The sequence below is a fragment of the Neomonachus schauinslandi genome, chromosome 7 (assembly GCF_002201575.2).
Source record: "Neomonachus schauinslandi chromosome 7, ASM220157v2, whole genome shotgun sequence".
NCBI lineage: Eukaryota > Metazoa > Chordata > Mammalia > Carnivora > Phocidae > Neomonachus > Neomonachus schauinslandi.
The window spans coordinates 22933671-23055566 of record NC_058409.1 but is presented as its reverse complement, the minus strand read 5'-3'; the positions used below and the strand labels follow the sequence as shown (position 1 = coordinate 23055566).

The 121896-nt window shown below is 38.9% G+C and overlaps 1 protein-coding gene and 1 pseudogene across 2 annotated transcripts; one reads left to right on the top strand and one right to left on the bottom strand.

Annotated features, from left to right (window-relative positions):
- Positions 1–1164: 1164 nt before the first annotated feature.
- On the bottom strand, positions 1165–111523 carry CDC42SE2 (CDC42 small effector 2). Of its 2 annotated transcripts, none has more exons than XM_044916752.1 (6): positions 111415–111523; positions 76370–76452; positions 38147–38489; positions 7474–7575; positions 3741–3857; positions 1165–3398 (listed from the first exon to the last, which is right to left on the bottom strand). In XM_044916752.1, the coding sequence occupies exons 3-5, from the start codon at positions 38198–38200 to the stop codon at positions 3759–3761; spliced, it is 255 nt and encodes an 84-aa protein (XP_044772687.1). In that variant the 5' UTR covers positions 38201–38489; positions 76370–76452; positions 111415–111523; the 3' UTR covers positions 1165–3398; positions 3741–3758. The 2 variants fall into 2 exon arrangements, with proteins under 2 accessions (XP_044772687.1, XP_021557534.1); XM_021701859.1 differs by having other exon boundaries at positions 1165–3323.
- LOC110591197 lies at positions 68438–72074 on the top strand (annotated as a pseudogene).
- Positions 111524–121896: the final 10373 nt, after the last annotated feature.

Below are 121896 nucleotides of genomic sequence, written 5' to 3'. Positions count from 1 at the left end.
GCTTCCCCGCCGTGAGGTGTAAAGGCTCCCGTGGAGCACGGGTTGGAGTTGGCCAGTGTCTTGGCTCCGCTGCCGTCACCTTCCTGTCCGACTAGCGTCACCCAGCCTTCCATGCCAGGACCGCATCCCCTCCTGGCTGCTTGTGAGGCTTCAGAGCAAACATCTGGCTCTCCTTATTCTGGTAGGAACTTCTTTCCTTTGGGCATCAAGGGGCAGGTGGAGACTGGGGGATGAGGAATGGGGTCCCAAGCAGCCCAGAGGCTGTAGCTAAGTGGTGGAAAGCATCGGAAAGCATCGAAAACCTCATAAAAATGAATGTAAAGTCACATCAACAGTTGTTGTTTACTGGAAACAGTAAACCGAAGGTAACATTTCAATTGTTTCCTTTGCAGTGTGCTCAAAGCATATTTTAAGCAGAGGGTAAATAATTTCCTTCCCTGTCTGTCAGTTTTGTAGATTTTTGCATTTCCACAAGTTTTAGCAAATTCCCAACTCTATCTCTAAAGCACAAAAAGGTAGGATAAATTTATGAACCCTTGCACATTTTATTCATGTCCTTTGAACACGTGCTCAAAATAGAATTCCTGATAAACCACCATCAGTTTCTATAGGTAGCTACTTTATCAATGGTAGAAAGAACTTCATCTTAACCCAATTAGCTCAGAGTCTTAGGCCATGAAATGAGGACAAAGTTATGAAGTATTCATTACTATTTTTGTCATTGGCTTTTCTACCTTAGACCCAACCTTACTTGGCACATTTCATGATACAGCCAAACCTAACAGACCTATGCACGAGGTCCCACGCACTAAGGACTTTCTAACTGGATGTATTTGGTGAGTATATACATATTCTTTCTCCTAAGCCAGGGTTTCTCAACTGTGGCACTATGACGTCTGGGGATTGGGGGCGGGGGGGAGAGTGCTAACCATCTGCACCACAGATGGTCAGCAGTCCCCTTTTCCTCAAGTTGTGACGACCCAAACTTACCATGTTGGAAATGGTCCATAACTGCCCAATACGGTAGTTCACGGCTTTTAAAAAGTGATGGTTTGTGCAGGAGAGGAATGCTTAAAAACATGCTCTAAGTGAATTCTAGTTGAAAGGAACTAAGAAAGGAGAAATCAAACCAGGATGGAAAGAAAACATTTATTCAATCAAAATCAATACTTTCTTTTAATATCTACAAGCCAACACTGAATGAACACAATGTACAAAAAAAGTATGCTTATATTATAAAAATATGTCAATTTTATCTTCTGGGTGCTGAGCAGAAGTCATTTTAAACAAAATCAAGGCAAACTTGCTCTCTATAATGAAACTGCTATAATTTAATAACAAAAGTGAAAGCTAGTATCTTTCTTTAAAGGCGATAATGCTGCATTGGAAATGCTGAACCCAATCACTATAGTGAACCTTTCTTCTTGGCACCACTTCATGCCTTGCCTACATCATGGGAAAGCACCTCTTTTATAGAATGCAGATAATTAATTAACAGAATCCAGGGCATTGGTTAAACCTTCATTCAGTTTCCCGTGCTAAATGTTAGCATGTATTTCAGCAAAGTACTAACAGTCAGATTCAATTCTAAAATGAGACACATGGCCCAAGAGTTACAATCCCGCAGATGATGTGGGGAAGCTGCCACCCTTCACACTCTTCAAAAGCCTCCCTAAAAAATATGTGCCCAAGGTTAATATATTAAAATCTTGTCATTTCTTGCATTTATTGGCACCTTCCTTGGCATATGTTCTTGCACACAGTGTGGCTACTGTAGGTCAGTTATCTGCTCTTACCATGGAGGTACGCTCCAGTACTCACTGGAGTATTTGGTCCACACAGAAGATCTCAAAATCATGAGTTCAAGAAAAAGGAGCAGGGCTCTCTGTATTGTGAATCCAGGAGTTACAGGACAAGTATAAAAGTTCCACTCATTTTAAAAGTCAAAATAGACTAAAGGGCATCACTATGGACAAGGCCCAGGAAATCCAATCTCTCTTGTAGTCTGTGGCAGGACACAGACTCTGGCTGAGAGGAACACCACGGGTCCTCAGCAAATCCCAGAACGCTGTATCCACACAGTAAATTAAACTGCAAACTGCCTGTTTTTAAATTACTAAGCATGAATATTTCCTCGACAGATTCTCCCTGGGCCTGACACCTATGAAGCCACCAACTGCAGACACACAAGCACTGAGGAATCCAGCGCCCCACTGCCTTGAGTCCGTTCTATTCAGAAGCACTGCTTTCCCTCTGTAAGCTATTTATCCAGTTACCTGGTTCGTAAGAACCTGGGACTAAGCTGTCTACATTTTCACCTAAGTCCCATTTGCTGCATAAAATCTTAATCCTACTAAATGTAGTTAGGACTGTATTGGACATAGGATTTAAACATTTTAATGAGAAACCCTGCCCTCACAGAGAAGAGAAAGTACTTACAGAAGTATCTGAATTTATGAAGAATAAACATTTTGGAGCCTGAGCAATGGTTTCTCACCAATGTCCTAACAAATCAAGTCATTATATTGCTCTGGGTTAACTTCCACTGCCCCAAAACAGGTCTGAATATGGAAAGGCCAATGACTCTGCAGTTAGTGGTACTGGCAACACATGGATCCCATCATATTAAAATAACAAGTCAAAACAGAATGAGTACACAATGAGACTGGATGAAGGCATCACCACAACACTCTGATACACAACCACACCTGTTCACAAATACAGGTCCTCACTCTCAAAATAAATATATTGAACATTTACAACCAAATGAACACCTTATGAATGCCAGATTTTAGTTCTAAAAGAAGCTACAGGTTACCTTTGTGTGTGTGAAACTGACGTGACTTGGTGCCACAGCTAATCCCTCTCTAACGGCAGCAAGGAAACACTCATTCCTGGCCTCCCAGATGAAACGACTCCATAAAGCATGCAGATACCGATTCTGCTCAAGCTTCAAACGAATAAAAATGATCATTGTGCTTGTGGATGTCCTACCTTCCAAAATATACAGAAACAGTGACAAATTAACAAAAGCAGGTCCTACCTTACCAACAAACTCATAAGGCAGAGGGCTGGAGATGGAAATAGAAACGTTTAAAATGGGAGAAAAATGCAAAACAGTGCTAGCATTCACAACAAAGACCATGCTAAGATCAGATCCATAATCGATAAAAATGAAGCCACGATCCAAAGTCCGTGAGTCCAAAGGCATGCATGCCAGCCAAAGGAAATGCAGGGTTCATCTGACGACAGCTTCTTCAGAGCAGAACAAGAACGTCTCACTGGAGGAATCACAACAGGGTGAACAAGATGCCATCACACTTCTTTTTTGTATTTGAAAAGGAATCAACAACAACAAATTAAAGAAGAGTGAAAAGAGAAAACAAATTCACAATGACCTATAAAACCAAAAGAAAAATCCAAATTATTTTTACACTTTAAGTTGTCTTAATTTGTAAAGTTTATCATCAAAGATTTATCAATAATGCAGTCTAAAAAACATAAAGGTACTTCACTACACACGACATTCCCCCAAAGTACCAATATTCAAAATAGTAATTTCATTCATGTTTAAAGAATGAAAGCCGCCTCCCCACATGGTTGTCTTATAGCACTTATAAGTGTTCTTCGTAAGGGAAAGAGCAACCGAAAACTACTATTCAAAGTGCCTACAACCATCCCCTGGAACACTTAGCAGGGTAAAATGTTTGCCTTTTCTGGTGTATGACCCAGGTACTCACGGGAGACAGGACTTGGGGCTATCCAGCCTTCGTATCCACAAGCTGCATCTGCAGGCCGGCAGACACCCCACCCCCGTAGCCCCCCTTGGACTGCATCTGGTTCTGAATGGAGCTAACCTAAAATAAGACAAAAACAGAACCAAGTCAAGAACCAGGGACAAGGCAATTCATTCTGGCCCTCAATGTTTTTAGCTAAGCAGTTTTGAGAAGGATACTTTCTATAGAAAAAAAAATTCTATTTTTATAGACTTAAATTTCTGATCGCCCTTAGGGAAAATGGTAAGGCTACTAAAAACACTTTTCAGCCCTCAACTCCCTCTCCCCACTTAGCAGCGACAAAATACCTGTTTTGTAATTCACAATGTACTTGGTAACATTTCAAAAACAGAAGTATACAGATCAACTCCAGTTCTTAATTTACAGACACCTCACATAGATGATCACCTCAATTACTTAGAATCAAACAAAAATAAATACAAATGAAATTGGACCAGCCAGAGATAAATTTTTAAAGTCCCACGTGATAAAATTTACATACCTGATACCACCTTAAAGAATCAAAAGACTTGGAGGGTAGTCCAAATTTATTCATTGAGTCATTGTAACTCTGGGTTAAGTATTTATCCTCTCTAAAGATCTGTAAAAGAGTTAACGTGATCATCTCTCCTCCCCACCGAACAGGGCTATTTCCTGATGGGCTGTAAGGTTCTTCTTACTTGGTGGAAACAAAGGCAAATGAACTTACTGGCAAGCTGAGAAGTGCCCTTAGTGGACCAACATTATTCCAATCTTGGTTCATACCAGCTAGAAGCAGACTGTGAGTAGGGAAGGAGAGAATCAGGCTAGAACGAGCTAGAAGCAGACTGTGAGTAGGGAAGGAGAGAATCAGGCTAGAACGCTAGAGAACGGGGCCGTGAGGTGGAGCTGGAGGTGCTGACCTAACAGTGCCAGTCAGAGCAGGGCCCATCTGCCCGACGGGTCCCTCAGCTGTCCATGGTTCCCTGGGGGCAGGGGCTGGCAACAACATCCACTAATTAATCCACTTAAATACTTACTGAGCACTTGATAGAAAACATGATGTGTGGGGTGTTTTCAATGGTGATCCTGAGTCAGTATGTTTAAGCAAAGCAGGTAAGATTTGCCTATTTTCTGAGCAAGGTAGGTTTAAATATATTCTAATAGAAAAGCAAAATATAAAATGCATAGCTTCTTTAGATCCAGAAGGGTTTCACTGACATCATCTCACTCTAGTGATATCACACATGTTATGGCCTTATCTATACTCACATTACTCAAGTGACTACTTCAGTTAAAAGTATTAAAAAAACACCTGAAATCTATAGGCCTATTTATTTTCAGCAACCTTGCTCGTCTGAGAAGGCTACAAGCATAAGCTATCAGTTCAAATTCATTTTCTGTTCAAGTAACCTGTTTTCTGGCACAAACTTGATTTTACCCAGATACCAAAAAATTTCCCACCTGTTACCTTTTCTAGATATATCAGGGCTATTTATAAAAAGTAACATTTTTGTGTTTTTACATAGTGCATTCATAATGTCATGCTGATTCTAAGCAAGAAAAAAACTGGTTTTCCTCCCAAAGTCAATTGTTCAATTTCAAACTATGGAATTTGGATTTTCTAATGGATTACTTTTGACTGTGTATATATTATATCTTAACACGATAAGACTCTATTATTAAAAGAGTCATGGGATTCTTTTCTAATAAGAAGTTAGTTTATGAAAGGTAATCTTGGGAAGAACAGTGTGTTTACAGGAAAAGAGAAACTCCCAAGTCATCTGCCCGTTCAGGAATCCAGTGTGGCAAGGCTGTCCCATCTGCGTCGAGCCAGGCACCTCATACGTGGGGCTCAGTTCTTAGGACAGACTAACTTAAGGCAAGCTATTTCTGTGGATAAACAACATTCAGGTTTTGTCTCACTCTGTGCAGTACTATTATTGCACAGAAGATTCTCTCACCAAATCAGGCTCATACCAGTTCCATCTCTCCACTAACGTAACTTGCAGGAAACGTGGGGATTACGTAACACTGAGCCCACTGAACCTAACGCAAGTGCCTCAAGCAGCAACCCGGGGACATGTGAGTCAGAGACTGCGCCTCACTGCACAAACAGAAAACCTCTGAGAGACACACTGGGTTCTAAGGAGCTCAAACACTTCATAAAAACACCTATTCTGTAAGCAGAGCAGGCTGCCTGGACTCGGCAGGTAGACTAACAGCGGAGGGCCTGTCTGGATCCAGCTCTCAGCTGACGGCGCACACATGGATGCCCTGCAAGAGACCGTCCTCCAGTCCTAGCTAAACTGATGGCAATGAGAGTCCCCTACATCCATGAAGGGCTCCTAGTGCAGACAAAACGCCAAAGAGGAATTTTAAAAGAAATCCTGAAATGTACGTAAACAGTATTTAAAAAGTTAAATACCATGAACTAAAAATTTAATTCATTCTGGAGTTTTAAAAAACGTCAAATGGGGAAAATTCATCACATATAATAAATTTGAAGCCATTCGCTCTACTTGCATGTATTATAATAACCCTGTTGACAAAAGTCCTAGGTTCTCATTTGGTCTTTTCATTTCATGCTGATCAGGAAACAAAGCTACTGAATTGTATTTTGACAGCCACCTGACACCTCTTACATTTCCACAAAAGCAGTGGAACAAAACAAAGTACTTTTCCTACAGATTTAAAGCAAACAAGCAGTTTCCTTTCAGGAAGCTACACATGTTATTCCTTTGCTTACCTAGTAACTGATGTGACAAACTTCTTTGCCGTATCCAGGATATCCATCTACCTATTTTAAAAGTCTCCGCTCTCTTGTTAAGTCTTTTGTTAATTCTGTCCAGTAAATAAGTATACAATGGATAATTCTGTATTTATAAAAGCCTTACTGACTTTCTGGTTCTAAACACTTTAGAGATCATTTAGACACATCTGTTTACTTTAGATTTGGGGGAAAGAGGCTCGCGATACTTCATGAAAAGTAAAAAGAAAAAAAAAGTAACTTTAGGGCAAAAACGAGGCAGAGCCCTGACACCCTCACTTGGCACTGCTTCTATTATAGCACACTGTTTTGTTAGATGAAAATTAAGGAGTAAACGAGTTCAAGTGAGTAAATCTAAAGTGTGTTTTGAAATTCACTGAAATCTCTACACAAGGGCAAATGTACACAAGTATTTACATTAGTTATGAATAAATCACAAACATTCTAATAAGGCTAGTCTTTTATAAGGTAAATGCAATAAATATGTTTGCAGAAGGCAACTTAATGAATTTAAGAAAAAAGAAATTAAATATTACTAACAGGCTGACAACCACATCCCTTCACAAGGAGACAGGAGAGCCAAAGGGCTATCAGCTATCATTCTAAACTCAATACCTTTTAAGTATTTTTTCAGGAGAAAGGTAGAAATATACACATAGTTTAGCAAATCAGAGGAGAGAAGAATTTTTCATTGCTCATTTTCTTCTACGTTCATGTTACGTATTTATATTCAGTGTCTACAAATTCACTGAGCACTGTATAATCTTTAAGAATGTATGTACCATGGGGAGCCTGCTTCTCCCTCTGACCCTCTCCCCTCTCATGCTGTTTCTCTCCTGCTCACTCTCTAATAAATAAGATTTAAAAAAAGAATGTATGTACCTGTCATACAGGTGACATAGGTCTATGCCCCAAGACCCCATCTGCATCTTCCACCAATACACTTACTGAATTCATTCCACTGAATAGGTCTCCCGATCCTACATGAGCCGTGTGCACAAAATTTGTTGGCTCTCCAATCATACTTCGGTCAATCCGCCGGCGCCTTTTCTAAAATACAGGGAAGAATGTGTTGAGAAATGATTTTATTATCTGTTGGATTTATTTACTATGGATGAGTGATTTTAATGACCATAATACAATTTCCCCAGGACATCAAGATCCCGACATCTTCGGACTATCAGGATTACCTCAAGAGAGAGATATGCACACACACCCACAAAATGATTGGTAAAGCAAAACAAGAGGTTATTATTTAGAACTGAAAATACATTACTTGGCCTAGCTTTGGCTATTGACTTATTTGTATAATAACTATTTAGGTTTTATTGTTTTAAAAAAAATAAGGTAACTGTAAAATTATCACCAGTGACCCTTATCGTTAGCAAAGAATATAGTGTGATTTGAGTACAACACTCCTGATGTTAGCATCACTTTCTAGGTTTCATCATTAACAAACTGACATTAGGGGCACCTGGGTGGCTCAGTTGGTTAAGCGTCTGCCTTCAGCTCTGGTCAGTGGGGCGTCTGCTTCTCCCTCTCCCTCAGCCCCTCAACCCCTGCTTATGTTCCCTCTCTAGCTGTCTGTCAAATAAATAAATAAAATCTTAAAAAAAAAAAAACACCTGACACTTTGATGGTTTTTACTTAGATTACACCCCCACAACCATTCTACCCTAGAATGAATTGGCTGCTCTGTTTGGAGGAAATGTGGTCCCAACCCATTCACTCTTCTCTGGTCTGAGCTGGCTGGGCATGAAACCCTATCCAAACTCAGTCTACTAGGCTGGGGCTTAGTGACCCCTCCTAATTTCTGACAACCACCTCTTACAGGGTACAGAGTACTTCTGCTACCAGCCGTAATCCTTGCCTCACCAATATGCCCATTCACCTCATGAGAGGGAGTTCCTTACCGTGCTGTTTCACTGATCATGAGATCCTTCCAGAGACAAAGGTTATCTTCAATCAGTCCCACGTTTTCCATGACCCATTAGATACTGTGAGCTAGCTGAGAGGGAACACTGCACTGCTGGCTTCGTGTCCTAACACCAGGGCTGCTTCTCCCCCTTTACTTCCCTTTGAACAATATACTCTGTGTCTACCGCTACTGAAATGCTGGTATAATCCTGATAAATCCTAAAAATTTACCAAGACAGACCCAAGTGACAGCACCTCAGGATTAAAACACAATTTTCTACAAAGCCACCAAAATGGAGAGTTCATACATTAATTTCAGAAGCCAACATACATTGTTTTACTGTCCTCTAGCTTTTACGGCTGCCATTCAGTATCCCAAAAGAAGCCCAAGTTTCTCCTTAGAAATATTTGTTCATCCTCACAGCCCAACGACAGACAGTGGGCTATCTCCAAGTTCATTGGTTTCTCCATCCAGTGCATCTATCTGAACACAGGTTTTACTGTATCTTGGAGAAGTTTTCTTCTATTATGTTTTTATAATGCTGCTTGTGTGTGTTTCTGCAATTTCTGTTTCACTGTTAGATGAACAGTGGATTGTATTTGTGTATGTGTGTATAATCTTCCAATTTTCTGGTATCTTTATCCAATATTTTTATTTCTCTTTATAGTTTTGCTATATTGAAAACTAACTTTACTTGATCTTCTTCAGGAATCCACAGATTTTTTTCTTACAGACCAAGACAGTAAATAGGCTATTCCGTGTGTCGTAGCTTCAACTCCACTGTAGTCCTTGGGGCACAAAAGCCGCTACAGACAAATGCATGAACAAAGGGTAGTTCCGCTCCGGTGAGCACTTACTCATGGAGACAGGGAGCAGGCTAGATGAGGCCCACAAGCAGTAGTTTGGAGACCCCAGCTCTAGAACAGTTATTTTTTCAGTGGTAGCTACATACTATTTTTCAATTACAGTTATTTTTTTCAGAAGCTCTGTTATGAAATGACATCACCACAGTATTTTTTCATCTCTTTGAGAATTTGTATTACAGGTTTTCATTTTCCCTCTCAAAATGCTTGACCATATGAATTACAGTCTGTAACACTTAACAGCAAAACACTCTCATTCATTTACTTGAAGCCCCTTTTTCAAGGGTTGATAAGAAATTCGGGCGCCTGGGTGGCTCAGTTGGTTAAGCGACTGCCTTCGGCTCAGGTCATGATCCTGGAGTCCCGGGATCGAGTCCCGCATCGGGATCCCTGCTCGGCAGGGAGTCTGCTTCTCCCTCTGACCCTCCTCCCTCTCATGTGCTCTCTCTCATTCTCTCTAATAAATAAATAAAATCTTAAAAAAAAAAAAAAAAAGAAATTCAATCATTCGGGGGCGCCTGGGTGGCTCAGTCGTTAAGCGTCTGCCTTCAGCTCAGGTCATGATCCCAGGGTCCTGGGATCAAGCCCCGCATCGGTCTCCCTGCTCCACGGGAAGCCTGCTTCTCCCTCTCCCACTCCCCCTGCTTGTGTTCCCTCTCTCGCTGTGTCTCTGTCAAATAAATATATCTTAAAAAAAAAAGATATTCCATCATTTGTTTGGGGCCTTGCTCCCAGTTATAGAAAAATTTCAGGTTAAGAAGGTGTCAGTAAGACGATCCAGAACCTCTATGTTTTTCGATTTTTCTATTTGTCAGCACAAGGCATGGATTTCTTGCTATCTTCTATGTTTTTACTTCAGGTGCTCCAAAGGTACCTCAAACAGACTCCATGCCCCTCAGCACAGACTCGACACCCACAGCATCGACTGGGGACACCCATACCAGCAATGCCCTGGTTCCCCCAGACTCAGTTTACCTATTTCTACCCAGTCCATTCAACATACTTCCCTTTATACTATTCTCTTCTAGGATAACACAGCATAAATGAACTGTAAGAAGCAAAGCTACCTTCTCTTTTCTAGGATTAAGATAAGGAAAGAAGATGCTAACAGCAGTTTTGTGCCTTTTTTTTCTTCTTGGCTATACTGTTACATTCCATTGAATCTGCTTTGTTAGAAAGCTGTGTGTCCAGGCACATCCAAATGTATCTTCACCATCAAAAGATAAGAATTTTCTCAATACCTGGGCTGGACAAATTGTTGGGGTTTCTTCCCCAGTAAGCCCCTTGACTGACAGTTAAACAGAAAGACTTCTAGCTTCTTGGCACCCTCCACACAGCAGGAAAGGGTGGATGGCTCCAGTTGAAGAAAGGGTAGCAGTGACGTTCCAGGGGATAATGGCATCTATGGGCCTGAAGACCTTTCCTCCTCAGGCCTCGTGCAACAGGTCCTGGTGGCAGAGGGTGCCACGTGGCTCAGCCAGAAGGGCCCCCTCAAACAGGTTAAGGGATGGGCACATTTCAGAGAGTAAGATCTATTCCACAACACTGGGAGTCTTGACCATCCCTTGCCCTGTGAACACACAGGAGCAACTTCTCAAGTTCTATCTTTGTAATTTCCTCTGGACGGGTGTGTTCAGGGCTTAGCAAAAGGCTACACTTGGCCCACATCTCCACATTAAGTGATTTATTCTAACAATTGAATTACTGAAGGAAGATGTTGGGGGCGAGGAATCACCATGGGGCACTCAGGCCACCACCCAACTCCCCAGAAACGTTTCTTGAAAGGAACTCATGAATGGATCAGGTTGTTAATCAAAATCAAAGACTGTAACAAACATTCTGAATACTGAGGAAGGATGTTCCACAGAGACTACTCTCATACTGAAGGGCAAAGGACAGATAATTTGTAAATCTGAGAACAGTGAATACATTTTAACTTCAACTTTACCGAGCTGGGAGTCAGGCTTTCCCCTTTCACCTTGTAAGGTTTCTTCATGCTATTAACCTGACATTGATTTAAGGTACAGAGGTTGAAGCTTTCAGTCCTTCCCCTTCCCTAATGACAAGACAGGTTGTTTCTTTGGTTTGTTTTGTTTTGTATTTTAAAGATTTGAGAGAGAAAGAAAACGAACAGGGGCAGAGGCAGAAGCAGACTCCCCGCTGAGCAGGGAGCCTGATGCGGGACTCAATCCCAGGACCCCGAGATCAGGACCCCAGCAGAAGGCAGACGCTTAACGACTGAGCCCCAGGCGCCCTGTGACAGGCTGGTTTTAGAGGCCCGTCCAGGCCAGTCCACAACAGCTACAGCTTGCACGCGGGCTGGAGGAGCCAAACAGGCCACTACAGCAACACTGGTGGAAAGAGATTACTTGGATTCAACTACAGGCGCTGAGGTGGAAAGAACTAGGTTGATTTAATTCAGCGGGTCAAATCAATAGCATTTGGTTGTTGCCTGGATGTGAGAAGTAAGGGAGCAGCAGAAGTTAAGAAAATGCACAGATTTCCCATCTGAGAGGAATGTACACAATTCACTGCGGCAGGTAACACTGGAAGAGGAGCCAGGCTTTAGGAAGAAGATGAAAGAGTTCAGGATGCACTGAGCTTGAGTTATGTCTGAGACATCCAAGTGAAATTATCGAGAGGGCCAGCTGGATACATGGATGTAGGATTCTGACAGAGGCTAAACTAGACAAAAGAAATCAAGTCTCACCAGCACAATAAAGAAGGAAAGTGCAGAGAGGAACCCTAACGTGGGGTGGAGAAAAATAAGCCATCAAAGGAGGCTAAAAAAAAAATGCCTGGAGGGGTTAGGCAAACACAGTTGAAAGCGAGTGAGAGGTCAGATAAAGACCAAAGGAGTGCCTGTGGAGGGGAAAGAGTGGAGGACTTCTGAGGGGCCAGAAGAGCGTGCAAGAGGCAGGAAACAGAGTATCGAACACAAACAACTGGACACAGTCTGGCCGTCTGGACAGGGTCAAGAAAGAATGGGCTGAGCTGAAAGAAGAGGAAAAGAGGACTGAATTTTTCCCTTTAAGATGAGAAAGACTTGATTTAAGCTTAATTTCTGATAAGATCCAGTGAAAGAGTCTAAAAGTAGAGAAAAATAATCATCAACACGGTAATGTTCCAGGGAGGGTAGGAGGGACAGATCCAGAGGATGAGATGTTCTCTGCGTTTGTATTATAACATTCTTAACCTAGATGCTAATAATTACCTATTTGAAAATACAAAAATGTACTGTTTTTCAGTCACTACGGACACTTAAAGAATAGGACACTTCTGTGGTGTGCTGTATTAAGAATACAAGACAGAGACAAGATTTACATCATGGGCAAACAAGGGGAATTCCAGAGTTGGGCCTCTGCAAAGAAAAACAGGAAATGGGGCACTCGCTCTTATGCGTATTAACTTGTCAGTAGCAGTCATCGTTTTTCCTGGAAACATACTTTATTCTTTACAGGGTACTCTATTAAGAATGTCAACCTTCTGAATAATTCTCGCCATCCTTGAAATACTGTTATTCTGCATAAGGTCAAGGATTATAGTTTTGTTAGCGAGGAGACGAGGGAAAATGTCTCTTCACGTTTACTCAATGTCAATGATCCCTCTTATTAGAGCAGTTTAATCTTAGAGATACATACTGAGTTTTTTTTTAGATTTCATTTTTAAGTAATCTCTATACCCAACAAGAGGCTCGAACTCATGACTCGGAAATCGAGTCACCAACAGAGCCTGCCAGGTGCCCCATAATGAAGTATTTTGGGATGAAATGTGATGTCCAGATTTTGCTTTAGATTCTCCAACTGGGGGGAGGGGGGCCACAGGTACAACAGGATGCCCCCCACCGACAACCTCTGAAGCTGGGTGCTACATACATGAGAGGGGGAGGGTTCTCTTCCCTCTATTTCTGTGTATATTTGGTAATTTTCCTAATAAGTTTTTCAAAGTAAGTTTTTCAAGATTTGAGTTTTCTCCTACTCTTACAACTTTACACAAAAACCTAGTAAGTGTTGCTTACTAGTAAAAACTGTGTGACACGAGAATGAATAATCAAACAATTTCTCTCTGATTTCTACCAGAACGGAGTTTTGTCCTTATTCCTTCTGATACCATTCTAAAATCATTCCCTATCTACTTCCTGCCTTCCTCCCAAATGTATTAGGAGATATATTTTAAGTTTTTGAAAACTACACTGCAGAGCTACCATATAATATTTGGCTAGCAGCTACAGCATCAATTTAGTTTGTGCCATTCATATGCATCATTCATGCTTTCCCATCACAGGTTTCTTCTCTGAAAATAAAATTACAACTGAAAAACAAAAATGGCTTAAGCAGTAAGGCCCAGGGGCAAGGTGTCCAGTGTATTCAGAGCTTCCACAAGATTTCTCTACACTTTTCTCAGCTCTGCCCTCCTGTCAGGTTCAGTCTCAGGCTGGTAGCCAACAGAGCTGCAGCAAATCTAAGGCCTTCCATCTGTGTTTAAACACATAGAGAAAAATAGCACTTTACTAAAAACAAGGCAAATTTCCCCTGAGGTCTCCACAAAACTTCCCCTGGCATCTGGGTTCTAAGCCCTGTCTTGAACCAACCCCTCTCATCCAGAGAATGTCTTCCTTGAGCCAAACTCTTGAGCCCAATCACTGCTGAAGGCCAGCACCCTCTGACAACCAGCACAGACCTAACCAGGAATCACTGTGGCTCCTATACAAGAGAGGAGGGAGAATGGATGCTGTGCCGTAATGATAATATCAATCTAGGCATCTGTCGTGAAACCTTAAAATTACTAGTCAAATATTTATTTCCAAAACCTGGAATGGCGCCTGAGTGGCTCAGTCTGTTAAACGTCGGGACTCTTGATTTTGGCTCAGGTCATGAGATCGAGCCCCGTGGAGGGCTCGGCGAGCTCAGCGGGGAGTGTGCTTGAGATTCTTCACCTCTGTCCTTCCCCACGTGCACGTGTTCTCTCTCTCTCGCAAATAAATAAATCTTTAAAAAACAAACAACCCAACTCTGGAACGTACAATTTAGAGAAAGGATTACTCTGAGATTCTTCTTCCAACAGATCCCTCTTCTCTGGTTTCTCACTTCTCTCTCCTGTCTACTACTTCCATCTTTGTACTATTTCTACTTTTCTGGGCTGGAGACTATACATTCAACTGCTTACTGACAAATCCAGAGGACATGCAAGCTTCCCGAGTCCAACACTGAACACATAACTTTCGTGAAGCCCATTCCTCCTCTCCAGTCCCTGTTTGGTAAACAACATTTCTGCCAGTATTTCCAGCCAGGTTGGAGGGCTGTCCCTCACTCACTGCTCCTTCTCCCTCACACATGATCACATCCAATTAGCAAAACATGCTGTGGAGTCAGCCCATTTCCTCTCCCGGGCCCCACATTAGTGTCACAACCTTATTTCAGGCCCCTAAGCCTCTCACCTGCATCTCTGCAGGAGCCCCTCACTTATTTGCTTCCAACCTCCTTTCTCCTTCCAGTATGCTTCACCCTGAATCTAGACGTACCTTTCTCAAGTACAAAACCGACTGTGTTACTCACCCATTTCAAATCACTCAGTGGCTTCCCAAAACTTCCAGGATAAATTCAAAACTCCAGAGCCTATGGAAATTCTGTCTCTCTCGCCAACTTCATCTTTAACTACATTCCTTCAAGCAGTCTAAGCTTTCATCTGCTATTTCAAGTTCCCTACATACACTGTGCTCTTCCAGAACTCTGCCTGGAAGAATCTTTCCTACTGCTCTTTAATTTCACTAACTCAGGCCTGCCTCCTCTATACCCTCGAATCTGGGGTTACTCCCCCTCAGTATTCCCGGACTGCATGTTCACCTACCGAAGTAAAACTGACATCTCACGCTGAATTTAAACTGTCCCCTGGATGGTAGATGTGCTCCTACACAGGCAGCCACATAAAATGTGAATCCACAAGGGCCAGCACCCTACAAGGCGCACAGCAATTTATCAATAAACTTTTTATGAATGAATAAATTTATGAAGTAATAGTAATAGTGTGCAGCCCAACACAGTGCTTGAACTCATGACCCTGAGATCAAGACCTGAGCTGATATCAAGAGTTGGACACTTAACCGAATGAGCCACCCAGGCACCTCAACAATTCATGTTTTTAAGGCATAATTTTTCAAACACATTTCTGCAGCAATATAAATGCTCCCCGCCAAAATAAATTCTCCAACTTCCTCAGATTTCTTGAATATTAACTAAGTAGAGCTTCTAGAAAAATAGTGATTACTTAATCACCTAAGTGATCTTTAACTTAAATCACTTAACTTAAAAGTTAAAACTTCCTCCAGGACTACTGTCTGGGCAAGTTAGTGCGCAGACACAGGACACTTCAGAGCAATTTAGGGCCAGGTCCCAGAGGGTAACAGGAGGCTTTAGGTAAAAGCACAGGTAGGTACTTCTAGAAATGGACACAGTGAGTAGAAAATGAATGTGCCAGGGTGCCTGCCTGGCTCAAAGAGCATGTGACTTGATCTCGGGGTCATGAGTTTTGAGCCACACATTCAGTGTCAAGATTACTAAAAAACAGTAAACTTAAAAAACAAAAAAAAAAAAAAAGAATGTGCCCGCCATTTGGAGCAGCAAAAAGAGCTGGTACCTTCAGGCTGTAAGACAGCATCACTTACACCAAGGCAGCCTAAGTAAATGAAGAACTGAAAAAGAAAGGTACGCTACTGACTTAACTTGGTGACCTAAACAAAGCATATCCCCACCTATGTATTTTATCAAATAAACCCATGATTCCCAGCAAATACCCAAGGGCCCCACACAGTATTTTCAATTTGAGGGAAAAACAATGATACTCAACTTATGTAGGATACTGTATGAACTAGTAAATCAAGAGAATTCAAAATTTCAAAATTATGAAAGAGAACTTCAGCTACATCCACTGTGACTTCAGTGTGTACTTTCTAACTGATTAAGTTCTTCTTTCCAGCTTATCTCTTAACTCAAGCAAAAGACTCTGCAGAACCGAAACTACTCCCTGAAGCAAGAAGGACTGAGCCAGCAAGACCCGTGTGACTGACTCCAAGACAATGATCAACTTGACCTTCACTGCCCACTGCACGCACTCAACAACCTCTGTCCCACATTTTCCCTATATAAACCTGGAGGCATCTTCGGCTCTCTGGATAGTCTCTGAGATGTTAGTCCACTGTCTTCCCGGTGCTAGGACTCACTGAAATAAATTCCTTTTAGCACCACTAGTCTATCTGTCTTTGGATTTTGTCAGCGGCAAATGGCGAGGCCTGGTCTGTTTGAGACTGCTAGATCCAGGTGCTCTTGCTGCCCTCCACTCTGGCTACAATGAGAGCATCCACTCTTTTTAATGGCACATCTCTCCAAAAACAGTGCTTCCCATAGTTGCTGTGAAAAGAATCCAAGCACTGTATAAGAGAAAACATGGACCTAGAAAAGAGGGTAGTGGTCTTCATCCTGATTCCATGCTTTGAGGAGTTGTGTAATACCTAACAGGCACACAGCCTGTAAGTCATCGTGATTATATCAGAATGAAATAAAAATTTATTTTTTCTTTTAATTTGTTATATTTTTAAAGTCAACCAGGATGTTAGGACATAAATGTTGATTGCATTGTCTGCACAAAACTAGTTACCAAATCTGTAAATAACTTCTCTTGGCCTAGAGGTGCCATGAAAAAAGTTACTCAAGTGTTAAGGGCACCAAAAACACACTCTGGGAGTCTCTGAAGTTATTATTTTTTTTTTGAAATATTGACAGTATAACTAGGCAACAGGCATTTCTAAAACAAATAGTTATTTTTTATGATACTATTGACATTGATTCCCTGGATACATGAGGTGCCTCTGAGGGGCCTCCAACTGTCCAACCAGTTCATATAACAGAAAAAACAGAGTAACAAAAGCTATAATATAAAAATGGATTTGACATTCTTTGCAGAAAAGGAAAAGTGGGTCTTCGCTTACACAAAAAATGAAAATGACTTCCACAGTAGTAATGTCAACCAATGCCTTCACCCCAAACCTATTCCCACTTAGCAACTGGCCATCACTCCTTAAGACCCAGCTCGAACTCAATCTTGTAAGTTGTGGTCACTGGTTATTTCTTGATCTGAGCATTCAGAGAACAAGGCTCATGTTTCTATTACAGCACCTAAAAAAACCATTATAATCTACGTATAGTTTGATTTTACAAAAATCAGACGATAAATGACTGCTGCATGAGTATAGGCCTGTAAAGAAACAGTGTCAGCTCAGTTCTCTAAAACCTACTGTTCTTATCCAGTATCCAGACCAATTATTTTTTTAAGGACCTATTTTATATGGAAGATGTTTAACAGGGGGTGGGGAGGGGGGAAGATGCAAATTCTAGTGGAGTTTAATTTCCGCGCAAAAAATTCCCCTCTGCCTCACAATAATGCTGCGTCCTATAGAGCTCAACTGGTATCACTATTTTAGTTTTATATTGGGTAGAACCTCAAAAGCAGTTGTTCTCAAACTCTGTGTACATCAGAATTCTTGGAGAGTTTGGTTAAAACGCAGGTGGCAGAGCTCTACTTGAAGAATTTTAAATCCATCAGGGTTGGGGAAGGGCCAGGAATCTGCGTGTCTAAACAACAGTCCAAGTGATGCTGATGGCTCAATGGTTTAGAAATAGTGGCTCTAAAGACTTACAGTTGCATATTTTAAAATGAATAATGGGTAATAATACTTACACGTCTTACTACATGCCACGCACATTTCTAAGCACTTTAAACACAAGAACTCAATTGCTAATACCTTGAATAGCAGTATGTGATGTTTTAATACTGCCTTCAAATCTCAATGCCTCTGGCAAACTCTCACTTTGCTCGAGTCCATGCTTTATACTCTCACTTGTTCACCTGTTATACTCCCTGAATAAAATATTACAATTTTTGTTCTTTTTAATTACTTAGAATGCCATTAGGTTGAATAGTTTTTCTCACTAAAAATAAACAACTTTACAACAACCATGCCACCAATTTTTTTTTTTAATCAATAATTTTTATCAAACAGAAGAGGCTAGGGGCGCCTGGCTGGCTCAGTCAGTAGAGCATGAGCTCTTGATCTCAGGGTCTTCAGGTTGAGTCCCACATTGGGTTTTATTTACTAAAACAGTAAGTAAATAAATAAAAAAGAGAAAAGCATAATCACTGTAGCAACACGGAGGAAACACTTCTGAACCAGCCAAACCCTCTGGCTCAGCAGAGAGGAGGCAGACACAAACTCCCATCTCCCAGTCTTTCCCTGAAAGAGACCTATTTGCATACTTTAAAAGCTACTGTCTGAATATCTGGCTACTACTGAGGCTGCATCTAGGTGCTAAGATCCTCCTCTTTAAGACACTGAAAGGTCTTGGCACATCCTCAAGGACTAGGAAACCACTAACAAAGAGGTTACATAACCACAAAGTTTGAGAGAGAACCAAGAACGTGGGCCAGGCTGAAATGATAAACTTCAACTTCTACACAAGACCAGTCCATCATGACTGGGAGAGGTGGCTCTTATATAATGGACAGAAACCAATAGCAAGTCAAGGAAAAATGAGAAAAGAGAAGAATATGTTCCCAACAAAAGAACATGATACAACTCCAGAAACATACCTTAATGAAATGAAGATCAGTGATTTCCCTGAAATCACTAAGTGATTTCAAAATAATGGTGATAAAGATGCTCACTAAGGTTGGGAGAGCAACACATAAAAAGAGAAACAATTTCAAAAAAGAGAAAATATAAGAGCATACCAAAGAGAAACCACAAAGCTAAGGAATAAAATAACAACTGAAAAGTTCAACAGAGTTCAACAAGAAACTAGCTCAAGTGGAAAAGAGGATCAGCGAATTTGTAAGATATCCCATGTTCATGGATCAGAAAAATATTGTTAAGTTCCTATTATCCAAAGCAATCTCCAGATTCAACACAATCCCCATCAAAATTCCAGTAGCATTTTTCTCATAAATAGGACAAAGCATCTAAAGTTTGTATGGAACCCAAAAAACAACCTTGAGCAGTCAGAGCAATCATGAAAAAGAAGAACAAAGTTGGAGGCATCACAGTTGCTGGTTTTGCACTATATTACAAAGCTATAGTAATCAAAACAGCACAGTACTGGCATAAAAACAGATACAAACATGAATGGAACACAAAAGAGAGCCCCCAAGTAATCCGAATCCCATATATGGTAAATTCGTTTACATCAAAGGAGCCAAGAATACAGAAAAGGGAAAGAACATGGTCTTCAATCAACAGTGCTGGGAAAACTAGACAGCTAGCTACATGCAAAAGAATAAAATTGGACCCCTAGCTTATATCATACCCAAAATTCAACTCAAAATGAATTGAAGGCTTGAACATAAGACCTGAAACCATAAAACTCCTAGAGGAAAACATAGGAGATAAGCTCTTGGAAATTGGTCTTGGCAGTAATTTTTTTTTTTTTTTTTTAAAGATTTTATTTATTTATTTGAGAGAGAATGAGAGAGAGCAAGCACATGAGAGGGGGGAGGGTCAGAGGGAGAAGCAGACTCCCCGCTGAGCAGGGAGCCCGATGCATTGGCAGTAATTTTTTACATTTGACACCAAAAGCAAAAACAACAAAAATAAGTGGGATTGCATAAAACCAAAAACCTTTTGCACAGCAAAGGAAACTATCAACAAAATGAAATGGTAACCTACACAGAATGAAACAAATTATTTGCAAATTATTTATATAAGGGGCTCATATACAAAATACATAAAGAACTCATACAACTTAGCAGCCAAAACCCAAACAACCTGATTAAAAATTGTGTGGAGAATCTGAACAGATACTTTTCCAAACAAGACATATAGATGACCAACAGGTACATAGGAAGGTACTCAACATCAGTAATTATCAGGGAAATGCAATTCAAACAATAAGATATCACCTCATGCCTATTAGAATGTCTATCATCAAGAAGACAAGAAATAGCACATGTTTGCAGGAATGGAGAGAAAAGGAAACCCTTGCACACTACTGGTGAGAATGTAAACTGGTGTAGCTGCTATGGAAAACAGTTTAGAGGTTCCTAAAAAAAATTAAAACTACCATGTGATCCAGCAATTCTACTTCTGGGCATATATATCCGCAGAAAACAATATCACTATCTCAAAAGGATATGTGCCCTCATGTTCACTGCAGTACATTTACAATAGCCAAGAGGCATGGAAACAACCTAAGTATTCACTGATGACGGATGGACAGAATACAAAAATGTATTATGCATACACATGAATATTACTCTGCCATTAAAAAAGGAAGGAAATCCTACCATTCACAACAACATGGATGAACCTGGAAAGAGGGCATTATGCTAAATGAAGTAAGTTAGAAAAAGACAAATACTTTATGATCTCACTTATATGTGCAATCTTAAAAGACCAGACTCACAGAAACCGAGAACATACCAGTTTTTCAGAGGCACCTGGCTGGGGTGGGGGGGCAAGTAGGGGAAATGGGTAAAAGTAGTCAAAAGGTACAAACTTCCGGGGCGCCTGGGTGGCTCAGATGGTTAAGCGTCTGCCTTCGGCTCAGGTCATGATCCCAGCGTTCTGGGATCGAGCCCTGCGTCGGGCTCCCTGCTCAGCGGGGGGCCTGCTTCTCCCCCGCCCTCTGCTTCTCCCCCTACTCATGTTCTCTATCTCTGTGTCTCAAATGAATAAATAAAAAAAATCTTAAAAAAAAAAAGGTACAAACTTCCAGTTACAAGATATTAAGTTCTGGAGATGTAATATACAGCAGCATGGTAGATGATCTAGTGTACAGCATAATGATACTGTACTGTGTATTTGAATGTTGCTAAAACAGTAGGTATTAAAAATTCTCATCATAAGAAACAAACAGTTGTGGCTAATGTGAGCTGATGGATATTAGCTGGACTTATTATGGTAATCACTTTGCAAAAGTAATCACTTTGCAATACAGCTGACCCTTGATTAACAGGAGGTTTCAACTGTGCAGGTCCACTTATACATGGATATTGTCCGATAAATACAGTATGGTCCTATCAATGTATTTTCTCTTCCTAAAGATTTTCTTAATAATATTTTTTCTCTTACTTTATTATAAAGATACAGTATATAATACATATAACATACAAAGTATGTGTTAACTGTTTATGTTATCAGTAAGGCTTCTGATCAACAGTAGACTATCAGCAGTTAAGTTTTAAGGGAGTCAAAAGTTATACATGATTTTCGACTGTGTGAGGGATCAGCCTCTACCTCTGCACTGTTCAAGGGTCAACTGTGTATACATACATCAAATCTATTACACTGTATACCTTAAACGAATATAATGTTATATGTCAATTATATCTCAAAATTGTAAGGGAAGAAAAGAGCCATTCCTACCTCATAGACTGGAAATAGTCAGCTCCATGTTCTCTTGTAAGAATTACCTCTAACCATTTTCATTCCCTACCTCTGGGCCTTAATCAAGTTTTCTACAACACACTTCAAGTGTGAGTCATGGTTTTATTTGAATAATGATCTGATAAATCATAAGCATACCAGGATTATACAGAGGTCTTATATACCTATTTACAGGTATCACTGATGATCTGACCTACCCAATCAGGGGTGAAAACCGTATGAATAAACTGTGTAAGATAATACAGGAAGCCGCTTTTATTCATTATCTTTGATAGCACATTTATTTAATAAATATGGCACAAAACTCAAAAGGGCTTACCAGACCCTAGCTTTGCTAAAACCCTGTCAAAGGTATATAACTAGCATTATGGCTTTGGCCTTCTTTTACTTCTTCACTTCTGTTATTCTGTCAATGTGAAATAGTCTCCAAGTTTATTCCAGTATTTGGTAAAGAGATACAAGTTTCTGACAGTAAAGCATCATTTACCAAAAGATAAAGAGTTGTTTTTTACAATTCCATATCCTTAGCTCCTACTTTACTGATTTGGGTAACTTCTTTTTTCATACAGTAGCTTAGGGTATTCCAGACCTACAACAATTTTTTTATTGTTCTTAAAGGATTTGAGGCAGCTTTTTAACATGTTTACCAGAATGAGTTATAGATATCCAAACCGACCAAGTGAGAGTTATCCTTGTGCATAGACATAAATCTTTATAGTGGACACATGCAATTTCTTTCTGCATACTTTTTGTTCTAGAAACACCAGTCTCCTTCCTTTCCTTTCGGGAAATCACCTCTTCCCAAACTCAACCATATGATTTTGATAGGCTGCCAACGACAACAGTCCACAGCCCTGATTACAAGGGTGTGCACATGACACGAACTGCACCAGAATCCTTCACTGGGAAGGACTAACGCAGACAGAAGCCCTCTGTTCCTCATGGTTGTTAAACTGAGATGAAGAACCTGAAGTTGAGGGCAACCATGTTTCCTATGAAGAAAAACACTGACCTCCAGTCAGAAAGTAAGATGCCAACGTGCCGAGAATCAAGAAAGCGACAGAGCGGAATCCTACCCGTGCCCCAGGTCCTGGATACAGAAGTTTGAGAAGCCAGATCCAGCTTTCCCATGACTGGTAATACAGCTGACAGAATCACCTGTGGAAGTCTGGTTTCTAAGATTATAACCCAAAACCCCCGACAGGTTAAGGGACAAAGTGAAGAAAAACCAGGGGTGAGATACTGCAGAGACTGGAGGAAAAAAAAAAAATCTGCTCTTCAATAACTAGTAGCCTACTTTAAATTCCATATTCTCATAGTTAGGTCAAAACTTCTAAAAAACAGTAAGACTTTTCAGTATACCAACTTATACTGTATCTTCTACTCTGGGGACAATAAAAGATAATTCTGTTCCTCCGGCTTCTAGATCTTGGTGCACTCACTGGAATGCCAGCAGTAGCCCTCAGGTCAAAGGGCTTATAGTAAGGAGCCATTTCAATAAAAGATGAGAACCACACCACGTATCACCCAACTAGAGCGACCAGCAAGGGATTATCTCAAAGTACAGAAAGGCAGGATATTCCATGCTGGAAGTATTTACAAATGGTGGTTACTGAAAATCCAATCCTAAGTAGAACCTCTTTATTTTGCCCTTTAGAGTTTTGTAGGTAACTAACCTTTCTCGCTTTCATTATAAATTCTGCAGTTGGTAACAGATGAGAAGTTTGCAGGAGGAGTTTAAAAACAAACAAAATTTGTTTTTAAAAGGAATCTCTAAACAAGTTTATAGTGACCTTCCAAGGGCGAAATTGCTAAAAGCAAAACTGAAAGAACTAGCTGTTCTCATCTCTCAGTGAGAAACCTGAAGTGAACATGGGGAATTCTTTTTCTCCTTCTATTTAAAGTTAGTATCTGGATTAAAGTGACACATTTCAATTACGAAAATCTGAAGCACAAACTAGATTTAAAAAGTAATCTGAAATCAGTTTTCTAAGTACTAATGACAGATTTTTCAGCTTTTGAGTATAAAAGCCTTTACAACACTAGAGATCTCTGCCACCACGGATCCACCTGAGACTGTTTCCGTACACGGCATATGCAAGCATGTGTGGAGGCCTGCATAGCACGGCTAACTTTCGACTGGCAAAACCTTGTATTTCGCACAAAGAACGTGTGATGTAATACGTTGGCTTACACTGATTTTAGTACAGTGAGACCTGTATTGGACTTCCAGCCTCTAAGTGTACATAATAAATTTGTGTCGCTTTCATCTACTAAACGTGTGATAGACAATCTGCTACTGCAGCAGCAGGAGATTCATGTTCCTAGGGAGGTCGTATTACTCCATGAGGTCTCACAGCTCCTACTAAAGCACATCTGGGAATCTTCTTGTCCAGGAGTCTTTCCTTCTCCTGTAAGGACAGTTGCTCTAAAATAAACATCTCAGTTTCAGAGAAAGTCCTGAAATTCCTCCCTCACACTCTGTGAAACAGAGAAAGACCAAATGTTTATATTAACTTTTTGTAACTATTGTTCACATGTGAGCCAAGCAGTGTTCTTTAATTAATTTCTTGTACTGTCTATGTTGAATTGCTTTTTCTCTGCTTCACCTTCTGTGAAACCCATTAATTGTTCCAACACCATCCATAAATATCTTACAGTACAACTGGTTAAATAGCTAAATGTCTAGCCTATATAGCCTGAAATTTCACTAAAGGTTATGGGTTTTTTCATCCAATAGGCCTTCAACCAAAAAATTTGTTGCTGTTGTTTCAGTTCAGGAAAATGTTCCTGTATTGTTACTTTGGTAATTTATTCTTGAAGGAATTCTAAAGAGCAACACGGTTAAAAAATGCTAGGCTGCTTCTTGTCAATTAGATTGTGGCTGCCATTCAGCCAATTCCTACTCTATCAACCACTTTTTATTATCTCTCATCCATGGTTATCTCTTTATTCTCTTTCTCTTTGTGAGTTTTATCTTTTCATACCTGTTTGTTTTTAAAACTCCTTTAATGTAAAGTGGGTTTCAGGATAAAAGAAATGGGGGAAGTGTGTGTGGGGAAGTCCAACATTCTCTCTTATGTTAGACGACTGGATCTCTCTTCCTGGTAACTGCAAACCAAACCAAAATACTTGTGGCAAGAGACGAACTCTTCAAACTTGGAAGATTCTCTTCATTTCAAATACAACGTACTTAGAAATAATCAATGGAGATAAAAACAAGAAAAAGCAGGAAAAAATGTTTTTAAATGAGAGGAAATCGCAATTTATCAACTCAACATTCATAGTAAGAACACTCTGTAAGCTAGGCACTCACTAAGCACTTTATCTTATTTGATATACTTAACCTATTATCTACTTTAATATATTCAATCCTAGGAGTGGGGATTATTATTCCTATTTTTCCTATCATTATTCCTATTTGCAAATGTTTAATCTCCTCAAGGTCAAACAGTAAATAAGTATTGGCACTGGAATTCAAACCCTTATCTGAACAACTCTAAACCCCACAGAAAACCAGGTTATCGTATGAAGAAAAGAGCGGGGGGGGGGGGGTGGGTTTTTTCATAACTACCCTTAACTTTGGGGTTCCTAAAAATGAGATCAATTTCCCATAGCTGACCACTACTGAAAGCACATTTCTCTTATGTTCCTTACTAATTTTATCCGTTCTTAAAGTAGAAAGTACCACACCAAAAAGTACCAAGAAAATGGTACCCAGTAATAGCTTTTCTGTGTTTAATAAAGTTTTGTTTACTTAATCTATATACAGAACTCACTTGGCTAATACTTTTTCCAGTATTTTAATGCCTTTTGAATATATTCGTATACGAGTACATGCAGAAGTATTTGTGTATGTTAAGATCCCAGTGAGGAAATTACCCAAGTAGACACTGTAATAACAAATAAAACCAAAATCAAAACCACACAAAGAGGGAAAGAAGGAAAAATGCAAAGAAGGAATGAAAATGACAGACATGTATATCATTAAGACATATGAAAGTATTTGAAATAAGAAGGTCTATAAAAATGGTAGATAATAATTAACATTTGGTGGTAAGGAAAGCCTTTGAAAATTCTGAAACATCTGGTTTCATGTTAACTTATTAAAACTACTGATATATATTTGCATACTCTCATAATTCAATTTCAAATCCAATATACATATTCATTTCCATTTGGATATGTTATGGAAACACACACCAAAAAGAAAACCAATCTTAAGATGCAAAGGCTCTACCATCAACTCATTAGTCTCAACTTACTTTACTAGTTAACAGAGTTTCCAAATCTGCATGTGAGCCATACACAAGCATTTGACTAGATGTCTGTACGAAAATTATTTTCAGTTCACAAATGAAAATAGAAATCACATATAAAACAAGTAATGTCTTACCTTCTAAAACAGCAGAATTTAAGCAGAAAATTAGCTTTCCAAAGAACTAAAAGAAAGTTCAATGTACAAAAGCAAGTGGAACATAAGCACCAGAAAAGTCTTATCTAAAAAATCAGAAGAATTTTTACTATGTACAAAGATGGTAAGGGACCAAATCAACCTTTAGTGTACTCGGAACTTAAGGGAGATACAGCTGAGATCTTACAATCTGTCTTGCATATGGTAGCTGCTAATAAAACTTATCTGTAATATTTTCTACCCATTACAAACAAGTTTTTGTTTAAAGATTTTTATTTACTTGAGAGAAAGTGAGAGAGACTGTGCACAGAGGCAGAGTGAGAAGCAGACTCCCTGCTGAGGAGAAAGCCCAGTGCAGGGCTTGATCCCAGGACCCCAGAATCATGACCTGAGCTGAAGGTAGACACTTAACCAACTAAGCCACCCAGGCACCCTACAAACAAGTTTAAAGTAGAGGAGGATAAGAGACAGAATGGTTTTTTTCTATGTGTTTACATCAGTGATGAACATATTCTTAAGAAGTGCTTCTAAAACTGTTCAAGATACTATAAACATCGTAAGTATCTATCCCAGATAATTAGTACAATACCACTTACAGCATTAGGTTCCATAATTTAAATTCTAATTTCTCCTTAGTCATAGATTACATAAAATTTGTATACACACTTCATTTTTCTACAATAATGAAGAGTTTGACTTTTTTTATTAACAAATAATGTATTATCTGTTTCAGGGGTACAGGTCTGTGATTCAACAGTCTTACACAATTCACAGCGCTCACCATAGCACATACCCTCCCCAATGTCCATCACCCAGCCACCCCTTCCCTCCCACCCCCCTCCACTCCAGCAACCCTCAGTTTGTTTCCTGATATTAAGAGTCTCTTGGTTTGTCTCCCTCTCTGGTTTTGTCTTATTTCATTTTTCCCTCCCTTCCCCTATGATCCTCTGTCTTGTTTCTCAAATGCCACATATCAGTGAGATCATATGATAATTGTCTTTCACTGACTTACTTCACTTAGCATAATACCCTCTAGTTCCATCCACGTCATTGCAAATGGCAAGATTTCCCTTTTTGATGGCTGCATAATATTCCATTGTATATGTACACACCACATCTTCTTTATCTATTCATCTGCTGATGGACAATTAATGAATAGTTTGTTACCTGCCTAGTATACTCATTTTTTTTTAACCTCTAATATAATAAAATTTGTGTTCCTTAACAGTATTATTACTTACTTTCCTGGTTGTATATTATACCAAGACAATGTGAGAATGAGAACCCAATCCACACTAACTCTAGACATATTAAGACTTAATCTTCTTCACTCTTGCTGTTTCTAGGTTTATAAAACCCAAGATTCAGTAAAAAAGAACTTATGCTGCTGATATTTTAGAAGGGCCTTTATTTTAGCCATTTTAAGAATTCACCACCTCAGGGCACCTGGGTGACTCAATCAAGTAAGCATCTCCCTTAGGCTCAGGTCATGATCTAGGCGTCTTAGAATGGAGCCCAAGTCGGGGCTCCCAGCTCAGCAGGAAGTCTGCTTCTCCCTCTTCCCTCTGCTCCTCCCCGCTACTTATGCTCTCTCTCTCTCAAATACATAATAATCTTTAAAAAAGAATTCACCTTATGAAATGATGCAGACTTTCACACTATTTACACAAAGGACACAACTTATAATTGAAGACAGTGTTTTCTAAACAACTTAACAATATCCCAGATGTGGTCAGATGACTTGCAAACAATAGACCTTTTAAGAAATGTTTCAGTATTCATATAAGCAGCCAGTTAATACAAGCTCACCTCCAATAACCTCACAATACAATCTCTGGTGAGATCATGACCTCCTAGATGAGGAAGACTTTCTTTATGAACATAAGGATATGGATTTTCTAACTAGCATACAGAAAAAAAAATTAAGTTGGGGCTTATTTGTCATATACATATATACTTTTTAATTATTTGACCACAATGGGCTTTTTCCCCTCCTGGTTCATCCAAAAAATTCTTCCCGAGTTCCCTTTCTTTTCCTTTTAGCAGTATTTTTAATCACAAAGAAGATAATACAATCTTATTTTTGAACGCCAGAGCTCCATGATCTGACCTATCTGTATTCAAGAGTCTATACCACGGGATATACTCACTGAGGGGTACTCAAAATGATCTGCTGGGAAGTAAGAGGAAAATAAAAGAACTTTGATTTTCATTCCCCCTTTTCTAAAATTAAGCTCTACTGGGGCGCCTGGCTGGCTCAGTCAGAGAAGTGTGCAACTCTTGGTCTCAGGGTCGTGAGTTCAAGCCCCATATTAGGTATAGAGATAATAAATAAATAAATAAAAAAATTAAGCTCTACTAATATTTGATATATAGGTTGACATGGATACTTGGTGGCTACTGACTACAAGTATTTCTTTTTTTTTTTTTTTTTTTTTTTAAAGATTTTATTTATTTGAGAGAGAGAGAATGAGAGAATGAGAGAGAGAGCACATGAGAGGGGGGAGGGTCAGAGGGAGAAGCAGACTCCCCGCTGAGCAGGGAGCCCGATGCGGGACTCGATCCTGGGACTCCAGGATCATGACCTGAGCTGAAGGCAGTCGCTTAACCAACTGAGCCACCCAGGTGCCCCTCTTTTTTTTTTTTTTTAATTTTTTTTTTTTTTAAGATTTTATTATTTGACAGAGAAAGACACAGCGAGAGAGGGAACACAAGCAGGGGGAGTGGGAGAGGGAGAAGCAGGCTTCCCGCCGAGCAGGGAGCCCGATGTGGGGCTCGATCCCAGGACCCTGGGACCATGACCTGAGCTGAAGGCAGACGCTTAACGACTGAGCCACCCAGGCGCCCCTGACTACAAGTATTTCTACAACACTAAAAGACAAAATAGAAAGCACTGAACTAATACTTACCCGTACTTGAAACTAATTACAAAAATGAAAACTGCTACAGTATGTCTTAGCTAATGTGCTTCAATTTATCTAAATGTGTCTCTTTTAAAGATTTATTTATTTGAGATAGAGAGCAAGAGTGCATGAGTGAGAGAGAGCACAAGCGGGCAGGTGGGCGGGGGGGGCGGGGCGGGGGGGGGCTGGAGACAGGCTCCTAGCTGAGGAGGGAGCCTGCTGTGGGGCTCAATCCCAGTATCCTAGGATCATGACCTGAGCTGGAGGCAGATGCTTAACCAACTGAGCCACCCAGATGCCCCTATCTAAATGTGTCTTTTCTGTACTCTTAAAGAAGTGATCTTATCCTAAAATAAAAGTAGAATATGCTAATGAACAAAAGTTTGAAGAGCTAAACTGGGGAATTATATTTCAAGAAATCTCTGATTTCTGTATAATCCTGAAGCTCACAACGGAAAAGTCGAAAAAAGTCAGGTTACTTTTCGCTCCCTTATATTAAAATGCAAGATAACACAAGGTTAAAACTTCAAAGAGATGCCATTACTTTTCTCCCAGACTGATAAAAACATAAAAGTCTGTCAATACCATGTGTTCATGAGGATATGGAACAATGGTACACTCAAAATGCTGGTGGAAATGTAAACTGACAATACCAAATTAAACCAATTTGGTCTGGCATGGTAGAACTGACTGCCCTTAGACTTCAAAGCCACCGATTCCACTCCTACGTATATACCCTAAAGAAACTCAAGCATGTGTTCACTTGACAACACACTCACAGAAAGGCACAAGAGCATTACTGCTAACAACTCAGATTTTCAAAAGGACTATATTGGATAAATATATTATGGTGTAGTCATACAAGAAAATTTGCAAGAAAAATGAAGTTTAGCTACCTGGATGAATATGGACCAATCTTATAAAGTTAATATTGAATTAAAGAAGAAAACACAAAAGATTACAGAAACACAAAACAAAACACAAAAGATTACAGAAAACAGAAAGATTACAGAACTCCATTCATTTCAAGTTAGAACAGGTAAACTAAATTACACTGTTTAGGGATACATACATAGATGGTAAAATAATAAAACACAATAAGTAAGTGATTACTCTAAGAACCAGGATAGTGTTGCCTCCAAGTGTTGGAGCAGGGGTGTATTTGGAAAGCACATTAGGAGGCTTCTAGGGTGTTGGTAATGTCCCATTTCTTAATTTAGGTAATATTTTCTTCCTAATATTTTTGTTTCATAATTATTATATGTTTAGATGTAAAACAAACATTTAAATGATTAATTTTTGGTATAAGAATAATGTGGTTATATTAAATAACAGTCATTTACAGGAATAAATACTGACATTTATGGATAAAATTATATAATGCTTGGGACTGGTGTTCAAAATAATAAAGGAAAGGCAAAAGTGGCTGGAATGAGATGAACAAGATCACATAAGAAATGAAATTGTTAAAGCTGAGAGATGGGTGCATGGAATTCATAACCTATTATCTACATTTAATACTGATTATTTTTGCTGTTGTTCTCCCCTCTTTGTTAAAGATGTATTTATTTGAGAGAGACAGTGCACGCAAGCAGGGGAGGGCCAGAGGGAGAAGATAAGTAGGCTCCCCGCTAGGTGGGGAGCCCGACATGGGGCTCAATCCCAGGACCCTGAGATCATGACCTGAACCAAAATCAAGAGTCAGAAGTTTAACAAAATAAGCCACCCATGCGCGCCCCACTGTCATCCCTTTTTAAGTAACTAAAGATGGCAGCAATCATCAATGGCTTGCTAAGAAATGGCTTCTTAACTTTGAGGAACAGAGTAAAAAACTCCAATCTAAACTGAACAAAGATCAATTTAAGAAAAGCATTAAGCAAAAATGTCTAACATTTACCAACTTATAAAAGCATTGTAACCTCTGAAACTAAATGGCTTTCTACTACCTTCCCCCACTCATCCCCAAACTTGAACTCACATGAAATGCTAGGGACACTAACTGACCAGTGCTTCCTAATTGGTTAAGGGCAAAAACCTTCCACTCTACCCTCATGTCAAGAGCCTTTCTAATTTGTCTTTAAGCACATATACACAAATTCAGCTTTCTTCTCAGGATATTAAGTACACAGGGAATACAAACCACCACACCCCAAAGCAGCTGACTATGAGGAAATATGGTGGCCACTCCTGAGGCAGGGCATGCAGTTTCAGGGCATAAAACAGTCTCAGGAATTTCTAGGTTTAGTTTATAATGGAAACATTTCAACCAGTCCTCTGCAATACCTTTCTAAAAAGTGGGGATATTTTTCATTTCTCAACTGATAAGGATAATTTCCTTTTTATTAAGTAAATTCACCTATTAAGTGTTTTGAGTGTTTGGTTACATGATTTTACATGAAATTAAACAAATCAGGAGCATGTACATTTTTTGTTTTCAGAAAAAGGAATGAAAATAACTTTTTAAAGATTTTACTTATTTGACAGAGAGAGACATAGCTAGAGAGGGAACACAAGCAGGGGGAGTGGGAGAGGGAGAAGCAGGCTTCCCGCTGAGCAGGGAGCCCGACGCGGGGCTCGATCCCAGGACCCCGGGATCATGACCTGAGCCAAAGGTAGACGCTCAATGACTGAGCCACCCAGGCACCCTGAAAATAACATTTTTACCATACTCATACCGCGTATGTGGCATATGGAATGAGCTTCATGAAAAGAGAGGCTCTAAACAAACGTGCCATCTAAGGTCATTAGAACACAGCATCTATGGAGAGGCACCCCACCAGAGCTCCTCTACTTTATATCAATCACCTGAAATCATACAGGTGCCCTCAGCTAGTTTCCTCTAGTGACTTTCCACAGAATTGTTGGTTCATCCTCTCAGGCTGCAGTCAGGGCTTGGATGCTTGTCAGGATGTCTACAGTCTTCTTTCAATTCCTAAACCTCTAGTGACGCATGCCATCCTCCTTCCAATTCCTCAACCATTTCCCCTGAGGAAACCTCAAACACTTGAAAACACGGATGACGATGCTCTCTGTTTTGTTGCGGCCAGTCCAGCAGCAGCAGCAGCATCACACACACACTATAGGTTAAAACTACATCAGAACAACAATAACAACAACAAAAATGGCAGAAAGAAAAGCCACAGAGGGAATAAACGGCCTTACTGCAGAACACTCTATAGGCTGATCAAGAATCCCTGGCTGAGTGTGCATTACAGAAGTAACTCACCGGCCCAGAGTGACAGTCTGGTCAGTCAGGGCTAACTCTCAGTCTGAGCTTAGAGTAACATTCAAACCACTGGAAAAAGAGTATGTTCTACTTGGTTTTTTGCTCAAAACCATTCAATGATTTCCCACTTCATAAAGAACAAATACCATAAAGTCTTCTCATGGCCTGAAAGGCCACCCATAAGCAGGCCCTTAGCAACTTCTCTGAACTTCTCTCCCAGCACTGTTCCCTGAGCTCACAGCCACTCGGCCTTCTCGGGTGCTCCTCTCTCTCACACACAAACTGCACGTCCAGAGCCCTTGCACTGCACTCTCTAGTCTGACTAAACGCTCCTCTGAGTCTCCTGTGCCTTATTCCCTTACATCCTTGCTTAAGTATCACTTCACCAGAGAGGCCTTCCCTAGACACCCTTAACACCCCTATTTCTCCTTCTCCATCTTTGTTCCCTGCTCTTCTTTTCCACAGAGCACTTATCATCACCTGACATCACATACACTTATTTATTCACTAGGTTTCTCCTCCACTAGAGTGAAAGCCATGACGGCAGAAACAATGTCTGCTTGACTCACTGTCATTTCATCAGTACCTAGCTCACTGTAGAAACCCTGGAGCATCAGTATATGCACGAACATATGGTGACTGTGTGTGTATGTCTAATTAAAGTAACACATTTCAGAGACAAACAGCATTACAAAATACCATGAAATGAAAAGTGGGGGAAGGACGTAATTGATATTGTTTTTGAGGCGACATTATAAGTTTATTACCTTGATTGTGGTGATGGTAACACAAGTATGTACCTATGTCCAAATTCATCAGATTGTATACATTAATTATTTGTAGTTTTTGGTATACCAATTATATTTTAATAAAAGTCCACCAGTACTCCAATGCACAATAAGTAGGTAAAGAATCACCTATAAAGAGCTGACAGATCTTTTCAGTTTAAAAAAAAATTAAATTGCAAGGCAGCAACCACCCACTTTTAAATTTGTAACTTGAGCTATAATTAGCAACAGCAACTACAGCATTTGTAAAATACAGTTAACTTGAAAAGTTTGGACTGCCAAGGCTCAAAAAAATTGGGACTCTATTATACTCTGTACTGTGCTGTGCTAAATTGAAGGAGTAGGAAGAAAAAGTATGATTCTTATGCCACTACACAGAAAAATGCATTCTGTTTTCTTCCCATATTGGGTTGTTTCTTCTTCATACGTGGAATGTGCAAGAGCAGGGGGCGGCAAAGAACGAGTGGGAGAGTTGGCATGCAGCACTTTCATTTCAGTAAATATTTTAGAAGACTTTAGAGATGACCAAGCAGCTTTCAAAAAAGGCACTCCTGATACTGTCTCACAGAACTGCAAGGATCTGTTTTTGTAAACTGTAAACATACATAAAATTATTAGTGCACCCTTTAAATGTTTTTCTGATGCCAATAAGCAAGCTGTTCCTGTACCATAATAACCACATGGCCCTGTTAAGTTTTGTGTTATTTTTCTCAGCAGGCCAAAAAGAATAAAAAAATCACAGCCCATTGAATTCTTATGGGGTATTTCACACAAATTTATATTATTCAACAATAACACAATACTGGCATGTTATATGTATGCAAAAACCTCAAATTGTGAATCCTTTGTGCAGCAGAAAATGTATTTCTAAAGTCTCATATTTGTAATTCCAAGGCCTTCTGCTCCTGTTGTTTACACTCCTAATCTATGTTTTCCTATTTTAGCTATTGGTGACTATACCTACATCACATACTGCACCAGGACTCACTTTATTATATACATTACGAATACCGGCAATGAAAACATCAATCTTAAAAAATGCAGCAATATTGGGGCACCTGGGTGGCTCAGTTGGTTGAACATCCGACTCTTAGTTTTGGCTCAGGTCATGATCTCAGGGTTGTGAGATGGAGCCCTGTGTTGGGCTCCGTGCTCAGTGGGGAGTCTGCTTGGGATTCTATCTCCCTTTCCCTCTGCCCCTCCCCCTGCGCGCGCGCTCTCTCTCTCTCTCTCTCTCACACACACACACACACACACACACGCTCTCTCACGTGCTTTCTCTAAAATAAATAAATAAATCTTAAAAAAAAAAAAAATACAATACTGACTTCTGGTTTCCAGTGTGGCACATAAGGAGTTTGTAGTTTCACTCCCATCCACACACAAGAAAAAAGCTGAACTAACTGAAAACCACCAACTCTTCTCAGATCCATTAGAGAACTGAGATCACAGAGAGAACCGCTGCTCCCAAAACCAGACAGATAAAGAAAATCACAACTCATCGGAGCAGAAACCCAAGATGAGAAACTTCCAGGTATCCAGGACCAGTGTAGGAAAATGTAAACTGTATCTGATGAATTAGTAGAAGAGGAATGTATAGGAGTTTGAGAGTTAAAAACCACAGGGGGGCCCAGTCTTAGTTTTACCTCCAAGAACTCCACCATGTTCTCAAGTGAAGATCAGAGTAACATCTCCTTGTGCTTTGGCAAAGAAAAAGGAAAAATAGACATTTTTCAGTAAGGCTGGGTATTCTGTTCTTCTTAACAAAGCCACCCTTGGGACACCTAGGTGGCTCAGTCAGTTAAGCGTCTGCCTTCAGCTCAGGTCACGATCCCATGGTCCTGGGATCGAGTCCCGCCTCGGGCTCCCGTCTGGGCAGGGACCCTACTCCCTCTCCTGCCACTCACTCCCCCTGCTTGTGCTCTAACAAATAAATCTTTAAAAAACAAAACAAAACAAAACAAGCCAACCCTCAAGACACACTCTTTTACCAGAGCTAATGGGCTGGGGTTTTACCATAAACTAACCAACTCCAGGGAAGGGAAATATCCAATCGCCAGCCAGCCTAGCCTTCCATATAGAGAAAGAGAAATACCCAATTCCAGTCCCTTCTAAGGTTTTTGCTTCAACAAGGGAGTTCAAAACAAAACACTAAAAAGCACTTCTGGGAGTAACAGCCCAGGGGCTTAGGCTCACTAGAAAACTGAAACCTAACCACAACAGCACGTAATGCTTCTCCCCCCACACCTTATCAACACATCAATATGCTTCTATATAAGAGGAGAACTGAAAGGAGGAGACATCTCAGACCTTATTTAAGAAGTCTCCAAGTAAACCCAAAGAAAACAAGGCACAAAAACAAGGACACCAGCGGAAATTTTATCCTCTGACACCTACAGCTTCAGTAAACATGGCCCAACACTGAGACAGATAAACATAAAACCTCATGCTAAAGGCCTGTTTACCTTAGTTCCTTTACTGTTACCATATTTCTGACTTTTAACAAAATATTACAAGGCATACTAAAACAATATGGCAATAGAATTTAAAAATTCCCTAATTTAAAAACTGGTGAAAATTTAATCCTTGGTAGTATCGTTGATAACAAATTACACACAATAACTTAAATGTACAGGTAAACACACATTCACTAAAGTATAAACTCATATTATGCTTTAATTAGAACCTTTCCCATTTCCTTTCTCCCTTTCTCACACATCACTGGCACTATTCAACATTATGCTGGAGATCTTAGTCAATGCGTAAGATACCAGGATAAGACATTCACTCATCAGAAAAAGTCTAAAAAAAAAAAAAAAAACAACCTGTCACCATACAAAGGTATTTTGAAAATATAAACTGTTCAGTAAGATGTCTGGTTAAAAGATTAGTGGATAAATAGTATTCATTTCCTATATACTAAAAAAATTTTATTAGGAAATGTAATTGAAGAACAGAATTTGATTCACAACAGTAAGAAAAAAACCCTAAAATATTTAGAACCAATCTAATAAGAAATGTGCATATTTTTATTGATGAGATTTTTAAGCTTTACTAAAAGAATATGAAAAGAACTATATAAATGAAAACATATGCCATGTTTCTCAAAGGGATTGTTCAGAATTTTGAAGACATCAAATCTCAATTACACTCTATGTACAATGCAATCGTAAACACCTATAGTATTAAAAATATGCATTATGAAATACTTCATCTAAAGAAAAAGGATAGAAAAATCTGATAAGGGACCACGGAACAACAAACCAGCTCACAAAACAAGACATTACCAATACAGTTGAAAAAACATCTATGAAAGAGATTTTCTCTATGATATAGCAAAAATTTACTTAGTAACTACAGCAATTAAAACAGTATGGTAGAGGCACAGATATAAACACATGCACCAAAAAAATAAAAGACTTCAGGAATGGACCCTTCAATACAGGAAAACATGGCATACAGTAAAAGTGACATTCCAAATCACTAGTAAAAAGATTATTTAATAAACTGTAGGTAGCTGATTAGCATGGAAGAATAGACCCCTACCTCACACCACACAGAACAATCTTGCATATTTCATGGACCAAAGAGCCAAATGTAAAAAACAAAATTTAAAAGTTGTAAAAGGGGAAATGGCAAAGTAAGTAGCACAAGGATTCTGCATCCCACCACAACAAATGCATTGGCAGAATCTGTCTGACAGAACTATTTTAGAACTCTGGAGTCTGTTCAAGGTTTGCAACCTCCAGGGGAAGACTTAGAAGATAAACTACATTTAATTTCAGCTCTTACTACAGTAGCAGCTACCCATCCCCAACTCCTAGCTGTTTCCTAGAGCAGTTTACACACATCTTGTAGAGCCAGGATGGGCAAAAATGAACCCCTCCTTCAATTATCTGTGCTTCTCATCACCAAGGACAAAAGAGGTGGGCAGTCCTTGCACTTCCCCTCTAGTTCAGTCACTTGTAGGGGATTTAAAAGCCAGCATCCTTTCTCCTCTCCCTCTAACCCTCTTCATTTTTCACTTTTTCCCCTTCTGGGAGCCAAACATGAAAGACTAGGACGTTCAAAACAAACACTGCATACTTGAGGAAAATTACAAAGTGACTGCAAATGCCCAGGAAAAGGCTCAAAAAAGATCTGAGAAGACTTCAAGATTACACCTCATTCTTCCACTTATGTTCTTACAAATGTAAATGAAACAATATAAATTCACTTATTCAGCCAGCCAGCCAGTTAACCAACTGGCATGTAAAGCTACATGCTCCAAGATAATAGATTTGATCCTGAAAATACAAAGTAAATCTGGTCAGAGCCCCTAAAGAACTAAAAATGTGGTGGAGAGACTGTAGAAGTTATTTACCATAAAGAAGTTCTAGGCTATAATAGAAAAATAAAGTAATGAGCCAGTGGGAATACACATGAGGTAATGGCTAAGTCAGGAAAAAGCTGAAGATTATACAGAAGTGACATTTGATCTAGGCATCTTAAAAGATGAACAGAAAATTGACTTGGAGGGCAAGATTTGGGAAGAGGCAACGATATGAGTGCACAGGTTAGAAGGCACAAAAGTGGGGCATGCACCAAAAAGTTACCTAAGACCAATTACTATCTATAGAACTTTGAGCAAAAACTGTATCTATTCCAGTTGAACAATAAGGGTGATGGTATCTACCTCAGATGCTTGCTGAGAGGAAAAAGAAGTGGTAGGTAAAGAAGGATGTGAGCAGTCTGGCTGCCACATTCTTCTACCCACTGACTTTCAAGGCTGACTCCACTGTTTTTACCTCAAGTCGGGGTGTCAACCCCTCACTGTTCCTCTAGAAGCCATCTACTTGGTAGAGGAGACAACCTCCTCAGCCATGTACAGTGGGCGGGCACAGTTCTTGACACTCAGTATTTACTCAAAAGAGTTTTTCTTTTTTTTTAACCAGATGTTTAGAGTTCCATGAACTACTTTCTGACACTCCTGAGATCTGCCCTGCAATTACTGCTAGGGTCCTGACTCCCAGCTTGAGAACCAGTGGTATGTTTAATAAGCACCCCACCCAATCTGTACACATATTACTTCATACTTACAGGCTGAGGCTGTTCTGCAATACAGCAGTTGAAACACAACCAGAATTCACTCATGCTTATAGTCCACGGTATAAATGAGCACCAATGAAGTTTTCAAATCTTGGCTTGGGAAGCTTCAAAAGCAAGCTCCTTGATATGCTGAATGTCCAATGATGCCAAAAAAAAAAATAATTTTATTACTTCTCTGTGTTTTTGTTCCTGAAAGTCGAGTATCTACAGTCAATTTAATGAAGAAAGTCAATCTGTTCTCCTTTCTTTGCTTCTCGTTCTACAGAGACTCGTTTCTCAACCACCAGGAAGGTATAAAAATTGTCGTCTTGACTCAGGGCGTCTAACAGGTAATCTAAAAAGAAGAAAAATAGAAGAAAACAAGTTACTTATCCTTAGATGCTTTTATTTTTTAAATCTGTGACAAAATTAAAATTATTTCCCCAAAAAGTAAGCATTGAAAAAAAATCAAAATTTTAATAAACTGATATTCAACAAAATTTTCTGAACACTTTGTCAGGTATCAGGAATATGGCAGTGAAATAAGAAATCCCTGCCTTCATAGAGCATCCTATTTTATGACTATAAAACTCTGAATTATTCTAATAAGTTTATTTTTTTTAAATCACTAAACTAGAACACTATTATAGCCATACAAAAGTCTCAAATTCCAAGAAGAAATAATGATCATTTTCATACAGGTTTCCTCACCTGAACCTCTATTCTCAAAGACAACCCAGAAAGTAACTGGTAGTGCAATCAACTCTTCTTAGATAATTAAGCAGCTGTAACTCATCAATAATCATAAATAAAACTAGCAGCTTCTCCAATGAAGTTGAAATTGAACATGAAAGATGGACAGGGTCTAATTTTGGCTTCATTTTGTGAATTAAGACATTAGATTCCTGCCACCACCATCACCAGAATCAGTGTCAGTAAAAGCAGTTTTTTATATCCCACAAGTAGCTAACCAACAGAGTCATTCAGAATCCATGTCAGGCCATTTTCTTTTTTTTCTTTTTCTTTTTTTTTTTTTAAAGATTTCATCCATCCATTTGTCAGAGAGAGAGAGAGAGAGAGAGCGCACAAGCAGGGGGAGCAGCAGAGGGAGAAGCAGGCCTCCCGCTGAGCAGGGAGCCCGATGCGGGACTCTATCCCAGGACCCCGGGACCACAGCCTGAGCCTAAGGCAGACGCTCAACCAACTGAGCCACCCAGGCATCCCTGTCAGGCCATTTTCTATGTGGAGCTGGGCAAAGAGTGAACCTATCCTTTCTTCGTGACTGCCAAGCTGCTGACTTTAAGAAAGGCCTTTGCCAAATAAATTCCAAACTTCATGTAGATGACTGTTCTGAGATAATAATGCTGACAAGCACAGACAAGAGAGAGGAGGAAGTCTAGAGGACATGAATCTCTACTTCCACTCATCCCTAAGACCAGTTTGACCTATGCATCTGAGCTTTGGTTTTGTGAGGCTGTGTTTCTCTCTCTTTAGCCTGAAGCTACACTGAAGTGGATTTCTATCACCTGCAGCCTAGTACAACCATCAAGTAAAGATGTCCACTAGACCTCTGGGTGTACAGTTGTGAAGCCAAGGAAAAGTCCCGGAATTATCAGCAGATCATAAATGAAGCCATGAATCCTAAATTCTTTTTTAAGATTTATTTATTTGAGAGAGAGAGAGAGAGAAAACAGGCGAGCGGGGAGAGGGGCAAAGGGAGAGGGAGAAAGAGAAACCCAAGCTGACTGACACTCAACCGACTGAGCCATCCAAGTGCTCCTGAATCCTAATTTCTAAGGAAAGCTGCATCATGAAAAGCCAAGAGGGTCTAACAGAGAACTCTAAGTAATAGCATCATTTAACTATGGGTAGAGGAAGAAAAGTCTACCAAGAATATTTGGCTATTACCACAGAGAGAGAGAGAGAGCAGGAAAACCAGTTAAAGTGGTGTCACTGGGGCCTGTTTCAAGGAGGAAGTTGGTAACAGTATTAACTGCTGATGAGATAGCCAAGACAGAGAACTGTCCATCAGAATGGGCAGAAGATACTCGGTGGTCCTGGTTACATCAATTTCATTGAAGTAGTGCCGGCAGAAATCAGATTAGAGAGAGCTGAGAAGTGAGTGAAGGGAAAGAAGCAGAGTCAACAAATGTAGGAAATATTTCCCAGAAAAGACATGGTAGGGTGGCAGATACAGTGAAGAAAAGAGCCATCCCGGAAATGAAAAGACCAAAGATGCATTAATGAGATTACTCAAAGAGTGTATTAACATTTTTGCCCCAAGTAATCAAACATATCACATATTTATCAATCTCTGAAAAAGATATAGTCCATTTATAAGCTATCCCAACTATAAATCACTAAAAGACAGCTACATTACAGGATCACACACCCTGAACATTAAGTGAAATAACATTCCTCCCTTTTGTGTTCTCCAAAGCCATGACTGGAAACCTGGTAAGACACGAATGACAGTCATCTTTATATCTGTGTGGATGAAAATCTTCAGTAAAGATAAATGCATGTACGTTTAATGGCACAAACGTGGGACTCTGATTCTACTGAGTCTACTGGACAAGTCCCCTAACATACTACAGGAAAATGAGAGGTTAAGATTTAAGCCTATGTTCAAGGAGGAAGATCAGAAGGAAGAAAATTTACATTCTTGCCATAGTTAAAATTCAGAACCTGGAAGATTTATTGTCAAGCAGGGATGAACATTCCTCATCCCACCCAAACTTCCAAAACAAAGAAGTGGCAGTGTTGTAACTGACTTTGTCAGTGAACTAGGTAAATACTGTGAAAGTTCAGAAACTCTTACTTCCTTCTTTGGAAGAATCTAAGAGGAAAGGGTTAAATTCACAATAACAAGAACATTATTTAGTGTTGCATTTAAGAAGTTTAATTCCACCTTGATCAAAGACCTCGGGCATTAAGAAGTCATCGTGCCAGTTGTAAAATAAATAAGTCATTAAGATGAAAAAAGCACAACATAGGGAATACAGTCAATACAGTAATAACTGTGTGGTGACACATTGTAACTACACTTCTCTCCTGATGAGCATTTCATAATGTATATAACTGCCAAATCACTATGCTGCAAGCCAGAAACTACTATTTCAACTGTACTTCATTACAAATAAAAAAAATTTCTTAATGAAAAAAGACGTCATTGTGAAATGAAGTCTCTTAACTAATTCTATGAAAACAAATATACCTTTGTTTGAAACTGAAAATTCTTTATGCTCATCACTGTTGCAACACAGACATGGAAAAACTTCAAATCTATTGGATTTGAAATTTGATATTTAAAAATCTATGGTTTAATTTATTCTATTTTCTTATCTACATATAAAGTCAGGCAAATTTCGTTTTTATTTGGAAATTATGTTTTCCAGAAACCATCTTCAAATATTAATTTTGGATTGGGAGGTGTAGTTTCTTCTTTTTTAATTTTATTTATTTATTTGAGAGAGAGAGAGAGAGGATGAGCACAGAAGGAGAGTGAGAGTGAGAAGCAGACTCCCCACTGTGCAGGGCCTGATGTGGGACTCGATCCCAGGACCCTAATAAGATCATGACCTAAGCCAAAGGCAGACACCTGACCAACTGAGCAACCCAGGTACCCGTTTCTTCTAAGTGTTCTGTTTAATACTTAAAATTAATAAAGAGCTTCCTAATATACAATCCATAATACTTTATCACCTTTCCTTGTTCCAAATTCAGACCTCCTTCCCATTTAGAGTAAAGCTATTCATTAATTTGTGATTTTTAAAATATACAATTTCACACTCACATGTACCTTGGAAAATGACATTCACAAGACTTCCTCCTCCCTTGTGTTTAAAGAATGATTTTTAAAAGTGCAATAATTTTTGCCTCATTTTTGGAAATAAGACAGGATATACAGCTTAAGTTATTTCCACCTAGATAATCATGAAATGCACTTTCAAACCAAGCAGATGTTTGCAACTCCACAGCTCTATATTTGTTAAGTAAATACATGAATCTAAAAATGTCTCAAACACGCCTTGGAATGTCATGCAAATGCATTTCCATCTTCTTCCTTTTCTAAACAAACTTCCTTGTCACAATTATTTTTCAAAAGTGCATACTTAAAACATTTATATATGAACACCTGGAGAGAAGTATTAAATTTATCACAAAACAATTTCCCTAGTAATATATAAACTATAGTTACTTTCATTTCTTAAGCTGACAGTTGCTTAAAACATTTCCATTTTGAAAACCTTGTACTTTTAAAATCTTAAGACAATAAAAGGAGTGTCACTTTGCAACAACATCAACATCTAAATTTGGCTTGAAACACAGCTCAGCACATTCCACACATATATAAGTGGTCAGACTGGTCTACAACACCAGACGGGGTATTTCACAAATGCACAGGTTCACGAGACAAAATTTTAGAAAAAGCTTAAAGTGAATTATCTGGCCATTAGTGACTGGCAGTCTCTCTGAATTAAAAGCTCAGTCTCCTGGCTTTAAAAGAGACTGGCATGAGTTTAAAAAAAACTGCAGTAGTACTCTCCACCATCAGCTTCCTCTCCTTCTTACACTCTGCACTTGGATCGGTTTTCATCTCTCCAGAGTAATTTAGAAATAGAAATGCTGGATCTTACTCTACGTTTAATTTCAACTTGGTAAGAAATGGCTCACCCATTTTGCAAATCCATCGTACCATTCTGCACTTGTGCTAGCAATGCAGGAGTGTCCCCGCTGCTCTACAATTGTCAGTCTTTTCAGTGTTGGTCTTTCTAGTGGTAACTTGCTGCGGTTTTAATTTGCACTTTGATGATAACTAATGATAGTCTTTTCTTTAGCTTGTTTGGTAATTCATCTATCTTCTTTGGTTACATATGTTGAGATCGTTTGCTCACTTTTTAATTTAGTTGTCTTACTCAATTGTGTTCTTTACATATTCTAGATCAAGTCCATTGTCCAAAATAAGTACTGGGAGTATCTCTTCCCAGGCATTCTTTTTTTAAACATCTTTTGGGGCGCCTGCGTAGCTCAGTGGGTTAGGCATCTGCCCTCAGCTCAGGTCATGATCTCGGAGTCCTGGATGGAGCCCCACATGGGCTCCCTGCTCAGCTGGGAGTCTGCTTCGTCCTCTGCCCCTCCCCCTGCTCATGTGCTCTCTCTCTCAAATAAATAAATGAAATCTTTAAAAAAAAATCTTTCAAATAGTTTGTTTTTTGATAGTCTGGTTTATCGATTTTATCTTTTATAAGTTATGCTTTTTGTGGACTGTCTAGGTTCTTCATATTTCCATATACATTTAGATTCAGTTTGTGTCAATTTCTACAAAAAAGCCTCTGGCACTTCTGATTGGGATTGCATTCATACTAACAACTACATAATGGATAATTACATTTTAACAATATTGAGTATTCTAATTCATTAACATGACATACCCAATAATTTGTAGTTTTCAGTGTACAGGCTTTACATGTGTTTTCTTCATCAGTTTTGTTTTTTTTTTTAACATTTTATTTATTTGAGAGAGCACGCGCACGAGTGGAGGGAGACGCAGAGGGAGAGGGACAAGCAGACTCCCTACTGACGTGGGGCTCGATCCCAAGACCCCAGGATCATGACCTGGGCTAAAGGCAGATGCTTAACCAATTGAGCCACCCAGAACATTAATCACTGATATTTTATTCGTTAGGTAACATCTTCACAGTCTACTCAGGCTTTTTCCCCCTCACATCTTCTTTTTTCCCTCTTAATTAAAACTCAAGTATTTAACACTAAACATATACATTATGTTTAGAGATATAAGAGAGATTTTTTTTTTTTTTTGGCTCAAATGTGCAAGAGTTTGCAATACCAACATAGAGCAAAGCAATGTTCATGAATACCACTCTCTCAAGCTCTACTCCCCACGTTTCTTCTCCCTCTTGTATGAGAATGACTGCCATGTTTTCCTTCCCTCTCCTTAATAATCTTTCTCCTTTTCCTTTCCTGGTACTTTTCTTCCTGCTTTTCGTTTTCTCTCTCCCCCTTTTTCTTTTTCCCATTTCCACTGTATTATTCCCTCTCCTTAAATACTTCTTTAGTGGCCAAATTAGAAGTAACAATTATGTGATACATAGCCTCTCAGTGTATGAGGCGATGGACTGAAATATCTATTATCACTCTGAACTTTTCTCCTGAGTCCAGGCAGACATTTATATACACCTGCAAATGAACATCTCACTTAGTCTCCTACTTACCTGAAACCTGGTATTTGAAACATAGAATTCATTGCCCTTTCCCCCATATCTGGTTTTATGTTAACTTTCTTGGTGGGTGGTACCACCACACACTGTTTACACCAAGGAACACACATTTGAATTCTATCCTACCACTGGCAGTTCTCTGAATAAAACCATACTTGTACAATGCTTTCTTACATTTAAACAGATCTTTACTGTTATTCAAAATAATACAAGCACATAGATTTTTAAAATTCAAGTAATAAAAAGTTATCAAAAATGGCAAATCTCAAAAAAAAGATAAATCTCTAACCTATCCCTCTTCATCTGTTGGTTGTAGTCATTTCTAACTTACCAACATGTTTCCTTCTGGTACTTATAAATAAGATGCTTATGCTACTTCTTAAATTGTCGATTTGTAAATAATTTAAACTGACTTTCTGTTAAAATAGATTGATAGGTTTTTTTTTTTACATCACCTCCTACCTTCAAACTCCCTGTCACCATCACCATTACCACTGGATAATTATAATTTTTCATTGAATCAATATTCAATGTTTCTGTTATTATAATTGCTACTACTGAAATAAGTAACGTATTAGAATCAGCTATCCCTTCTTGAATCATCTTTTCTTTTCCCTGAGGTTAATAAGTGCTGAGCTTTTTTATTTGCTTAGTCTTTCTATGTACCTATATCAGAACTGTAAAATACTTTAATTAGAGCTGCAAAAGACCTGTAATTTCCAAATACCTAACCATATGCGTAGACATACTGATTAAAAAAATTTTTTTTGTTTTGTTTTGTTTCTTCACAAAACCTGGCCTCCTGCTTCAATTCTAACTAGCTGCTCTCTAGGCATGTTCCCTCAGTTCCTTTCCGATTTCTAATCATTACATATTCCTTTTTCTTCATCCTCCTCAGCTTATTTTGCAAAATCACATACTCCAGTAGCTTTTTGCATGTGAAAACAGTTGGTTTACTTATACCTTCCAAGTCCAGTAGCTTCTTAAGAAAGGGTACATAGGAAGGAAAATGTTTTAAATCCCTGCATTTGACATTTGATTGAGTACAGAGTATCAAGTTAAAGATCTTTTCCCTCAGGATTTTAGAGGCACTGTTTCATGATCTTCTACCTTCCAGAGTTGCTAAGAAGGCTAGTGACATTCTAATTTGCTTTCTAGGTGAAAAATTTTCCCTTCTCTCAAAGGCTTAAAGATTTTCTCTTACTCAGAATTCTCAAATTTCACAGAGACATAACTTGGTTTTGTCCCTTTTCACTCAGTGTGCCAGGGACTGAATGAGCTCCTTCAAAAAGGAGAATCTGGTGTCCCTGAGTTCAGAAAAATGTTAAGTACCTATAACCATAGGGCTGTTGTGTGAATTAGACAAAATACTTAAGACTTGGCACATGGAAGTACAGAATGATGATGATAATCAATGGTTATCGACATTTGCACCAATTTCTTTGATAACCACTGTTCCTTGTTTTTCAATCCTTCCTTTAAAGATGAACTTCCATCTTCATAAAGTACATACTTTAAGAGTTTTTTCAATAATACATGCTGTTAATGATTACCTGCAAGTGGTAAGCTTCCAGTTGTTTCTCTAAAACAGTGAGGGGTTTTTTTCATTTCAATTTTGAAACAATTTACCTATAAAAGAATTGCCAAAACAGAAATCTTCCATCTAACCTTTATTCAGATACACTGTTAACACGATTTCTATATTGTGCCCTTATTCTTGCATGAGAGCTTAACAGCTAAGTATGAAATTCTTGGTTAACAGTGCTTTTCCTTCAGTCCTCTGCAGATATTATTCTGACCTCTACTGTTGCTGATGAGAAGTTCACTGTTAATCTGACTTTTGGTCCTTTGAATGTACACTTTTGTTTTTTTTCCCTAAAGATACTTTAAAGATTGTCTTTCCATTTGACTCCAATTTCATAGAATCTCTAGCTTAAGATACACTTCTATTGGGGTTCTTTCAACTGTTTCTCAACTGCTATTTAATTTTCACTATTAATATTTTCCCTAATTATTGACTTTTAATAATCAAATTTTCCATTTTAACAAATTCTATGTGGTTCTTTTGCAAATTCACTTACTTCAATCTCTTAATCTTTTAAACTTAGACACTTTAATGACTCATTTTATAGTGTTCTTCTGATTATTCTGTTAAATCAATCCTAGTCTTCTAATTAGCCTTCTTGTGTTGTCTGCTAACTCTCCCTCATGTTGGACCACTTCCTTGTAATTACATTATGAGCTCATCTTCACTGGGAGGTTGTTTTTCCTGTGAAAGTCTAGTACTCCTTGGTTGAGGAAGAATCCCTACAAAGCAGTTGCATTTCCTAATACTTAGATGCCCACAAGATGTGCTCACTTCAGCAGCACATACACTAGATACTCACAAGGGGAAGTTCACAAAATCAAATTTAAGTTTTAATTTCTTCACTCGCAATTCTCATACCACATGGATGCTACACATTCATACTGCACATTTCTGTGGAAGTGCAAGCTTGGAAAGATAGTATGATATAGTGTTGAAACTTAGATTCTGAAACTAGACAGCTTAAGTTCTTTTTTTTTTTTTTAAAGATTTTATTTGTTTGCAAGAGAGATTGCGAGAACGAGTGGGGGAGGGGCAGGGGGAGAAGCAGACTCCCTGCAGAGCAGGGAGCCCGACATGGGACTCTATCCCAGGACCCTGGATCATGACCTGAGCCGAAGGAAGACACTTAACCGACTAAGCCACCCAAGTGCCCTAGAGAGCTTAAGTTCAAATCCTGGATTCCACCACCTACTAGCTGTCTGATCTTGGGCAAGATACTTAACCTGTGTGTGTCTCAGTTTTCTGTTCTATAAAACGGAGTTTACAATTTTATCTACCTCAAAGGTTTATGTGAGGGTTAGATAAGTAAAGTTGCTAAGTACAGAGGGTGGCAAACAATGAGTTTAAATAAACAAATAAATGGTATTGTTTTTACTGTGTTACCATCATCATCATCACTGCTACATCATTATTTTTCTCTCTACCCAGAGAACTGAGCAGAGATAAACTTCCTTGATGCTTACCCAGGCAGGTGGACAAAAATATTTCTAGTTAATCTCCCTTCTTAGATGGAGTAGCACACACACAGAAATACATGAGTCTATTTATTAGCACTTATATTTAACAGGGAAAATGAAGCAGGACCAGTAATAAGGTAAAGAAAAACAAAGCTTACTTATGCCAATTAAATTAATCCCTTTGATAGCAATGACATATTTTCCACAAAAGCAAATTTAAATGTATGTATTATTTGTATGTCTATGTCATACAATAAGATCAACAATAAAAGGATATTCAGTATATACTTTAAGTAATTCTAACTTCATCTACTGGTTATTAATTATTTAAAAACACATTCATATAATCAATTGTATTTAGTCAGGTTTTCTCTTCTTGGTATAAAAGGCCTTGGTATCAGAGATTTAAACTTTCAGAAGGGAATGCTTGTTCAGTACCTAGTTACTGCCTGAACTGGCTGCCAAATCTGTTTTGCAAAAGCAAGGCTGAAGGAAGGTAATTAAAAGGCTTGAAGAATGAAAAGTATGTAATTCAGGCTTCTTAGGCAGGCATGGAATCTCCTATCAATCCCCTGAGGAGGTAAAGTCAAATGAGCACAAACTGCAGTCATTTATCTGGGTATAGAACTAGGTAAGGCAGAGACCAGGCTTTGATACCGTGTTCCAGATTCATCCCAGGGAGAAAAGATCACGGTGATTTATATTTGATTCCTACTTGCTTTGTGATAATTGCCTGAGGACTTTTTGTTAACTTGGTATTTTCCCTAAATAAATGAGGTATTCTCAGCTGTCTTTGGCTGGGACAAACTTTTACAAGATTAATTTGGTATGACAAGAGAACTCTGTCACACTCCTTAAAGAGCTCTCTTAGCTGTTTTAAATTTCTCCCCCCCAGCCCCGCCATAAAAATTAACATCAAACTGTATTATCAAAGTGATTAACATCATATCTGGCACAAGGTAAGAGCTGACTCATGTTACTAGGTTATCAAAGTTTCCTCTCAAGTCAAACATCAAACAATATCAACAGAAGGTCTAACACCAGACATAGCACATCCAAGTTTAAAATGGTTCAAAGATTTTCTTGTTAAAGGGAATAATATCTACAGAAAAAAAAATTTAAAAATTATGTACGTGCATACTATCTTTTAAGTTCCAGATGGAAGTTATAAGCACAAACAAAAAAGCTGTACACATCATTTTACTTATCTATTTCACATCATTTGTAAGTTAAAGATCAACAATGACAACACCTGCAAAAAAAAAGCATGGTCACTGCCAAAGACTAACCAGACTACAATTTATTTACAGCTCTCAGTCAAACTAATCATTAATTATTATTTTTTCAACAGTTACTTAGGTCTATACGGTTGTCACTAAGGCTGAATAGATTTTCCTCTTTTTAGGGTAGACAGGGAGGAGAAAAGGAAGCTAGTGTAGAAAAAGATGCCTTATATGAATTTATACAGAGGTGGAGTAGGAAGCCAGGAAAATTTAAAAGATTTCCAAAATTATACCATTAGCTTTATTACAAAGAAAAACAGTAAAGATATATCAAATTCAGTACAAATAAAAACCACAGGAATCCTTACAAAATAAATAATGCGTAACTACTGCTTCTGGTACCAAGAAGATAAAATTTACACACAAAGCTGATCTTTCTCACCCTTACCAAAGAGAATTTTTTTTTTAATCTACAGATCTACAGAACTGTTTCTACAGGTTTTTTTAAAAAATTCTAGAAAATATCATACTGAAATCCTTTGCTAATTTTACAGAGGAAATGAGAAGAAACAAAATTAAGTCAATACCATCAACTGCATATCGGAACATGGTATCTTGACCTGTGTTTTCAGGAACACAGAAAAGCAATACAATATGCTGCCTGTAGTCAGAATGAGTCTGTATTTTTCCAAAAGAAAAGTCACTAAACTCTTTAGTAAAATATATTATAGGCAGATTAAAGATTAAGTTCATTAAAACTTAATGTCTCGGGCATACTAAAATAATAGAAAAATTCAAACTGTCAAAGGAGAAAACCTGCTGTATCTTTAAAAAGCTCTTCTTATGAATACCCTAAGTGCATTTACATAATAACTTTTAAAACATGATGAAATAACATTCCCAAAAGTTAAAGGACATTCCCAAATTTAATCTGCTATTCTCTTTCTTACCCACACATGAACTTTACAAGAATAAGGTATATGTTTTACTAAAATAAAGAAAAATTAAGTTAGAATTCACATGAAATGATAAAAATGTATCTATGTGGGATTCTAGTCAGTGGTTAAAAGCTACTGAGGTTAACCAAAAAGGTTAAAGTCCTTTTTGGTTGCTTAGAGAAAATATTATAAGGAAAAAATACTTCTCTATCACCTTTTATCTTCTAAACCCAGAATGAAATTTAATATATTTCTATAAATAGTGTTGATACTTTACATGTAAAAATATAAAAAATATTTTAGAATAGACTATCTTACAGTATGATAATCTCAAAGATAACAGTCAAACAAGTTCAATTTGAATATAACACAAAGAATACTTAAACACAAAGTATAAAATACCCGTAATGTCATATTATCAACGAAGTCTTCCATTGCTTTATTAAAATTTAAGTGCAGTTTATCAGTGAGGAAATTAAAAAGTATACCCACATTTAGCATCTTTTAAATGTATTTCTTTACTCCAATCACATAATTAATAGCCCTTTAATACCACCTCTTAACTGGATAACAGAAACAAACTTCAGAAGGTGGGATCAAGAAAGTGTAATAGGAAGATCCTGAGCTCATCTTCTCTCAGGGAAACACCAAAATCCACAAATACATATTTAACAACTATCTTTGACAATTAAGACTAGCAGAATGGATCATAAAAAAAAAAAAAAGGCCATACTGAGAGGGCAGAAGAGGAAGACAGGCAGTTTAGTGAGGACCCACACCCCAGGCCTAGTGACCCACAGCAGGAATATCACAACTGTAGAAGCCATCCCTGAAGAGCGAGGGTCTGAGCCCCACGTGGTACTCCACAGGCCGGGGGTCCTGCACTGGAAAGACAGGCACCTACAATGTCTGGCTTTGAAAACCAATGGGGCTTACATCCATGAGAGCCAAGGGCAGCAGGAAGCCAAGACTCTGCTCTTAAAGGACATGCTTCATCTCAATGGCTCAGAGTCCCAACACAGACGCAGCTGTGCCTAGGTTACCCGCGAAGGAAATCCACTGACGGATTTTAGTAAAAGAGGGGTAGCAATCTGTTGGCATGTTCTCTGGGGAGCAAAGTGCTTGTGGGTGTCCCTTTCTTACCCTCCTCTACCTTGCTGGCCTGTGAGCACCATTTCTGATATTCTCCATCCACTGCGGTAGCACCACTAACCCTGCTCCAACACTGTCCTGTGTATTCGCCTCACCCAACCCACCCACACAACTTGGGAGTCCTTCCCAGACAGCACCCCTCTCACGCCCACCACAATTGGCAAGTGGCCTTGGCTGGCCCTGAGTCCCTCCTGAACACCCTGCGCTGGGGGACCAGTCCCACATACTAGAACTCCCATAACAAACACAAACATACCTCATAGCAAGCTGCCCAAAAGACCAGCAAACCCCAGCTGCTGCAGCATGGCCTCCTAGCCAGCCACGCTGTGGGCGAACTATATATATCAGAGCACCTACAGCAGTCATGATTGGGCCTCTCAGCCAGATAAGACGTAGGCCCGCCTTGTTTACCATCGTGCATGTAGCAGTTAGTGGCTAGACCTCAAGAGACAGACAGACCAAGGGAAAGTCCTGCACACCAGCAAGTCCACATCAATCATGACCCATCCATAACAGGAGGGTAAATGCAAACCACACAGGGAACATTCCTGGAGCACATGACTCAGGTGACCAGGGGAATTTATGCTACAGGGCCCCACAGAAATCTTCTGCATGAAGACACTCCTTAATGACCAGGAGATGTACCTGACCTACCTAACAGAAATAAGCAGAGACTAAAGCAAATGAGGAGGCAGGGGGAGTATGTTCCAAATGAAAGAACAAGACAAAACCTCAGAAAACGAACAGAAAATGAAACAGGGATAAGCAATCTACCAGATAAAGAGTTGAAAGTAACCAAAGATGCTAACCAAACTCAAGAAAAGAATGAACACAGTAAAAACTCAGTCATGAAAAATACTTGGGGGAAAAAAAAAATCAATACTGAAGAATACAATAACTAAAATGTAAAATACACTAGAGGAATCAATAGCAGGTTGAATGATGCAGAACAGCAGATCAGCAATCTGGGAGACAGCATAGTGGTAACACCCAATGAAAAGAGCAAAAAGAGGGGCACCTGCATGGCTCATTCAGTTAAGCATCTGTCTTCAGCTCAGGTCATGATTCCAGGGTTCTGTGATAGAGCCCCATGTCAGGCTCCCTGCTCAGGGGGAGTCAGCTTCTCCCTTTCCCTTTGACCCTCCCCGCACTCTGGCTCTCTCTCTCACACAATTTTTTTTTTTTGTAAATCTTTAAAAAAAGAAAAGAAAAAAGTAATTCAAAAAATGAAGACACTAAAAAAAAAAGGGGGGGGGTGTGCCTGGGTGGCTCAGATGGTTAAGCGTCTGCCTTCAGCTCAGGTCATGATCCCAGAGTCCTGGGACTGAGTCCCGCATCGGTCTCCCTGCTCCTTGGGGAGCCTGCTTTTCCCTCTGCCTCTTTCTCTCTCATGAATAAATAAATAAAATCTTAAAAAAAAAAAAAAATGAAGATACTTTAAGGCACCACTAGGATATCAAGCATACTAATGTTCACATTATAGGAGTCCAAAAAGGAGCAAACAAAGAGAAAGGGACAGAAAACCTATTTTTAGAAAATAGCTGAAAACCTCCCTGAGGAAGGAACAGGACATCCAAGTCTGAGAAGCAAAGAGTCCCAAAGAACATACACTCAAAGACACCCACACCAAGACACACTGTAATCAAATTCTGAGCAGTTAAAGAATCTTAAAAGCATCAAGAGAAAACAAAAACAAAAAACTAGCTACATACAAGGGAAGCCCCATAAGACTGTAACCTGATTTTTCAGCAGAAACTTTACAAGCCAGAAGAGAGAAGCACAAATATTCAAAGAAGAGAGAAGCACAAATATTCAAAGTGTTGAAAGGAAAAAACTTAAAATCAAGAATACACTACACACCTAGGTGGCTCAGTCAGTTAGGTGTCTGACTCTTGATTCCAGTTCAGATCATGATCTTAGGATCCTGAGATTGAGCCCTGCATCGAGCTCCATGCTGCTCAGCAGGCAGTCTGCTTGAGGATTCTCTCCCTCTGCCCTTCCCCCACTGGTGTTCGTGCATGAGCTCTCTCACTCTCTCTCTCTCTCAAATAAAGCTTAAAAAAAAAAGTCTGCCTCAAGGACAAAATCTGAACAGACCCATTACTATTAAGACCGAATCAGTAATGAAATAACTCCCAACAAACAAAAGTCCAGGACAAGAGAGCTTCACAGTTGAATTACATGAAACATTTAAACAAGAGTTAATACCTATCCTTCTCAAACTATTCCAAAAAACTGAAAAAGAAACAATACTCCAAATTCATTCTATAAGGCCAGCATTACCCTGATACCAAAATGAGACAAAAACACCACAGAACAAAATTACAGCCCAATATTCCCGATGAACACTGATGTAAAAATCCTCAACAGAACATCAGTGAACCAAATTCTATGATACACTGGAAGGATCACACACTGATCAAGGGGATTTATTCCAGGGATTCAAGGATGGTTCAATATCTTCAAATCCATCAACATGATAAACCACATAAACAAAAAAGGGTAAAAATCATGTCATTATCTAAACAGATGCAGAAAATACGTTTGATAAAATTCAACCACCATTTATGATAAAAATTATCAACAAAGTGGATACAGAAAGAACATACCTGAACTTAATAAAGGACATGTATGACAAACCCACAATTAACATCACACTCAAGGGTAAAAAGCTGAAAGCTTTTCCTCTAAAATCAGAAACAAGACAAAGGTGCCCACTCTCACTACTTTTATTAACAGTGTTGGAAATCTTAGCCATAGCAATCAGATGAGAAAATCAATCAATAAATAAATGGCATCCAAATAAAAAAAGAAGTAAAACTGTCACTACTGGCATACGACATATTATATACAGAAAACCCTAAAGATTCTACCAATTATTAGAAATAATAAATTCAATAAAGTTGCAGGTTACAAGATTAATGTACACAATTCTGTTGCATTTCTATACCCTAATATTGAACTATCAGAGAAATTAAGAAAACAATCCCATTTATAATCACATCAAAAAGAATACCTAGGAATAAACTTAACCAAGGAGGTAAAAAGACCTGTACTCTCAAAACTGTAAGACAAAGACGAAAGAAACTGAAGAAGACATAAATGGAAAGCTATTCTGTGTTCACGGGTAGCATAAATTAAAACTGTTAAAATGTCTATACTACCCAGAGAAATATATAGATTCAATGTAATCTGTATCAAAATATCAACGGCATTTTTCATAGAACTAGAACAAAGAATCTTGAAATTTTTATGGAACGACAAAAGAACCCCATTAGCCAAAGTAGTGTGGAGAAAGAACAAAGCTGGATGTATCATGATCCCTGACTTCAAACTATCCTACAAAGCTATAGAAATCAAAACAGTATGGTACTAACACAAAAAGGACACACAGATCAATGGAAGATAATACAGTCCTGCAATAAACCTACACAGATAAAGTAAATTAATTTTCAACAGGGGAGGCAAGAACGTACAATGGAAAAAACACAGTCTCTTGAATAAGTGGTGTTGGGAAAATGGACAATTACAAAGAAAACAATGAAAGTGAAAGTTTCCTTTTTCTAATAACTTTTTTTTTTTTTTTTTACTTAGTAATCTCCATACCCAATGCAGGGCTCAAACTCACAACCCTGAGATTGAGAGCCACATGCTACATTAACTGAGCTAGCCAGCCACCCCAGAAAGTGGACCACTTCCTTACACCATATACAAAAATAGTATCAAAATAGATTAACGACTTAAAAGACTAGAAACCATAAAATTCCTGGAAGAAAACACAGGCAGTAAGCTCTTGGACATCTGAACAGTATTTTTCTGGATCTGTCTCACCAGGAAAGGACAACTAAAGCAAAAATAAACAGGACTACCCCAAACTAAAAAGCTTTTGTACAGCTAAGGAAACCGTAACACAGAAAAGGCAACCTACTGAATAAGAGAAGATACTTGCAAAAGATATATCCAACAGGGGTTTAATATTATAAATACAGAAAGAACTCACACAACTCAGTATCCAAAAAAATCTATTAAAAATAGGCAGATGATCTGAATAGGTATTTCTCCAAAGATAAGACAGATGGCCAACAGGCACATGAACAGATGCTCAATATCATTAACCATCAGCAGACTGAAAATCAAAACCACAATGAGATCTCACCTCACACCTCTTAGAACGGCTAGTATCAAAAACACAAGAAATAAGTTCTGGCCAAGATGTGCAAGAAAAGATGTGGAAGGGAACCCTCATGCGCTGTTGGTGGGAATACAAAATGGTGCAGCCACTATGAAAACAGCATAATGATTCCTCAAAAAAATTGGAAATACAACTACCACACAATCCATCATGTCCATCAAAATATGAAAGGATAAAGATAATGAACTGTACACAGACACACACTAAAATATTAGCCATAAAAAAGCATGAAATCTTTCCATTTGCAACAACATGGATGGACCTAGAGAAAAATCCTTAGTGAAAAGTAAGTCAGAATGAAAAGGACAATACCCTATGACTTCACTTTTATATAGAATCTAAAAAAACCAAACAAATGAATGAATGTAACAAAATAGAAACAGACTCAAGATATAGAGAACAATCTGGCATTTGCTAGAGGGGAGAGGAGTAAGGAAATAGGTAAAATAAGGGAAGGGGATTAAAAGGTACAAACAATAGGTATACTATGTACAGCATCGGGAATATAGTTACTAATATGTAGCAGCTCCGTATGGGACACATGGTAGCTAAATTTATCTCTGTGATCAGTTCCAAATGTATATAAAATGTTAAATCACTATGTAGTACATAAGAAACTAATACAATATGGTGTGCTAACTACACTTCAATTTTAAAAAAAGATCTCAGCATATATATATATTTTTAAGATTTTTTATTTATTCATTTGAGAGAGAGCAAGCAAGAGCATGAGCAGGGGGGAGGGGCAGAGGGAGAAGCAGGCTCCCTGATGAGCAGGGAGCCCGATGCGGGGCTTGATCCCAGGACCTGGGATCATGACTTAGCCGAAGGCAGACACTTAACCAACGGAGCCACCCAGGCGCCCCTCAGTATATATTTCTGAATATAGGATTTCACTATACAAGTATGTATATATGTATGTATGTATACATGCATTTATTTTGACAGATATTTTTATTTTGCATACTTTAATTTCAGAACAAAAACAAACAAAAAAACCCACAGTATGCATCCAAACCCCTTGGCAGATATTGTTGAGCAATAACCATGTGACTATAAAACTGAATGAAGGAAAGTTCATTAAAACTGGTGTCAGGACACCAGAAGGGGGAGCTCTCCTATCCTACTACTCATGGTCACTCGCATTCCCACTGAGCAGAAAGAATTTCTCCTTGTCCAGCAACAAGCTCAGCCAATACGAAAATATGTACCTGAACCAATGAGAAGCCATCACCACCCTCAACTCTAGCTTTCCTCCAATGTACTTTCCCTCCCATCTTTCTCCTTTTCTCAATAAAGTCATGTTCCTCTTTTCTCATCGCCGGACTTGCCTATGGTTTGCCATAGCTTGCACTTTCGATTAATCCTGAATAAACTCATTTTGATGGTAAAATCACAGGCTGTTTTACTTTTGAAGTTGGCAGAAGATAGTAGTACTTTAGGGATATTAGTACTATGTGAAATATTAGTACTATAAAGTCACAATAAGAAACCATAAAAATGAATAAAGTGGAAATACGGAGTAGGAAAAAAAAAAAAAAAAGACATCCAGATAAGAGAAGTTCCAGAAAGAGAAAAACATTTCAAGAGAAAAGCAAACATGTCAAGAAATGATGAGGATAAATTTTTCCAGAATTAAAGATAAAAAAAGTCAAGATTTAAAAGACCAAAGAGCCAAATAAGATATAAGGAAAAAACTCATTCCTAGAAAAATTAAGATTATGTAAATTGGTAGTACATTTAGAAAATATCAAAAATTTTTACAGCTAATGTTAGTATGACTTCTGAAAATCCAAAAGTAATTGAGAGTAATCCAGAAAAAAAAGCAAAATATATGCACAAAAATGTTTTATTGCAATACTTCTTATGACAGGAGGGAAAACCCCAGACACAACCTAAATGTTGGTAATAATTAAATTACGGTTTAATGACAGATTCTACAGCCACTGTCATAGGGTTGAGAGAAAAGAATATGTTTACAAATTTTATTATTTGAGGGCACCTCAAGATTCCAATAACAGCAAGAAGTTTACATTAAAACTACTGTGAGCATTTATTTCTTAAATTACTACAACTTAAAAACTTGTTTTTAAAAATCTGATGAACTTGGTACATTGTGCTTTCAATACTTTACCAAGAACGGGCCAGCAACAATTACTTTTTAGATACACTGCACAGAAATATTAGCTTCCCAGAGTCTGTAGGGTATTTTTATACTAAAGGACAATATAATGCAGCTACTCTTATTGAGTAAGCAGCTTATGACAGCTTTTTGACTTATTAAATAATAAAATATAGTAAGGAAAATTTCAACATCCACTATGCCAAAGAAAGGCCTGGTCTTACTTCTACTAAGTGCTTTATATTTTTATCAGTTTTCATTAGCTCAGCTCCACATGAGACCATTGCCTGCCTTGATTTCTGGAATTCTGCCCCAATTCTTTTCTCCTAGTCTGTGTTGCCAGGGTTGCAGCTGCACAACCAATTCTTATTAAAATGTAAGTCTTTGAAATGCACGTCTATGGAAAGGGATATAAAGGATTTCATTATCTTTTCTCAAAACTAACAGTGAGGATTAAACCCCCACCCTTCCCAAGCCATACTACCACTCAGCACCCTTCTTTACCACTCACACCAAATACAGTAAATCCAACTGCTCAGTTTATTTAAATGAAGTCATAAACTGCATAGTGAAACTTAAAGTCTAGCAAAAATTATTTTTAAATGACTTCTAATACTTACAATGTAATTGTAGGTTATAGCTAGATATTCGCACGATGATGCATTACTTTTAAATACTACTACTAAATACTTCTAAAGAATAAATACTTGCAAGATAGAATAGGCGATTCTGTGATGATAATGTCAGAGTAATAAGTTCAGAAACTTCAAGTCAGGAAAAGAAAACTGCAATTAAATTACTTAAAATGGAAAATATTCTACCAGGTGTTAATTTTGTTTTGAGTCCCACATTGGGCCCCCTGCTCAACAGGGGGTGGGGGGGGAGTCTGCCTCTCTCCTCTGCCCCTCTCCCAGTTGTGCTCTCTCTCGCTCACTCTCTCTCTCAAATAAATAATGCCCCTGAAGTTTTCTTGGAGATGGAGAAAAAAAAATTGAAAGACAATTTATACCCCTTTTCCATTTTTCACTAGGATCTCATGTACTTTTTTTCTCTGGATAAATCCTTCAACACTGCTTGGCTTGCTCTTAAAGACAATTTATGACTGGATTCATCTTGTGAGAAGCGTTAACACAAAACTGTCAAGACTGTAAAGGTAAAACTTTTCAATTAAAAGTAAACAGGGGCAGCTGGTGGCTCAGTTGGTTGAGTCGGCCTTCAGCTCAGGTCATGATCCTAGGGTACTGGGATCAAGTCCCACATCAGGCTCCCTGCTCAGCGGGGAGTCGCTCTTCCCTCTGCCTCTGCCCTTCCCCTGGCTTGTGCTCGCTCTCAAATAAATAAACAAAATCTTTTTTAAAAAATAAATAAAAGTAAACAGAGGTCAAATACTATGTTGCAAAGTGAAAATGACAATTTTTTATTAAATCATAGTGTTTTTAATGCTGGTACACAGCTGGAATTCTCATAACATGTAGAACCTTAGAATTTCAACTATGTAAGTGAAAATAAAGTTGGCAAAATTCTTTGGGGTTAAATATAGCCTAGACTCTTCCTGGGTCATTCAATCATGGTTAAATAGAAAGAAAAACAGGGAAGGCATCGTAAAGGTACTAACCCTTTAAGATCTGATTATACAATACACATCTCAAGTTACAACAACAAAGCATTCTGAGAAAAAGTTCTAAAAAGTAACTATTTGTTGCATTTTAGGCGATCAAACTGAAGTCATTAGGTTAAATGTACCTGATAAAGTTTTTTAAATATACAAGAAATATATGATTATAATGCTTGTTAAAAGCATGTATTGAGATCACCTTACATCCATTACGATGGCTAGTAACCAAGAAAAAAAAAAGGAATAGAAAAAGAAAAAAAACAGACAATAAGTATTGGTGAGAATGTGAATAAATCGGAACTCTTGTGTGCTGTAAAATTAAAATGGTGCAACTCTTATGGTAAACAATATGACGATTCCTCAAAAACTGAAAAATAATGCCACCAAATCAATCTTACTTTTGGGTTATCTATTTAAAAGAACTGAAAGCAGAGTCTCCAAGAATATTTACATGCTCCTGTTCAAAGCAGTACTATTTACAATAGCCAAAAGGTGGAAGGAAGTCAAATGTCCATCAGCCAATGAACACATAAACAAAATGTGATATATACATATAATGGAATCCTATTCAGTCTTAAAAAGGCAGAAAATTCTGTCACATGCTACATGGACGAACTTTGAAGACATTATGTTAACTGAAATAAGCCAGTCACAAAGAGACAAATACCATATGATTCCACTTATATGAGTAACTCTACTTATATCTGAAGTACTCAAATTCATAGAAACATAAAGTAAAATGATGGTACCAGAGGCTGGCAAGAGGAAGTAAAAAGAAGTTTTTGTTTAATGGGTATTAGAGTTTCATTTTTGCTAGGTGAAAAAATTATGAAGATCTGTTCACAACAATGTGAATGTATTACTAAACTATACTTTTAAAAATGCTTAAGATGGTAGTTTTTTTTTTTTTTTTTTTTTTTTTTTGTTTTTTTTTTTTAAAGATTTTATTTATTTATTTGAGACAGAGAGAATGAGATACAGAGAGCATGAGAGGGAGGAGGGTCAGAGGGAGAAGCAGACTCCCTGCTGAGCAGGGAGCCCGATGCGGGACTCGATCCAGGGACTCCAGGATCATGACCTGAGCCGAAGGCAGTCGCTTAACCAACTGAGCCACCCAGGCGCCCCTTAAGATGGTAGTTTTTATGTGATTTATACTACAATAAAAAAACTTTCTAATGTAATTGGAAGTGGGTCTCACCCTTAGAGATTCTGATGAGTTGATAAAGATGAAAATTAGGATAAATATGTTTTGTTTCTCAGTACTACATATTAATGTTTGTGTGTGTTTCTTTTTGGTAAGATAAGTAATACACCAATATATTACCATGGTGTAATATATTACTCAAAAGATGGAAGAGTAAATCATGAATAATATATCTTCTCACCATAATCCCTAGCCATCCAGTTCTCCTCCACCCACTGGTATTAGCGTCTTGTGTAGCCTTTCACAGATACTCTGTACACATAGAAGGATGCACATATATATTTTTTCCTTTTTAAAATATTTTCATGTGATTGCACATATCATTTGGCACCTTGCTCTTTCACTTAATACTTTATCTTGGAAATCAGGCAGTATCAGTAACTTTTAAAAAACTGCCTCCCTCAATTTATAAAGGCTGTATTTTATGAGTATAACCAGTTCTCCAATAGATGGAAAGTTTCTAATCTTTTACTTCTACAAACATGATGCACAAAATAATCTTGTATATTCACACATGTAAAGTATGATGGAGTGAACCCAAAACCTACAGGATTTATCTGTGGGATAAACTCCAAGACACTTCTGAACATGGTCAATCAAAGAGTTTACAGATTAAATTTGGGGAGGCATTTTAGATTTTCACAAATATTTTCCAAATTTCCTTCTAACAGAATATACCAAACTGCACACCCACTAACAATGCATTAGAGTATCTGTATTTCCAATCTGTGAAAAAAAAATCTTGAAAAAAAATGCCTCCCTAACTCCAATAAATAAAAAGGGGAAAAAATGTGTTTTCTTCCTCTGAAGGTAAGGATCTGTTTCTTTTGTTTATTTTGGACCACTACCCTGCTATAATACTGCAATATAAAAAAAAAAAAATCCTTTTCTATGCTGATCTGAAATGCACTTTTTTAAAAAAGATTTTATTTATTTATTTGAGAGAGAGAGAATGAGAGACAGAAAGCAGGAGAGGGAGGAGGGTCAGAGGGAGAAGCAGACTCCCCGCCGAGCCGGGAGCCCGATGCGAGACTCGATCCCGGGACTCCCGGATCATGACCTGAGCCGAAGGCAGTCGCTTAACCAACTGAGCCACCCAGGTGCCCTGAAATTCACTTTTATTATATTCTACCTCCCTATGAATTTGGAACAATTTCTATTCTGTACTACTGACCTGTCTCATATACAGAATCACAATGTTTTCATCACTATTGTTTTATTTTTTTCATCACTATAGTTTTGTGGGTTTTTTTAAAGATTTATTTTAGATAAAGAGTGAGCGAGCAGGAGGAGGGGCAGAGGGAGAGAGAATCCCAAGCAGACTCCCTACTGAGCATGGAGCCCAACACTGGGCTTAATCCCACGACCAGGAAACCATGACCTGAGCCGAAACCAAGAATCACTGAGCCACCCAGGTACCCCCATCATTACTGTTTTAGAATACATTTTTAATATATAAGAGAATTAGTTCCTTTTCTTTCATAACTTTTCTGGGTAATCTTATTTTTTGTCTTTTAAATTTTAGATTCACCTCGCCTAATTCTTTAAAACCTTTCTGGTATTTTTATTGGTATCATGCTGTATTATAAATTAGAACAGTATTTTTCAGATAACGAATTCTAATGATAAGTCCCTATCTAAGTCTCTTTTGAGTCTAAGGTGATTCTACTACAGGTGATCTACTTTCTGAGAATACTGTAGGTCCAACTGAAAACCCGTACTGGTTAAGGGACAAGGGGAGCCATTACACAGTGTGGCTATATCTAGAAGTGAAACTACAGCTTTTATGTTTCATCTCAATACAGATTTGTCATTGTTCGTGAGACAAAAAGTTCTTCAGAGAGGCAGAAACTGTTCTCCAAATCACTTTCTGGGGCCCTAGTGTAGAGAACTATAGCTGAAATAAGTGGTTCAGAATTCCATCCTATATAAGAACTTAAAAATGAGTGGGTTACTATATGCTTAGAGCACCAGGATGAAGTGGGACCCTGAATCTGAGGGGGGGGGAAAAAAATTAACAGTGGGACCTAGAAAGATGTTTGTCCCACCCCCTACTCCCAACTCATTTAAAAGACCAGCATTTCAGGTAAGTACAGAGAATTGCATAAAACTAAAAACTTACGTGTTCAAGTATGTAGATGAAAGGAATGGACTCCAAAGGTCCTATTAAGTGAGAGGCAGAACTTCAGCCTAAGAAAAGCACCCATCCTAACCACAGCCAGCTCAGCCTTCGCAGGCACACCTAGGTCCTAGGCCTCTACAGTCTCAAATTTCTTTGCCCTGAAATCCATTCGAATCTATAGTTTTTGACCCTAATAGCTTTACTAGTAACAGCACCACAGTCATGATTTTTAACCAAATTACTTCAACTGGCCTTGACAGTAATGGTTTCCTTTTGGGTGGATAATTTTCTAACTCTGGGAAAATATAGAAATCAATATAGAAATGATGAAGTCAACCAAAACTACAGTATTAATATTTTAGTGCTACTATATATATCTGTAATAATTTATTTTGATATTTTATGTTCTGTTTAAGATATTTAAAAGAGAAAAAACTGATATGCTAAATTTACAAGTTTACAAGTTTAATTTATTGAACATTAAAAATTATTTAAGTTTGGGGCGTCTGGGTGGTTAAGCATCTAACTCTTGGTTTCAGCTCAGGTCATGATCTCAGGGATCCTGAGATGGAGTCCCAAGTCAGGCCTGGTGCTCAGCATTGAGTTTGCATGTCCCTCTCCCTCTTCTCCTTTCCCAGCTCGCTCACTCTCTCTTTTCTCTCAAATAAATAGACAAAATCTTTAAAAAAAAGAAAAAGATTAAAGTTTTAGGAAGATTTGTTTACGGGTAAATCTGCCTTGTAAACTGCTTGAAATATATGAGCGAACCAGAGAAACGTAACTATAACTCAGAATATTTAGGAATGTAATTAGGCATGAAAGTGTCAGCCAACATTTAAAGAGCAAAATTTACTCTTCCTTATCTGCCATTAAAACCCAATGACAAGGGGTGTCTGTGTGGCTTAGCTGGTTGAGTGTCGGACTCTTGGTTTCAGCTCAAGTCATAATCTCATGGGTCGTGGGACTGAGTCCCACATAGGTCTCTGTGCTCAGCGAGGAGACTGCTTGAAGATTCTCTCCCTCTTCCCCTGCCCCCACTCACATGCGCGCACGCTCTCTCTAAAATAAATCAATCTAAAAAAAAAAAAACAACAAAAACAATAACAAGACCATAGCAATCAAACAACAGTAAGAAATAAAAGGCATCCAAATTAGTGAAGAAGTAAAACTTTCACTATTTGCAGATGACATGATACTATATATAGAAAAATCTAAAGGGGTGCCTGGGTGGCTCAGTCAGTTAAGCCTCTGACTTTTGATTTTGGCTCAGGTCCTGATCTCGGGGTTGTGAGATCGAGCCCCCCTATCAGGCTCTACGCTCTGTGAAAAGTCTGCTTAGGGTTCTCTCTCTTCTCCCTCTGCCCCTACCCCCTCACACCCACACGCACATGCGCGAGCACACACACACACACGTGCTCTCTCTCACTAAAGTGAATAAATCTTTAAAAAAAGAAAGAAAACCCTAAAGACTGCACCAAAAAAACAACTAGAACTGATAAATGAATTCAGTGAAGTCACAGGATACAAAACCAATGTACAGAAATCCATAGCATTTCTATACACTAGTAATGAAGCAGCAGAAAGAGAAATTAAGAAACCAATCTCAGTAACAACCACACCAAAAATAAAAAAATAACTAGGGATAAACTTAACCAAAGAGGCTAAAGACCTGTACTCTGAAAACTATAAAACGCTGATGAAAGAAACTGAAGACAACACAAAGAAATGAAAAAAGATATTCCATGCTTATGGACTGGAAGAACAAATACTGTTAAAATGTCTATATTACCCAAAGCAATCTACACATTTAATGAAATCCCTATCAAAATAGCAACAGCATTTTTCACAGAACTAGAAGAAAAAATCCTAAAATTTATATGGAACCACCAAAGACCCTAAATAGCCAAAGCAATCTTAAAAAACAAAACTGGAGGTATCACAATTCCAGACTTCAATTTATATTACAAAGCTATAGTAATCCAAACATTATGGTACTGATACAAAAACAGACACAAAGATCTGTGGAACAGAATAGAAAGCCCAGAAAGAAACCCATAATTTTTTTTTTTTAATTTTATTTATTTATTTGTTAGAGAGTACAAAGCAGGGGGAGTGGCAGGCAGAGGGAGAAGCAGGCTCCCCACTGAGCAGGGAGCCCTATGTGGGACTCAATCCCAGGACCCTGGGATCATGACCTGAGCTGAAGGCAGACACTTAACCAACTGAGCCACCCAGGCATCCCAAAACCCATAATTATATGGTCAATTAATCTTCAATAAAGGAGGCAAGAATTAGCAATGGGGAAAAGTCTCTTCAACTAACAGTGCTGGGAAAACTGGACAGCTACAAGCAAAAGAATGAAACTGTACCACTTTCTTATACCATAAACAAAAATAAACTCAAAATGGATTAAGAACCTAAATGAAACACCTGAAACCATAAAAATCCTACAAGAGAGCACAGGCAGTCATTTCTCTTGACATCAGCCATAACAGCATCTTTTTAGATATGTCCTAAGGAAAGAGAAACAAAAGCAAAAATACACTATTGTGACTACATCAAAATAAAAAGCTTCTACACAGCAAAAGAAAGAACCAACAAACTAAAACACAACCTACTGAATGGAGAAGATATCTGCAAATGACCTATCCAATAAAGACTTAGTATCCAAAATACATAAAGAACTTACACAAGTCAACACCAAATAAAAAAAATAATTTAAAAATGGGCAGAAGACATGAACAGACACTTCTGCAAAGAAGACATACAAATGGCCAACAGACATATGAAAAGATGTTCAACATCAGTCATCATCAGGAAAATGCAAATCAAAACTACAATGAGATTTTACCTCACACCTGTTAGAATGGCTAAAATCAAAAAGACAAGAAACAACACGTGCAGACCAGGATGTGGAGAAAAAGGAACCTTCATGAACTGTTAGTTGGACTGCAAACTGCTACAGCTACTGTGAAAGACAGCATGGAGGTTCCTCAGAAAATTAAAAACAGGAGCACCCTATGATCCAGTAATCACACTACTGGTTATTTAGTCAAATAATACAACACCACTAACTCAAAGGAATATATACAGCCCTATTTTATTGCAGCATTATTTACAATAGCCAAACTATGGAAGCAGCCTAAGTGTCCATCAATAGATGGATAGAGAAGAGGTGGTGTGTGTGTATATACAATGGAATATTACTCAGCCATAAAAGAGAGGAAAATCTTGGCATTTTTAAATGACATTGATGGAGCTAGAGCATATAATACTAAGCGAAATAAGCCAGTCAGAGAAAGACAAATACCTTATGAGCACACGCATATGTGTAATTTAAGAAACAAATGAGCAAAGGAAAAAAAAAGAGAGAGAAACAAACCAAAAAACAGACTATGAACTATAGAGAACAGAGGGTTACCAGAGGGGAGGTGGGTGAAATAGGTGAAGAGGATTAAGAGTACACTTAATGAGCACTGAGTGATGTTTGGAAGTGTTGAATCACTATACTGTACACTTGAAACTAAACACTGTATGTTAACTACACTGTAATTAAAATAAATTAAAATATCCACTGACAATACACATAGCACTCAACTTGTGGTGAGTTGTATGGGTCAACGATTTTTAAAGAAAACTACAGAAACAGATGACTATGGGGAATATGGTCTTGAGTGGAAAATTTCTATATCCACCCTAAGATCAACACATTTCCTTTAATTAGTATCATTTCCTCTAAGTATTTTTTCAGTGAACATGTACATTAAAACCATTCACAAATATTATTAGATGCTAATAAAAAATGAAAATAGGTTTCCTGCATGTGACTACTTTTCAAAGAAGAAATGGCTTCTTTTATAAAAGCATGTCTTATATCCACATAGCACAAAACAAGCAGAGCATTTTCTCATGCTGCCCAGAAAACACTCTGTAATCAAAACCACAAAAGGGCTGCTTTTATGATTTCCTCATGGAAATCATGGCCTTTACAGTGAAAACATACAGCAACAGCTACAATAAATTCCAGCTGCTGTGGTAAGGATTATTATACTATGGGTTAGCTGCTGAATGGGCCCAACACTGAGCCACCAATTCTATTTACTTAAGCAAAGCACAGACCCTCAAATGGCAATTGTTTCCAGATATTTAAACCCTGGATCATTAACCAAAGTAGGAATTTAATATCAGTTTCATTCCCTTAAACTGTAACACTATTACCAGACTTCCAAAAATATTTTCTACCTATAGATAGAGACAGATATTTTGGATCATACTGACAAAACTAAAGAGCTAATACCAACTATTCCATTCCCTAAAAATCTCCAAAGCTACTTCTTTACAGATAATTTCAAGTTTAACAGGAGAAACTCTGAACCATTCAGGGGCAATATCTGAATGGAGCAATCCCATTCTACTTCCTTAATAATTTTCTTTTATATACACATTTCCTCATTCTCTCACATTTGGTGAATGAATTATTCCTAACGTGTGTGTGTGTGAGAGAGAGAGAGAGAGAGAGAGAGAGAGAAGGAGAGACAGAGAGGGGGAGAGAGAGAGGGAGAGAGAGAAATACCTAAACCCACCAGAGAGCTTCTAAAAGACTGGTACCCACAGCAAAATGCTATCAAGTCAGGGAAATTGGTATATCTGAAATCAGCCATACGACCATGAAACCAAGAAACTACAACAATAATAAATATGTATTTTCTGGGTTTTTTCCATCTCTAAAATTGATATAATATTTTCCTATCATTAGCCAAACATAGGCTTATCAAGATGCCTCACTAATCAGATAATTATAAAAATTAACTTATTCAATATATATTCACTGAGCTCCTACTACATGTTAGCCCCCCCACAAAAAATTTTTAAAATACACAGATAAAGGGCGCCTGGGTGGCTCAGTTGGTTAAGCGACTGCCTTCGGCTCAGGTCATGATCCTGGAGTCCCAGGATCGAGTCCCACGTCAGGCTCCCTGCTCAGCAGGGAGTCTGCTTCTCTCTCTGACCCTCCCCCCTCTCATGCTCTCTATATCTCATTCTCTCTCTCAAATAAATAAATAAAATCTTAAAAAAAAATAAAATAAAAAAAATAAAAATAAAATACATAGATAAAATAAATAGAACTCAGCAAGTTATAAAGTAAAATAAACATATTTTTAAGTGTATAAAAATGAATATACCGAAGAGGTAAAAGATATTATGTACAGACTATAAGAGATTAAAAATGAAGTGCAGTATTGGGCGCCTGGGTGGCTCAATTGGTTAAGCATCTGACTTCGGCTCAGGCCATGATCTCAGCGTCCTGGGATCGAGTCCCGCAACAAGCTTCCCACTCAGCGGGGAGCTTCCTTCTCCCTCTTCACCTGCCCATGCTTGCTCTCTCTCAAATAAATAAAATCTTGAAAAAAAATGAAGAGTGGTATAAGTAGGTAGAAGTAACAGTAAGTTTTAGTTTATAGCAATTTTGACACAGCAACAAATAAGACTTTAAAGTCTGGCCTACAAAGATGTCCAAATAGGAATTTTAAAAACTTGTTTTTTAAGATTTTATTTATTTATATGAGATCATGACCTGAGCCGAAGGCAGATGCTTCACTGACTGAAGCACCCAGGCGCCCCGGATTTTTAAAAACTCTTAACAGAAGTACTCCAATCCCTTTTATATTTTATTTATAAAGAGTACTAAAGTCTGGCTTCATGCTCAGGGGTGAAAGAATATCAATGTTCCAATTAATGTTAAGTAAGCATTTAGTGAAACATTAGATACATTAAATTAACAAGACAAGATGCTCACTGTAATCACAATGTTCCACAAGTTCTAGCCAATGTAATTAGTAAGTGAACCAATAGGATATAAAATTTGAAAAGGATAAGCAAAATTTAGAACTATGTTTAATTACAAATAGACTATATTCCCAGAAAAGCTAAGTGAATCAATTGCAAGACTAATAGAAATACTATGTGAATTTGTTAGATTGGCTGATTAAACTTAACAAAGAATAATCACCTTCCTAACGTTCACAATAAAGAGATGAATTTAAGCGGTACAGCACCATGAAGAGGCAGTGCAACAGAGGTTTATTTAGCACATGGATATCAGTGCCAAACAGATACAGAGTATAATCTCAACTCTATTACTTCCTAGCTACATAGACCTCCATAAAATCACCTAATGTCTCTAAGTTTTCTCAAGTATAAAAATGAGTCCTTGTCAATGCTGGCCACGGAGGTGACACCATGGGCACAAGGTAGGGGGGCAAGTTAGCTATCACCACTGTGGGTGGTGGGAGAGCTAATTCAGGGGAGGGGGGACATGGGAGAGGGAGAGTCGGGCAGCCCTGCACCCACTTTTTAAATTTTTTCCAGGGCCACAGCGGCAACCCCTCAGTGCAGATGGACCTCATTCCCAGAGTGACAAGAGCCACTGCCTAACCTGGAAGGAGGAATGCCCACTCCTGAGCAGGCCTTCACTAGTGGAGGAGCAGCAACCACAGAAAGGAAGCTGCCTCCACTGGCCCAGGCATGAAACCAGACGCCACAGCCACCTTCCTAAAGGAGCAGCTCAACTGAGAAGTCACTTCCTTGGAGATCAACAGATGTGCCAAATACTGGTATAAAAGAACCTGGACTTTCTGACACTGTTCATCCCAACAACGATGTCATCAGGACAGCACTGGCACAAGGGACCCTCTATTCACCAGCACAGACATCTCTCCATGAAAGATCATTGGGTACCTCAAGAAGTCCAACAAAAATGAATTCTTATTCCAAGAGTAGATACCAGTAGAAGCAAGGAATTTCCACAACAGCTAGAATTTGGGTAAGACAGACAACAGACCACAGCATTCATTCATGGGATCAACTAATAACCATTTGGTGAGAAACTCAAGAGCCGAAGGACAAACAGTGGTTCAGCCATCAGTAGCTAATCGGGCCATGAGAAGAGTTAGTTTAGCTCCATCTGGAGCAGTCTTTCTTTTGTTATCAGGAGGTACGTCTCCTTCAAAGGAGTTACAGAAAACTTCTCTGGAGAGTAGATTCGGCTCTGTGTCAGTGAGTGACTCCCGACCACTGAACCCCAGTGCATATTCCTTCACTCCATTACCTGCTCAGCAGGCAGCCTCACCATACTCTGCATACAGACTCGCTTCCCCCGTAGTTGTACAAAGGGCTGGATCAGTCACCTCCCAGCAGACTTCAATCCCAACTGACCAACCTCTCAGTACCAAACCACTACCAAAGTAGGGTCCCCACTGATCCTGATGGGAGGCACAGACTCAAGTAGCTTCCCATCCCAAGGCCAAGTGGGGTCACTGTCCCCCAAACACTGAGGGATGACCACCGCACCACACCCTGTGACCTTCACTGTAAAGGACTGTTCATGACATAGAACAACTTGCACAGCAGCAGTATGCCATTTAGGAAGAGTATGGTTCCACATCAGCCAGACAGCCTGAAAGGCTTAGAGTTCCTGTGCTAGGCAGTACAACCAGCTTGGGAAAGACCTTCGTTCAGCTCTGTCTCCCAACCTGCTCATCACTCCTATATAGGAGGGGAAGACCTATTACAGCCCAATGTTATCACAGACCAAACCACGGAACCGTAGAAATCCAAAGATCATAGGCAGCACTATATCGCCCAGGTACAGTAGGTGTTGGAAACGTGCAAAGGATGTCCAGCCAGCAAAGCACCCTTACATACCAAAGAAATAATTATGCTCTAAACACAAGAGCTACCTGCCCAGAGCCCTACAGGCCAATACAGCAGCGAGTGCAGGAGTGCAATTGTAACAGGCTGCAGCATGCAACACCACATGTGATGCTGGCACAAGATCCCCATCAATAGACAGTATTCAGAAAGACCCCAGGGAGTTTGCCTGGCATGACCCCAAGGTGCTGAAGTCATTCACATGCTGCAGCACCCTGGCCATCAGGGGAGGCAAACGCAGCAGCCTACCTGCAGCGCCTGTGCTTTGGCAACAACAAAGTACAGATGGAGGGGTACAGGTAAGGAGGAATCAAGCATCCGTCCGACTTTTTGGACGACAGAGTTTTGGAAGTTTGGAGGAATGCTGTGGGGTTCCCTCCGAAACCTTGTTTTTGCAAGTCTACAGATGAAAATAAAATAGCAATAGAAAAAAATGTTGGTAGGATACCTGCCTTGTTCCAACTGATGAGAAAATCTACTGATGCCGAAGTAAGGGAATTTGTTACAGGAGTTCTTTGGAATTTATCTCCATGTGATGTTATAAAGATGACAATCAATCAAGATGCTCTCTCAACCTTAACAGACACTATGAATGTTCCAGTTATTCTGGATGGAATAGCTCTTCTTTTCATGATGATCACAAAACTAAATTTCAGACTTCACTTGTTCTGCCTAATACGACGGGTTGCCAGCTCCACAGGGGAGGAAGTGAAGCAGCACATGCAACCCTGTGAGGTGCTAGTAAACTCACTTTTGCATGGGATCCACACATGTGTGAACACATGTGATTACAACACCAAGATTGTGGTGAACTGCGTTTGCACCCCACGGAACCTGCCCAATCAGTTGCACCTGGAGGCCCCTCAGGCCTGGCTGCTGGGGCTGAATTAACTGGATACCTTACCAGGGAAAGAATCTCCCAGCAAGGGCGCCTGGGTGGCTCAGTTGGTTAAGCGACTGCCTTCGGCTCAGGTTATGATCCTGGAGTCCCGGGATTGAGTCCCGCATCGGGCTCCCTGCTCGGCAGGGAGTCTGCTTCTCCCTCTGACCCTCCCCCCTCTCATGTGCTCTCTCTCAAATAAATAAATAAAATCTTTAAAAAAAAAAAAAAAGAATCTCCCAGCAAGAACTTGGAGCCCGGCTGTCAGTGGGCGAACAAAAAGAGAAGGACACAAGAGGATCAACGGGATGGAGCTGGTCATATCCCAAGACTGCCGAAGTACTCCAAAGGGGCGGAGATGCTGTGGCATCCATCAGTGGTAAAACCGTATCTGATTCTTCTACCAGAAAGTTGCATGCCAGCTACCTTGGAGGGCTCTGCTGGATCTCTCCAGAGCCTCTGCTGGAAACTAGTTTGCAGAGTACATCCAGGTGACCATCCACAAATACAAAGGGCTGCCCAGGCTTGTAGGACTTCTGAAAGCAGATAATGATAGATGCTCCATCTGAAGCAACTGCTTTGAGGGATGTGGTGCTAGATGTTTGGGACAAAAAGCTCACAGGTAAATACACCATGAGAGACCGGGCCAACCAGCTTCCCAGTAGCTCTGGCCCCCATGTACTGTCTGATGAGACCATCTGCTGTGCTCTGCATGAGGTCACCAGCAAAAACATGGAGAACAACAAAGTCCTGGCCAACTCAGCGGGGACAGAGACATAACCAAGGGCAGAGGAGACAGATCATTGCTGTAAGTGGTGAAGGCAGCAGCCCAGGTCTTGAATACAGTATGGCAATATGAGGATCTCCAAAGCATTTCTAAAAAGGATGCGTGGAATCAAAACTATTTTGTTATACCTTTATTTTACATTTGAGTGAGACCAATTCAAATCGCATCCTTCTTTGTCAACCACTGACGAACAGATGTCACCCATCGTTCGTCAGCAGCATCTCCTCCTCACCAGCACGGTTACGAATCAGAAACCCCCACTCTGAATACGATAGGACCCAGCCACCTATGCAGTATTACAATAGCCAAAAGAAAACCAAACAAATGGTTTTCTTTATACTCTGGCTCCAGCAAACCTTCACCAACTTACATCAGTTCCTATTCCTCACCAGCAAGAAAACAAAACAGACAGCTCCCACACCGACTGTATTGTAGTCAAAATGATTCCAACAGTAAGAACCCTGCCATACACAGATGTGTCTGCTGTCTCCTCATAGCTAAAAAGATCATTATGTTGATGAATGAGTTCACTTCCCTGCTATTACTAATTATTCAACACAGTATGGACTGAAATCAACCACAAATTATATAGACTTTTATTCCACGAAACAACGTTCTTATAGAGCAGAACAGTACCCAGGGTTCCCAGATTTATGGGTTGTAGCATCAAGATGCTCAGTAGAACTACTCTATCTAATCTTGTTTTGAATGAGAAGAAATGCCTGCCTTGCTGATTTGCTGAAATGTCCAAGTATGAAATGTATGAGTGAAGAGCATTTTTTCTTCTTTTGTGAAGAATTATCAGTGAAGTGAGGAAACCTTTGGGAGAGAAAACTTTGACTTTCTAAGCTCTACTTAGGTGTCAGATGTAACTACTTGCAGATTCTGTAGTCTGGTAAAGGTGTGGGTGATGCAATAAAGAAGTTTAAGAAATGGGTGAAATGAGATGGGGGATGTGTAGGTAAAATCAAAGAAAAGGGGATTTTTCAAATGTGAAGAAAGTTATGTTCTGATAGTTTGGACAGAAAAAGAAATGAAATGAATGTCCCTCATGTTTTACTGCTATTACTAAAAAAAACTGTTAAATAGTTAAGATAATGTTGAAAAGTATACACAGTATGTCATTTAGCAGTTCAACTCATGTAAGGATTATATGTATTATTAATAACAGAAACCGCTTTGTCCCTTAAGTAAAAAAGAGGTATTAATACAGTGTGTGCACTATATTAACCTTTCTAAAATCTGAAGAATTCTGAAACCCCAGTATATCTGGCCTCAAGATTCTGAATAAGGCAAACAAAAAAAAAATCTGAATATGGGATTGAGGACTGTACATTTTTCTAATGCTTTATTAGGAAAAAATGAATAATAATTTATATATATATATTTTTTAAAGATTGCCAATTCCAGGTTCCCCACAATTGTTTTACCAGCTTCAGAGGTAGCAGGGGTTCAGTAGGCGTCTCCACCAAAGAGCTAATCACAAGAGATGATGGATACTCCTTTTCCTCTACAACCCTAATCTTGTCTAGTGAGAGATTTTTTTTTAATTTTTTTTAAAGATTTTATTTATTTATTTGACAGAGAGAGACACAGCGAGAGAGGGAACACAAGCAGGGGGAGTGGGAGAGGGAGAACCAGGCTTCCCGCCGAGCAGAGAGCCCGATGTGGGGCTCGATCCCAGGACCCCGGGATCATGACCTGAGCCAAAGGCAGACGCTTACCGACTGAGCCACCCAGGCGCCCCTCGTAAGAGATTATTAATCTCAGTTAATAATCCTACTAGTATATAGTAGGATTACTATCATCATGATAGCCTATTCCAGTTAACAATAAACTACTTAGCAATGGCATGGACTATGTATTTATTTACCACCTTAACTCTTCTACTTAATACTTGAATCCTTGTAATCAACCAATGAATGGCCTTTTCTGCCACCTTACAAACCTGATAATGGACTGCATTATCAGAGACTTACTTGCCTAATTCACAATTCAAGTTTTATTAAGTCCCTTGAGTTATCATTATATAGTTTAGAATAAAAGATCAGTTAAGACGGTTTCATATACATGAAACATAAAATCCAAAGCCAACTGGACTAAACTGAATTTAATGGCTCATGTAAACTAAATAAAGTCTAGAAGTATACTATCTTCAGGGAAGACTGGATCTAGTGGTCAGGGCATGGTTTTTCTCTGTTCTACTTCAGTGTTTGCTTCTTACTCAACTGGTTTCCTTCAGTGTTTGCTTCTTATTCAACTGGTTTCCTTTTATGGTCAGAAGGTAGCTTCCAGGAGTTTAATGAGTACATTTTGATTTCTGTTGAAATTCAGCCAAAAAAAAAAAATAAGTGCCTTTATCCCAGCATTCCTAGCAAATATCCTAAGATCATTCTGATACATCTACCTGAGATCACATGCCTACTGTGACTGCCTTGGGTTAGGGCACATGTTCCATTCTAACAAACTCTTCGTAGTATTTATGAAATAAAGTACATTACAGTTGACCTCAGTGATTTCAACTTCTAATATTACTGAATGGTATTACTGAATTAAAATTGATAGGTTAAGCATATCATACAACTTTCACTACCTTCTTAAAAAGTTATTCCCCCAAACTTTAATGACAACCCATCAAGGAAAAAAAAATTAACTCAAAATGTCTTACAAAATTACCCACAGGCTTTATGATTTTCCTTTTTAACACAACAGAAACCAACACCATATATTTTCTCAAAGCAAAAGAGGTTTACATCCGACTTTTTCAAGATCACAACAGTAGAATTTAAATAGTGAAGAGTACATGATTAGCTTGAGTTAGGAAAAAAAGTGTTTTTGTTTCATAGAGCCTTAAAATAGAAGTGACTAAATAATCCATCCTATAACTCAAGACTCCTCTTACAAGGTACTAGATTCACCATGAAACCTACCCCCCCACACACAAAGACACACAACTAGGTCCTAAGAGCAGATCAAAAATGTACACCTTAGGGAGACTTTTTCTGAATGTGCATTTCAAAGTCAAATACTAATTATTTCTGAATTACTATGTTTCTTACTTTTTATGTCCCTTATTCCTATAATGAGCAGAGAAAATAGAACATAAACTATCCTGTTTTTACGCCAGAGAATAGTGAAATTTATTACACTGAAGCCAGTAATCAAATATATAGGAAAAGATCTGATATTAACAGTAAAGTCAAAGAAAAGCAAAAGACAAAATATGAGCACCATTTTTTTAGAGTAGAACTAACCACCTGAATATGTGTTATACGATAATCATCTTAAAAGCCAAACTTCATTTATAATCCTGCAGGGAAGAAGTGTGGTTAAAGAAAAGGATTTGAACTAAAAGAAAATCTCTGTAGGGGCACCTGGATGGTTCAGTCAGTTGCTTTTGGCTCACTTCATGAGCGGGGAAGTCTACTTAAGATTCCCTCTCTCCCTCTCTGCTCTTCCCCTTCTCTGAAATAAATAAAACAAGAAAGAAAGAAAAAAAAAAGAAAGAGAGAGAGAGAGAAAGAAAGAAAGAAAGACAGAAAGAAGGAAAGAGAAAGAAAAAGAAAAAGAAAAGGAAGGAAGGAAGGAGAAGGAGGGAGGGAAAGAAAGGAGGAGGGAGGGGGAGAGAGAGAGAAAGAAAGAAAAAGAAAAACAAAGTAAAGAAAGAAAAGAAGGAAAGAAAATCTCTAATTGTTCAATTCTGTAGATTGGTTTTTCAAATACTCAACTGTTCAAACAATTCAATTCAGTAAATATGCACTGATGGCTTTATTAAGAAGACAGTACTGGTATTAGAGGAGGGATATAAACACAGCCCTTAACTTCACAAAAGTTTTGGGGCGCCTGGGTGGCTCAGTTGTTAAGCATCTGCCTTCGGCTCAGGTCATGATCTCAGGGTCCTGGGATCAAGCCCCACATCGGGCTCCCTGCTCAGCTGGAAGCCTGCTTCTCTCTCTCCCACTGCCCCCACTTGTGTTCCCTCTCCCGCTGTCTCTCTGTCAAATAAATAAATAAAATCTAAAAAAAAAAAAAAAAAACTTCACAAAGTTTACAATATGCTTCAAAAGCAACATATACAAAGCAGCATTACTGGACAGCACAGAACATAATCAAGGAGAAATAAATGAATGAGACACTAAAAACAATGGGTAATCAGGAAGAGGAGAAATCAAATGAGAGGATTTCTACAGCCAGTAATAGAAAACCTAAGGGCAAAACTGCTTAACATTAAGGAAATTTGTTATCTCACATCACAAGGAATCCACAGTTAGGGTGATTCTACATACATTACATGGAGCCCCAGTTCTACTTCTCTGCCGTTCTCTTGAGTCTGCCTTACTTTACATAAGGGCATCACTTTCAGGCTAGTAGCAAAATGGCTACAGCAGTTCCAGATGTCCCATCCAGATAAAACCACCTCTAGGGAGTAGAGGGATCAACTTTTTCCTTCTTTCTCAAAACCAAGAAAACCTTTCCCAGAATCCTCTTACAGACTTCCCTTCTATTACTCAGTCGCCAAAACTGGATCTATTCCTAATATGATTCCCAAGGCAAGGGCACCTACCATTAACCAAGATTAGAGTAGATGCTGTTAATTATCATGACCATCATTTTAATGTTAGGCTGAATATTTCAAGAAGACAGGCCTTGGAAGATGGTATAATTAGGCAAAGAAATAAAAGAGAAAAATAAAATGACAAAGGATGTGCCTAACTGAATAAAAAAAGTCAAACTGCAACCATACACTAAATACACTGTTAGGGACAAGGAACTTTCCTAAACTGCACTGCTGTCATTCTCTGTAATACAAAAATTAATTTACTATTCAACAGAGAGTAAATGCTAAGAATGGAGGAGGAGGAGTTCTCTTTTTATGAAAAGGATTTAGTTAATTATCAGTGGGGACAGTCAGACTCACCACTCCTTGTCAATGGAGTCACCCATTTAGCTATCTCTGGGTTGAGAACATTCCATATTATGCATACAGATGACTACAGACTCACTGTCAATAGAAGTTGTTCCTTAAAGGTTTCTTCTCATTTGGGTTCCAGGTTTCAGTCAAACGTCCACAAACTCGCAACTGGCCCTATGTGCAAATGAAAGCATGCAATTAGGAAGCAAAAGGCTACAGGGAACAATTCCCTCCTCCCCCATCTATATTAACTGATCCATAAGAAAACTGAACTTAAATACCAGATTCAATAAACCCCATGTTCAAACTAAGCAACTTGCATTTCAAAGGCTAAGTGCTTATTACACGGTTACCACCCTTTCACATCATATAAATTTATTGTTGTGTCCACAGAATACCAGATACAACTCTTAGCAGAAGTTGCCCACTGGGTAGAATCCAACACACATTTATGTGTGGTGGACACAAGTAAGGTTGACCTACACTCATGTTAAAGGACAGCTGCCTGCATTTATAAATCAGAAGAAGACTCAACATGGAAATCAAGATTTCTGACCTCTCTTGGGGGAAAAAAAAAAAATTAGAAGATCTAGCAGTAATGGGCCCACATTCCCACATGGTAACAATCTGCTGGAGCTGATTAGCAGCTAATCCTTTGGGTGGGTCACAGGCTTTGCAGCTGCCTGCAGATGTCATCACTCTCTCATAACACAACTCCGTTATCTGTCTGGATCCTGCTGGCATCTGACTTTGCAAACTCTGCCATATTTTTATAATAGCTCACAGGGAACATTAATTACTATCAAAGCCAAGCATGTTTTTCTGCCTTGACAATACAATATAGTATAGGGCTAATGACTACATTGATTTTGGAGTCAGCAGGCCCTAGGTTTGAGTTCTAATTCTGCGATTACTAGCTGTGTGACCTCAGACCTATTTTTGACCTAAGAAATATTTTTTTTTCCTAAGATATATTTCTTCATTTATAAGCCTCCAAATAAACATATAAGCACTTAACACAGTCAACAAACAGGCCTAAATCATGTCCAAGCTGAAGTGAAAATCCCAAATTCATTGCTTTCTCAGTTTTCTCCATCTCTGAAAGCTGCAATGTGATTCATGTGCATAAGCCTCAAACCTCAAAGTCCTTATCATATACTTTCCTTCATTCTCCCAAAACCAATACCAAGGTAATTGATTCTCTAAAATATGTAATTTGAATGAAATCTCAGAATCCCATAAAAACAAGTAACAATGCCTCCATCAGAATCAATTACTTTCCTGAAATTACCTACAAATTCAACCATTTAAGTAATAGTAGTTTGAAGTTTCAAGGTTCCATATTATGAGGAATATTAATATTTCATTAAAAAAATGAAGACGGGGGCGCCTGGGTGGCTCCGATCGTTAAGCATCTGCCTTAGGCTCAGGTCATGAACCCAGAGTCCTGGGATTGAGCCCCACATCGGGCTCCTGGCTCAGCGAGGAGCCTGCTTCTCCCTCTCCCTCTGCCTCTCTCCCTACTCATGCTTTCTCTCTCTCTCTCTCTGTCACAAATGAATAAATAAAATCTTAAAAAAAAAAAAAATGAAGACGGGGTGCCTGAATGGCTCAGTTCAGGCACCCCGTCTTGGATGGATCATGCAACTCTTGATCTCGGGGTTGTAGGTTCGAGCCCCACATTGGGTGTAAAGATTACTTTTTAAAAAATGGGGTGCCTGGGTGGCTCAGTTAATTAAGTGTCTGACTTGATTTTGGCTCAGGTCATGATCTCAGGGCCGTGAGATCAAGCCCCACGTGGGGCTTTGTGCTCAGCAGGGAGTCTGCTTGAGGTTCTTTCCTTCTGCCCTTCCACCAGCTCACTCGCTCTCAAATAAATAATCTTGTTTTTTAAAAAATGAAGACAAAATACTGGGGATAATACCAAACACTCCTTGAAAGATACTGACACATTACATTTTGTAAGCTTACATGTTTCTTCCAATCTAAACCAACAATGAACTAGGATGCTATGCTTCATCTGAAAACAAAATTAAGAAAAGAGATGGCTAGAATTAAAAAATCAACTGTTTCTATAGAACTGTTCAAAGATCAAAAAATCCACTTTTGGAAATATTACCACTGGAAAATACGAATTACAAATTATCAAATGACGTGTAACAATGACAAATACATGGAGAGATACACTATGTTCAAAATTCAATGATCTTAACATGTCAATTCTCTCCAATTTGAGCAAAAGATTCCACGCATTTCTAATCAAAATCCCAGCAGCTTTTGTAGAAATTGAGAAGCTGATTCTAAAATTCACATGGAAATGCAAATGAGCTAGAATGGCCAAAACAATTTCAAAGATAATTAATATTGGAAGCCTTATACTACCTGACTTCAAGATTTGTTATAAAACTGCAAATATCAAGACAGTGTGGTACTGAAAAGAGACAGATCAAGAAAACAAAATTGACAGTCCAGAAATAAACCTTGCTACAAAGGCACTTCAGTGGGGAAAGGGAGAGCCTTTTCAACAAATGGAGCTGGAATGACTGGGTGTCCACACCTTGTGCCACATATAAAAATTAACTCAAAATCGATCACAGACCTAAAGGTAAAACCTAAAACTATAAAATTCCACAAAGAAAACATAGTAGAAATTTTTTGTGGTCTTAGACAAAAATTTCTTAGATAAAACACAAAAGCATGACATGTAAAAGACAAAAGTGACAAACAGGACTTCATCAAAATTACTAATTTCTGCTATCTGCAAGACACTTAACAAAATGAAAGACAACTCACATGCTAAAAAAAAAAAAAGATGCAAATCTCATGATCTGAAAATGGACTTATATTCAAAAAGAATACAAGAAAGGATGCTCAAAACTCAAGCCCCATTTTATTTTATTTTTAAAGATTTTATTTATTTATGTGAGAGACAGAATGAGAGAGAGAGAGCATGAGAGGGGGGAGGGTCAGAGGGAGAAGCAGACTCCCTGCTGAGCAGGGAACCCAATGTGGGACTCGATCCCAGGACTCGATCCCGGGACTCCAGGATCATGACCTGAGCCGAAGGCAGTTGCCCAACCAACTGAGCCACCCAGGCGCCCAAGAAAACCCAATTTTAAAAAGGAACAAATGGGGGCGCCTGCATGGCTCAGTCATTAAGTGCCTGCCTTCGGCTCAGATCGTGATCCCGGGGTCCCGGGATTGAGCCCCACATCGGGCTCCCTGCTCAGCAGAAAGCCTGCTTCTCCCTCTCCCCCATTTGTATTCCCTCTCTCACTGTGTCTCTCTCTGTCAGATAAATAAATAAAATCTTTTAAAAAATAAAAAAATAAAAAGGAACAAATGATTTTAACATACTCACCAATGATGTACACACAGCAGATAAGGACATGAAAATATACCTTAACATTATCATTCATTAGGAAAATACAAACATTGGCAAGGATATGGAGCAAGTGGAATGATCATATGCTATTGATGAGAATGTAAAATGGTAAAACCACTTTAGAATACAGTTTGGCAGTTTCTTAAAAAATTAAACACACACTTAACATACAAGCCAGGTATTCCTAGGTCTTGCCTAACAGAAATGAAAGTCTATGTTCACAAAAGACTGTTCTTAGCACCTTTATTTTTAATACCCAAAAGTGGAAACAACCCAATTATCCATCAAGAGGTGGATCGATAAACTAAGTGTGGTAAAGCCATTCAATATTTTACTACTTTTAAGAAAAATAATGAACTATATTATACACTATTTAACATGGATGTATCTCAAAATAATTATGCTAAGAAGCCACACCAAGAGTATATTCTGTAGAATTCATACACGCAAAACTCTAGAATCTCTAGGGATAGAAAGCAATTCAGTTGATTGCCTGGGAACAGAGGATGGTGGACAAAAAGACCCACAAATGGCTGAAAAAAAACCTTTTGGAGGTGCCAGATATTTTCATTATCTTGACTGTAGAGATAATTTCACAGGTATAAAAACTTCAAAATTTATTAAACTGAACACTTAAATATGTGCAGTTAATTTTAAATCAAATTCATTGCATATTAATAACTGAAAGCAAAACTGATTAATATGAAAAGCAAGACCCTTTCAATGCAGTAACTATGAAAATCACAGCCACTATCTTTTTTCCTGAAAAATAATTCCACTGAAAAGTATATTATCTCAATGTTAAAGATCAAAACCATAATTACCGACCACAAAGAAAGCATATGCCAAAAATTGCACTCTAGCTAACCCCATATAATTCGGCATGGGCAAAAAGAAAATTTAGTGGATTTCATTATTACTCATTCAACTGCAGTCCACAACGTACCCCAGGCTTTCATTACATTTGGTAGGAATTAGATAAAAAAAGTTTTTTTTCACTGTCAACCAAAAACATTTTAATATAGTAATTTTATTAGCATTCATCCCAGTATCACTACTATACTGTATTTCACATTCTGCTTAGAATTAATGAAGAAATCATCAAATCAGATCCATTTTAATTGTTAACTGCTGACATGGCTTGGTGCTTTTTACATATTAAATGGCACCTCTATCCCCATCTGCCTATTATTTATACTGATAACAGAAAATTACATTATTTCTTCAGCTGAATTTAATCATCAAATTTTATTTTAGATAATATCAGAAGCGTGTAAGCCCATCTCTATCCAGAGATATGTATTCTCCAAGTTAACAGTCTCAGTTCCATCACACTGCTATGAAAAAAGGGCTTCATCTTTAGAGAAATGAGTTAGTAGTGCTACCTTAGAATACTTTTAGGGCAGTCACAGAGAAAAATCATGCTAGTTCTGCATCAGCACAAATGGCACAACTAGAATGAATGAGCAGAGGCTCTATTTTCCACATATTAGAACATCTTTCTGAGTCACTGCTGCCTCAAAGGGAACGTCCTGCCTTCGGACACCTATCATCAGCAGTCGGAGTATTACGGCAGCAATTTGAAAATACCAGATAGCTGATCTAGACCAGCTTTATGATTCCTTGCAACCCTCAGATGCTCTTATGAATTTAAAAATAAAAATCTATTTTTAAGTGCCCAAATCCACTGCAATTCAAAAGTCTTAGGTTTAAGCCGGTCAAACTACAAGAAGCTAAAGCCTTAAGTCTTACAGTAACATTTCTGTTTAGTTTCCACTTTTCCTCAATGAATAATGGCTTAAATTACCAGGCCTTGACCCTATTAAATTACTCTGATACTGAAAGAAAAATATGTACTAAGTATGTGTTCCATCTCCTTGCTCATTTAAGTCAAATGCTAATTCTTTCTTTCTTCCCAAAGAAATACAGATCTGGCAAGAACAATAAAGATCTATGAGAAATCTAGTTCAATTTCTTCATTTTACACACTGAAAAAAGTAAAGAAATTTGCCCCCAAATTCTAAACTAATCAATATACTATAAAACCTATTAGCACTGTAATAAATCACTACCATTTATTTCCTCAAGTACACTGTAAAGAAAGGCATATAACCATGCAGTTACACAGTTTAAGTGAAAAGTTATCTGGGCAATAATATCCTAGCCAATGGTGATACTATTAGAGATTCAAGACATTTTGCCTCTAGCTACTGTTCACTGGTGCTGTTAACGTTCCTGGACCCTAAAAGCGTAGGATGTGGTAGGGTTACAGAAATGGATAGAAATGACAGTATATACATGAGTAGCTGTGAATGAGGCAAAACTTTTAAACAGGGAGAATGAATGTATTTCTAACTACCAGAGTTTCAAAACTGGTGGAAAAGGCTGGGACGTGGTAATAAAGATGCACTACCAGTGGGAATGCAAAGTTGTAATGCAAAGTTGTACAACCACTTTGGAAACACTGTGAAAACTTTCTTATATACACTTACCAGGCACCAAAACAAACCCACTCCCAAGAGAAATGAAAACAGGTCCACATAAAGAACATGGACCAGAGGAGGCAGTAGAGGAGAGCAATTAAGAAAACAGGCTCTGGAGTCTGTCAGAGTATGAATTCTGGCTCTGCCACTTACTAAATATGTTGAGTTTAGACAGGTACTCACCATGCCTCAACTTCCTAAACTATAAAAAGGAAATAATTCATAAGGCTATCATGAGTTTAAATTATGTTAATACACATAAAATGCCTAGATAACGTAGTCTGGCACAAAGTAAGCTTTCAGATAAATGACTATCAGAAGGGGAATGGGATTTAATACATGATGTAATATGACAAGAGTAATTTTCTGAGCAAGTCACAGGGCATTTTTAAATACAGATGCACACCCACAGCCACTGCAGTACAATGTAGTGTTTAAGAGTTTACTTGGATTTTGTTTGTATCACTTCATTGTGTCCAAGTCTGACTGCCACGGAGAACTGTAGGCCAACTTCCCTGAGATTTGGTTTCATCAACTATAAATAAAAACAACAGCCAATTACCTCAGAGGATTATTTTAAGAATGTAATTAAGATGTATCAAGTGCGTAGTTAGTACAATGCTTGGCACCTGGTAGCTAAAAACTGATACTATTTTATTACACTATATTAAAATAAGCACATTATAACTACAGCGACCATTTGTTCTTACTTGCTAATGATAGCCCCAGTTTATGCAAGTTTTCACAATGTAATTACTCAGAAGTCAGTCCCCTTTCTATCTCAATATGTCCCAGTTTAGATAATAAATTTTCTCAATATGTCCTAGTTTAGATGATAAATTATATGGTTGCCCTAATTTATAACTGAAATACTTTCAGGATTTTCCATTTATTTAGTTCTTTATCTTTTCAAATGTTCTCTTATGTCTTTTTAATGACATTACCTCTTTGCTCTCCAACTCACCATCCCCATTTTACACACACACACACACACACACACACACACACAGTCTCTGGCTCTCACTCTCCTTATCTCTTTATCCAGGTGCTTGGTAACCTCAATGCACAAATCCAGGTCTGTTGCCCCATACTCCTAACAATGTCATGTTTCCCAAGCCTAATCTTTCTCAAATTCCTATCTGTCCCTTCAGTGTGAATTCCAGAAAAAAACCTACTGACCTAAAAATATCACCACCACCAATTAGTATTTTAGCTGTCTTTAGGGACATCTACATTTTAACAGGTAACTCCTTTAGAAACAATGCCTTACCCCAAAGTAGAGAACCTTTAATAACATGAATTTCAGACACTGAGAGCTGACTAAGGGAAATATTTTAAGAACCATTTTCACTCCTCCAATCAAACAATTTTGGTGGGTTTCTACTAAATAAATTAAAGCAGCCCTGATTTCTTTCTTTTTGCTGGTTCCCAAATAATCCCATCAAAAACACCAAAGGTGTTTAGCTAAAATATAGTAAGGTCACAGTTCTTTAAGAGTTTTGGCCTGTGCCCTCCTCTTTCACTGTACCAATGCTCTAAATTATTTCAGATCACTCTCCTAAGTTCACCTACCATATGTATACTGATGACAGCCAAACCTACTTTCCCAGTCAAGCTCTATCTAAAGTCCAAAGTTCTCCAGCCTAGATGTCTTTCAGTTCAGCCTCACATAACCAAATGCATATAGTACACCTCACCTGCATGTGCTATCTCTGTGTCAGGCTTAACTGAACCTCACTTCTTCCCCAGCACTCCTCTATTCCAATCCCATGCAAATGATTTTTTCTTTTATTTATTTATTATTTATTTTAAAGATTTTATTTATTTATTTGACAGAGAGAGACACAGCGAGAGAGGGAACACAAGCAGGGGGAGTGGGAGAGGGAGAAGCAGGCTCCCCGCAGAGCAGGGAGCCCAATGCAGGACTCGATCCCAGGACCCTGGGACCACGACCTGAGCTGAAGGCAGTCGCCTAACCAACTGAGCCACCCAGGCGCCCTCTTTTATTTTTTTAAAGATTTTATTTATTTGACAGAGAAAGACACAGCGAGAGAGGGAACACAAGCAGGGGGAGTGGGAGAGGGAGATGCAGGCTCCCCGCGGAGCAGGGAGACCGTGCAGGGCTCGATCCCAGGACGCTGAGCTGAAGGCAGACACTTAACGACTGAGCCACCCAGGTGCCCCAAATGTAGGCATCTTTTTAGTGTTCCTTATTTTTAAAACCTTAAGGGAGTGTGAACTCACCACTTCTTTAGCCAACCCAGTATCTTTTGGAGGGCAGTTATACTTTATATGGTTCTTCCTTTTTTTAAAACAAAAACTGCCTTTCTGAAACTTCTATGTAATGGCTTTGGTTCCATCCTCTTTGATAACCCACAATAATGCTTCCTCTTTCTCAAACTGTATGCTTTGGCCTACACATATTTGAAGGCTGTCCTGTCTCCTCTGTTTTTTGCTGGGCTAAATCTCTAGTTCCCTTAACTCTTACATGACATCTTTTTCAGACTCCTCACCATTCAGCTCTTCTTTGGATATATTCTTTTTCTAATTTTTTATTTAAAAAATTTTATTTAAATAAAAATCTTTAAAAAAAAAAAGATTCCTACATTTGATGGGTGATGGGTAATCAAGGAGGCACTTGTGCGGATGTGATATATAAAGTGATGAATCACTAAATTCTACTCTTGAAACCAGTATTACACCGTATGTTAACTAGAATTTTTTTTTTTTTAAAGATTTTATTTATTTATTTGACAGAGAGAGACACAGCGAGAGAGGGAACACAAGCAGGGGGAGTAGGAGAGGGAGAAGCAGGCTTCCCCGTGGAGCAGGGAGCCCGATGCGGGGCTCGATCCCAGGACCCTGGGATCACGACCTGAGCCGAAGGCAGACGCTTAACGACTGAGCCACCCAGGCGCCCCTGTTAACTAGAATTTTAATGAAAACTTGAAACAAAAAAAATTAAAAGATTCCTGTGTTTGAGATAACGCCAGACTAAGCAATTACTGACCAAATCAATTCTAACAGTCTATGATACCTGAATTTATAAAATATTTTAAATATGACTAGGTGGCAGCTGAATTTAAGCACATTACCCTAGCCTACCCTATTAAGAACATAATATAATGTCTTAAGATCTAAGATTTAACTGCCTGTTTCACAAAGAAGTCAGAGGAATTACTCATAAAAAAAGCTGAATACATGTTTTTCCTCTATTAATGAACATTTCAGAGGGGAAAAAAGCACTTTAAGACTGCAAAGAGTTTCCTTTTTTTTTTTTTTATTTGACCCTGAGTGGGGGCGGGGGGGGGGGGACACAGAAGGAAATCTAAATGACAACTGGTAGGTTTATTCAGATAGAATGCTCATTTCACAAAGGATAAAAAGGTATCAAAAAGGCGTATTTAAGGAATAACTTTTAAAAAGACTTTGTAGGCTAACAAATACTTGGCTTCTGATTTATACATGAGGAAGAGAGAAAGGGGAGAAAGAATTTTTAAAGTTTTCCTAATGTTTTATAGAATTATAATGGTCATGGTACAAAAGAAAAACTAAGAAGGGAGCTAAATACTCTGTCCTCTCTGCTGCCATATTTAATTTTATCTTTAGGTCAAACTGATCTGGAAAAAGCCATCTTTACATGAGCACAAAAGCGCAAGAAAATAGGCGGTATTTATCTTCATGGTATGACTTTATTAACAAGTACAAAGTATGAATTAGTCATTCAGTGTCATCTCTAACTCACTACTATTTACAATCCTCATACTTTTACAACACTAAGAGAAAAAAATACTGTATTTTCATTAAAACATAACGTTTAGTAGACTTCACTCTAAGTTTGATTTGATTCAGAGATGGGATCTTTTCTCCTTATAGAAAAAACTTTTCTATTAAGAGTCTTTAAAAATAAATTGTGAAACATTACTTATCTTTTCATACAACTTCACAAAACAGTTTTGTATATATGGAAGGCTGTAACAGGAAAGAAACAAGCCTCTATTTGGGGTTGAATTGTGTCCATTTCCCTCTACTGGCCCCCAGAAAAGACATGTTGAAGACGTACCCCCCACTATCTCTGAATATGACCTTACATGGAAATAGGACTGTTGCAGATGTAATTAGTTAAAATGAAGTCATACTGTAGTAGGGTGGGCCCCTAATCCACTATAATTGGTGTCTGTATAAGAAGGCAGCCATGGGAAGACACAAACAGGGAGAATGCTATATGATGAGGAAGGCAGAGATTGTAAATTATGCAGCTGCAAGGTAGTAATGCCAGAGACTGCCTGTAAATCATCAGAAACTAGGAAAAGGCAAGGAAGGATTCCTACAGGTTTCTGAGGGAGCATGGCCTTGATGACACCTTGGATTTCTGGATTTCTAGACTCCAGAACGGTGAGACAGCAAATTTCAGGTGATGGTACCTCACTGTGGCAGCCCTAGGAAATGAACACCTTCGATTTGATTAGAAGAGTGAAAAAACAGCACATGAATCTAAATGTTACCATCATGATCCCTACAAATCCATCATCCAAGATGTCAACAAGGTCTCCAGCTCAATAGAATTGAGTCCGTGTTTCTATTAACTATCAATTTTATTCACTATCTAGGCCACTGGGTATAATAAATACATGCGTTTTCCATCACTTTTTTTTTTTTTTAAAGATTTTATTTATTTGACAGAGACACAGCGAGAGAGGGAACACAAGCAGTGGGAGAGGGAGAAGCAGGCTCCCCGCGGAGCAGGGAACCCGATGGGGCGCTTGATTCCAGGACCCTGGGATCATGACCAAAGGCAGACGCTTAACGACTGAGCCACCCAGGCACCCCTCCATCACTTTCTAATTGGGCAAACAGTCCTTACATTCTTACTTTACACCGTATTTGCTCACTTTGACTAAGTAGTATAAATACAAAATAAATGGGATGTGAATTTTTTCAATGAACTCAAAGTTTTTTGGTTTAGGTTTTTTTTTTTTTCAATATTTTTTTATTTTAAATTTGGTACAGTTAACATACAGTGCTTTATTAGTTTTATGTGTACAGTATAGTGATTCAACAATTCTATACTTAACTGACTGCTCACCCCTTTAAGTCCCCTGTACCTATTTAACCCATCCCCCTACCCACCTCCCCTCTGGTAACCATCAGTTTGTTCTCTTGAGTTAAGAGTTTTTTGGTTTGTCTCTTTTCTTTGTTTTTCTTAAATTCCACATGAGTGAAATCATATGGTATTTGTCTTTCTCTGGCTGACTTATTTCGCTTACTATAATATTCTAGCTCCATCCACATCGTTGCAAATGGCAAGACTTCATTCTTTTTTATGGCTAAGTAATATTCTATTGGGTATATATACCACATCTTCTTTCTCCATTCATCTATCAATGGACACTTGGGCGGAATTTGAACTACTACACTCACTCGGTCTACCAATCATCCTGTTCTCCACACCAAAGATAAGCACTATTAACATTTTCTTATGTATCCTTCCAATGATAATCCATGCATTTATAAAATTACATATATAAAATATACAAATTTTTGTAGTAGACATAATGGTAGCATACTCCTTTTATCATTCATACCTAATTTTTATTATTTCCTATATCTGAGATGATTCTTATAGGTATGACTTATATTTTTATTTTTTTAAGATTTTTTATTTATTTGAGAAAGAGAGCACATGTGCATGAGCGGGGAGGAGGTGTGGGGAGGGGCAGAGGGAGAAGGCGAAGCAGGCTCCCCGCTGAGCAGGGAGCCAGATGTGGGGCTCGATCCCAGGACCCTGGGATCATGACCTGAGCCGAAGGCAAAAGCTTAACCAACTGAGTCACCGAGGTGCCCTGACTTATATTTATTTGCTATACAGTATTCCACTATTTAGGTGTATCATAATATATTTAACTAATCCTCTGTAGATGGATATTTAGGTTGCTGCCAATATTTATCATAAATGATGCTCTAACAGTTGTCTTTTTATTGTCTTGCCACTGAGCCCTTCCTTTGCCATCCTATTTATAACTGCAATCTCCTGTTCCCTACCTTGACAGTCCCCACTTTGCTCCCATGTTTTATTTTTCCTCGTAGCACCTGAAGTTATCTGGCTATATATTTCACTCATTCACTGCTTGTCTTCACCAACTAGAAAGTAAGCTCTATTAAGACAATGTTAGTTTCCAATGAACTCCTACTACCTAAGTCCCTGGCACACAGCTGGTGCTAAGTATTTATTGAATAACTCAATGTTATTTCATCCCACAAAAGAAAAACATATTTGATAATAAAAAGGGACAACATATCTTCCCTTTAAGGCAAAATAAGTAATAGTTCCCAAACTGATCAATAATTTGTCCTCTTCGTCCTGTATTAATTAGCTATATTATGTCAAATGAGATTGCTACATTTTAATTTGATCCAGATTTGATATACTCATCTGTGAACCCAGGAATGTCTCCATTTATTTCAGCCTATCTGCCGAAGGATAACGCTTCCTGATGTTTCTGAATATTACTTAAAGGATGAGTCTCTGCATCTTTTACGTAGTGGCCCTCCCGCAGTAACAGTATCATTAACATGAGATTTCTTCTACCAGCTGTTCATTTTCAATCACCAGAAGAGTGACTCAGTGTGGTATTTTTCTGGTAAATGCATAGGGTGCTGAAATTTCAACTTATTTTGAGAAAGTCAATACATATTTAATTTGTCCCAACTGCCTTCCTAAGGACTTAAGATGTGGTAAACTGTGTCATTCTCTTGCGGAGCACTCAGTACGCATTTCAATCAGGCCCTGGCACACTAGGGCCTCAAAGTAGCCACTGACAAATTGCTCGGGGGAGGGGGGATATAATTTACAGGAAAAAAAAAAAAAGAACAGGAGTGCCTGGATGGCTCAGTCGGTTAAGCATCTGCCTTCAGTTCAGGTCATAATCCCGGGGTTCTGGGTTCAAGTCCCACATTAGGCTCCCTGCTCAGTGGGGAGCCTGCTTCTCCCTCTCGCTCTCCTGCTTCTCCCTCTCCCTCTACCCCTGCTTGTGCTCTGTCAAGTAAATAAAATCCTAAAAAAAAAAAAACAAAAGTTCTCATTTTTATATTATTAAAATTTATCTGTATACTATAAAAATAACTATGTTCAACCATTCAAATATCCAATTAACAAGTATATATACTATTACTCAGTATGAAGATCCTCATCTTAAAACAGCTTAGTAATCAATACAGACAGTCCCTGATTTAAGGATTTTTTGACTTTACCATGGTGAGAAAACTATAGACATTCAGTAAAAACTGTACTTCATAAATTCTGACTTGTGATATTTTCTTGGGCTAGTGACATGGGGTACAATACTTTCTTGGGATGTTGGGCCGCAGGGGTGAGCCACAGCTTCCAGTCAGCCATGCTACCTTGAAGGTAAATGACAGATACACTTACAACCATTCTGGTTTTCATTTTCGGCATTAAATAAATTGCATGAGATATTCAACACTTTATTATAAAGTAGGCTTTTCATTAGTGCTTTTTGCCCAACTGTAGGCTAATGCAAGTGTTTGGAGAATAAGGTAAGGCAGGCTAAGTGATGATGTTTGGTATGTTAGGTGTATTAAATGCCTTTTAGATTCTGGATATTCTCAACTTATGATATAACCCCATTTAAGTTGAGGAAGATCTGTACTTTATTCCAAGAGAACACAAGAGCCAGCTTCCCTAACAATTTCAATTCCACCCACTCCTGTGTATGTACAACCTGTCTGTTCCCAAGAGCCAAATAACCCCTGAACTTAGCAAAGGAATCACCAGGAAGGTTATGGGTACTGGGTCATGTTTATTACAACACCTCTTTGAAAGGTTTCTCCAAGCTTAAAAGCAAAAGGGAAAATATATGAAATTTGCAAGATAACTTAGATATAAATGAGAATACTGACCTTTTACTTGTATTTTTAAAATTGTACTTCTGAAACAGGTAAGATTCTGTATTTTAAAAAAAATTATGGCCATGAAACAGTAATTATGAGTTTTTTGTTGCTGTTGTTTTTAAAGCGGGGCAATGGCAGAGGGAGAGAAAGAATCTTAAGCAGGCTCTACGAACAGCATGGAGCCCAATGCGGGGTTTAAGCTCACAACCCTCAGATCATGACTTGAGCCAAATACAAGAGCAGGACGCTCAACCAACAGAGCCACCCAGACTCCCCAGAGACTTACTTTTTTAATGAGAAAAAGTACAGTAGTCTTCCCCTTATCCCTGGTTTCAGTTACCCGCCGTCAACCACAGTCACAAGCACATGAGCCTATTGAATTATGATCAGGTCAAGAGTAGCCTAACATTACTTTACAGTGCCTATGTAGGTCACCTCACTTCAACTCATCACAGAGGCCTTTTTTCATCTCACATCATCACAAGAAGGATGAGTATAGCACAATAAGATATATCAAGATGGGGTGATTGGCTGGCTCACTCGGAAAAGCATGTGACTCTTGATCTTGAGGTGGTGAGTTCAAGCCCCACACTGGGTGTAGAGATTATTTTAAAAAATAAATAAAAGGAGGCACCTGGGTGGTTCAGTTGGTTAAAGCATCTGACTCTTGGTTTCGGCTCAGGTCATGATCTCAGCGTCATAGGATCTAGCCCAGGCTCGGGCTGCATGCTCAGTATGGAGTCTGCTTGTCCCTCTCCCTCTGCTCCTCCCCCTGCTCTACTTATTCCAATAAATAAAATCTTTAAAATAAATAAATGAACTTTAAAAAAAAAAGCTCGTTTGAGACATAGCCCACATTCACATAACTTTTATTACAGTAACTGTTACAATTTTTCTATCATTAGATACTGTTATCAATCTCTTACTGTGCCTAACTAGATACATCAAACTCTATCATAGGTATTTATGTATAAAAAAATATAGTAACAGATGGCTCACTACTATCCATGATTTCAGACATCCACTTGGGCCTTGGAAATGCATACCCCATGGATAAGGGGGATTACTATATACTGGATGGCTTGTGAAGGTTTCCCCACACCCAAGAGTTTTTATACTGATTCATGTTTTCTTCCAGTATTTCTAAGGTTTTCTCTTGTATACTCAACTCTGGAAAATCAAGATCTTATCGTGGCCTAAATTATAAGGTAGATAATCAGTTTTCTTTTTTTCTAATTTCTGTACTGGCAATCACATCCATGAGGTCCTGATGACTATGTTCAATGGTCTATAGAGTACTATGAAAACCACAATGGTTTCATCACAAAGGTCAGTTTTGCTGTCTGTCAAAACAAAGATTTCAAGACAAAATTAAAAAGGAGGTAATTTAGTTAAAAGGATAAATACACAATGCCAACTAAAGCAGAAGATAAGCTATTCCCTTAACTCAAGGGTCCTCAACCCAGTGTAAGGTTTGGTACTTTCCAGGTACTACAGAGGATAGGTCTGGACAGTTGTAAGGAAATTTCATTTCCAGATCTCCAACTTCCTTCTATGCTCTTGTCTAAAACTGATGTGCCTTGGAGCGCCTGGCTGGCTCAGTCGGTTGAGCGTGCGACTCTTGGTCTAGGGGTCATGGGTGCAAGCCCCATGTTGGGCATAGAAATTACCTAAAAAATAATTTTAAAATGTTTTTTAAATAAATAAAATTGATGTGTCTAGGCATCATTCATTCTTTCTCCACCTTCCCTTTCACAGTAACTCTTCCACGTTGTAGAAGAAAGCCATACTTCACTCATCTCAAACCTTAACATGGTACTGATTTTCAGTAAGTCTCCAGTGCACCGAAGGTGTAACTGGCAGACACAAAGTCTCATTTAAGCAACGCAAGAAATAAAGAAATTCATGGCAAGACTCCTTGCCTAATCAATCGATGTTAGAATTTGGTAGTGAAAACAGTTGTCCAGTGGTTGTTCAGTGCAGGTGCTGCTATTTCTATTAGCATTGCAAACGTCAGGCCACTTATAAGAAAACATACACGATCTGGCTTGTTTGACAGTGAGGACTAACAAATTTTACAGCAGTTCTTTGCAATAAAGTGAATAAGCAGAACAAACAGGGTCAAGGTGTTTGGCAACATATTCTTTAAAAACATAGACAACATACAGTATTCCAGAAATTACATCTTTGGTAATTTCATAAACTTAAGATTTTAATGTCAGTTTTAAAATTTATGAAGAAGTACAAAGTTTCTCAAAAAAGTTTTCAAGGGTACATATACAAGAAAGTTCAAAGAAAACATTAACTTGCAGATATAGAATAACAGTGCTCTAGACCTAATGAGAACAGCAACAGAATACTATCAACTCTTTAAAAATCATCAAATTAGAAAATAGCTGGGAGGAAAAAATGGGGACCAACCCTTCAATTTCACCCAAAAATGCTTATACCAAAACCTAATTCCATGCTCCTTGCAAGCAGTCAACAGGCATCGCTAAAGCAGACTTAGGGGGCACTTGGGTGACTGTCACTTGAGTGCCCAACTCTTGTTTTCGGCTCACGTCATGATCTAAGGGTCGTGAGATCCAGCCCTGCGTCAGGCGCCATGCTCAGCACCAAGTCTGCTTGAGATTCTCCCTCTGACCCCATCCCCCACCCCCCTGCTCACCAACGCAAGCTCTCTAATTGAGTAAATAAAATCTTTAAAAAATAAATAAAGCAGAGTCAGGTTTCCAGGTCAACTTAATACTTTTTCTTGCAAACAACAGATGCCAACTGAAGCTACATAGATAGCAACATATTCTCAACTACTTAATATTAAAGAACCTAAGACATAGCATCTGAAAGTTATTTAACAAAAGGCTATTTAATGATATGCTCACCATACTCAGACTACGGAACACAAAATATGGGAGGTATAAATACTTTCTGATAGAAAAGCATACTGACTTGTAATACTCTCAAAATTTTCTGACGAAATAAAAATTTCTTTAAAAAACTATCATAGCGCTTGGGTGACTCATTTGTTAAGTGTCCGGCTCTTAATTTCGGCTCCAGTCAACTATTTTTTTTTTATATTTTATTTATTAGAGAGAGAAAGAGAGCACATGCATGTGCACACAAGCTGGGGGATGGGAAGAGGGAGAGGGAGAAGCAGACTCCCCACTGAGCGAGGAGTCCTATGCAGGGCTCCATCCCAGGACCCTGAGATCATGACCTAAACCGAAGTCAGACTCTTAACTGAGCCACTCAGGCAACCCAATAAATAAATCCAAAAAAAAAAAAGGGCCCAGTATCAAAAAATCATACATGTTTTCACTCTAAATTTTATAAGGGGAAAAGCTACTTTTACTAGCTCGCATATTCTTTTTAAAGATTACCATAGCTTTTCCTATGTTGACAAAATAATGAACTGAGGTAGCATAAACGATTTTAAAAAAGACATTTAAATTACATACTAGGGGACACCTGGGTGGCTCAGTCAGTTTAAGCGTCAGCCTTCGGCTCAGGTTATGATCCCAGAGTCCTGGGATCGAGTCCTGCATAGGGCTCCCTGCTCACCGGAAGCCTGCTTCTCCCTCTGCCTGCCCCTCCCCCTGCTTCTGCACGCATACACTGTCTCTCTCAGGTGTACTCTCTCTCAAATAAAATCCTAAAAAAAAAAAAATTATATATTAATTCAATCCTGTGAAAAACCAGCAATAAGGGAAAAACAAGATTTTTTTAGATTTATTTATTTTAGAAAGAGGGAGAGAGAGAGAGTGAGCAAGGGGAGGGGCAGTGGGAGAGGCAGAGAGAGAGAGAATCTCAAGCAGACTCCCTGCTGGGCAGGGCTCAAGCTCATGACCCTGAAATCATGACCTGAGCTGAAATCAAGAGTCGAACTACCCAGGCACCCAGAAAAACATAATATTTTACAGTTATATTCTTCAGAAATATTTCACCTATTCAACCCAGAGATAAACACAGTATAAAAGAACTTTCTACAAACACTAGTGTATTTCCAAATGGAAATATTACAATAGACATGCTACTTTATGAAAGTAACAGAAGAGTAAGGGCTCACATTATAGGAAAAGAAAATTTCCTGAACAAATCAAGTCTAAGGTGGATTTTTTCATCTTACCATCTTCAAAATACACTGCATGTAAAGACATAAAGCCTTATCACTGAAAAAATATGGAGGCTTCTGCTGAATGCTAGAGGGGTTACTCAAGTAGCACCTGGTATTCATTCTTTCCTACCACTCCTCATATATGCCTCTCTGTATCTCAGGTGCAGGAAAGCTAAAACAAAATAAAACCAGTAAACTACATTTCCCAGACTTCAAGTTATAGTTTGCATTCAGAATGTAAATCAGGTTCTACCAGTAAGAAGGCCTCTTTAGAGATTTGGAAAGCAGAAGTGAAGGAAAGAAAATGACGAAGCTATCCTTCCACTGCTGATTTAAGTGGTAAGCAATGACAAAACAAAATCAATGTGATTAGAAGCAGTTACAGTAACTTTAGTCACCAGATGCAAGCAAGAAGCAGTCACATCACATATTCAGCATCCCTATGATGGGTCCCCGGTTTTACCTTCCTGACCCTTCAGCTATGGCCTTATATTCTTTTTTTTTTTTTTTTAAGATTTTATTTATTTATTTGACAGAGAGAGACATAGCGAGAGAGGGAACACAAGCAGGGGGAGCAGGAGAGGCAGAAGCAGGCTTCCCGCGGAGCAGGGAGCCCGATTCGGGGCTCGATCCCAGGACCCTTGGGATCAGGACCTGAGCCGAAGGCAGACGCTTAACGACTGAGCCACCCAGGTGCCCCTGGTCTTAAATTCTTAAACATAATCCAGTGATGGTTCTCTGACTCCAATTCTTCCGAACTATCCAATGATTTTTTTTTAAGTATCAAATTCCCTCTATAATATCTTTCTACCTGAAAATCCTACAGTACTGTTTGTATCTTGCGAAGAATGCTCACAGATTATGTTTAAGCTTAAAATGTACATTGCCGGAGTGCCTGGGTGGCTCAGTAAGTTAAGTGCCTGACTCTTGATTTTGGCACAAGTCATGATCTCAAGGGTTGCGAGATCCTGCCCAGGGATTGGCTCTGCGCTCAGCGGGGAGTCTGCTTGACGTTCTCGCTCTCTCTCCCTCCTCTTGCTCAAGTGATACTGACTGCCATAAAAGCACATTTCAGAGTTGATAGCTGACTTTTTTTAGTCTTTCAACTGTAGCATAAAGTGACTCTCTTAGCAGTAGCCCAAAATGACTTTATTTATAAGACAATTGTTAGGGCAACATACAATACTAACATTCTAACACTGAATGATCTTGGCTGAAAGAACTTATCAGTAATACACAATGGGGAGTCCCCCTCTGCCCCACCCCCTGCTTGCGCTTCTCTAATAAATCTTTTAAAAAATAAAATAAAATATATCCACACAAAAAGCTGCATATGAATATTCACAGCAGTATTATTCATAATAGCCAAAATGTAGAAACCCAAATACCCATTAACTGATGGATAAATGAAATGTGGTATATGCATACAACTAACATTCATCTTCAAGACACAATCAAGTGCTGATACATGCTACAACATAGATGAACCCTGAAACATTATGCTAAGTGAAAAAAGCCACTCACAAAAACACACACACTGTATGATCCCATTTATATAAAATGTCCAAAGGAGGCAAATCCAGAGGGACAGAAAACAGATTAGTGGTTGCCGGGAGCTGGGGGAAATGGAGGAATGGGGAATGACTGTTAATTTCTTTTTGAGGTAATGAAAATATTCTAAAATTAGACAGTACTGATGGTTGCACAACACTGACTTATATACTTTAAAAGGTGGATTATGATATGTGAGTAACAATTGCGACACCAATCCTGAGGTGCAGAACACACCAGCACCAAGCAATTCTCCAGTACCACCTGGGTGTCCTATAATTCAACTCAATCCTGACATACCTAGAGAGCACCAGATCCCACAGGCAGGCTAAGGGCTCAGTCCTACAAGACTGCCCTGCCCTTCAGAGGCCAATCCTAAGACCAGACTGTCACCTGTGCTTCTAAAGTTACCATGACTCCCTCCTCAGGTTTGACTAATATGCTAGAGCAGTTTACAGAAATCTGAGAAACATTTCAGTCACGAGATTACCAGTTTATTATGAAAGGATATAATTCTGGAACAGCCAAATGGAAGAGATACACAGGGAAAAAAAGGAAAGGGGTCTGTAGCTTCCTTGCTCTCTGAGCATGCCACTCCCCCCAGGACCTCCGTACGTTCACCACCAGGAAGTTATCCTACCCCATCCTTTGGATTTTTACGAAGGCTTCATTACACAGTTATGACTGATTAAATCACTGGTCACTGGCAATTCAACCTCCAGCCCCTGGCCCCTCTCCAGGTCAGACAGGTGGGACTTAAAAGTTCCAAACCTCTAATCACAGGGTTGGTTCTCCTGGCAACCAGCGGCCATCTTTATGTGCTTCCCAAAAGTCACCTCATTAACATAACAAAAGACACCTTTATGGCTCTCTCAGGAAATTCCAAGGGTTTTAGGAGCTCTGCACCAAGAACAGGGAAGACCAAATAGATTATTTCTTATTGTAACTCACAGTATCACATCTATTATCTCAATGAAGCTGCCATAGGGTAGAAAAAAAAAAAAAGAGTGAGGATCATTTCCTTAAGATACAGCCTCAGAGACAAAAATACCAGTCTTTGATATATATGTCAAAATGCTTTTGGAAAAAAAAGGGGGGGGTTCCTACAGATTTATACTCCCTCCAGCAATAAATTTCGTACCTATGTCACTGTACTGAGGTGAATTGGCACCACTTCTTAAATCCTAAATCTGGTAAGAGAAACGTATTGTTATTAAAGTTGAACACTTTTTTCCATATTTTAGTAACTTTCTTCTTCTGCAAAGGGTAAGTTCTTAGGCTTTAAAATAGACATCTCTGGGGCGCCTGCCTGGCTCAGTTGGAAGAGCACGCAACTCTTGATCTCAGGGTTGTGAGTTTGAGCCCCATGTTGGGTGTAGAGATTACTTAAAAATAAAATTATATAATACATTATATGTTAAAAAAAAAAGAAGATAGTAGGAAGGGGAAAATGAAGGGGGCGAAATCGGAGGGGGAGACGAACCGTGAGAGACTATGGACTCCGAGAAACAAACTGAGGGTTCTAGAGGGGAGGGGGGCGGGGGGATGGGTTAGCCCGGTGATGGGTCTTAAGGAGGGCACGTACTGAATGGAGCACTGGGTGTTATACGAAAACAGTGAATCATGGACCACTACACCAAAAACTAATGATGTAATGTATGGTGATTAACATAATAAAATTTAAAAAAATTAAATAAACAAACAGACATCTTTATGCACACAACTGTTACACTATAAACCAAGAGATTAGTTACTTTCTTACCATTTTGGCCAGCAATAATGAACTCAGCCTCACTCTGTTCTACTTCAGCTTTTAACTTCAAAACTTTCCTTGAAGTCAAAATACTTTTTAAAATAGTCTCAAGAACCATTCTCCTCCTAAAATAGGCAGATTGAAAGGACACTACAATATGAGTCCACCCGGGTTACATGAATTTCCAGTTTCCTGACTGCAATTCACTTTCAAGTAAAATGTCCAACTGACTCTGGAGAGGTTTTAAAGTAACATGGAGTAGCAAAAAGGAAATGAAATATTAACACTTTCTACAATCCAGGTACTGAGGTGTACCTCATTTAATCCTACCAAGCCTATTAACCTCACTTAATAAAATTAAAATCACCGAGACTGAGGCCTTGGCCACGCAGCAAATATGTGGCAAAGTTATGGATCAAACTTAGGTGTGCCTAATTCCAAAGTCCCTATTCTTTCTGCCACTTAACAATGCTTCCCAAGTCAATGACTCTGAAAATCAGACATTCTGAACACTAGTTCTGCCATTTATTATGTGACTAATTTCTGAGCTTTGTATGTATCCTTTTTATAAAAACAAGGTTTTTATTCACAAAATAAATATAAAAATGCTAAAAATTCACTGTGAAATTGAAGTTTAAAAATACCTATTTCTTAAACAGCAAAATGTACAGAATAATTCTAGACACTTTCCTTGAATTTATATCAATATTTCACTGAACCTTCCAACATTTACAAGCATGTGATCACTCGCTGAAAAACATTTTTTTAGGAACTAACTGCCAATCTCCCCTTCCACAAAAATGCATCATTTCTCAACTATAATGCTTTTTATTCTTCTTTACCACATGAGACATGTTTTCAGTATTGTATGCACCATTCAGGAAGTAGCACTACGTTAAGAGAAATGACTACTTCAGCTATTTAAGAAGAGATAAAGAGCACAGGAGCTTGTGAGCAAGCAGTAGTACAATAAAGAAAAAGACAAGGTAAAAAAACAATAAAAACAAGGTAGGAAACCAACTTTCTACTCTACCATAGCTAATGAATATAGCTGTGATAAAGGAAAAGTCTTTTAAATTATACAACCCTTAAGGACTCTTGATTAGCTTTTAAAAACTACTTTTAGTCCAAAACAGCTAACTGATAAGATTAGGACTGATTTCCAAAGCATGGAATATACCAATATATATGAGGGATTCTTCCACAAGGATCTGCACATACATGAAAACAAAAATCAACTCAAACATTAATACACGAATTCTTAAACTAAAACTTTTTTTTCCAAGAACTCCCTCACTCCTCATTCTGACATATTAAAAAGGGTAGCAATATTTAATGAAATTGTCACAGACTGGATAAAAGCCTTTAATAAAACACATTTTTCTTCTAAAATTATTTTAATATTGGGGCGCCTGGGTGGCTCAGTTGTTAAGCATCTGCCTTCGGCTCAGGTCATGATCCCAGGGTCGTGGGATGGAGCCCCACATCGGCCTCCCTGCTTGGCGGGAAGCCTGCTTCTCCCTCTCCCGCTCCCTCTGCTTGTGTTCCTGCTCTTGCTATCTCTCTGTTAAATAAATAAAATCTTAAAAATAAATATGTAAATAAATAAGATTATTTTAATATTAAGGCATCAATAGGACTGGGGTAGACCAAAAAATATGAACTTATCTACAACCCCTTATTTTACCCTGGGGCTATTATTAAAATAAGTCTACTGTACACAAAATCATGTACTGTTTTCCTTAGCTGGTATAACACAATCAAGCTATTGTGCAATGGTAAAAGAGCTCTCAAGAAAAAATTACTGCTCAAGTAATTTTTGAGTCGAGGTGACTTACCACAATTATACTCTCCATAAACACCATTGTTTTTAATCATAACTTTACTTACAGCTTTACCCACTGTCAAACAAAATTTTCACTTTCCAATGAGATTCTTTCAAACTAAAGTAATAAAAGTAATGCTTTTATGATCACAGTATTTGCTAAATTGTGTACTAAGATTTTATTTCGGTTAAAAAAAAAGAAAAAAGAAAAACCACTTATTCATCGATGTGCCTGGAAGGACACTCAACAAAACATGACCAGTGGTTATTTAGGATGGTAGAATTATGGATGTGTTTTTTTTTTTTCTTTAGCTTATTCATATACTCTGATTCTCTGCATCAAACACAACTTTTTTTAATGCTTGTGAATGAGAGAGAGAGAACCTGAGTTAAAGGATAAGAAATATAGGTGCCATATTTTAATTCAATATCAACAATTCAAATCCACTTATTCAGAGTTAACATAATGCAAATATCACTCAAGAACTGTCAGTAAATCGGCAAAGTTCAATTTTTAAATTAATTTCCTCAAGAAAATTTTAAATCTCCGCAGGTGCCTGTAAGAAAATAATCTGTCTCTTTATAGAATTGGGGGTGGGGGGGGAGATAAGGGTGGAAAATGGCACGGTATGTCCAGGTGATCATAGGAGAGACAACAGAGAAAAACAACTAAAGCTGAGAAATAGGACCACATAATTTCATTGATTCAGAGATACGGATTCACAGAAAAAATCAGAGTAGCAGGAAGTAAATGATCAGAGACATTAGGTAAGCACTTAGAGGATAATGGGCAAAAGAAGAAAGCAAAAAAGCCAGGAAAAAAAAAAACTGAACTCAGATATATTATGTAAATCATGTAAATCATTCTGAAAAGCAAATTTTAAAATAAAAGGTACCTAATAATTTATGACTCAAATTGAATCAGCTCTGCTTTCTTCACCAGGAAAAGAACACCTTACCATGGGCGTAGCAACTCAGTAGCAAAACCAAAAACACCTTCAAAGGCATCTCAAGATCTTTTATGCCTGCTTTGGAATGAACTAGTCAAAATAAGGTGTATAGTTAAGCAATTAATATACAAACACACAAATAACCAGTTTTTTACACAATAAAAGAATCTACAAATCATCATATGTGAAGGGAATGCAACTTTGAAAAACAAAAAAGGTACAGCACTGAGGTAAGTCACGGACTGAACTGACTTCACAGACCACAATGAAGAAATTATCTTTAAACCAAAATAACTCCGCTAGGTTAAACCATAAGAAAAAATGCTTGTCGATATTCAAGCACTTTTTATCCATAAAAACAACAATTTCATATGGTTCCACCCAGTGGCTGGCTGATAAATATTTAACAACTACCTCTCTGGAAAAAAGGCCCTGATTTATAGCTTTTGCAGATTCCCATGTCATAAACGGTCCTACCATAACCAGTTTCGAGCTGCCAACATGATGTCACTGAACATGGAGCTGGAAAGATGCACAAGATCAGCTCACCAGCTCCAACACACCACTAGTTCTACCCAATACTCTGATCTAAGGATCATCAGAGCAATTTCATACTTTCCTTAAATCAGGCTTTTGCCTGAATATTCCCATTTCCTACTCCCCTAGGTTAGAAGGAATACATCTTTGACACTTTAAGACATCACTACACTAAAATTCATTCACAATAAAGAATAGATGAGATTACTATTTTTATTCAACACTTTTTTACTAAACACTTATCTAGTGTCATGTAGTGTTCTGAGCATTGTGACAGCAAGGAACAAGAAAAAGGAGTTCCTTGCTCTCATAAGGGTTATTATCTATTTTTGGACACACTTAAATTAAAAACATATTAAAGTCTGACAAATGCTATAAAGAAAGTGTAACAGTGATGGGAGGGTGCTACTTTAAACTGAGTGGCGAGGAAATGAGGTGATATTTAAGCTGAGATCTTCAAGATAGGAGGCCAGCCTTGCAAAGATCTGGGAACCATCATTTCAAACAGAGGAAACAACTAGTATAAAAACCCTAACACAAGAACAAGCAAGGCCTGTTTGAGAAATTAATTTGTGGCTAAAGGCAGTGAGCAAAGGTGAGCCACTCTGAGTGGCTGTCAGGTCCATATTATATCGACAGAGTGTGAGTGAGTTTTTATTTTCTGGGAGAGTACAGTTTGTATTTTATTCTGAGTAAAATGGGAAGAGTAGTTTGATAAATTTGTTAAATGAACAAACGAATGCATACTTTGACAACCCCTTAAGAGATTTGGTTCACAGCCTATTACTTACATTCACTTTTCTCAATATGATCATTTTGATTACTTCACAATCCACCTAGAATATTATGATGTTAAAGCAGGCCACAATAGGCCTCAGACTACGAATATACCTGAAATAAATTTAGAGGTTTGACTACTTATCAGTTCAGAAATAAGGATTTTTTAGAAAGAGAGAGAGAAAGAAAACAAGTGCACGCAAGAGAGGGGGGAGAGGGACAATCAGAGAAGGGGGAGAGAATCTTAAACAGACTACATGCCCAGCGCAGAGCCCACTGCCCAGTACAAAGCCGGATGCAGGGCCAGATCTCACAACCCTGAGATCATGACCTCAGTCGAAACCAAGAGAAGTATGCTTAACTGACTGAGCCACCCAGGTGCCCCAGAAAGAAGGATCTTACTAATCCAAGATGGGTATTTCATACTTGAAATTGTGACATGAATTTGTGCGCGTGCGCGCACGCACGCGCGCACACACACACACACACACACACACACACACACACACACGGGAGGGGGCGGGGGCAGTGGCAGAGGGAGAAGCAGGCTTCCAGCTGAGCAGGGAGCCGGACAAGGCACTCGATCCCAGAACCCAGGGATCATGACCCAAGCCAAAGGCAGACACTTAACCAATTGAGTCACCCAAGTGCCCGTAAAAGATTTTTTTTTTAATCAACAGGAAATGACACTTATAACTTAGAAAAAAAGAGTTTAAAAATAAATTTTAGGGGCACCTGGCTGGCTCAGTCAGTGGAGCGTGTGATTCTTGGTCTACGGGCTGTGGATTTGAGCCCCACGTTCGGTGTACAGATTGCTTGAAAATAAAATCTCCAAAATTAATTAATTAATTTTTAAAAGGGTTTACAAAATCTTGTCTCAGCATAATGAAATACCGAAAGTGTGCATTATCATTAATTTCCCCGGCACTCCTATTTCCTACCTAAATATTACTTAAATTACAGTTTTAAAAATGCATTTATACATATTCAAGTATTTTTCATTTATGAGCACAAACATGCTTATAAATATTACTCAATAAAATTGTGCACATTAATGTAGCTAGCTGCTAGCTTACCACAGAACTACAGTAAAACTACTTATAGGCCCCGCCTTTTCCAAGGGGGCGGTAAATAGGCAGTGTAATACTGAGAGAACAAAGCATACTAATAAATTTGTGTAACCTGAAAATCTCTCTCTAAAGCTATGACACCTCTGGACTCTCTACAAAAAAATTAAGAAATGCTAAGAACATCCTCCGATAAAGCACTTTCTTGATAACAGCAACTTACTTTAACAAAAGGAGTTTGGCAATAGAAAACCAACCAAGTTTTGGATCCCAATCTCACTTGAACCAATATCCCTGATAAAAGAAAGGTGTAATATAGCCCAACTTCAAGAACCTAAGTCCATGTAAATCACCAACACTCAGAATTCAAGAAAAAGCCCAAAAGAAGTACGGAGCAAGCCGAAAATAGTTTTAGTGTTGTCACCCTACTTCCAAATCAGGCTTTTCTTTTTATTTTGTTTACCTTACCTCCCTGTTCCTTTCCTACCTCCTCTGTCCATAACCATTTCCCCATATATTTTCTTTTTTTTTTTAATGTTTTATTTATTTATTCATGAGAGTCAGAGAGAGAGAAAGGGGGGCAGAGGCAGAGGGAGAAGCAGGCTCCCCGCCTAGCAGGGAGCCCGACGTGGGACTCGATCCCGGGACTCCAGGATCATGACCTGAGCCGGAGGCAGACGCTTAACCATCTGAGCCACCGAGGCGCCCTCCCCATGTATTTTCACTTTGCATACACAAAAATTGATTTGAACATACTTTCTCTCCTTGTATCTAAATTTTCTTACTTAATTTTTCCAGGACTACATGGTTTTAAGTGAAATATTTTTAGTCGGGCGCCTGGGTGGCTCAGTCGGTTAAGCGACTGCCTTCAGCTCAGGTCATGATCCCAGGGTCCTGGGATCGAGTCCCACATTGGGCTCCCTGCTCTGCGGGGAGCCTGCTTCTCCCTCTCCCACTCCCCTTGCTTGTGTTCCCTCTCTCGCTGTCTCTCTCTCTGTCAAATAAATAAATAAAATCTTTTAAAAAAAAAATTTTTAGTCAAAATACTTTTGGTTATACAAACATACACAAAAGCTGTTTTCAAAGACATGAATAACAAGATAAGTGGTCACTCATTGAGCAAATGTAAATGCCCATCATGTGCATGTCTCTGTTCTGAATACTGGATATTCTGCAGTGAATAAAAGAAAGGTCTTTCCCTAAGGACACTAAAGCCAAACTGCTTGGCAGGTTCGAGAATAAACCAAGGAGAAAGTAATAGGACATATCATCAGAGAGGTAAGAGGCACAGATGATGGAGGGCCTTGCAGGCCCTGTTGTATTCTGGCTTTTACTCTAAGGAAAGCCACTGAAGGATTTTGAACATCAAAGTAACATAATTCAACTTGCATTTCAAAAGGAGCACCCTGCTACTGTTCTGAGAACAGAAAAGAGCAGAAGCAGCAAAGAGACCAGGAAAGAGACTACTAAAATAAGATAGGCAAGAGATGATGGTTGCTTAGAGAAGAGTGTCAGCAGTGGTCTTATGGTAGACTTTAAGGTATGATACATTATTTTGAATTAGATGTGGGGGTGTGAGAAAGTGAAATCAAGAATGTCTACCAGGTTTCAGCCACAAAAAACTGAAAGATGGGGTGGACACCTAGAAGATGAGGGAGATGGGATAAGAGCAATCATTGGGGTAGGAGAGAAACAAAGATGGAGAGATCAGTCTTGACTTATGAAATATGGGATATCTAATTAGGAATGTTGACTCAGCAGTTGGGTACACGTGTGGAGGTTAGGAAAGAGACCCAAGCTGAAGATAACATTTTTAGTTTGAAATATATGATAATTCCAGCTAGAGAACAGGATGAGATTACAAAAGACTACATATAAATATAGAAGAGACTTAAACATAGAGCTCTGGGACACTGCTACTTATTTTTAGTTTCTTTTTCTGGTTCTTTTTTGTAGCCCCAACTTCTAAAAAATAAGGCAGTGTCCCAGAGCAAGGGGAGAAAAGGTTTCAAAGAGAAGAAAATTATCAACCATGTCAGATGCTGCTGCTGCATCCAAGGGGACTAGGACTGAGAACTGACTAGGGAATGTATCACCAAGGAGCTCACTGGTAAGGTCAGCAAGAGTAGAGTGAAAAAGAAAAAAAACAAAAACAAAAACACCTGAATGTAATGGATCCAAAAGAGATAGGAAGGACCGGTGACCACAAATAACTCTTTTAGAAAACGGTAGCTGAAGAAAAATGTGGTGCTGGGGGAGGTTTGTTTGCTTTAAAGATGGGAGATACTTCAGCATATCTCTACCCTGATTAGGAATGATCAAGTAGAAATGGCAAAACGGTGATGACGCAGCTCACTGGCAGGCAGGAGCCCGGGATGAATACTGAGGCAATGCAATATCCTTGACAGGAGAAGGGGATAGAACCAAGGGCAAGAAGAATGGAACCCATGATCACAGCAGAATAGAAAATGCAGAGTGTGGGTATAGATGCGAAAAGAGATGAAAAAGTTTTTTTCTGATTGCTTTCATTTTTAATATACAGGAAGCAAGGTCATCAGCAGAAAATGCAAAGAGGTACTAGAGTTTTAAGGAGAGATGTAAAATAGTCATTCAGGGGAGTGGGAGAGTGATTCAACCAGGGAAATATACTAAGATTCCAGAACTGGGGCACCTAGCTGACTTAGTCGGTGGAATGTGTGACTCTTAATCTCAGGGTCCTGAGTTGGGAGTGCCACATTGGGTGTAGGGATTACTTTAAAAAAAAAAATTTTTTTTTTTTTAAGATTACAGAACTGTGGGCAGCATGAAGGACCCTCCTAATTTACAGGGAGATGAGGTCAGCATCAGTGTTTGGTTTTTTTCCCTCAAGCCATACTCAAATGCCACGTACAGGCTAGTCTAGGGGAGGGGGGCAAACTACAGGTGAGTACAGTAAAGAACCGCTATAGAGAACTGAGGGTGTACAAAAGTAAAATTTCTAACAGTGGACCATGGATTCAAAGCATGGATGTGGAGGAACGAGGGCTTGGGACAGTATAGCAGCAACATTCTATAGGTCCCGGACACAGAAGTACTGTGTAAGTCGGGTAATTAACAGAAAGAGCCGGAAAGGTACAATGTTGAGGTCCTAGTGGAATGCATGAAACTGCGTATTATGAAATAATCTTAGTAAAGGGCAGGTCTGGTTAAAAAGTTATAGAACTACTATGAAGACTAAAGCAAAACCTCTCCTTGGGCATAGTGAGCCTGCAGATGAGGGAAACTGGAAGATGAAGGGGCAGTAACAGAAGAACTGTATCACAAGAATTGTAGCTGGAAGGTTCCCAGACATGGAATCCCCAAGAAAACCATTTCCAGCACTTCTGGAGAAAGTCCACTTTGAACAACCTGCCCGATTCAGAAGGCACCAGTGCCGAGAGCACAACAGGATGAGCCACATTAAAATCACATCTTTCCCCCCACTTCTCTTTCCCCACTGAGCTGGACCCTGGACAGGTGAATGGACAGCACAGTCAAGAGAAGCTGGTAAAATAAAAGGCACCTACTAGGACTCTTGCTCCAAAGCAGACTTCTGGGCTCAAGAAGTTCTGAGCCATAGAGAGAAGTTTTAAATTGTGTAACAGTTTTAACACTGAATACTATACTGAACTGTACCTTCCAATGACTAAAGTAACACTATCATTGACAAGTAAGCACAAGAATTTTTATTACCTAAACTAACTAGAAAAGGTACCTGACCTTCCTAAAAGCTCATCCAGAGGCCGGGAAAGACTTAATCTATAGGGACAGTTTGAAGGTATAAGGAGAGAGTTGTTCTCTCCTTAAGCTTTATCAAGTCCCATCCACTGCACATACCAGTTCCACAAATACCCATGGGTTCTCACCATACGTAAGTGCAAAATATACACAATGCTGAATATACAAAAAATTCATTTTTGCTTTATTAATCAAAAAGTGGAGTATATTATTAAGCTACATGGAACAAAATAATTTTATGTTTTACTAACAGATGCTTACAATAATCCAAAGGTTTAACAAGAAATCTTAGCAAGGGGCGCCTGGGTGGCTCAGTTGGTTAAGCGACTGCCTTCGGCTCAGGTCATGATCCTGGAGTCCCAGGATCGAGTCCCGCATCGGGCTCCCTGCTCAGTGGGGGGTCTGCTTCTCCCTCTGCCCTCTTCCCTCTAGTGCTCTCTGTCTCTCATTCTCTCTCTCAAATAAATAAATAAAATCTTAAAAAAAAAAAAAAAGAAATCTTAGCATGAATTTCTAATTGGGTAAGAAATAAAATGAAAATATCAGTGCTCATCATTTAGTCAATTTCAAAGATACCTAAATTTAACATGGAGTTATCTAATGCTTTCTAGGAAAAAGAGGGAGTTTGTTTTACTGTAATCCATTTTGACTAAAATACATTTGCAGGTATTTTATGGTGTCATGATAAAGACAACTTATTACCAAGTCTTTTGGCTTTCAGTTCAGAAACTCCCTTTGGATGAATTCCCATAACTCGTTCAGCTAAATCCTCCTCTGTTCATTGTTTGTTTGTATTACAGAAAAGTTCCAGTATTCTTAAGATTTGAAGTGAGGTAGCAGGATGCATACAGTTAATTATTAATAAGCTAAATTTCAAGTTTTTCCACATGGTATGGAAAAAAAATCAGGATAAATTCCCTCACATAACTAGTAAGTAAGAATTAAGGATAAGCACACATTTCATTCAGTTCTTCTCAAGAATGCACAGGGAACCCATAATATTCCTCTCAAAAATATTACTAACATTTTTCAATAAAATGTTAAAATATTTCATGAGAACTGAGATTAAGAACACTATAACAGATGAAAACCAATATGCATTTCCAGTTGTGAGAAAAAAAACTTACAAAGCGTTAACAAAAGTACCCCAGACTCATCCTAAAGCAGATGAAAACCTAAACACTTTCAAAAAGTGACACCTGGGACATAAAAAATGTAATAGCAACCTGTCCTAGAGAATGTGAGAAATTACTTACAAAGCACTTTGGAAATGTTTTTATACAAATGCTAATTGATACTAACAATCTATACAAAAATGAGCACAGCTGCAATGCTTTTTTATGGACATTTTTTTTTTTAAGATTTTATTTATTTGAGAGAGAGAGAATGAGAGACAGAGAGCATGAGAGGGAAGAGGGCAGAGGGAGAAGCAGACCCCCCACTGAGCAGTGAGCCCGATGCGGGACTCGATCCCGGACTCCAGGATCATGACCTGAGCCGAAGGCAGTCGCTTAACCAACTGAGCCACCCAGGCGCCCTATGGACATCATTCTTAATCACTTTATTAATTACATCTGATAAAGGAAACACTTTGTAAAGCATTCTGAGGGGTCTTAAAAAAAAAAATGAACAAACTCCCTACTCCATCCTGTCACACACACACATACCCTAAGGATGAAAGCATCAACATTTCAAATACTCCAACAATTATAAAATGGGATGATCCTGGAATTTATTTAGACTCAAAACATTATAAACTATTCTGAGATAGAAATAATACTTTGAAAATACAATATTTTTTAAGGTACAAACCCTATTTTTTTTTTAAGATTTTATTTATCTAGGGGCACCTGGGTGGCTCAGTCGTTAAGTGTCTGCCTTCGGCTCAGGTCTCGATCCTAGAGCCCCAGGATCAAGACCCACATCGGGCTCCCTGCTCAGTGGGAAGCAGGCTTCTCCCTCTCCCACTCCCCCTGCTTGTGTTCCCTCCCTCGCTGTATCTCTCTCTGTCAAATCAATAAATAAAATCTTTAAAATACTTTATTTACTTGACAGACAGCAAGAAAGCACAAGCAGTGGTAGTAGCAGAGCGGGAGGGAGAAGCAGGCTCCCCGCTGAGCAGGGAGCTGGATCCCAGGAGGGGCTCGATCCCCGGACGCTGAGATCACAACCTGGGCCGAAGGCAGCCGCTTAACCGACTGAACCACCCAGGCGCCCCATGGGTTCTTATTTCTTGAAAAAATTTTAATATGTCTCGATACTGTTGACTGTCATGAACTCTGATGATGAAGCTTGTATCCAAATACAATACACCAAGCATTTTTTATTCAACATATCACAGCTTGCTTACACTTCTTAAACATCACTTTATCACCTACTACGAGGTTTCTAATCAGCACCAGACTATCAACAGTATGTTGTCGGGGTGCCTGGGTGGCTCAGTCGGTTAAGCATCTGCCTTCAGCTCGGGTCATAATCCCCAGGTTCTGGGATGGAGCCCCACATCAGGCTCCTTGCTCAGCGAGGAGCCTGCTTCTCCTTCTCCCTCTCCCTGCTGCTCCCCCTCCTTATACTCTGTCAAATAAATAAAATCTTAAAAAAAAAAAAAGTATATTGTCAAAGTAACTCTTCCCACAAGAAATATACGTTAAAAAAAACAAACAAACAACGAAAAATACAACTCTCTACCACTAAAATTTAAGGGATTACTTTCCATATTACTCCCAGGCACAACCACAAAAAGCGAGCAGCCAACCTAAAAATCTTTGAAAGTTCTATCTGAAAGTACATTATCTTCAATAATGTATAAGGTGTTAACAAGTCAAAAGGTCCACCTAAACTGAAATGCCATCTATGAAAAAATTCTTAATCTATATTATGTTGTAATGATCAAAAAAAAATGACACTAGAACACATCAATATGGCCTTCTGACGAGACCAAACAAAATAAGCACTTTTTAAAAAAATCCTGTGTATATAAGACAAAAGCAGGCAATGCAACCTTATGTTCAGAATAAATACTACAAACAGTATTCTCCTTTTAGTAAGCAGTTCCATCACAGTTGCGATACTAGCAGGAAAGTCCAAATATGGAAGCACAAATTATTACTACTCCTTCCCTTTTCAGCATGATCAAATCAATACTGTATTTATCTGTAAATAGTGACTAAAAGATCAAAATAAAGCTTCCAAATAGGTGCTTTATTTAAAACATTTCTTGTAGAAAAGTAATCCACTGTTTCTCCTTGGAGATTCTGAAAAATAGAAAATGTCGTATAGCAAAGATTATTTACAGAAAACAACCACAAGTGCATTACTCTTCAATAAATACACTGTACCAAAATCATCCAGTATGGAAGGAGGGGGAAAAAAGTTGGTTAAACCTCCTCCTCCCTTCATTTTAAAAGGTAGATTGATTTTATTAAACTGACAATAAGAAAATGTAACCTAATAATCTCAGCCCTATGAAGTTACTTATTAACCTTTAAGTAGACTTAGGGATCTATACTTCCTGCACTCCACCTGCTAGCTTCCCTTGTAAGTAGTCAGTAGGGGTGTAAGTCGGTCCTTACTTGCAACATCGATAATGAGGAAAGAACTTCACGCTCAGGTTAAAGCGATAATTGTGGGTTTTGTTTGCTTCTAGAAACGTTACCAACACAGGTGCCACTACCTAATGGCTGCTTCATGAATACCGGTTGAATAAATGGTAGGGTTTAATTAGTGCAACATTAGTTTTCTTTTCCCCCTAACTTTAGAGAGCCTCTGGCTCAAAAAGCAACTGAAGACCATGCCATCACGGCCCGCCAAAAGCACATAAACTATTTATTCATAATGAAATAGACTTTGGGCGTCTCAAAAGAACAAAATACAATCCAAACACCTCTTCTTTAATTTCTCTTTCTTTCGAAAGAAAAGCAGAAATAACACTTATCTTTTAACACTTATTTTTAAACAGAAAATGTCAACCAACTTTTCCTCAAAATGAAAAATTTCACATTTCAACTACATATTCTACACTTGTAACACCGATAATAACTGATCATCAACACTATCTATGTGGTGGGTAAAAACAAAAAAGCAGCATATAAACAAAAACTGCATGCGGTTTGCCAACTTTTTTTCCTTGAGTCAAGAGGGTATGTGCCTAAATTTTACTAGCTGTGAAATCAGTTTTCATGTTTCAAGATTCGTTCATTCAAATATTTTACTGAGCACCTACTATAAGCCAGACTCTTTAAAACAAAATATGTCAATTCTGTAAACTGAACATCAGCACCAAATTCCCCTACAAAAGTTTATCATTTGAAATAACAGCAAATAAGGAGAAATTCCAATGTTTCCAGTACACACGAAGTCAGCCCATCGGGGCTTTTCAGCTATAAATGCGGCATCAGCGAGCCTCTACCTACCACACCGTTACCAAAAATCACAACTGAAGCGGCAAAGGAAAGACAACCTGTAAGAGTAACACGAGCTCCTCCGAGTAGGTGGTCAGGCAGGGCTTTCTCTCCGGGGCCCAAAGAGAAGCGCCGCGAGACCCGCGGGCGGAACGCGCAGCACGCCTCAGGCGAGAGTCCGGGCTCCGGAGACAGGGGTTCCCGCCCCACCCCCAAACTCTCACCTGGAAGACCCCGGCCCTCCCCGCCCGCCCTTCGCGCCTCCCCTCCCGACTACCAGACCTGCAAAGTTGGGGGGAGGGGGTCTTTTCATTACCATTTTACATCAGGCTGGCGGTTGGCTCCCTCAGCCGCCCGCCTGTCGTCAATTTTGAACTGAGCATGTAACCATTTCTCAGAAGGAATGGAAGAAAAACCAAAGGCAGGGTCCGCAGGAAGACCTCGCCCAGACCTGAAAATGGAGCCGCAGGCTCAGCCCACAGCCCGCAGCGCGCGGGGGGCAGGGCCGGGCCGCGCTCCCCACCGCGCCCTCGGCGGCGGGGGTTCGAGGCTGCGGGCCCCCGCCCAGGAGGCCGCGAGGGCGAGGTGTGGGGGCCGGCGCGCGACCCGGGCCGGCGGGACACTCACCGTCGCCTTTGTCTCGACCGCGGGCTCCAGCCGCAGCCGCTCTCGGTGCCGGCTCCGCGGCTCCTGCCACCCCCACGCCCGCAGCTGCGCTCCCCGGCGCGCTCGCCGCTTCCTGGCCCCTCCCTCCCCGCCCAGGCTCGCGCGCGGGCGGAGCGAGAGGCGGCGCGCGCCCGGAGAGCCGCGGGAGGACAGCGCCGCCGCGCAGCTGCCGCCGCGCCGGCCCCACCCCCTGCCCCGCCGGGGCGTTGGACTCAGCGCGCGACCCCCGCAACGCGCAGCGCCGGGCAGCTGCGCGGGCTAGGAAGCCCCCTCCTAAGGGAGAGGAGGGCCGCGAGCCGGGGTTGGAGCCCGCGCGGGAAAGGACGCGCCGGAAGATGGCGACCAGGGCTGGGTGGGAGCGCACGAGAGCCCCTCCTCGCCCTCCGCTCGGCGGCTGGCAACGGCGGCTCGCGCCCCTTCCCCGGACCGCGCGGAGGGGCGGTGCCTGCGCTCCAAGTGGGACCGCTGACGCTCCGGGCTGGCCAGGCTAGGCGCTGAGCCCTGGCACCACTTGTCGGTTGGAAACGGTGGAGAGAAAGATGCTCTGAAATCGTCGGACCACCGCTTTTTATTAATGTAAACGTCAGAATCATTGAATCTGTCATAACCAACTGGCTTTTATGGCCTAGAAGTTCCACCTGACATTTGAAAAGCGTGAAATTACTTGTCTCCTGGATCTCTGAATCTTCTTTCGCTGTATGTTTTATATATCCCAGAAATCAGAAATACCTAAGAGTCCCCATCCAGCAATCAACCTTCCACCAAATGCCTACATTAAGTTTTCAGGCCTACAACACTTAGAATATGATGTAGTAATATATACGTCTTCTTCATCTGGATTGATTATATTAGTACAATACTAGTTTTCTTTTTCCCCTAAGTTTCTAATTCTCGCTTGCTCAAAAAGCAGTTCAAGACCTAGCCAGGTCCTTCTAGCTAGTTGCTCAGAACAAATATTTTGTGGAGTCCTTGGCTCCCTTTCTTCTCTGATCTTCACCTCCAAGCTGTCAGGCAAGACTGTTGTACTCTCAGAGTAAATCAGAATCAGACCAATCAGTGCATTCCTTCCGTCTTCTGACTTGGATCGTACTTCACTGGCCTGCTAAATGGTCTCTCTGCCCACCATTAACTCACTCTATTGTCAGAGCAACAGACAGAACACTGTCTTACAAGAAAAGTCGGCTCCGGTCTCATCTGGCCCAAATCCTCCAGCAGCTCCCTATTTCATTGTCTGTAAAAGCTAAGGTCTTTATGGTGACCTACGAACCCTTGGTTTTGCCTGTTCCCTTCACCTGTCTCACTCCAGCTCCAACTACCCTTTGTTGCTTGAATATTCCAGACTACTACTTAGGGCCTTTGAAGTGTCGCTCCTTTCCCAGGAACATTCTCCCTCAATGTCCACTTTCCCTCTTCTAACTCCTTTCTCAAATCTCACCCTAACAGTGATGCTTAGACTGACCACACTATTTAAAATTGCAACTACCCCAACCGCAACTCTCATTCCTTCCTAACCTGCTTTTTTATTTCCATGACACTTTAAACCTTGCAACAATCTTTATAATTTATTTATTTTGTATGTTTATCTCTTAATGCCTGTCTTCCCCAATATAAGATGGAATTTTGTCTGTTTTGTTCAGCTGATGTACCCTGGCGCCTAGAGTAAATGAAAAAAATGTTTAAATCCCCTGAGATGATAAAAAGTGCAAAGAAAAAAAAAGACCAATTTTTTTATTTTAAATTTGCTCTTTGTCCCAATTTCTATTAGTTAACCATAGATCCTTATCTACATTATAATAAAAGCATTTTAATTTTCTAGTTATTCTGAGTACAGTGAAAACTTGACATTTAATGCAGTTTTTCTGACCAGTGATATCCTGGTATCCTAGTTCAAAAAAATAGGAATAACATAATAAACTAGAGGAAGCTTTCTGGCCTGAAATTCAAAGGCATATTAATTCTAAAAATTTTCTAGGACAAAAAAACCAGGAAGTTCCTACAACTGCATGTGAATCTATAATTACCTCAAAACTAAAAGAAACGTGGGATGCTAAAAAAAAAAAGGAAAAAACAAAAAAAAAAAGCCCAGAAAATTCCTGAACTTAATACGTCTGGTATGTTTGTAACCCTTCCTTTGAATTGCTAACGTAGTCATTTTGTGTGAATGCCTTAAAAGTAGCATTTCCTATCATTTATTCATAAGGGTTAACGTTCATTACGTAAACATTTGTTTTCAGGTTTCCCATAGGTTTATAACACATCATATGCAACTGAATACCCTGATAATATCTAATTTCAGTTGCTACAGCTATTCATACACCTCTCTTGTCAATAAAAAAAAATCAATTAAGAATACAATTCTTGAAGGATACCTTTTGTATGAAAGTCTGTGTGTATAATTATTTGCTCAGTATCACATTTATAGCATAGTTTCTTTACATATTTTATTTATCCTTTATGATTTAAAACAGTTTAAGGCTACAGATTATTCTTACAATTTAGATTATTTTTTATAAAATTAGACTACTTTTGTTTAAGAACCACTGATAATGTGTTTCATCAATGTCAAAACATGATTTGTAATTATAATAATACAAAATAATAATTTTCCTGGAGTTAATATAATGATGCTTTAATGATGACTATCATTAAAATTGTTTCCAAGTACAATCTTGTCAAAAGGACAAGGTAGAAAATAGACACTGTTTATAACTTATTCACATAATGTACACTGAAAATGCTGCTAAAAGTAAACCCAACTGTTGTAGTACAAAGGTTTTTTGTATTACAAACTGCTTTGCACACTTACTAGTTCGTAAGCAAGAAAATGATCTCAACAAAACTAGCGGTATATTTGTGTCATAACAAATGGAGATGTTAACACCAAGAACAATAGCAAGAATGTCTTTGTCTGTCACTACTCATGACCTCACATCGCCGCCACATTGATCTGATTCTTCAATCTTTACTTAAATACATTTTCCTTTAAACATGTAAAAGCACATGAATTTTTCCTAAAAGTATGGTATTAATATTTTAAAATTACTTTCCAAAATTTAGTACTAGTTACTGCTCACATATAGGAGAGATGGTGTATGGCGTGAGAGTCTGGGGTTCAAACTCTGCTACATAATTAGCTGGGTGACCCTGAGCAAGATTCTTAATCTTTCTAAACATATCTTTTCTTCTAATTTAATGAGACCATAATAATGCTTACCTCCAAGAATTGTTGTGAGAAATCCATGAGAGAACTCACCAAAGTTCTTAGCCCTGGGCCTGGCACATGCTAAGTTCTGGTAAATGCTAGCTACTATCATTACACAAGCATATAATTAAGCTCATTACCCTATATTTTTATACTGAGAAGATGGCTCATAATAGGACCCAAATGGGATGGTTTGAGTTCTACATCTAGATAGTATAATATGCAATTAAATGAACATTTTTAAAGAGGCACTAACATTTCTTCTACCACCACCAGTGGTAGGCATAGTTCTAGATAACAAGGAAGCTAAAAGAAATAAGGCCCAGACCTAGAATAGCTTTATAGTTGAACAACAAGAGACATACAGTTAGCAAATAACTACTTTCAAAGTAGTATGAGCATACTTCCTGGTTTGTCAGGGACATCTCTTATCCTGGCTTAATAGTTTTTTGCGCCCACTTTCATTCTCAATGTGTCCAGGTTTAGACAATAAATTATGTGGTCACCCCTAACTAGATGTATGGCTTGCTCAGAATATAGAAAAGGAACCATCAGTTCTATGTAAAGCTATAGAGACTTACATTGCTCCTTGAAAAGAACAGTTAAATTGCCAAGTGGACCCAAAAGAAGGACCAAAAGAAAGGCAAAGGGAAGATTTCATTTTTATTATTCCAAGTCAAAACCAGAAAGTGTTTGTATACTTGTTAATAGACTTAGTAAATTCCCTTGACCAAAATGTTAAATGAATTAGTTAGGTGATTTTGTACTTTTCCCTAAAGATATAACAGCAACACCCCAAGACACAAACAATATAACACGTATTCATTTATTTATACAATAAATATCTATTGAGCATCTATTATGTACACATATGTCTGTCTTGGATGATAGAAGATACAAAAAAATTTTATAAGCAGCATAATATCTAATGGCAAACACCAAATACCTTAGCTAGTAGTCAACATGATAAAGAGACACAGAGCACATGAAGTATGATTTGGAGAGAGAAAAATCAGGAAACACCTGGAACTGATTGAGAAAGTAGAAAATGGCCAGTTCAAAGGAGTATCATAATCCATGGCCCTTTCTGTGATGGAAGCAGTCAAAGGTAGAAGAACCTAAGTCAAACTTCACTTCACACTTTTACCCAGAGCTGCCCCTTGCTGTTCATCAAACCACAAATATTCATTGAATGCCTGCTGTTTGCCAGGTAGCATACCAAGTGCTGTGGGAAAAACTTAGTATAAAGCATGGTCTTTGTCCTTAATGAAATGTCACACAGCAACATTTGAATAATTAGACACAGTAGCCTTATGAATGCAGTGGAGGGGATCACTGAGGTCTGTATTGTCAGAAAAGGTCTCTTAGAGGGAAAGGAATTTGAGGTGGGTCTCTGGGAAAAAGGGAGTTGATCAGTGTTTTCTAACTGTTTATTGCATACTGTAGACCAGAAGTCTTACCTCTAACATAAACAATCAACTAACACATATTTTTTTGTTTTTTAGAAAGAGAGCGTGAGCAGGGGAGGGAGGGGCAGAGGGACAGAGAGAATCTTAAGGATGCCCCCCGCCCAGTGTGGAGCCCAACGCCGGGCTTGACCTCACAAGCCTAAGATCATGACCTGAGCTAAAATCAAGAGTCAGAAGCTTAACCAACTGAACCACCTAGGCGTCCCATATAACACATATTTTGTATGTCACATGTATTTATATTGTATCCTTACCATAAAATAAGCTAAAGAAAAGAAAATGTTATTAAGAAAATCCTAAGGAAGAAAAAAAATCCTAAGGAAGAAAAAATACATTTATAGTACTGTGCTATATTTATCGAAAACAATCCGTCTATAAATGGACCCACATAGTTCAAACTCATGATGTTCAAGGATTAACAGTAATTGCAATATAGCCCCTCAGCTCAAAACAAAAACCAAAAATCAAAAAATGAAACAAAACAAAACAAAAATAAAACCAACACCACCAACAACAAAAGCATTAGGAATTGTAATAAAAATGCCCCTGGTGACAACTAGAGAAGAAAGGAGCCTTTTGAGAATCATTCTGCTATGTCAGCTTAGAGACTACCAGTGACTAAGAATTCCCTTTTCTTTTTTTTTTTCTTACCTATATATGGCAGGTAATTCAGATTTTCCACATATGATAGTGAGAAAAGTTACCTTGATACATTTGTTAAAATTAAAAAGGAATAAGCTATAAGAAACCTCTCAAGTAAACAATAGTAGCAATAAAGAGAAAGGAGATGTGGCACTTAGGAGAGCACAAAGTTTGGCAAACAAAACTTCAGTAACTAGCACTTAACTAGGGGCGAGTTCCCCGGAAGAGCAAAAGCCACGATGGATTTTGAGCTGAGTATTGGCAGATTGGCATATGAGAGTGGGGAAAGTCCAAAAGGCAGGTAACCAAGAGGGACTGCGGTCTGTACTGTTCTGGGAGGAGGGCGTTACTCCCTGCACCTTGAGGAAAGTCCTTGGCTCAGAGAAACCAGGAGAATTGGCCCCCGTGACCTGTTAGGAAGCCATTCAGAAGGCACCAGTGGGACTCCCACCTCTGCGGTTTACTAGCGCTTCAGCAGGAGGAAGCTCCAACATAGCTCAGTGTGTCTAGACACTGCTGCCCTTAAACCAGGTAGGACAGAAATGTTACAGTTCCGCCTAACACACTTAACCTTTGTGTTGCTTTTGCAAAGGAAGTTTATGATGAGTAAGATTTGAGGGTAAAATTGGAAGAAAGGGAAAGGAGCACACCAGGATCTTTCATGTTCTCCGTTCCTTACCTGAGAGTAAAACAACTCTTGCTTTCGTCCTTATGACTAGCAAAGCTAAGTAGCTGGGAGAGTTGTGATAGTCGGCTTCGTGTCATTGCCACCGTGGTGGTGTGCCTGCCCTATATAATCGCCAGGGCTACAGCGGACAGATTGCTGAAGATGTACCACCCACTCCCCCCAATATGCTGTGCTTTCATTCCTGGAACCTGTGACTAGGATGAGATATCCCCCTGATTATGTTATATTTCATAGTTGACTCTAAAGGAAGATTATCTGGGTGAGCACCATGTCACTGCAGGTGCACTTCAAGTAGAGAGTTTTCTACCACTAGTGGCAGAAGGAGAAGTCAAGGAAATTCATAATCATGAATAAGACTTGATGAGCCATTGCTGGCTTGAAGATGGGGTATGGGGCACATGACAAGGAATACAGTCAGCCTCCAGAAACAGGGAATGGCCCCTGGTGGACAGCCACAAGGAAACAGGGACCTAAGTCCTATACCCACAAGGAGCATGAATACTGCCAACAACAATAATGTACTTGGAAGCAGATTTTTTTTTTCCCCCAGAGTCTCCAGACAAGAGCTCAGACTTGCAGGCATCTTGATTTCAGCCATGTGATAACCACGAACAGAGAATTCAGCAATGACATGCTGGACTTCTGACCTACAGATAATATGAGCTAATAAATGGGTGTTGTTTTAAGCCACTAATGGTAATTTGTTACACAGCATTAGAAAACAAAACCACTGTCACTGAATTAACCCTTTTCTAGACAGGTTGTGAGGTGGCCCTCCAGCCTCAGAAGTGTATCTGAATTTCCACTCTACTGTCAATCCACAAGACAAATGGATCAATACTTGGGCATTAGTAAACAACTCTTGGTCATTTATGACTACATTTATGAACCATGGGAAAAGACTGGAATTCCTGATAATTTGGTATATGAGGGGCTTAAATGTTATTTTCATTTGGGTGAAAAAGAAAATAGGACCTTATTTTGAAGTAACCAGCTTCAAAGACCTGGTAAGGTCTGGTAAGACCTCATAATTGTAGATGTTATTAGAATTTCTGGTAGCATATGGTGCCAGTCTCTGAAAAGGAAAGGCAAATGAGATTGTTCTCTAGTAGAAAGAGAATGATCTCTAAAGTCAGGTAGATATGAGTAAGTTTTATTGACAGTAGCTGTCTGATCATGGGCTTAAGGAAATTTTCTTAAACTCTTTGAGCCCCAGTCTACCTATCTTAGAATAGGAATAACACCTATCTAATAAGATTTGGGAAGAATTAAATGAAATAGCTCATGTAAAATCTCAGAGCCTGCAGCACAGTAGACTATCAATTAATTAGTCTCCTCTACTGGAGTGGAAATTTTTCCACAACTTCCTTACAATGTTTTTAAAGTAAAAGTAACTAAATTATAGCATATACCAGAGTAATGTTGTTTTAGAGAAACATAATGCATGCCACACATGTAATTTTAAGCTTCCTAGTAGCCACATGAAAAAAGTAAAAATAAGCATATAAAATTAATTTTAATAATATGCTACTTATGTACATAAATTTGTAAAAATTCTGTCATTTCAACATGCAACCAACATAAAACTATATTAATGATGTATCTTACTTTTTAAACTCAGCCTTCAAAGTTGTTTATATTTTTTTATACTTAAAGCACAACTCAACTCAATATAGCTATGTTTCAAATGCTCAATAGCAACACATGGCTAGTAGCTACGGTGCTGGGCAGCTCAGTACCAGATCTCTAAATAGATATTTCAAAAAATTCTCCTTTATTCTTTGTTAATTCTAAAATAAACATGAATATGTGCTAAACAGATAATCATAGATATATGAGAACACACATGCATATACATCACACTCTGGCACATACCAAACCCAGATGGTTTTTTTCTTTATTTTTTCTTTAACCATCAGTTCTTAGTTACAGTGAGCTACACTTCAATCAGAGGATTAAGGTATAAGTGGTACATGGCTTTCTAATTTCAAATTCCAAAAATACTACAAATCAGAATTATATGGCCAACGTAAAGTAAGACCAGGCAACCATGATAGCTAGGTTAAAACAAAATCCTATCTTGTACAAAAGAATACAGGTTGGTTTTGATAGTAACTTTACTTGAGGATTATATATTTATTTTCTTTGCTTTTCCTTTGAAGACAGTGAACTAGACTTTTGGATTCTCCATAAGCTTGTTTTTCCTTCTACCATTTCCTTCAGTATCTCCATTATTGAGAATGAGGGCTAAAACATATTGGAAATGGTGGGAAATAGGAGTCATACATAGCAACCACCTGAAGACGCATAGAAAATCTGTAACACTTCCTACTGGGATCTTCAAAGATGATTCAGACAGTAATCTTGCCACTAGGGTGGATACAGTCAGACAGAAAAACAAAAAAACAAAACAAAAAAACCAACAAAAACAAACCCAGAACCCATCCAAACACATGTAACACATGTAATGAGAGAGGTGGAACACCGAAAGAGACTGAGAGATACCAAAAAACATACCATGAGTATATGTAAGAACAGAATCCTAATCAGTGGGGATGAGGGAAGGTTTCCTAGATAAGTAACCTACGTGAGAGGTTTGGGAAAAAAAATGGTCTTTGGGGCACCTGGGTGGCCCAGTCGGTTAAGTGTCTGCCTTCAGCTCAGGTCATGATTCCAGGGTCCTGGGATAGAGTCCGCATCGGGCTCCGTGCTCAGCAGGGAGCCTGCTTCTCCCTCTCCCTGCTTGTGCTCTCTGTCAAATAAATAAATAAAATCTTTCAAAAAAAATGGTCTTTAAAGAATGGTTAATAGAACTCAATGTAATTCAACAGATATATGCTGTCTACCAACTGTGCAGCAGGTCCGATAGTAAGCAGTGGAAATTGAGTGATGGAAGTCTGCACTTAAGCTGTTGGGAGGGGATGGAGAATAGTGGAAGACAAGGAAAAACCAGCAGCACAGCACAGCTGTGGATTCTAACAGCTCTTTGCACTTCACACCACGTCTGACTGCACCCTGCCTCTGAAGTCTTCCCAAGTTCTCCCTCTTGTACCCACAAACGACTTTTTGCTTCTTCTCTGTTTCTGACCCTCCACGTACAATATAACTCTAGGTTTTACCTTGTTCTCAGGCCAGCCTGGCTGTGAGATGAGTGTTTTATCTCTGAGCCCTGCCTTGCAACCACACGGACACCTGGCCCACGCTTGCTCTGGCTCTAGCTCTAACCAGGAAGCTGCTGAATCAAGAAGTTGCCACCACAGCTTCCGGCTCCAGCATTACTCTAGTGTGGAGAGGAAGTTGGGCACAGTTTGGTTAGTTTTATCATAGAGATAGCTCTAGTAGAGGACATTTGACCCCGCCTGGAGGGATCCAAAAAGGATTCCGAAAAGAGCAGATGCTTCAGAGGAATTATCCAAAAAAGAAAAGAAGCATCAGATTCTTTTTTTGGCATAGAAGAACAGAATGTATGAAATCAGGGAGAGATGGGAATGTGATACCTTTAGAGATCCAGAGAATTGAGTGCAGGGTCAGAGAAAGGTGACTGTGGGCATGGGGAGGAAATGATGCTGGATCCACAGAAAGACACTACATCGTACTAAGGAGTTGGGCTTTATATAGGAGATGATAATAATCAGGGCAGAAAGACAAAACGCATGGTATTGCTTTAAGGATAAAGTTGATGTATATGGCCATATCATTAAAGTATTTCACATATAACCTTTGAACTTCAAAATATTCCTGCTTCAGTTACGTTCTTGATGAGCTCCATATAGCATTTGTTCATAAAGGATAGTATGTGAAAACTTGAAATGGAATTTACAGTACCTACATGGTTATTTTACGATCATTTGTGTGTTTCTAATAAATCATCAGTATTATGGAGGTTGACTTCTTCCTGGTTTATTTTCCATTACTATGAACAGTTTTGTATTAACTAGAGTTATCTCCTTATGAACAGTAATTGCTTACATGTCAGATTCAATGGGCACTGTCAATTACATGAATTACTCTGCTATTCATGTATTGTCTCCAAGACAATTTTTTTTCATTTTTCTCTTTTCTCACAATGAAGAATTACATATTCTGCTCTACTAAAAAGTAGGTTAAATGCAAAGAGAAAAATTATTAAAATCTCTTAAAAGAGCCTGATGCCTTAAAAGAGAAAGGAAATTAACTTTTTTTGAGGGGGGGATATTAACATTTTGACCATTTGACTACTTCATGGGAATTTCTTTTCTTTTCCTTTCTTTTTTTTTTTACAAATTTTATTTATCTACTTGACACAGAGAGAGAGATAGCGAGAGCAGGAATGCAAGCAGGGGGAGTGGGAGAGGGAGAAGCAGGCTTCCCGCTGAGCAAGGAGCCCGATGTGGGACTTGATCCCAGGACCCTGGAATCATGACCTGAGCCAAAGGCAGACGCTTAACGACTGAGCCACCCAG

Excerpts from the sequence above, each read along its gene's own strand:
- CDC42SE2 (XM_044916752.1), bottom strand. The coding sequence starts at position 38,200 with ATGAGTGAATTCTGGTTGTGTTTCAACTGCTGTATTGCAGAACAGCCT. Across the intron at positions 7,576-38,146 it reads TTGCAGAACAGCCTCAGCCT|AAAAGGCGCCGGCGGATTGA; the intron begins GTAAGTATGAAG and ends CCTGTATTTTAG. Across the intron at positions 3,858-7,473 it reads TATTCAGTGGAATGAATTCA|GTTAGCTCCATTCAGAACCA; the intron begins GTAAGTGTATTG and ends GTCTTATTTTAG.